Source organism: Spinacia oleracea, chromosome 5 (genome assembly GCF_020520425.1).
Source record: "Spinacia oleracea cultivar Varoflay chromosome 5, BTI_SOV_V1, whole genome shotgun sequence".
NCBI lineage: Eukaryota > Viridiplantae > Streptophyta > Magnoliopsida > Caryophyllales > Amaranthaceae > Spinacia > Spinacia oleracea.
The window spans coordinates 10,460,199-10,604,377 of record NC_079491.1 but is presented as its reverse complement, the minus strand read 5'-3'; the positions used below and the strand labels follow the sequence as shown (position 1 = coordinate 10,604,377).

At 36.0% G+C, this 144,179-nt stretch overlaps 13 protein-coding genes, 1 long non-coding RNA gene and 1 other non-coding gene across 15 annotated transcripts; 8 read left to right on the top strand and 7 right to left on the bottom strand.

Annotated features, from left to right (window-relative positions):
* Nucleotides 1-1,822: 1,822 nt before the first annotated feature.
* LOC110798680 (mini zinc finger protein 1-like) lies at nt 1,823-2,893 on the bottom strand. The gene is made up of 2 exons (XM_022003868.2): nt 2,554-2,893; nt 1,823-2,323 (listed from the first exon to the last, which is right to left on the bottom strand). Exon 2 carries the CDS (start codon nt 2,297-2,299, stop codon nt 2,030-2,032), a length of 270 nt encoding a protein of 89 aa, XP_021859560.1. The 5' UTR covers nt 2,300-2,323; nt 2,554-2,893; the 3' UTR covers nt 1,823-2,029.
* A 10,985-nt stretch (nt 2,894-13,878) lies between these two features.
* On the top strand, nt 13,879-18,630 carry LOC130461122 (uncharacterized). The gene is made up of 5 exons (XM_056829073.1): nt 13,879-15,539; nt 15,636-15,889; nt 16,136-16,219; nt 16,297-16,971; nt 17,071-18,630. The coding sequence occupies exons 1-5, from the start codon at nt 14,465-14,467 to the stop codon at nt 17,869-17,871; spliced, it is 2,889 nt and encodes a 962-aa protein (XP_056685051.1). The 5' UTR covers nt 13,879-14,464; the 3' UTR covers nt 17,872-18,630.
* Nucleotides 18,631-35,484: 16,854 nt separating this feature from the next.
* Nucleotides 35,485-37,735, bottom strand: LOC110799380 (myb-related protein 306). The gene is made up of 3 exons (XM_022004637.2): nt 37,358-37,735; nt 36,747-36,876; nt 35,485-36,525 (listed from the first exon to the last, which is right to left on the bottom strand). Exons 1-3 carry the CDS (start codon nt 37,488-37,490, stop codon nt 35,769-35,771), a joined length of 1,020 nt encoding a protein of 339 aa, XP_021860329.2. The 5' UTR covers nt 37,491-37,735; the 3' UTR covers nt 35,485-35,768.
* Nucleotides 37,736-69,207: 31,472 nt separating this feature from the next.
* LOC130461954 (uncharacterized) lies at nt 69,208-72,166 on the top strand. The gene is made up of 4 exons (XR_008922019.1): nt 69,208-69,798; nt 69,891-70,128; nt 70,788-70,852; nt 71,872-72,166. It is a non-coding gene; the product is annotated as an uncharacterized lncRNA (long non-coding RNA).
* A 12,533-nt stretch (nt 72,167-84,699) lies between these two features.
* On the bottom strand, nt 84,700-88,746 carry LOC110799373 (uncharacterized). The gene is made up of 4 exons (XM_022004627.2): nt 88,290-88,746; nt 87,792-88,107; nt 85,631-85,790; nt 84,700-85,370 (listed from the first exon to the last, which is right to left on the bottom strand). Exons 1-4 carry the CDS (start codon nt 88,479-88,481, stop codon nt 84,917-84,919), a joined length of 1,122 nt encoding a protein of 373 aa, XP_021860319.1. The 5' UTR covers nt 88,482-88,746; the 3' UTR covers nt 84,700-84,916.
* Nucleotides 88,747-89,259: 513 nt separating this feature from the next.
* On the bottom strand, nt 89,260-90,446 carry LOC110798950 (xyloglucan-specific galacturonosyltransferase 1-like). The gene is made up of 2 exons (XM_022004150.2): nt 90,407-90,446; nt 89,260-89,618 (listed from the first exon to the last, which is right to left on the bottom strand). Exons 1-2 carry the CDS (start codon nt 90,444-90,446, stop codon nt 89,260-89,262), a joined length of 399 nt encoding a protein of 132 aa, XP_021859842.2.
* A 13,470-nt stretch (nt 90,447-103,916) lies between these two features.
* LOC110799364 (60S ribosomal protein L34) lies at nt 103,917-107,743 on the top strand. Its single transcript, XM_022004618.2, has 4 exons — nt 103,917-104,104; nt 104,277-104,356; nt 107,249-107,358; nt 107,477-107,743. Exons 1-4 carry the CDS (start codon nt 104,026-104,028, stop codon nt 107,565-107,567), a joined length of 360 nt encoding a protein of 119 aa, XP_021860310.1. The 5' UTR covers nt 103,917-104,025; the 3' UTR covers nt 107,568-107,743.
* Nucleotides 107,744-108,283: 540 nt separating this feature from the next.
* LOC110799355 (glutathione S-transferase U9) lies at nt 108,284-109,580 on the top strand. The gene is made up of 2 exons (XM_022004611.2): nt 108,284-108,700; nt 108,989-109,580. The coding sequence occupies exons 1-2, from the start codon at nt 108,383-108,385 to the stop codon at nt 109,364-109,366; spliced, it is 696 nt and encodes a 231-aa protein (XP_021860303.1). The 5' UTR covers nt 108,284-108,382; the 3' UTR covers nt 109,367-109,580.
* A 1,702-nt stretch (nt 109,581-111,282) lies between these two features.
* LOC110798671 (glutathione S-transferase U9-like) lies at nt 111,283-112,451 on the top strand. The gene is made up of 2 exons (XM_022003862.2): nt 111,283-111,654; nt 111,915-112,451. Exons 1-2 carry the CDS (start codon nt 111,337-111,339, stop codon nt 112,287-112,289), a joined length of 693 nt encoding a protein of 230 aa, XP_021859554.2. The 5' UTR covers nt 111,283-111,336; the 3' UTR covers nt 112,290-112,451.
* A 2,782-nt stretch (nt 112,452-115,233) lies between these two features.
* Nucleotides 115,234-118,119, top strand: LOC110799340 (glutathione S-transferase U9). The gene is made up of 2 exons (XM_022004596.2): nt 115,234-115,659; nt 117,607-118,119. Exons 1-2 carry the CDS (start codon nt 115,249-115,251, stop codon nt 117,973-117,975), a joined length of 780 nt encoding a protein of 259 aa, XP_021860288.2. The 5' UTR covers nt 115,234-115,248; the 3' UTR covers nt 117,976-118,119.
* Nucleotides 118,120-118,152: 33 nt separating this feature from the next.
* LOC110799348 (glutathione S-transferase U10-like) lies at nt 118,153-120,882 on the bottom strand. The gene is given in 3 exon segments (XM_022004603.2): nt 118,153-118,449; nt 118,452-118,760; nt 120,452-120,882. Coding segments are annotated over 3 exon segments (708 nt in total). The 5' UTR covers nt 120,779-120,882; the 3' UTR covers nt 118,153-118,377.
* Nucleotides 120,305-120,376, top strand: TRNAE-UUC (transfer RNA glutamic acid (anticodon UUC)). Its single transcript has one exon. It is a non-coding gene; the product is annotated as a tRNA-Glu (tRNA).
* A 552-nt stretch (nt 120,883-121,434) lies between the features above and the next one.
* Nucleotides 121,435-123,046, top strand: LOC130461312 (uncharacterized). The gene is made up of 2 exons (XM_056829358.1): nt 121,435-121,994; nt 122,218-123,046. Exon 2 carries the CDS (start codon nt 122,219-122,221, stop codon nt 123,044-123,046), a length of 828 nt encoding a protein of 275 aa, XP_056685336.1. The 5' UTR covers nt 121,435-121,994; nt 122,218.
* A 2,303-nt stretch (nt 123,047-125,349) lies between these two features.
* Nucleotides 125,350-126,486, bottom strand: LOC110799330 (glutathione S-transferase U10). Its single transcript, XM_022004585.2, has 2 exons — nt 126,030-126,486; nt 125,350-125,857 (listed from the first exon to the last, which is right to left on the bottom strand). Exons 1-2 carry the CDS (start codon nt 126,345-126,347, stop codon nt 125,483-125,485), a joined length of 693 nt encoding a protein of 230 aa, XP_021860277.1. The 5' UTR covers nt 126,348-126,486; the 3' UTR covers nt 125,350-125,482.
* A 163-nt stretch (nt 126,487-126,649) lies between these two features.
* Nucleotides 126,650-134,071, bottom strand: LOC110799325 (pentatricopeptide repeat-containing protein At1g74600, chloroplastic). Its single transcript, XM_022004574.2, has 4 exons — nt 131,234-134,071; nt 130,094-130,373; nt 129,923-130,009; nt 126,650-126,933 (listed from the first exon to the last, which is right to left on the bottom strand). The coding sequence occupies exon 1, from the start codon at nt 133,965-133,967 to the stop codon at nt 131,277-131,279; it is 2,691 nt and encodes an 896-aa protein (XP_021860266.1). The 5' UTR covers nt 133,968-134,071; the 3' UTR covers nt 126,650-126,933; nt 129,923-130,009; nt 130,094-130,373; nt 131,234-131,276.
* Nucleotides 134,072-144,179: the final 10,108 nt, after the last annotated feature.

The window sequence follows — 144,179 nt, the reverse complement described above, 5'->3', positions numbered from 1 at the left end:
ATCACATCTACATCTACTATTACAGTACAGGAATCCCTTTTGTTTCATCTATTAATCATATCAATAAACATTGGCCTAGCTTATATAACGAAACAGACAATGACATTACCCATGATCCATGTTAACCCAAATACAACGTACTCGTTTTAATATCAACTAGTTTTTGAGCTCGGGACGATGTCCCAGTCTTAAAAGATAGTTTCGTACACATACTTTTATCAACTTTTGTAGCATCTCCTATGATTTGCCAAATGAGATACGCATTGTTCGCTTCTTGATAGACCAAGTTTATAATGGTGCGTACTTGGCATCCAATTCTAAAGTGATATGTAGGAAAAAGATTACATAACTTGCGCAAAACCCGGGAAACCTTTCAAGCATCTAATTGACAATCCCCCTTTTCTATCTAGTTAATTGAATCGGGCGAAAACGATACTTATCATCTAACAGTTTGTCACGTAACCCACCTTTTATCCAGCTAGTAAATCAATAAATACAGTTTGACAGTTAAATAAGTGTCATGCGGTAGATTTGAGTTTCTTAAGGAGCATGATGCTCGATTATCCATAAGGTAAGTTACTCGATCTCTAGCACGTGGTAAATAAATTTCCATGACCTATTGCGAATCTCATGCTCTTTGTCTACACAACTAGACCAAATTGAACAATTCTTAATTGATTCATGAAATATTACAATATTATGATCATCTGTAGTATTCTGAACTCAACTTAAACAGATGTAACCGATCGAAATTCGAGCAGTTAGAAAGATACCTTATGGTTGAGATTCTAAATTAGTGGAAATGTTAGTTGTTGATAAACTATTGGTTTATTATTGTTCAACTTTTTGTACTATATAATATAGTATATATGCTGGCAAATGGATCTTATGATATGGTATTTTATGAAAGAATTCACCTAAGCTAGCATCTATCATATGGATTTGACTATAGTTTGTCTTGATATCAACATTTTCCACCTTGAAGAGTGTTCATTTGACTATCTCTCATGTCTCTTCCAAGAAGCATCTTCTTGGTAAACATAGTCCTATTAGGAGGATTTTCACCGTATAACTGAGTATATTTTTTGCTATTTATGCCTAAGTACTCGATCACAAGGTATAAGGACCGGACATGATCTGAGAAAAGAAACAATATTGGTTATACCATGTTCATAAAGATACAACTGGTTGTGCATAGAAAATTGTTAGGTCTTGTGCAGCAAAATTGAAGAAACATAGAGATTCCAACAAACTAATCCAAAAATCCTTACCCAACAAATTAATTTCTTCTCCCCACCCTCGCCCCCACAATTTAAACAACAATTAACGTCTTATTCTTGCATGAAACTTAAGTATAGATTAAGCCACTTCCCCATAACAATATTCGATCCCACAACATACAAATTGAATTTAAGATCGGTGTACTACCAACTGAGCCAACCACAACTTTCGAACAAAATTAATTTCAATAATGTATAGGAGACTTTTAGGACTTTGTTTACTTAATCAATAAATTTTTAAACAATATGAAGTACAAACTTGATCTTAATGCATTAGTTGCGTATCCATTCTTGCTTTTTTTATGCCAATGTTGGTGATCTCATATCACCATTGTGTATCATCTTATATTCTTATTGCAACCATTTCATTTAGATTGCACCACGAAATAATAGACATCATCTACCATAATTGAAAATTGTACACACATATTATAAGCAAATGATGTACAAGTTTAGAGTTCATACACTCTAATTGGTCACATAAAAAAAAATCTTGTTTTTCAATCAAATTGCAAATATTAGAGTTTGATCCCAAACCCATCTAATGAAACTAGTACTTGTATATAAAATTCAAAGTAGTATTTCAAATAAAAATCTTGTTTTTTCAATCTTTAATCATGCACAAATCTCAAAGAGGAAGAGAATCAAACAACTTCCTCTAATGGGTTTTTCTTTTTTGTTTCCTATGAATTTATACACCTCATTTCCAACTAATTAATAGTGTTTTATAATCAATGATTAAGATTCAATTAAGTAGGTGAAGAACTCTCACACACAACCTCAGCATCCACCTCTTTCCTATGGAAATTTCTGTGGCATCCACAAGCTGCGCATATAAGCGCGTTGCTTGTTCCTTCTGCGCCACTCGCCATGAACTCCCTGCACCCATCCACCGCGTAACCTCCTATACTCGCCGCGTGATTCTTTTGGCACTCTCCATATCGAATTGTTGATGAATTATTGTAATGATTTCTTCGCGATCCTTCATCTCTTCTTACCACCACTTGCCTCTTCTTCATTCTTAAAACAATGTTCTTCTAGGACTAGAAGTATGCACAAAATGAAGCATCAAACTTCAAGAAGAAAAAAGAAAAGAAAAAAGGGAAGTACTATACTTGGAAAATTGCTACAAAACCCTAACCCTAGATTGTATATTTATAGCAAAGATTCAAGAGCTAGAATTGAAAAAATGTCAGCTTTTTTTTCAATGCATAAAATCATAAGAAGCTTAAATAGTTTACTTTTTTTTTAAAAAAAAATTTAAAAGTAGTACCTTTAGGACAAAATCCTGTGTATGTATGTCTTGCTTAGATCTCCTGAGGGTGTGGATGTCGTTCGTAGCAAGTGTGGTACGATTCACGGCATGATGATGATTATGATTATGATGATATGATGTTAGAATTAGTGTAGGAAGAAATAGTGATGAAGAAGGACATATGTAATATGTTGTGGACTTGTGGGGGCTTAAAAGAAATGGTTAGAAGGAAGCTACAATATCTTCACGAGGGAGGAGGACCATATACATATATTTTCTTAATAATAAATAAAAACCCTAGATAAGAGGAAATCATGATTTCAACTGCCCTACAATGGGGACATAAAAGGAAAAGGTAAGAATGATCTTTAAAATTGTGGCCATGTGGGTAAGGGTAACCCTATAATCAAAGGGTATGTTATGCCTTTACATTATGGGTATTCTAAAACTTCTTTTTTTGGTTGATTGGGTTAGATGGCCTGTAAAGTTGGGCTATTGGTTAAATAAATTTAAGTGGGCCCAAGTTGGTATGAAAAAGAGAAGTCAAGATGGGCTGTGTCAACAACCCATTGTCTATATTTTTATAAGATAGTTACATATTTCTTTCGTTTTTTTAATGGTTACATTTTGATTTTTACAATATCCACGTACTTAATTTGAATTATCTAACATTTACTATGTATGATCTATGTTAAGAAAAAACACAGTTATGTGAAATTTTTTATATTCGTATTGTGTATACTTTTTATTTTGCTAAATTCAATTATATAATTTTTGCACACTGATAATTAAAGATATTAATGAATAAGAGCGTGCAATGAGAAAGAACTAGAGAAAATAATTAGGCACAATGTTGACTATATATAATTAGTAATGGTTGAATCCGCCAACATTTCCACCTCATTGTGTACAATCAGTCAATCACACAAAGTTGTGACAAAATTGTTGTCGAATTTGTTAACTTGTATTGAATTATAGCCCCACATATGGCTTTACTTGTGCAACCACTCTTCAAGAATGAGTAAGGTTCAAACTTCCAATTATTTTCCATCCCAATTTAGGTTTCATTTTGAGGCCACTATTAATGACTCTCCTTCCATCTACTGAGGAAGTACGGACGCTCCCGGGTGTTTATATTTATTATCGACTAACTAATTAAACTCCCGTGTTTGGTTGTCATATTTGTACTACTCGTTATACATGCATTTTATTTTACATGTCTCACTTAACTAAAATTATGAGAAACTGTCATATTAATTAAAATGAAAAGGAGACAATATTTATTCTAGGTTTTAAATCACCATGTAATAAATTTATATTATTCATGCATGGTTGACTTTAAGATTAATTAGTTGGTACCAAATATTCATCATGTTGTTTAGCTTTAATGATTTTCAAGGCCATTAAAGGGAACCTTAATATCTCAAAGTTGATCATTACAAGAAGTTAAATCTAAATTTGTTTTTACATCATCAAAGCAAATATCTCAGCGATAATGACACGATTAAACTACTTTGTTGAATTGAGTTTAAAACATCAAAGATCTAGGAAAGAAGCCATGTGTACTATTTTTTGTGATTAGGAAATGTGTGTAATTTTATAAATGAATTGTACAATTTGATTTCTAAAATATACCTTGCTCGTATGTCATGACGACGTGTCACGTGTGTTGTCCCTTTTTATTTCTCTTTATTTTTGAAAAATCATTGTATATTTTCCTCTTTAACTTTTATTTTCCTCCCCTCTCTCATAATTTATTATTTTCTGTCTTTCAAAAAACTACTATGTATTTTTGTTAGTTTCATATCCATATTTCAGCTGATTTATCTTTATCGAACTCCAAATTTTATTATCTTCCTCCTTGCTTAAAAAGTTTCTGATTTATTTTAATTATTACTATTATTACTATTATTATTGTTATTATTATTACTACCTCCGTCCCGGAATACTCGACCCGGTTTGACCGGCACAGAGTTTAAGGGACTTGAATTGACTTATTTAATTTAATAGGTAGTGGTTGATAGTGGGGTATTATTTTAATGTAGTTAGTGGGAGGTGGGTTAAGAGGTGGGGTTGGGGGAGAGTAGGGGTTGAATTTTTTATTATTTTTTGTATGGAGTAGGGGGTAGGTGGGTTAGTAGGGGTGGAGTGAGAAATAATATAATATTGTTAGAATATTTCCATTTTTAGAAACAGGTCAAGTATTAAGGGACGGCCCGATAAGGTAAATAGGTCATGTATTCCGGGACGGAGGGAGTATTATTATAAATCAAATGCTAACAAAGTCAAATATTTTACAAATAATTAGTGGGAAGCCGAGATACAATCTGGGCCCCCACTCCTCAGCAAAACCTATCATGGTGAAAATATTTTCTTTATTATTATTACTATTATTTCCTCTCGCTTTTATTACATAGATAACATAATCAATTTTCAAATTAAGAGAAAATTCGTGTATCACGTATTGTAAAAAAATACTCCGTAGTTTTTATAAAGTATTCCGTATAAATTTAAGTATAAAAAAGTGGGAAATTATGGAAGAGGGATAATGTCACTATTAATTCCCGAGAAAGGGAAAGTTAGTGTTAGAAAGCCAATGGTTTTGCCATTTCATGGGGCAAACATGCTACTTATTGTAGAACGACACGTAAGGATTAAATGGAGATAGGTTGGCCTATATTAGTCAATATCATACTAAAACTATTTATGATTACTTTTGTGCATGTCTACTACTACAAGTGCTTTTCCCTTTCAATTCTTGTAAAAGTTCTCATTTAAAGCAATTTGTAGATGTAGCATATGTTTTAAGTGTGAAAAATTGTAACAAATTAAACTCGTTTAAGGGCCTAGAGCATTATTAATATAGAACTTTGTTTGTACGTTAGATTAAAAAGTGTGAAAAATTACAAACTGAAGACATTGTGAGGTGGGTTTTGGTCGGGTTTGGGTTATATTTCTTGTAAAGATGTGACGTATATGAGCGAAGAAAATGCTCAATAAAGCAGGGTAATTGATAAAGTGATAAGCATAGTCCACCCTCTTCCAACAGCAAAATAATGCCAACTACTATTTATCAGCGGCCTGGTTGTGATCAACATAAAAGAGCATCCATAACGATAAGCTATGGTACTAATATAAGGTATTGTAGTTTGCCAGTTTGGCTTGTCTGCATCAAATTTGTTACTTTGTACTAAACTTTTCATTAATAAATTGGTTTGCTTATTTGAGAAGGAAAAAAATATCATGGTTGAGTTTGGAACAAATGAACCAATAATATGAATACAAATATTGGAGCTTTTAAAATTGACAAGCCACCAATCATGATTAGCCGCCACCAAATGCTGTGGGCCGACAATTTTCTCCTTTCAAAATTATCCTTTTCTTCTCCCGGCCCATTGCCAATTTTTAGTGGAAGTACCAACTTTTTTAGTGAAAAAAAAGAGTGGATGTGGAATTTTTACTCATAATAAATTAATAAAAGCTTACAATTCTTTATTATAAAATGGATTATTTTGTTCATCTTTAAAGATTGTTTGTTGATTTCCAATTCGATGGAATTAGTTGAAAAGGGAATGGAGTTTACACTTTGCACTATAATGGTGACGAATCAAGAAACGACGGAATACAGTAACCAATGTTATTTTTCTTATCATTTGGAGTACTTTTTACTCGTATTAATGAGTTTATTGTGAGAAATAGTCATATAAAAAATGATGGCTAAAAAATTACTCATTTTTTAAGACCCTTTTTTATTTGCGAGAAGGTATCACTCACCAAATTCCAGATATTAACTTGAATTCTAGACGATGAACCACCGTGTGACGATCACGTGACACAACTATTAAGATATCCAGATCCATTTCATATTTTCTGAAATTTAACAAATAAAGTTTTTTTAATCCTTTTCCCCTCCCTTAATTTAATGTATGTAAATCAGTAAATATAACTTCTATTGCATGTTCATGCAACACAAAACGGTGTGCATTTGAAGAAGTAGTAATAACATATTCCATCAATTTAATTGAATTGCATGTCAAAGTATGAGAAGATGATCGACAAGAATAAGATAAGTAAGTATTGGAAGATACCAACTTGGTGCTTCTCAACAACCGCACCTTAGCTCGTGACGTTTTTAATTATATTGTAATCTTCTTTTTAATCAATTAAATTATAAAATTATTATAATATTCACAAATCACAACCACGCACTTTCACTTATTAATTATACTAGATTTTAGCCCGTGCGATGCACGGATTCTATTAAATTGTTATGTTTAAATAAAAATCATATTCTATTAAATTGTTATGTTTAAATAAAAATCCTATGTATATACCACTTTTATATATTAGATTAGGTTAGTTTTTTATTTTGCATTGAATTTCATTTTAGATTTTTTTTTATTATGAAAGTGTTTGTTTTTGGAAAAAATTGTATATGCGTAATATTAATAGATAATTAATAAAAAATATCTACGTGAGATTTAATCATTTCTTTACGTGGCACTCGACTTTTTTAATTCAAAATTAATTTTGAAATCTTATTTTTCATTGGCCGAAACCATTAGATTTTTCTATGAGACACTCTAATATTGGATTAATGTTTGATTTTAAATTGAATTTTATTTATTTTATTTTAGATTATTGTTTCATTTTGGATGAATTTTATTTTAGATTTATTTTTTAATTATTAGATTGTTTGATTTTAGACGGAGTTGTATATATTAGTAATTATTTAATTAAAATATCTACGTGGCACCTAATTAATTATCTACGTGGAAATCGATTATTTTTTTTAATTATTAGAGTGTTTGATTTTCGATGGAGTTGTATATATTAATAATTAATTAATTAAAATATCTACGTGGACACCTAATTAATTATCTACGTGGCACTTGATTTTTTTAATTCAAAAAGAAATTAGAAATCTTAATTTTGATTGGCCGAAACCATTAGTAATCCTAGATGGCGCTCTAATCTTTCAGCAAATATGCCTCCTTTATATATGTATATTAGATTTGAATGGTTGATTTGTTTCTTAATCCTAGGTTATCACTAATTAGTTACGAGGTCAACTTTCTTGAAACCATAATTATTTACCTCGTTATGGTTGGTTTTACTATATCACCTATTTTATTGTACGATATAGTCCGTACAAGAAAATGATTTAAAAATGTTTCTTAATACTCCCTCCGTTTTAAAATAGGCACAACACTTGAAATGCGTGGAGTTTAAAGAAATTATTTGTTAGAAAGTAAAATATACATATTACCTTGAAACACAAAGAAAGGAGTACATTAAAAAATAATTATTTAACTTGTTTTATTGCGTAAACCATTGGTTGGGCCTATTTAGATAATTTTACAGCCCATGGGCTTTTAGTGGATAACAATCTGTAGTTGATATTGAAAGATTGGGCCAAACATCATATACGTGTATGTATTACGATCTTCGGTCTCCACCAGATTTACGTGTGTATCCTGCGTTAGTTATATGAGCATACAATTTAAATGCATGCGACAATGGCATGTAATATGATCATGGTATATTGTCAAAAAAAAAGTACAATTTAAAAGAGTGTATAAAAAAGTATCGACGTGCTAGATATTTTAGGTGGACATCATATTTCTTAAGATTTTACTTATACATATACACGTGGTAATCCTAATAGAGATTATGTATGAGGTATAACTTATTTAATTGACAAAACCATGGATTGGGCCTATATGGATAACTCTCCGGCCCATGCTCTTTTACTGAGTAACTATTATTGCAGTTTGATATTGAAAGATGGAAAGTTCTATATTAGGCCTATATAGATAACTCTTCAGCCCATGGGCTGTTGATGGATAAACTAAATGGATGATTCATTGTACCGAAGGCCCATACTTTATGAGAAACATGATGGTAATTTTTTGTGTTTTAAGAATGGTGGGCTATGGCTAAATTTATGGTAAAAGAATTAGGAAAATTTTTCATTTAGCAATTGTTGAAGCGCACTCTTTTCAAATAACACATGTCAGTGTCCACATATATAAAAGATGAGAGATAATCAATAAATAAGGTTAAAGGATACTCTTTCAGCCTTATGGTTTTAAGGTAAAACATTATGGAATTTGTAAATTACACTTTCTCTCTTGATAACAGGTGCTACTTCGAGTAAATTCTTTCTACTCTTGATCCTGTCATAAAGTATAATAAATATCCGTATATTTTGATCAACAAATGAATAAAAATAAACAAAAGCCCTACATTAATTTTGACTTTCATGCAATGCATTTGGTACAAACTTCTCCATCTCAACTTGCATGGGTTGAGTAAATGTTAATCTAATATTTCTATTTAAGGTGGACCCTTTTTTTAAGAAAAATATAACAATGCCAATTTAAACCTTGTATAGCTCAATAAGGCAACACACTATAGTGAATAAATGATCTTGATCATAAACCAATCAAAACCAAGCTTCTAATATATACAATTATAATTCATGAATATCAATAATTTGTAATAAGTTTGAATGGTATAATTGGCAAAATCATAAAAATGATTTTGAGAAACATGAAATGATTTTAACATCATTGGGATTTTAATATCACATGAAAGATGATATATTAGGTAGGATACACCAAATTCATGTCCGAAGTGCACATGATTATGTCTTGATAGGTTAAGAATTAAATGAGTATACAAAAAAGTCACATTTTTTTATGGACATGGGTCTTATTCTCTTTCTCTTATTTTAAAAGTAGAATCATTTAAAATCACCATTTGTCGCCATAAATTTTCTACAGAATTGGCTGCCAAATTTTATTTCCCGTTTCTGCTTCCATATTTTTCAGGGCCTAGAAAAGAATATGGTCTAAATTCTTTGTCCTGGATAAAGCCCATTTCATACACATGCACTTAAATGATATGGGGCAATTTGCAACAATATTCCGATAAAACTATCACCCTATACTAGAACGGAACCAAAGCATGCATGACTATCACCGGCGAGGGCCACGAGGCGGTGACGTAGATTAAAAATGGTCGCCAAGAATGGCCTTATCGGTACAAAAATGAGGTTTTAAGTGACCCGTTGTGGAAAATAGTACTAGTCCATATTAGGGGCGGACCTATGTAGGCCCGGAGGGGTCTAAAGAGACCCCCATTATTTTTGAAAAAAAAAATGTAAAATTGATTTTTGGGTAATTAATTGCACTTGAAATAGTTAACTTATGTCTAATTAAGTTACATTAATAAGAATGAGATATACTTGTAGCATAATGGTTGCATTACATAGGTTAATTGGGTTTGAATCCTCCTAAGAGGATATTAAATACTTCCTCCGTTTCAAAAAAGTTGCAACACTTTCACTTTTGCCACTATTCATTTACTAATTTTGACCATAAATTTTTACTAATTTATTAAAAGCAAATGTTATAAGTAAAATATTGGTGGATTGATTTCATTGTTTATTTTCATCATATTAAATTTTAAGATTAAAAAAAAAAGTATGATTAGAGATATTTAAGGTCAAAGTTGTGTTTAGGCAAACGTGCTAATTAAAGTATTGCAATTTTATTGACACGGAGGAAGTATATTTTTTCCCTTCATTTTGTCTTTTAATTGTCTTTGTTTTTTTTCCTTTTTCTGGAAGAATTTTACTTGTCTTTATTGATCATCTAATTTTTTTTTTCCCCTTTTTCCTTTTCCCTTTGCAAGTCGTTTTCCTTTCATCGCTTTTTTTTTCTTTCTATAATGGTTCATGATTTTGCTTTTACAAAAAAAAAAAAGTAATGTTATTTTTTCTTCAAAAGGATTTTGTAATTTTCATTAAGATATACTTCTAGTAATGTATTTTTATACTCCACTTTTATAAACTTAGTTGCATGTTTCTTAGACTTACAGGTTTAATTACTTCCTTCGTGCGTATATAATAGCATAATGCCCCATAAGCGTTAAGAATGATGTTCCTTTTTTATTAGTGTCTTTGTGTGTTGTTTGTTCATGTGACAATTATTGTAATAAAGTAATCTCCTTCAAAGATGAAAAACTCGTTTTTACCATTTTAAATTGAAATCGCGCCAAATTATTATTGCAATTTGGACTAGGTGTTGAGTTTTATTGTTATGAAAACCCCATATTTTATTATGTTGTTTTTAATATTTCGACTTCTTACCTCTCAATTTTAACCCCTTAAAAGGAGCAAATATGAGAAATTAAAAAGAAAATCATAAATTTCTTTTGAAACCCCATTTATAAATTCCTGGATCCGCCCCTAGTCCATATGTATGGTGGAGATATTTGTTTATAAGGTGCATTGAACCGGTTATGTCCTCTAACTTTCTGCAACACCCCCAACACGGAGATATGTTATTCTAAACTAGAGTTATCTGTTTGGGTCTTTTTTCTCATTTGTCTATAGAGTACTATAAAACTTCTATATGTCCAAACGTTGTCGTGTTCTATAATATATTTTATCTCAAAATCAATAAAACTTTACTCTCATTTGCTCGTGGATGTAACTAACACTTTGTTATTGAACCACGTAAAATCTTTATGTTATTTATTATTTTTCTGGCTTCCATTATATCAATTTATGATTTTGTTTGAACTTATTGTATCCTTGAGGCCGATAGGATATGTAAGATGTATGCCGGTAGGTCATACTTTGTAGTGGATGTATCCTTCAGAGTTAAGATGGGTGAAAGGGATCCTAGAGTCTAACCAATGACTGATATCATGGACTTAATCAAAGTAAACTGTAAATGGCTGGATCTCTAATTAAGCATATAGCCGCCTACGAGAAAAAGACAGTAGATACAGTTAGGTTGACTTACATATATCATATTATGGGTTTTGACTTTAGAGATCGAATTGAAGGAATTAAAGTCCATTTTCTAGACTGGCAATATATTGACTATAGAGAAAAACCGCAGTTGTTACTCCACCATTTAATTTTGGTTGCAGTAAATATAAGAAAATCATATCGATCGCGGTTGCAGATCGAATGAATGTATTGTCTTTCAACCGATCGAGGGATCATATGAAGGTGCCACTTTCAAACCATGTCAATTGGCAAATTATGCATTCAACGCGCATTTTCCAAGACAATGCCATACTTTTACTGCTATATATTCTGCACTCTGCATGTTATGCTGCTTGACATTTTTGCTATGCTTAGAAGATTATCAAGGTGTTGAATCATAACTCCCACACGGTTTTACAATAATAAATACTCCGAGTTCAATCCAATATCGCTTTGTTAGTCTCTAAAAATAAGTTGGCTTGGCCGAAACCATATCGTTGAGAAAACTAACCCACATGTGAGTTGGAGTTGGGAGATGGGACTAGTTGTTACATATGTAATAAATGGAGGGAGATTGACTAACCTATAAGATTGGTGGACTGCTACTCTACCTATCACCATTAGTTTTAGGATGGACACCTCGTCAGGCTGATATGTGGTCAATAGTCAATATATCTTCTCTTATACGGGCTTTTGTATGGCCCGGTGAGTTTATCACAATACAAGTAACATTTTGTTCTCTTATGCAGAAAAATAATATCATTAATAATCAGCCATACGACATTCAGTGATAAAATTAGAATTTTAAACCACAGATTTAGATAAAAGACTAATTTTACTAATAGATTATGATAATCTATTATCTATTATTTACAATCAAAACAATTACTATTCGGCCTCCTCAAACACAGCTGTCAGCTGGTACTCCACCGCTTCTAGCTTACAAGCGCAATGATTTTTGATGTCTTCGCATCTTTTCAATATCCAAGTAAGATCGTTCGCAACTTGTGCACAAATTGTCTGTTCGATAAATGAAAACCTAAACCAAAAGAATTCAGATCACTTTCCTAATTATTAAAACTCTAAAAATAAAATTCTCATCCTCCTAAATGAGAATCAAGAACTTAAATGAGAATCAAGAAAAAAATGACACAAATGAGACATAAATTGGGGATATAGGATTCGGACTTATAAACTCAATATTTTCGAGGCGAACAAGTCAAACACATACAAATGGTGATGACCAATATATTGATACCAAATGTGATATGGCGTCCCACAAAGGCATCACATTATCTTTATAGAGGCCATAACTATCAAGAACAACTGGCCCCTTCATTGCCCAATAAAATAGATATTCGCAATTAATATTTGAAAGAGATCATAAACTTAGCTTCATGCTACTTTAATTTCTCGATATTTTATACTTCCATTGCATCTTCATGATCAAGCCAATGACATGAAAATTGAGAAGTTGACTTTCATGTTCATATGGTTGACTAGGTCAACTATATTACTTATATACTCAAATTACTTCGTACGTACTATTTGAGAAGAGACCAAAACAAAGGTACAAATTATGTTTAAAGATTGCACATATTACATATATAATATTAAAACAACAAAGTTGTACATTCATTTTAAATGATATCAACATTATGAATTCTTTCACATTTTATCCCTACTATCTTCATGACACTAAATGTACTTGTTAGTTTGTTAGATACTACGTATGAATAGACCGACTCTAATATCATGTTAAATTTAGAAATTTTGAATTAATGGTGCGCTCTGATTTGCACTTGTTTTTCTGAACTTAACTGGATTTGTTATAACTTATTTTTTCTGAACTAAAATAAGCTGTATTTGTTTAACCCCTATTTTTCCTAAATTTATCTGAATTTTTTTTCCATAAAATAAGTAGAAATGTGATGAATAAAACAGAACACAAGTCTGGACAATGCCTGGTGGAAGATAAGTGTTTTGTCTACATACAATTATGCACACACAAATAAGGTGATCGAATTGAAGGCCATAATATATATTATTTAAGTGGGATCGATGTTTTCACCCTTGCTATTTTATAGATGTACGATTTCATTGTTTTGGTATATATGTATAAATAGAGTCTTTCTGTTTTGTTGAATTGTTGATCAAATTGTTCAATTCCTAGAGTTGGATAGAGGAGGGGCATCCATGGGGAATATATAGATTACTTGTTCTTGCATGAGTATCTAAGGTGATTAATTACTTCTAAATATTTGGGTTACCTAGTGTTCCGGTGTTGTAAAGATGGAAACAATGGGCTTCGAATGAAGGCCCTTTTGTATGTGTTGAAGATCTTGCTTGTTTGAATGAGTGGAGTCCGAATTCACCTGCACAATAGCAAAGTTACTAGCCTCGGGGGTGTTTCCGAGGAAAGCCCCTCCGATGCCTAAGTAAGAATGATGCTCGGATTCTAGAGAGAAGTTCTCTAGAAGAGTAGTCTTAAGGCGGTAAATTCGACGTACCTTGAGGTGTGAGCCTTGGCGGCCTATTTATAGTGTTTGCATAATAAATGCCCATAGGTCATTTATTGCTATTGGGCCTTGGGCCTTGATGGATGGCTGACTAGCCATTGGTGGGTTTGATGCTGTTTGTTTAGAGCCATTGGGCTTTGGACTTAGTGGCCCAATTGAGAATCAATTGGGAGCCCAAACAACATGCCCCCCAGACCCGGTCCATTTAGAATTAAATGGGTGGGTTTCCAGCTGTCAGAAGTCCGAAAGTTCCCTCTCTTTTTCTGAAAAGGGATGATTTGCATTGATGACAAGTGTTGGGAGTTGTATTGTGCCGTGGAGATCGTGGGTTGAGGAAGTTGATGCGCCCCTTTTCTTTTCTATAAATACGGGGTGCATTGCTCTTTTCGAACTTTTTACTCCTTCTTTCAAACCCTTTCTCTCTCTAAATTCCGGCGATCGCAGTGCAATTTGTTTCTTCAGATCTACGAAATTCGGCCAACTTTGGACTTCGGGAACTTGTGTTGTTCGTTTTATCGGCGAATTCCGCTTCGGAAGAAGGTAATTTGTTTCTGAATTCTCCTTTTTTCTTCGTTTTTCCTTCTACCCCTCAATCTCAACCCTAGACCGAGAATTTGCGGCCATGGCAAAGAATAGGGGCAAGAGCAAGTTCGTCGTTGGCTCCTCTAGTGAGAGGGAGAACGTGCCTTCGGGAAGGTTACCGAAAACTTCGAGGGGTCGGCCTTCGGAGAGGCCAGTGGAGAGGCGTTCGACTGGTTGGGATGCTTCGAAAGATGATGTTGTTGGCGGGTCTAGCGTGTCTGAACGCGCAACTTCTGGTAAAAAGGCTGGCTCTTCGGGTGTGCGCCGCTCCTACCCTGAGTTTCCAGTTCATTGGACTGAAGCTGATCCGCAGGGTAAGTATGCCCCGATTCTGCATGAGACCACTAAGATCGATGGTCCCTTGGAAAAATCGGTCAGTGGTGACTGGTTGGTGGAGGCGAAGCTGGGGCATTACCATCGGAGGGCCGAAGAGTTATACGGAATCCAGCACGCCTTGGGGTACTGGTGCGAGCTTCCCGACCAGGAGCGTCCTCGGGTGACTCATCCGCCGAGGGGGTTCATCTCTGTGTATACTCATCATTTGGAGAACGGCCTCCGCTTTCCTTTGGATCCCTTCATATCCGAGCTCCTGGTGTCTTATAACATCAGTTTGGCCCAGCTTACCCCCAAATCTATGAGGCACATCATCGGATTTAGATGGGTGTGCGATTTTATTAACTTTCCATGCTCTGTTGCCGTGTTTCGGGATCTGCACGATCTGTCTTTCAACCACGCTTCCAAGGGGGATGGGTATGGTTGGTGGACCATTATCAACAAAAGATCCCGAAGAAAGGGGGAGCCGAACTATATTACGGCCTACCCTTACCTCAGCTCTGATCATAACTGGAAGACGGAGTGGTTGTTCGTTCGTGTGCCGACAGATCCGAAGCATCCACATTTTTACCGCCCTCCGAAGTGGTTTGTGACTCCTGATCCTGATATGCGAAGCGTGGCTGCTCCGGATCGGAACCATCACCACTACGTGGATCTCCTCCAGTGGTTTTTGGCTCGGGAGGACAACTACAAATTGCCGTCCAACTGGCTCCCGAACCTCAACTATATCTTGCGGGAGGACATTCTTGCTGTTGCCGGTCTCAGCAGGATTTTTGACAGGGGTAGGTGTCTTTCGGCTGGGACCGTGCTTTAGTAAGTTTGTCCTCCTCCTTTTTGGTCTCGTTTTACTGATTTCGTTTTGTGCTTTGTTTCTGCAGAGTACGGCTTCAGCTGCGTTGATCCTGTGGTCTTGGGTATTTCTTTGGATCTGAAGACCATTCACGACTCGGCCCCTGATTATAAGTTCGGGAAGGAGAATCCTCGTAATCCTCGTTTGAAGGATTACGTGCTGTCTCCGTCGGGTGTCGCTCGGATATCTGAAGTTCGAGCTGATCCGTGGGATTCTGCCTCTTCTCCCGAAGCTGTTCCAGTGAAAGTCGTACTCCCTGATTTGAGGACAACCTCGGATCCGGTGAGTGTTTCTAGTCTCAATATCTTTTGTTTGTCTTTCTTTTTGGTTGGCCGTCGGCTAACGTCTTGGTCCTGGACCATCTTTTTAGGGTCCTGGGACTGACGCTGTGCCGCGTGCCGTTCCTTCGGTTTCATCTCCGGCTCGGATAGATATCTCTTTATCTAGGAACCGGGTACTTCGCGATTTTTCTTTATTCCTTCCTTTGTCTTGTTTTACCTTTATTGACCCTTGGTTTCTTCTGTTTAGGATCAGCGCAAAAGGAAGAGCAGCACTCTTTTGAGGCCTTCTGCGCATCCGAAGAAGGCGAAAGCTGATCAGTCTTCGGAGAAGGTATTTGTTCTGACTTAGAGCTTTTGTGGTCTGTTCTCTCTTTTTCTGAAACTGACCTTTGAGCGTTTGCCCTGTAGGAAGTGGTTTCGGAAGTCATGCCTCCTCCCAAAAACCTCCTTCATTTCATGCCCTTGCCCGGGCAGAAGTTGAAGAGTGTGGTGGTTGTGGAACCGCCTCCCGTGGACCAACCGCTGGCTGAGGAAGATACCATCCCTTCTCCGCTGAAGCCGTCTGCTGCTTTAGGGATCGAGATCCAGGATATAACCAAGGTGATGGAGGCAATTGAAGCCGACCTTGTTCCTGGCTCGGATGTCCCTATTGTGGCCGAGCAGAAGGAAGAAGCTGCTGACGTTTCTCTCGAAAGGGAGAAAAGTCCGGATAAGGAGATGGTGGATCTCACCGAAGCTCACGTAGAGGTTCCCGAAGCTGAGAAGGAGGAACCCGAGCAGGGTCTGACGAGGAAGAGGCGTCATTCGACCTTGGGCTCCACTTCGACCTCGGCCCTGGATAGACTGATCCACGCTGACCCTTGCTCGGATGTTCCGCTGAAACGGATCCCCGAAGAGGTAAGGGAAGCGATGGCTCGCTATGCCAGAGCTCCGGTTTTGGGGGAGAACCCCATGGCTCACGTGGGATCTTTGGTGGGTCCCGAAGCTGCACGGGAGAATCTTCTTCGGGCCAACCCGCAGTGGAGGGTTCCTGGAGCTGAGGAGAGGAACCCAGCTATGATGGCCCAATATTATCTGAATGAGGTAAGTGTTGGAAATTTTGTTTTGAGTTCCGTTTTTTTTTTTTTTTTGTTTGTTGTTTTCTTCTTTCCTCATCTTTTCTCGTCCTTTCTTCTTTCCCAGGCTGTTTTCTGGTCCTCGTTCGCTTCCGAGTGTAGCTCGGTTGAGGAAAGGCAGCTGAGGAGGTATCAGGAGGCTTATGCTCGTGATATCCCTGTCTTGGACCAGAAGGCTGGGCAGCTCATGGCCGAGATGGTGGACCTCAAGCAACTGTACCTTCAGTACAGTCGTGAGGCTAGGGAAGCGGCGGAACAGATCGGGGCCGAAGTTGGGAAGCTCACTTTCCAAGTTGAAGAGGATGCTGAAAAGATAGCTTCCTTCGACAGGGAGAGGAGAGAAATGGCTGCCAAGTTTGCGAGCGAGCTTGAAGAAAAAGACAGTCTTCTCAAGGAGATGACGTCTAAATTTGAGGCGGCCATTAAGCAGAGTCAGGAAGCGGAGGCGAGGCTTCAGCAGTTTATCAAGCACCGGGAGATTGTTCAGAATCAAGCTGACAAGGTGCCCGTTCTCCAGCTGAAGATCCGAGAGAAAGATGCTGCCATTCGGAAGTTGGAGCAAGAGAGAGTTGACCTCTACACTGCTGATCAGTGTAGAGAGCAATACTGGAATGGCATCCTGGGTGCTCGGCGGATGTTCGCGAAGCATATGCCTCATTTCCCTTGGAATGAGAAGGTTCCGCTCTGGATGAGGGCCCAGGATCACTTGGTGGAGTGCCAGGCCGATCGAGACGAAGCTGAAGCTGAACGCCAAGCTGCTCTTGCAGAGGCTCGGGCCCAGAAGGCGGCTTCCGAAGGTGATACTACTGCTGGGGGTTCTTCGAAGGATGCTCCTCTGGGGGATGCTCCTGAGACTCCCAAGAGCTAGGGATTCGGGCAGTCGTCTTCTTCAGAGTCGGTCGGTTCCAGTTGAGGACTTCCGAACATGTGCTTGCCTTTCCCCCCTTTTGCCTCGGCGCTGCGTTGTACTTATTTCTTTTTTGTTTTCTTTAGTACTTCGGTAGGCCGGTATTGTCTGTTGATGGCTGCCGATTTTAACTTGTTTCATTTTGTTTTCAATTTTTGAGGTTTTTCGATGTATTTGTACTTCCCCCAAATATTGAATAAAAAATGAATGTTTGTTACTTGGCTGCTTCTTTTCAACTTGTTCTTTCGCAATTTTTAGGTCTTTAAATCCGTAGATTTCTCGAGCTCCTCTTTCTGTAGACTTGCTAAAAAACCTTTTGACCTTGCGAGCTCTTTAGATCCGTAGATCTGTTAAGAGACTTTTTAACTTTTGCGAGTTCTTCAAATCCGTAGATCTGCTAAGAGACTCTTTAGTTTTGCGAGTTCTTCAAATCCGCAGATCTGCTAAGAGACTCTTTAGTTTTGCGAGTTCTTCAAATCCGTAGATCTGCTAAGAGACTCTTTAGTTTTGCGAGTTCTTCAAATCCGTAGATCTGCTAAGAGACTCTTTAGTTTCCAGACTCTTCAAATCCGTCGATCTGCTCAGAGGTTTGGATTGTTCTTCCGATCTCTTGTGGTTCGGAAACCTGGGCAAGAGATCGCTAGTCTGCCTCTTTAGTTATGCCTTCGGCGATCCGTGGATCTGAGCCGGAGTTTTATAACTTGATTCGAGCGACTGTTTGTTGCGAACAAATTCGAGCGACCGTTCGCTTTCTTGACCATCACCACGTTGGCCAGCCACTTCGGATACATGCATGGTTCGATGAATCCGGCCTCTTGCAACTTTTTAACCTCCTCGGCGATGGCTTTGTTTTTCTCCGAGGAGTAATTTCTCTTTTTTTGCTTGATTGGCCGAGCTTCAGCGTTGACATCCAGCTTGTGACAAATCAGCTTCGGATTTATCCCTGGCATATCTGCTGCTGACCATGCAAAGATGTCTTTATGATCCCTGAGTAATCGGATCAGATCGATTCGGAGCCCCGAGCTTAGGCCCTTGCCTATTCGGACGCTCCTGTCTGAATCATCTTCGAGGAAGATATCCTCCATTTCTTGATCTGGTTCGGGGGATAGGGTTTCGGGGCGAGCATCAACTTCCGCGGGAGACAAGCTGCTCGTGCTTGCTCTTCTCCTTTTTGCCTCGCTTTCCTCTCCCGTAGCTCCTTTTTCCTCCTCGGGGCCGTCCCCTAGTTTGGGCTTTCGGACAGCAGTGTGGCAGGTTCTTCTCGCCACTTCTTGATCACCTCTGATTCGTTCGGCGAATCCTGCATCCGAGACGTATATCATCAGCTGGTGGTATGTGGAGGGGACTGCTTGCATCTTGTGAATCATGGTTCTCCCCATGATTACGTTGTATACGGAGTCGCAGTCCATCACCAAGAATTCGTCCCGAAGGGTTTTTGCTGCCTGGCCTTCGCCCACTGTGACTGGCAGGGTGATCTTTCCTCGAGGGATAGCTGCGGATCCGTTGAATCCGATCAGAGGATAACTGACTTTCGTCAGTGCTTCCTCTGGTTCTTCGAGGATCAGCTGCTCGAAGCAGTTTCTGAAGATGATGTTGACGGCACTTCCTCCGTCGACTAACACTCGATGTACGTTGTGGTTGTTGAGGTCCATGGAAATGACCAGAGGATCGTCATGTTTGTACTGGACTCCGAAGCAATCATCAGCAGTGAAGGTCATGTTCGGGGGGTGTGGTTGGTTGTCTCCAACCGCGCTGAAGTTGACCCGATGGGAGAGGGCTCTTAGGTGTTTTTTGCTGGCCTGGCCAGACTTTTGTCCCCCGAACACCACTAGGATGTCATTTTTCTTGTGCCCTGTTGCTTCGTAGACCCTTTTCTGGGGTTGCTCGTGTTGTTTGCCGCTTGCGGCCTTTTCTTTTTCCTCCCTTCGGTCTAACAAGTACTGTTTCAGGTAGCCTCGGCGAACGAGGTCCTCAATGTTGTCTTTCAGCGAGTTGCACTCTTCGGTATGGTGACCGAAGTCATCATGGAACTCGCACCACTTGTTCTTGTTTCTCCGAGCTGGGTTGGACTTGAGCTTCCCCGGTAGTTTCCACTTTTCATCATTTCTGTTGAGGCTAAATATCTCTTTTCGGGGCAGAGCTAGTGGAGTGTAGTTGGTGTATTTGGGTTGAAGTTCACCCCTTCTCCCGTCTTTCTTCGGGCTCATCTCTCTAGCTCCCACTTTCTCTTTCCCTTTCCTTGAGCCGCCCTCGGGCCTGCTCTGGTTATTCTTTGTGTCCCTCGGATCTGACGATCCCTTCAATTTTGCAGCGGCCTTGTTGAACTCTTCGGTTCTGATGAACGCATCGGCCATTTGGAGCACGTCAGCTATTTTGGAGGGGTTCTTCATTGAGAGTTCGTCACGGAACTTCCCTTCCTGGAGCGCGTGCTTCAAGGCGAAGATGGCCACGTCTGGCTGCAAGTTTGGTATGTTTGTTGATTCTTTCATGAATCTGGCCATGAATTCTCTCAGACTTTCGTCTCTTTCTTGTTGGATTGAGGTCAGTTCTGCTGTGGTTCGCTCGGGGCGATTGTTGCTCACGAACTGTGTGCAGAATCTCTTTTTCAGCTTTTTCCAGCTCTTGATCGATCCCTTCGGCAGCGATCTAAACCACTCTCCCGCCACTCCGGTTAGCGTGGTTGGGAAGTATTTACACCAACATGCTTCGGAGTAGGGACTCAAGAACATTTGCTGTTCGTATGAGATCACATGATCCCTCGGATCTGTGATTCCGCTGTAGGTTAGGTGCGCTGGCAGTCTTACTTTCGGTATTTCTTCCATGATCAGCTCGTCCGAGAAAGGGGATGACGTAGGAGTCATGATTCTTTTCCCGAGTCTAGCCCTGATGCCTTCGTTTGCCGAGGTTCTGTGATTAGAACGCTCGGGCGTACGATGGGGGCTAGGGGTTCGATCATGCCTCCTGTCTCTTCTTCTTTCTCGGCTACTGACCTCGGGTCGTTCGCCAGACCTGCTCGACTCACCTACCCCGAGTCTCGTATGGATCGAAGGTCTTAACCTTGAGTGGACCGAGGGTCTCAACCTGCTGAGCACCGAGCTTCGGATCCGAGTGTTACGAGTAGTTGATTCGCTTTGGAGAGCTGTTGGAGTAGGCGATGGTCTCGCAAACCAATCTGGTTGCTGTTGTGCCCTTTTTTGGGTGTCCCACGTGCTTTCCATCCACCTCGACGTCAAGTGTGTACCTGTCAAGGGAAGGAGTTCTTGTTCGGGTCTGGACACTTCCACACTGGGTGGCTCGTTCAGCCTTCGCCTGGTCCTCCTCTCTTCTCTGCGGTCATTTGCCAGCCCTTGCTGCTTCTCATTGAAGAGGAAGTTTTGCATGATGGTCATGGCCGCAGTGAGCTCTTCCCTAGTTGGAATCGGAGGTCCTGCATTTGTGGCGGTCGTAGCTCTGCTTGGCTGTGACCTCGCCATCGATTGAGGGTGCCCCTCTTGGTCAGATTCTGAATCTGACCGCACCATCATATCGTCGTCATTGTTGTTAACAACATCGTTCACCATTTTCGCGGAAAGAGGTGATTGATGTCTTTCAAAGGCTTTGAAGTGTTCGTCCCCACAGACGGCGCCAAATTGTTCCGGTGTTGTAAAGATGGAAACAATGGGCTTCGAATGAAGGCCCTTTTGTATGTGTTGAAGATCTTGCTTGTTTGAATGAGTGGAGTCCGAATTCACCTGCACAATAGCAAAGTTACTAGCCTCGGGGGTGTTTCCGAGGAAAGCCCCTCCGATGCCTAAGTAAGAATGATGCTCGGATTCTAGAGAGAAGTTCTCTAGAAGAGTAGTCTTAAGGCGGTAAATTCGACGTACCTTGAGGTGTGAGCCTTGGCGGCCTATTTATAGTGTTTGCATAATAAATGCCCATAGGTCATTTATTGCTATTGGGCCTTGGGCCTTGATGGATGGCTGACTAGCCATTGGTGGGTTTGATGCTGTTTGTTTAGAGCCATTGGGCTTTGGACTTAGTGGCCCAATTGAGAATCAATTGGGAGCCCAAACACCTAGATTAATAGACTTCCACGGCATTTGGTCCATATCGGGAGGTAGGTCAAGAAAGGTCACCCTAGGTGAAGTGTTTGTCCACTCTCGTGAAGTTAAATCTCGAAGGTCGATCACCACTATGAGCTGGGACTGTTCGCGGTTTCAACACTATATGTATCACTAGTTAGCACCGGTGTAATGCAAGATTTCTAACAATTTTTTTGAACAATTAGTTTATTCAAATGACGCATTAATATGGGTGGCAATTTGTACTTTTAATTTTGATTTTAAGTATCAACGACTAAAAAAGGAGTTGAATTTAGATGCAATAAATAAAAAGGGGTCATTTCGCAATTTACTCCATGTTGAATATTTAAAAGTCATCATTGTTTCCAAGAATAATAAAGTGGTTACTCAATGTATAATATAAAAAACTAAATCGAAAAAAAAAATATGTGAAATTTTGGAGGGGGGAAATATTGTGCTTTAGTATAATAGGAGTACTAGTTAGCACCAGTGCAATGCACAATTTTATTAAAAAAAATGAACAATTACTTTATTTATGTTACATTAATATGAGTGGCACTGGGTAAGTTAAAAGTGGATATTAGTTAATAATTTTGAGTTTAATACAAACAATAAAAAAAATTGTATTTGGATGCAATAAATAAGAGGGAGTCATTTCATATAATTTACTCTATATTAAATCATTATCTATACTAATATATTAAAAGGCGTTGTGAAAAACGTCTATGTGTCACGTAATACTCTCCCCCCATTATGCCACATCATACACTTGTCAAGTGTTATGTCTCATGTCATGACATGGACAACCAAAAATTAACACAATGAGGTTCGAACACCAGACCTCAAGTGTGGATGATAGCTCTCCTTACCATCTTAACCAACTACCAATTGTGGTTTATATCTTTACATTAATTTATAAATAAATGTTAAATGAAGTCTTAAACAACTAATTTTTTACGTGACTTTTTAATTTCTATGGACTATTTTAGAAAAATGATAATAATTAAAGCGTTATGACAACCATGAAGAAAACATATTATGTCATAAGTCTCATAAGCATCAACTATAGGAGTGCCCTGTATAGCTGCATATATATCTAAAAATTGGTGTTAAGTAATTTGACGCACTTAGTTCCACGAGAAAAAAAAAGTATAAAAATTATATGATAATCTAATTGAAAAATTACTTAATTGGCATGATAAATGACATAGTGTGTCTGTGTAGTTGACGAAATTAATACATGTTTTTCACTCAGCGCAATACAAGTACTTTGGTCAAATATTGAGTTCAAGAAAAATCTAAAATTTTAACTACTCAATGTAGCAACCGGGGCATCGCCCGGGCCACACACTAGTTGTTTCCCAAAAATATAAATGAGTGGTTGTACTTACACTAGTAGAAAAACATTCATTTGAGGCGTCACTTTTATATTCATTTGCGGTGTTTTTTGCGTAGCAGCAAATAGAGTGGCAGCAAATGAATAGTATTGATTTGCGGCGTTAAAAAACGCCTCAAATGAATTATTCATTTGCGGCGTATATGTAGAATAATGCCTCAAATTAATAGTATTGTTAGGCGTCGTTTTCTACCTAAACGCCTCAAACATTGTAAAATTGCGGGAGTTTAACGCCGCGAATAATGTGTAAATTTTATTTATAAATAATTTTTTTTCTATATTCAACGAGCCCAAAGATGTAGAACCTGTACTCACACCACATTTATACAAAAAGTATCATCAACCACCAATAACTTCCAAGAAACTTTGATTTTTACATAAAACACCACCATCATATGTTTACAAAAATAAACCACCTAAATAGTTTCAAGTTGATCATAACTATTTCTTTTACACTTCGTACGTTACAAATTTGCACCAAAAATATAATAAGGCAATTATATATGATTTCAATAGCGGGAAAACATCCACAAAAAGAGATCGATGAAGTGTTATTATTTACACACAATGTTCGGTGAAGTATGATGCCCATTTGTCTCGTATTTCATCAATTTGCTCATCTGTGAAAGCATCTCCACTTATTGACGTGCAAACCTAACAAAATAATATATATATCATAAAATAAGTTATCTTTGGTTAGATGATCTAAAAACAGCTAGGAAAACAGAAAATACTAGGTGTTGGTTGTTTTCGTTCCCAGCTCTCCACTAATGAAGCTAAATATGTATTCTAAACCCTTTACATGTTCAATATACTTGGTATTAGGTTTCTAAGACTCATTCTCATCTACTTTGGTCAAGTTATCCACATTTAAGGCTAGTTTGTTTGTTATATGACATATTTTGACTATAATGGTTATTTTCGCTCCCAACTATCAAGTAATGGAGCTAAATAGGTATCCTAAACAATTTAAATGTTTAATATACTTAGTATTATGATGATAAGACTCATTCTCATCTACTTTGGTCAACTTATGCACATTTAAAGCTCGTTTAGTCGCTATATGTTATATTTTGACTTAAATGGTCGTTTTCGCTTCCAACTCTTAACTAATGAAACTAAATAGGTATTCTAAACCCTTTAAATGTTTAATATACTTAGTAGTAGGTTACTAAGAGTCATTCTCATCTACTTTGGTCAACTTATGCACATTTAAGGCTTTTTTTTTTATCGTTATAGGTCATATTTTGACTGTTATAGTCGTTTTCGCTCCCAACTCAAACCCGTGAACTTAAATTGGTATCCTAAACAATTTAAATGTTTAATATACTTAGTATTATGATGATAAGACTCATTCTCATCTATTTTTGTCAAGTTATGCACATTTAAGGCTCGTTTGATCGTTATAGGACATATTTTGACTATAATGGTTATTTTCGCTCCCAACTCTCAACTAATGAAGCTAAATAGGTATTCTAAACCCTTTAAATGTTTAATATACTTAGTATTAGGTTACTAAGACTCATTCTCATCTACTTTGGTCAACTTATGCACATTTAAGGCTTTTTTTATCGTTATAGGTCATATTAAACTCTAACCCGTGAACTTAAATTGGAATTATAAACTATTTAAATGTTTAATATACTTACTATTAGGTTTCTAAGACTCATTCTCATCTGTTTTTGTCAAGTTATGCACATTTAAGGCTCGTTTGATCATTATAGGATATATTTTGACTATAATGGTTATTTCGCTCCCAACTCTCAACTAATGAAACTAAATAGTATTCTAAACCCTTTAAATATTTAATATACTTAGTATTAGGTTACTAATACTCATTCTCATCTACTTTGGTCAACTTATGCACATTTAAGGCTTTTTTTTTATCGTTATAGGTCATATTTTGACTGTTATAGTCGTTTTCGCTCCAAACTCTAACCCGTGAACTTAAATTGGTATTATAAATCATTTACATGTTTAATATACTTACTATTAGGTTGCTAAGACTCATTATCATCTATTTTTGTCAAGTTATGCACATTTAAGGCTCGTTTGATCGTTATAGGATATATTTTGACTCTAATGGTTATTTTCGCTCCCAAATCTCAACTAATGAAGCTAAATAGGTATTCTAAATCCTTTACATGTTTAATATAATTAGTATTAGGTTTCTAAGAGTCATTCTCATATTTTTGGTCAAGTTATGCACATTTAAGGTTCGTTTGTTCGTTATATGACATATTTTGACTATAATGGTTGTTTTCGCTCCCAACTCTCAACTATATCTTGTATGCTCTATCTTGTATGGTCTTTAAATGAACATTGCAACCAAACCAAAACAGAACCAGAAGCAAAGTAACCAAAACAAAACAGAACTGAAGCAAACATAACAAGACATAACCAAATTAAATTCCAAAAATAAATTAAACAAATAACAAGGATAACACCGTTACCTTCTCTAAATCTAAAACATCACTACAGCCGGAGACTAAATTAAACATTGTTATGCGCTGGAAACATAGAAGCATTGCACAGAGAAGCAACAAATACAGTTGATGTTTCAATCAGTCTTGAAAAAGGTGAAAACACGATATAAAAACATTGTTATGCGCTGAATGTTAAAGGTGAAAACACGATATAAAAACATTGTTATGCGCTGAATGTTAACCAGAAAGACACATTTAAACCAATAATACACCACATTTAATTTTTCCATGAAAAAACGACTAGGTTGGATCTTATGTCTCTAAATGTAGCAAAATACATGATAAGATCAAATATTGATTGTTGATATGTATGCCAAATTGTCCAACACCCAAATGAAGCAGAGAAGATAAACTCTCTTTCCAAATCATAGCCTGAACATTCAAAGAATTACACAACAACGAATCCAGCATCTCAATGGGAAAAAAAAAAAAAACTTCTTTACACAACTTCACAAGTAGGAAACCAGATGATTGAAAAAAGAAATATATTTTTCTTGGAAAAAGATCTTTGTGAAGAGGTTCACTGGCTCAAGTTCTCTAGACTGCACCCTAGAAATAATACTTATTACAGGTAACAATAATCATATCTTAGGATATCAAAAGCCTCCGATCAAGGTTCAAAGTTCAAATATCAACTTTACATCTTTACGTTGAACTACAAAAATAAGATGCAGTAAAATTTGCGTTCCAGAACTATGGATAACTAACAGCTTTAGAAATAGAATACAAAAAAATCCAAAAGAAATATTGAACCAGGAAGAAACAGAAAGCACAAATGTCAGGAGCAAACAACAATCTATGCACAAACCTCCCATGTCGTTGCCATTTGCGTTACCCTAAATGGTTCGAGGCTGACCTTGTGTGTTTCCCTAAATCTTTCAGTTTAAATAGTGTAAGATTTTAGTAAAGCTAGAATATTTTAACTATTCAGATTAAGTTTCCTTTCTTAGTTCTAAACCTACAGAAGAATTTATGTTATCTAGAGTACAATGGATAAACTGTTATCAGATTAAGACTTAAGAATGAAGGTGGTATCAGATATGGCATGTTTACATCTATTGATAGTCAAGTCATGGATAAAATGTTTTCCCACTATTAAATGACATAGTTTTCTGGAATTAAATCAAAACTACCAACCTGAAACTCTCTCATTTGAAATGGTTTGCTTAGCACGGTATAAAATTTAGTTGTGTATAAAGCAAAAGATACTGTAAAGGGCATTTGGTAATGTCATGAATATTCTCATTTTACTGCTGAGATTTGTTATTTTTGGTCTCACTCACTTTATTTCCACTGATTGACTGATTGTGTACCTAGCGCGCTTCTATCATACCTACAGCTGGTCATCATTATCACATAAACTGCGAGAAACATGCAAAAGAAAGTGTTTTATTCCTCTTGCCATCATTCAATAATTTTAGCAGCAAGTAGTTCAGACAAAAGAGAAAAAAAACTTCCAAAAGTTAATATTGTTTCACTCATATATTCAATTTACAATTAAAAAAGGTCTTTAAATATGCAAACATTACTAGGCTCAGACTTGATATTCACAACAACCTAGAAATTGACTCAATTTTGACTTTTGTTTTACAATCTTCAATACATAAGGCTAATAAGAAAATGGCTTTGTTTGATTTTATAAATCATGCTTGCATTTCAGCTGTGCTTGCACTCTCTTCAAGTGGCTTTGTTTGCATTTCATAAAGTGATCTTACCTCTGACGTTACTGTCAAATCTGGATGCTGCGAAATTTTCATTGTCCTATTACACTAACTGCTAAAATACAGTGGACAGAGTGATGAACTAGCCACTTTGTGATCAGATATATTTTTTAGGAAAGATGAAGAAGCTGTCCAATTCAGAAGCCATGGAGTTCAATACATGTGCAATACTTCAAAGTTCCAGTATTGGCCACGAGACATTTACAGCAAGAATCAAAGCCCTACATTGTGAACCACTCTAGGCAACTGCAATATGTGGCATGCCCAGGAGAAGAGCCAAACAGGGAAGGGAAGGGTTTATCATCATTCACAAACAAATAAAAAGCTTCAATTTTATCCATCTTTTCCAATTCTATGGAAATTGGACAGACAGATATGATGTCCCACAAGATTCAAGGCTGGAAGATGTCAATTTCCCAAATCCTGACGGAAAATCAGTCAAACCGCTCCCAAAATAAATACCAAGTGCCTGAGGTTGGCAAATTTAGCAAAATTTCTTGGAAACTCTTTAAGTTGACTACAACACATAATGTTCAATGTTTGCAAGTTGTCTAATTTTGTTATGGCGCCAGGAAGACAGTCAATAGCTAGTATTTCTAAGATTAAGGTATCATAGATGTATCAACTTCCCTATAGAATTTGGGATCCACAAAGTACAATGCCACAAAATTCACAAGGGGAAAAAACGAATTTCACAAAAGCAATTACGAAATTAGATGAATTTTAAAGACAAATACTTCTATAATTACCACAATTTCGTCCAAATGCCAAAAGAACAATGAAAATTACACAAACCCTAGAATTTAAAACACATAATTACAAAGAAAAATAGTCCAATAATTCAGAAATAATTCATGTAAATCGAAAGATGAGAGAGATAATGTAATTGAATAGAAAAAAACGGCAAGAAGGAGACAAGACTCAAGGAGTAGGAGCGACACTTACCTGGACTGGAGAAATTGAAACAATGGTGGAAGTCACCCGATAACTTGAACCAACCTCGTGAATCGATGATTTTAGATCGTTGCTCTGATGTTCATATAATTTCAGTAGATAATAGACGAGTCTCAAGAGTTTTGTGATTCGCGGTCGAGATGAGTCGATCTGTAGCCTTTAGTGAGACGACAACGATGGAGATTAGTCCCGAATCCTATTAAAGAGGAGATACTCGGTGGTGAAATAATAATGAAAGAAGAAGGGAGAAGGGAGAAGGATACAGACACTCAAAAGAAAGGTAAGATCGAAGAAGACAACTGAAGGATTGGAAAGGATAGGCAAGAGTTTTACCTTATTAGTTTGGCAGCGTAAATATCATTAAACGCCGCTAATTAATAATTTGCATGGATTAGAGGGTTATAACGCCGCCAATTAATGATTTATTGATTAATTGGAGGCGTTCTCAAATAAACGGCGCTAGGGAGTAGCAGCAAATCAATATTTTTCTACTAGTGTTAGTTTCTAAAAGAGCATTACATTAAAAGATACTTCCTCCATTTTTTTAATAATTGCACCGTTTTCCTTTTTCGGAAGTTGCATATTAATTGCACCATTTCCTTTTTTGGTAAGTTTATCCACATAAAATGACATTTCTATCCTTATCATCATTTGTTAAATCACATTTGTACTTAGATCACATGGGTATATTTGTCATTTATCACCTTTTAACCCCCATTCTTAAATCTTGTGCCCAACCCAAATGGTGCAATAATAAAAAAATGGAGGAAGTATAAAAAAACAAGTAAGGTTTTGGAGGGAAATAAAAACTGTATTTTAGTATAATATATAAATATATAGATATATAGATATAGATTAGAGCAGATAATGTTTAATTGGTAGAAATTGTTAAACACGGATATGTATTGCTTCCGTCATCAAGAGAGAAAGTCCACTTCACAAGTCCAATGAGGTTTTACCTTAAAACCATATGACAATAAGGGATTTAGCTCCTTCACATTCGAGGTCCCTTTTTCTCAATATGGGACATGCGATGTTTTATACTAACTCCGTTTCATAATGTTCTTTACACTTTTCGTTTTAGTCTGATTCGTTTCACAAGTTCTTTACACTTTGATTTATTCTATTTTTGGACATGAAAATTTACTATTTTACCCTTCTTATCCCACAATATTTACAATTTTCCCCCCATTTTCTCTTACACCCACCTACCTTTTTACATACCTCTCTTGCTTTATCCATATATATTTTATTATATTAAACCAACTTTTCTATTTTCTTAATATTTGTACAAATATTAACCGTAAAGATATTTATGAAACGGAGGTAATATATGCATGGGTCAGAGTGTCTTTGTTAGAAATGAGTTAAAGCATACCTTATGCGTGCCACATAGAACTCTAAATATGCCATAGAACATGCCACATCATCTTCTTAACAATGAATATATATGCCACATATAACATACATCAAAAATTTATCGCAATAAGATTCAAACATGGAACTTATCACACGAAAAGTTGACATCTTAACATCCAACCATTAGATTTTTTTTTATTACACATAAACACATATAACTTGGAACATCCAAGCGTATAATATACATAATTTTGTACATAATGCACACCACATGTATGATGTTCAAAATAGTAACCCTGAACATCGTCTGAGCCGGGGGCGGAGCCAAGGAGGGGTTGGGGGTGGGCCATGGGCCCATGGCCCCCCTATGGCTATAAATAATTACTAAATGTTGCAATTTTAAACACAAACAACAAGTAGCTAGCTGAGATGGTAAATGTAACTCATAGTAACCCTGTTATTGTTTTTTGTTTTTACTTTCATATTCTTCTTTCATTTTTTTGGTTGTTAATTTTTTTTTCCTAAAAAAAATTATTCCAATTCTTTGCGTTGACAACTTGATTTTTATGGCCAACAATAACAAATTATTTAAAAGGTCAAAAAATGTTGGTTTTTTATTTGTTGAAAAAAGATTAAAGAGTATATTTTGAGCACACTACATATCATAGTTTATTTGGCCCCCCAATTAAAAACAGTGCGTCTCCTGTGAGACCAGTCACACCATCAACTTGATGGTGTGACGAGCGCGAAACCAATAGCGTACCTCCCCTAAAACTATAAAAAAAAAAGTAACAGATCTAAACTATAGAAGTAACATACCTAAACTAAAAAAGTACCTCCTCTAAATTTTTTTTTTAAAAAAAAGTAACATGTCTAAACTATAGAAGTAACATACCTAAACTAAAAATGTACTTCCCATAAAATTATTCCGTATAAAAAAAAAGTAACATGTCTAAACTATAGAAGTAACATACCTAAACTAAAAAAGTACCTCATCTAAAATTAAAAAAAAAAAAAGTAATATGTCTAAACTATAGAAGTAACATACCTAAACTAAAAAAAATACCTCCTCTAAAATTATTTTAAAAAAAAAGTAACATGTCTAAACTATAGAATTAACATACCTAAACTAAAAAAGTACCTCATCTAAAATTATATAAAAAAAGTAACATGTCTAAACTATAGAAGTAACATACCTAAACCAAAAAAATTACCTCCTCTAAAATTATTAAAAAAAAAAGTAACATACCTAAACTATAGAAGTAACATACCTAAACTAAGAAGGCATCTCCCTTAAAACTACTCCGTATAAAAAACGTAACATGTACTACCTCCGTTCCTAAATGATCTTTACAATTACTATTTGCACGGTAATTAAGGAATTTTGGTGAACATGTGATGGTGGGTAACAAATGGAAAATGAGTGACTATAAATTGTCCAACAATGTGAGTGGGTGGAAACTAATATTAAAGTATTGTGAGTGGGTAAGTTATGGTGGGCCAAATAAGAGTAAAAATGGAATAAAGTAGGAGTGTAAAGAACTTTCAGGAACGGACTAAAACGGAAAGCGTAAAGAACTTTTAGGAACGGAGGTAGTATAAACTATAGAAGTAACATACCTAAACTAAAAAAAGTATTTCCTCTAAAATTATATAAAAAGAAGTAACATGTCTAAACTATATATAGAAGTAACATACCTAAACTAAGAAGGTATCTCCCCTAAAATTACTCCGTATAAAAAAAGTAATATGTATAAACTATAGAAGTAACATACTTAAACTAAAAAACGTACCTCCTCTAAAATTATAAAAAAAAAGTAACATGTCTAAACTATAGAAGTAACATACCTAAATTCGCAAGTGTGAACTGGTCTCACCATTAGTTGATGGTGAAGACAGTCTCATATAAGAATTTGGGAATTAAAAATTTCTGGCTCCGCTACTGATCTGAGCCAAACAAGAATTTACTAGAACTCTAGAGGATCCAAAACCGCCAAACACGTACTACTCCAATTGGTTTTAAAAAAAAAGTTCACACACAGCCGTAAGCGAACACGTAATGTGAATAGACCTGGTTATTGGACAGGGTAGTCCAATGGATATAGGGTTAGGGTCAAGTTAATAGGGCTTTTATTGGGCAGGGCTCTTATTGGACAGGGCCTTTATTGGACAGGGTCATTATAGGGTCAAACTTATACTACAATTATTTTGAAAATTAAAATAGTAATGATACAAAAAATTACGTGTATAGCTTCGTATTTACTTGTACTTGCACATGGCTCTTTTGTTTTTCATTTTTCATTCCTTGTTTATTGACCCGCCCACTAATGACCCGCTATTGACCCACGACCCGCTTTTGACCCGCCCATTATCGACCCGCTAAAAATGACCCTTTCAATACCCGACCCTCTTTTGACCCGCACCGACCCTGACCCACCCCGCCCGATTACCAGGTCTAAATGTGAATAAGGATCGACGAAGGGAGTATGGAAGCTAGTGAAGTGTCTTCCAAATTAAATGAAATAGATTAAGGCCAGTACTTAAATAATTTTGATGAATTCAGTAGTCTGCAAATTGGGCATATGGATCATCTGATTGTGATATGATCTGTAAAATTAATATTAGCAGAAAAATAATAAAAGTCAAAACTGAGGAATCTCGTTTGTCACAATATACTCCCTCAACAATCAAGGCCAAAGTTCCAAGAAATCAATGTTTGAATGCTTGATTGATTCCAGATAAAAAGGCCTTGTCAGTGGTGAACTGTGATGCCTCGTGTTATTCATTCCCGCCCTCTACCAATCCATCTTAATTACGGTGTACTTCCTTCGTCCCGGAATACTCGACCCGGTTTGACCGGCACAGAGTTTAAGGGACTTGAATTGACTTATTTAATTTAATAGGTAGTAGTTGATAGTGGGGTATTATTTTAATATAGTTAGTGGGAGGTGGGTTAAGAGGTGGGGTTGGGGGAGAGTAGGGGTTGAATTTTTAATTATTTTTTGTATGGAGTAGGGGTAGGTGGGTTAATAGGGGTAGAGTGAGAAATAATATAAAATTGTTAGAATATTTCTATTTTTAGAAACAGGTCAAGTATTAAGGGACGGCCCGATAAGAAAAACAGGTCAAGTATTCCGGGACGGAGGGAGTACTACTCACATCAACCTATCCAACTAAATACGGAGTAGTTCAAATTACCTACCACTTTTTTTTTTTACTATTTGCCGAGTATTTAAAACTGCTGGTATAAACGTGGGTTCTTGTAACATTATTTCCTTACAAATAACACAAATTCTTATTTACAAGGAGTGTACAATAAATATTGTCCCGAAATAAAAGTTAATTCTAAATGCTTAAAAGTTAAGCTTATATATGTAAAAGTTATCTATTTTTTAGTGATAATTTTTTTTAATTTTAGTAAAACTTATTTATTCAAAATCACTAATAATGTATAAAATTATTCATTTAACGCTTTAAAATGTTTATCTATCAACTTTTTTTACTAATATAAAAGTTAATCAAAACTAGGTTAAAGTTACAAATAAATTGGTAAAAGTTATCTTGGTGTACGATAAATTTATTGTACACATTGTGCGCGCAAGACCTTTTGTACAAATAAATTTGGGAAAAATTTATCAATCTTAATATACCTTTACTATTGTCTAAACACAGTAACACATAGAGCTGGCAATGGGTTGGGTTGGGTCGAAATCAGGTCGACCCATTTATAAACGGGTTGAGATTTTCCCAACCCAACCCGACCTGTTTAATTAAACGGGTTGAGATTTTCAACCCAACCCAACCCAACTATAAACGGGTTGACCTGAAGTTGACCCGTTTAATTTTTTTTTCCCACTTTAAATTGTAAATTGATTTGACTATAGAATTGCGAGGTGATTTTGTTATGGCATATCTCATTGCAAAAAGTAATTTTTCAATATGTATTTGACATGAATCAAAACGTCAAATAATTATTCAATGTTGAAGGGAAAATGAGAAATAAAATCTTTCAAATCACATTATACATATATATATTACATACTTGCTTGCACTTAAACGGGTTAGACGGGTTGTTTTCGGGTTGAAAATTTCAACCTGACCCAACCCATTTAATTAAACGGGTTGGGTTGGGTTGACCCATTTAATTAAACGGGTTGAAAATCTTGACCCAACCCTTTATTATTGGGTTGGGTTCGGGTTGGGTTGGGTTGGTGGGTTGGGTCAATTTTTGCCAGCTCTAGTAACACATACACACTTTAATGTTATATACCCCGTATCTAATTTTAGAATACAACATAAAATCACACAAGATTTCATTGTGTGATTGTTATTGATTGTCATTACTGAGGAAGTCCAAATACATGTCTGGCATGTATTTGCAAAAACATGCCAACCCCAAATAAAAAAGGTAAATGTAAATCACTACAAAAAATTGTACTATTAACGACGGGAAATTCCGTCGCGAAAGGCCAATAATCGTTAATTAACGACGGGATTTCCTGTCGCGAACCCGTCATAAAAGGGGGCCGTCGTTAATAGAAATCCCGTCGCAAAACCGTCGTAAACCCGTCGTAAAAGACATTTGCGACGGTTATTCCCGTCATTGTTGGTTGTTAGCCCCGTCGCAAAAGGCTTTTGCGACGGGATTTTTGACCCGTCGTAATTAGGTTGTCGTTAAAGATACAAATTCTTGTAGTGAATGTAAATGTTAAATATTTTTGGGGGGAAATGTATAACGGAATTGTAAATTTGTAAAACGGGGTGGTGATTTGGCATTGCTGAGTTGGTATTGGTATTACAAAAATGGTACTAAACTTTTTTTAAATGAAATTCATTTTCCTTAAATGGTACTCGTTTTGTACTAAATTTTATAAAGTGGTATTAATATCACAAAAATGGTGCTAAATATTTTAAAATGGTATTCATATTACAAAATTGATACTCAATTTTTCTATATGGGATCCAAGTTGACAAACGGGGTTGACTATTCAACAATTTCAAAATGGCTCGGAAATTACAAACAAGCCCATGGCATGTACTTCATAATACATGTCTGGCTGCGATTTTGACGCCCTCGTCATTACTCCGTAGTGAAATTAAAACCTTTTACTCCGTATTTTTTTTGAAAGGAAATGAAAAACTAGTACTCTGTAGACCGTAGTATTAAATCCATAATATTATCCGCCGATATAAATGCAAGTAATTGTAGTTAAGTTTTTTACAAAGTAAAACTAATACTCCCAACTTAGATGTCAATGGGGTGAAATATTAAAATGTCATTTATTAATATACGGAGTACTCAAATTATGATATCGATTATAATACGGAGTATCTATCAAAGGACATGGTACAATTCCAACGCAAGTAATGTTTCCTTACATTTTACCATTTCCTAATTTGTTGCTTGATTTGAGGCAGAATTAAGCAATCTCTAATTATTAAATTAAATATTCGCATTTAAGTAAAACAAGAGGGAACAAATTCTTACAAGATCAAACTTAAATCGTTAAATAACCCTAAATTTAAAACAAAGGAAACAATTTATCTATGCATATCATAAAAAATATGGAAAATGCTTAACACAATTAAGTTAATTAATTAGTAAAATAGCATTGGATCTTTTTATTTCTATCCAATATAAAAACCACATAATTAAGCATGATTTATATATGTATACATTTGGATGATGATCATGATTAACACTAGTCACAAACTACTAATAATTAATAATCTCCGTAATTACTAATTTACACTTTTGATGTCTCTTGCATCACCAGTAAGTGACTTTCAATCTCCTCTTAATTAAAACACTAATTAAGAAAAGAGAAGAAAAAAAACAAAAAAAAACTCAATGATAGTTTTAATTTATTTGTATCTTCTAGAAAAGATCAGCAGTCGCAGCATCTAAGGACAAGTCCATCAAGTTTACATGATCATGACTAATAACACCTTCCTCAAACAACCATTTCTCTAGTAGAGAGAGTGGCACTTGCTCCTCAGCCGCAGCCGCAGCCGCAGCCGCAGCCGCAAACATTGGCTTGCTCTCGTCTTGGAACACCTCCATCGACGGAGACACCCTCGAGTGGTTGTCGGTTGTGGTGGTGGTAGACGAGTTTGAGTTTGAGTTTGAGTTTGAGTTAAAGCTTAAGAGTGACTTAAACTCCTCATTGTCATTACAAGTGGTTTGAGTAGTAGACTCTTGAGGTGACTTTGGGGTTAGGGCACCCGACACGGGTTTTCGGGTCGTCCAATTCTCGAGTAACCTAGCGATGTTTTCGGTGTTTGAGGCGTAGGTAGACTGTTGCTGTTGGGTTATCAGGCTTAGGGTCGGGCTCGAGTTTGGGCTTGGATGGGGGAAAAGTTCGGGTTTGTCAATAGATAGGGCTTCACAAAGGGCTTGTTTGGCCATGTGAATATCAGTTTGGAGTCTCCTTTCCCACTGCCCTTTGTTAGAGTTGTTGTAGGAAGAAGAGGTGGAAGATGTTGAGTTTGAGGATAACCCTTCTTGTGAGGATGTGTTTTGACCATCTTGCCCTTCTTCTAACTTCTTTAGCTTCTTCTTCAGATGGGTATTCCAGTAATTCTTTATATCATTGTCTGTCCTCTGTGGGAGGTAGGCTGCTATGGCTGCCCATCTGTTATCAAAACAATTAATTTAATTAAAAATATTATTACTACATGCAAAAATTAAATTGAATTTTGTTTTTTTGTGTAACAGATTCCATAACTTGGACAAAATGTGTAATAAATTGTTTCCTAGTATCGGGAATTTGTACACAAAACAGAAATACAATTATATATAATTTCTAGATATTTTTATTAATTATTAATTAATTTACTAATTAATGAAAATTACCTATTTCCCAAAAGAGCTTGAAGATGGATAATAGTCTTTTCTTCTTGTTGAGTGAAATTGCCTCTTTTAATACCAGGGCGAAGATAATTAGTCCATCTTAGCCTGCAACTCTTACTGCATCTACGCAATCCTGAAAAAACAAAGTCGATACAAATCAAACAACCGTCTCACACAAGAATTATTATTTAGGACTAATTAACCCTAGTAATAGTTTTAATGAAAAAAGTGAAAAAAGTTGGCAGGAATAGCAGGGTGTGTATTAAATACACAATTTAATGATCAAACCAACCCAAAAGAAAATCAACCGAAACCACACAACATGAATTTATTAAAAAAATACAGTATGTTTTAAAAGGTAGAAAAAATAAATGAGTTCTTAGATTATTATTGTAATACTTTTTTTTTTTTTTTTTGAGGAAAGATTATTAATTTGATATTTGAGCTAGGTTTAAAAGAATAAGAAAAATAACCAAAACCACACAACATGAATCTAGTATAAAAAACAATATAAAGAAAATAAGTGAATATTATTAGATTATTATGATATATTTAAGCTAGGGTTAAAGGAATTTAAGAATGAAAATAAATTTAAAAAAAGGAATGAAAAATACCAGTATTAGTAGGAACAGCCCTCCAATTACCAGGACCATGTTCTTGAATATAAGAGACTAAAATGATATCTTCTTCAGGTGTCCATGGGCCTTTCTTCACACCAATTTTATCACAACAAGGAGGTCTCCCCATTTAATTAATTAGTCTTTCGATCTTAAAACCGCGACTAATTCTTGTGTGAGACGGTTGTATATATGTTAGTCGATTGATCTCTATCAAATACTTGTAGCTAGCTAGGTTTCTTCTTAAGAGTTTGATAAGCTAGTAGTAGGAGAGAGAAAGTGATGAGAAGTTTTTGAGATTTAGGGAATGAATGAAGGAAGAAGGAGAGAGGGTTAAAGACAAGGGTCCAAGATGAGTAGGGATACTACCCTTAGTGTGTCTCTATATATATACATATATAAGTTTATATTATTACTATTACTAATAATAATAAAGGATAATAAAAATGGATATAAAAAGAAGAGTGTTAAGTAAATACGCTGACCAAGAGAGAGAGAAAGAGGAGAGAGAAAGAGGGGATCGAAGAGTCAAAAGGAGACAGCAAGAGCATTAACTCCTTTGGTTTGCCAAAGTCAGCTTTGCTTTGAGCCTCACCGAACCGCGTGGCATTCAATTCTTTGTTTTTACTTTATTTAATCTTTATTTAATATAAATAAATCTCCTTAATTAAGGGATATTATTATTAAATTAAACAAGGGTAGTAGTGACTTAGTGAGTGAGGTAAGCTAAGCTAGTGAGTAGTGAGTGTGTTTAGTTAGTAAAAACCCTAGCTTTGTTATTTGTTAATTGAGTGTAAAAGACTAAAGAGTCCTACTACGGAGTATATGTCTGTCTATTAATTTAGGTTGACCTTTTCAGACTTCCCACTTTTTCACTTTTCCAATAAATTCAACCACAGAAATACTGCTTTATTTCTTGCTTAATTTAGGTCAGAAAATTGTGTATCACCACCTTAATGTGGTACCTAATTAATCTCATGCTAGGTACGGAGGAGTAGTCATTCTTGTACAAGACGGTCGTAGGATAATCTACTGCTGTATTTTTAGTATTAGAGTTACTCCCTCCGTCCCGGAATACTTGACCTGTTTTCCTTATCGGGCCGTCCCTTAATACTTGACCTGTTTCTAAAAATGAAAAAAATAAAACAATATTATATTATTTCTCACTCCACCCCTATTAACCCACATACCCCCTACTCCATGCAAAAAATAATTAAAAATTCAACCCCTACTCTCCCCCAACCCCACCTCTTAACCCACCTTCCACTAACTACATTAAAATAATACCCCATTATCAACTCCTACCTATTAAATTAAATAAGTCAATTCAAGTCCCTTAAACTTTGTGCCGGTCAAACCGGGTCGAGTATTCCGGGACGGAGGGAGTATGACTTATGAGTGAGAATATATAAATTTTGTGAGGTAAGAGGGGTATGATGGTACATTTATATGTCAAAAAATAATATAAAGTACAATGTAAAAAAATGATGAAACGGACTAAAACGAAAAGTGTAAATATTATTTTAAACCGAAGGTAGTACTCTGTACATTGTTGTGTAAACGACCCAATTTGTGCCTCAAAAAAGCTCTAGCCTGATAATTTTTACACAATCACTACAAAATTATGCAGTATTAGAGACGGACTTAGAGACATATACTATAAGCATCTCAAACATACTAAAATTTTGTCTCAAATTGGTAAAGGTTGGATTTGCGAAAATTTTGAGACGTCTTCTCTAGAGACACCCCATTTCGGTCGCAAAGCTGTCTCTAATCATCGTTTTGAGACAGTTTTGGACTACTTAGAGTCGAAAGTCCTAGTCTTTATAAAATGATTATTTTGTAGTTAATGAGTTAGACCTAATTGAAGAACTTGAATCATCAATTGTACGTTTTATAAGAATAGGGCTTTTTCATTATGACTTGCAATGTAAATGCCTAAATGGTGATTGTTATTTCCTCTGTATTTATTTAAGGGATACACTTGCCTTTTTCGGCCGTATTTATTTAAGAGATACACTTGTCATTTTTAGTAACTTATCAACTCTACCATCTAATTAAATAATACATTTAATGTACCACATGACACACCATTCTATTAAACAAATAATTTCATAAACTCACCCCACCTCCCACCCGAGGAAGTTTTAATCTATATTGGGTATACCATTGAAATGGTATACTAATATTCTGCATTTTTATTTATTACCAAACCACATAGTTTGGTATAAAAAAAGTAGTTGTATTTTCTCATGTAATACCAAACAACATAGTTTGGTAACATGGTTACATTTTTATTTGGTTCAGTTCCAAACATAGTTTGGTACTCACAAGTCAAAGATAAATGTTACTCCGTATTTATCGTGGGCCAGACTTAATTTATTACATGAACTTACCATTTAGCCCTTAATATATCAAATGAAGTTACTATTTTACCCTTAGTATACCATTTTAATGGTATACCTAGTACAGATTCAGAAAATCTCCCTCCCACCCCCAAAATGACATGGTCCCCACTTGTTATTTATTAAAATATCTACTCAATCCTACTTGCTTTATTATTTTATTTCATTCAATTATTTTTCTTAATACCCATATCCGACCAAGTGTATCTCTTAAATAAATACAGAGGAAATACTTAACAAGGTGACAAATTTCATCTCTTCGTACGCAATCCGTTATAGTGACTGAACTATGCAGTAATAAAAGTCTCATACTAAAAGGATGGACAAAAAAACAGAATACAGTACTCCCTCTATTAGGGGTTATTTTTCATAATTTCCGATAATTTAGATTCCAAACTTGAAGCTTACGTACGTACTTATTTAAAACATTTGTGATAGGAATTTCTTAGAAGTTTCCTTCATAACTCTGCCTAGAAAGACTATACATATTGGTTCTCTTACTCTCTATATGGAGTACTCTTTATTCTTGCATTGCCCTATGTACATACACCCAATCTTATCTTGGATTAATTAGATAAAGTATACTTGTGTACATGTCTTATTTCACTATTCACATTCAATTGCTTTTTTTTTTTTGAGGGGGATTCAATTACTTTATTAACCTTTCTAGAATTGTACTATAACACAAACTTTGTGCGATGGAATGGGTTTTATTCAAATCAAGAGAATCATTTCTCAACGCTGGCCCAAAATCACCGATAACTAATTTTGTTAATTATGGTTTATTTAGCTATTGAACAACTATATATATATTTCAACTATATATTAAGTTTTGCACCTATAATATGAGCACTTTCAATGAAATTTAAAATTAAAATCTTAATTATATTTTACGATTCAATTCTATGAGTCATTTCCTATGCAAAGTAGAATCCCGATTTTGACAACCTTGTTTCCAGCTTTAGTTTTATAAATTTGAAAATAATGTGATCTGTAGGAAGAATCGTGAACTTAAAGTTAGTCATATTCATAATGATCATGTAGATTTTTATAAACTGACAATATAATAATGACAAATACTTTATTTTCTTTTGCCCTCTAAATAGTTACTCCGTAAAATGGATTAATTTTTTTTGAAACTTTGTTATACTTTCTCTAACCTCTACGACTTAGGTGTAAGAGTTTGTATTTGCGTCTTCGTTTGAAACAAGTGTGAGTATGTTGTCCAATGTCAATCACTTTCATCGCTTCCTAACTCAAGTGGCTACTCCTATTAATTAATTACTATATGTCCATATGCGGGCTTAATTGTTTTCACATTTTTCTACCATTCTTAACAAGTGGAATCATATTCGATCTACTCTTCAACTTCACTTTTTTCACAATTTCTTAAGATAGTGTCGATCATATGGTTTAAGATGAAACCTTTTCGTATTATGAAGTGGACTCTATCTCTTCCCGGTGGCTGTGGCCCGGGCCCATATTATACATTTTGTGACCTTATTAAGGCCAAGATCATTTATTGATGGCCACCTATCTCTTTAGCATCCTCACTACGATGTTCGGGGTTTAATTTGGGTGATTTCTTCAATCTGTTTTCACTCAAAGGGGGTGTATCCGTGTATGGAGTATAGACCCACCACTACAAGAATTTGTATCTTTAACGACAACCTAATTACGACGGGTCAAAAATTCCGTCGCAAAAGCCTTTTGCGACGTGGCTAACAACCAAACAATGACGGGAATAACCGTCGCAAATGTCTTTAACGACGGGTTTACGATGGATTTACGACGGGATTTCTATGAACGACGGCCCCCTTTTATGATGGGTTCGCGATAGGAAATCCCGTCGTTAATCAACGATTATTGGCCTTTCGCGACGGGATGTCCCGTCGTTAATAGTACAATTTCTTGTAGTGCACATTAATTAAGGTCATAATCAACAATCTTGTTGATTTTTCACCCTTTGTTGTTTAAGTACCATGTTTGCACCAAAAAAAACCGATAGAGAATATGTTGTGATTTATTACGATATCAATGTGGGACATTTCCCCCTTTCACTTTTCAACTCTTTTCTTTTGCATTTCCAACAAGAATTTCCAACAGAATATTCACTTCGTATATTCTACAAAAATATATTTTGCGTAATTCTCCCAGGTGGTACAACGTAATTGTATGCGAACTCTGCTTTACATTAGTTTGAGATAGAAATTTTAACTACATACGTAGTACTACGTATTAGTTTTTCACTACATTGGTAAATTGTAATTAGTCAAGCTAAACCATAGTGAGAACATTGTATATTGCCAAAGGCATATTCATTGATATTTCTTGTTATCATTTTAAGACAATGACAAGAGTGATAAGATTAGTCTAAGGGTTGATAAAAAATAAGGATTTTTCTTGGGATTTTTATTTTGGGTCCTTAGTAAGTTGTCTTTGATAATGAAATGTCTACTTTAGTTAACAATCAGTATTATTACTTTAGATGACATTACTTTCATTCTAGGTTTTGTGAATCAACGAGATAATGTAATGGACCAGTTCGCAAGTTGAAATCTTTATTTGATATTGACGATATTAAAACCAGGATTTTCCAACTTGCATATACATAGTACGTCGTATGAATATTATACATAATCGTAACAGATTTGCGCTAGTACGATATACAGTAGGCTAAGGAAAATTAATCTATTAATAAAGAGTTATACGACATCTGAATAGATCTTGCACTATATAACGTCTCCCGTATATAACGCTGGAACATGCAGCTAAGAAGGGTCTAACGATTTGTTGTAGCCGAGAGATTGATTTCCACTTGATTCATCTGAATGTACTCGAAAAATTGATATCTGTTGCGATCCCGCATAAAACTTTACTAATGGACCGATTCTACATAAATCCGGCCACTACGAGTGAATGACAAACCAAGCAAACTAAAACTAACTCCATCATAGGGAGACTAACGAACAAGGACGAACTCCGCCCATCTGGTAAATATTTATTGAGTTTAAGAGACAATAAATGAATTCATTGAAGACAAAGGGTCGAAAATAGTCTAATTTCCGAAGAAATTAAACTATTTTCGGCCTACAACGGCCATGAAAATAAACCCTAGGAAAGGGGAGAGGGAGAGAAAGCGGCGAGAGAGTTATTTAGGCTACTGGCTTCACAGTTTCCCCTTCTATTTGTAATTTAAAAAGCCCTCGTAACTTCTTTTTTTTGATAAATAAGTACGGAGTAATTCTATTAATACCAAAAAAGAAAAAGAAAAAAGGAAAATCAAAGAGGGGTCCTCTCCATGAAGAAGAGAAAAAAAAATACAGCTATATATTACGTTACAAGTTTACAAAACTAAGAAAATAAAACATCCACAAGGACAAAAGCCAACGCAAGTCAACTTGTGTAAACACAACATACAATACTCATCCTCTCTGGCTCTCTCACTCTCTACACCTCCTCCCTTGCCGTCCAAGCCCCTTGATCAGCTTCTTTCAGTATATGTATATAGTACTTACACATAGACCTGGTAATCGGGCGGAGCGGGTCAGGGTCGGTGCGGGTCAAAAGAGGGTCGGGTATTGAAAGGGTCATTTTTAGCGGGTCGATAATGGGCGGGTCAAAAGCGGGTCGTGGGTCAATAGCGGGTCATTAGTGGGCGGGTCAATAAACGAGGAATGAAAAATGAAAAACAAAAGAGCCATGTGCAAGTACAAGTAAATACGAAGCTATACACGTAATTTTTTGTATCATTACTATTTTAATTTTCAAAATAATTGTAGTATAAGTTTGACCCTATAATGACTCTGTCCAATAAAGGCCCTGTCCAATAAGAGCCCTGCCCAATAAAAGCCCTATTAACTTGACCCTAACCCTATATCCATTGGACTACCCTGTCCAATAACCAGGTCTACTTACACACTCATGAAGATTGAAGGGTTGTCACTCCTACAAAGAGTGCAGGGTAGTCTCCGGTTAATTGGTGGTCGGTCCTGTGTTAAATGCAGATATTGGACCTCTATAAACTTTTACAGGCAATTATTTAATGTAAAATACATAACTTTTATATTGATTTTTTTTTAATACAAAATATAGTGTCAAATTAATAATATATTTACGTTTTACGAGGGTTATATTGAGAAAAGAATGAAAATGTTTGACAAAAGAGTGATTTTTTAGTAAGGAAAACTAGAATAAAGTGAAAAGCAAAAGGGAGAAGGTTGTTGAGGCTCAAGCTCAAGTCCCAAATGTCTTGCTTTTGCCTCCCTACCAACTGGGACAAATTTCTTTTGTTGTTTAATAAAAAAGCTGAAAATATATAACTTTGAAATCTGTTGGGGTTTAACGAGCAATTTTGGGTCCTAAAATTTTGTGGCGCTGTGATGTAGCTCCAATTGGACCGCCCCATAACTAGGCCTGAGAGAGTGAGTTTGGTTATTGCACAGGACAACATACTAGGCATATGTTTGTTATCAAGTTAAAAACGTGTGTTTTATTATTAGACATGACTCATATTAGACAATAAGTTCTTTAAGAGGTAGGTTCAATATTGGGTCGAACTTATAGTCCAATAACTTATATAGAGAGAGTTACAAGAGTAATGATGTACTACATATGTAGTAGATGAGATTCAGTTATCTGATATCACACCTTAAGATTTTAGGATGATGATAAAGGTCGAAAGTTGCGATAAATTTTAGTTGTCGCAATCTTACGTGTCGGATTTTAAATGGTACATATGGGCGCCACGTAGACTATGAGTTATCAATTTTGTTTCACTGTCAATGCTATATTTTTCCTCTTAAAGTATGTAAATAAGATAATAATTACAAAGAAGGAAATAAATATTTATTATATTTATAATAAATATGTACTCCATACTTCCTTTAATCTTGTAAATTAAAATTAAAAAATAAAATTATAATCTAATAATACATTTTTGTGTAATTAAAAAAATATATCTAATTTAATTTTAAAAAAACACTAATTTATAATCTAATAATATATATAAATAAAAACTCATAATTATACATTAATTTACAATATTATTTTTAATTTTAATTGTTAGGTTAGTTTTAGATTCTTTTTCCTTTGAGAGTTACTACAAGAATTTGTATATTTAATGACAATCTAATAACGACGGTTCAAAAATCCCGTCGCAAAAGCCTTTTGTGACGGGGATAACTACCAAACAAAGACGGAAACAACCGTCGTAAATGTCTTTTATGACGGGTTAACGAAGGATTAATGATGGGATTTTCCATTAATGTCGGCCCTTTAATTTTATGACAAGTTCGCGACAGGAAATCCCGTCTTTAATCAACGATTATTGGCCTTTAGTCGTTAATAGTACAATTTCTTGTAGTGAGTGTCCTTCATCAATAATTAGTAAGATATGACCCATAAAACTTCATGCGTGAGAGTTCCACATTGATAAAAGATGAGAGGGTTAATCACTTAATAAAGCTAATAGGCTACTCCCCTTATTGGCATATGGTTTTAAGGTGGAACCTCGTTACGTTTGGACTTGTTAAATAGACTCTCTCTCTTGATGACGGGTGCGACGCAAGCTTGTATTTAACAATAATACATGCATCGAAAGAGTGTAAAACCAATATCCTTTGTCTTTATCTTTTATTTTCTAATTTCTATGTATAAATTATGTAAATATATTTATATTTTAATTTTCTATATAAATAATGTGAAAGTATCTTTTTCTATTTTCCTATACAAATTATAAATATTTTTCTAAAATGAAAATTAAAGTACGTTACTTAATTTGTAAATTAGGATATTAAAAAGTTTCTCTATTTTCGTAACATATAAATTAAATATGTTATATAAGTTAAATATTTTAGTTTCCAATTTAAAATATGACACGTAAGGATGTCATAATTGCAACACGGCTTAAAGGTCGCAAGTTGTAAGTTTCCAACCTTTATCACTTTCAAAGATTTTAATCGTCTAAACCAATTGACATTCACTTCGTAAAAAAAATTATGCATGTTTAATCTCAAGTTAATTGCAAAATTAACATACATTTTGGCTCAAAAGCTTGAGACATAATTAAGTTAATTTTCACATACATCATACCTCATATATCACCTATTGCTGCCATTACATAGATTATACGCATTTACTTTGAAATTGTACGCATTCTATAAAGATCATATAGTATTGTTTTGTAGCACATATTTTAGTGGCGGGTTCTAAGGAGACTAAAAACAGAAGTCGCGGCTATTTTAAGACCATAGTATTTCACAAGGGCTTTAGGACTACATATTAGACACCTAAAGTGTTTTTGTGTTTGATTCTTATGTCATATTCATGTGATCATGTGATCATTACTTGTGAATTTCATGCCTTACCCTAACTCATTCTTACTTTTATTCCATGGCTGATAACATCATTTCAAACTTTATTTTTTAAAACATTTAACCTTTTTTTTTTAGTTTCATATTCATAAATATTACGATGTATAATTAATACGTAGTATGTAGTACTACGTAGTTACTACTAAGTAGTTGGAACTTGGAAGAAACGAAAGGGTACGAGATCGAATCTCCCCACCCTCGATAATACTCTTTAGCTGGTTGAATTAAACCCCTGGACCTTAATTAGTTTGAGGCCAATTCATTAAGCCATTTTCCAAGTGGATCTTAATAATGTGCCACTTAATTAATTGATCTAACTATTTGGGAACTATTTACTGCTATATGAATCTTTAAATAACTTATTTATCTTTGTGCACCGGAATCAAACTTATTATCAAATTATATATGGTCTCTGCAGATTAACTGAAGTAAGTTGTTTTTCCTTCTAAAGATGGCAAAATAGGTGGTTAAAAATTGTTAAATATGGTAATGCATGGGCCGCATCCATCAGGAGGAAAGAGAGTCCAGTCAATTTACAAAATCAAAGTTATTTTCCATCTTTGAAGCATATGGCAATAAGGGGACCGAGCCCTCTAAGTAGAGTGTTGTGTTCAAGATTTTTGAATAACAACCTTAAACGAAAAGTAAAATGTAAATGGAGGGGTAGGAAATATGGAGTATGATCGATCTTGTCATTATCACGTCTACTTGGTTGAACTCGTCAAGATAGGAACATAGTACGTACGCCGTACCTGTGTACATGAAGTATGAATTGCCAAAATTGTACTTGGAAATTGGAAGCAGCCCTCAGAATCGCACGAAAATACAAATGAAAACGCCTTGCTAAACCAAAATAGCTGATCGATACACTAAGTGACAAGAGTTAAGAAGTACGGATGAGTAGAACATTTCTGAACACTGCATTAGATCATAGTGGAATATTATGGGACTGGCTGGCTCTTGCTGAGTTGCTGCACTCTTTTTAGGGAAAACTTAACTTTTTAGGGGCAAAATGAAAAGAAATCCAAAAAAATAAAATTATACTAAATGGACATAAGGCAAGTAGATTTCCCTCGGAAAAATAGGCAAGTAGATTTTATGAGTCACTCATAAGTTCATGACCTTGAACTAGATATTGACGAGCTTTATACTTTGTACTCCCTCTATCTCTAAATATTGTCCAGAAGACAAATACACTCTGATTATGGTGCAGTTGGAAATTGGAGTTATGGAATGGGCTTCCGTAACCGACGAGTCTCATTAATTGGGAACCCGTGTAATGAACCTGAACCAGCAGGACAACGGTAGCACACTGTTATATGTGTCTCGAATCTTCCTTGAAGGATTTTAGGGTGTTATAATGGAAGGTCTGATTTCAAATGGACATATCTCATGATCTACTCATTAGATGGAAAGTTGGAGGTGAAAGCTTGACTCAATAGGTTTCCAACGTTTGGTCATAAGCTCATTTTGGATGAGAAATGAGAGAGTTATGACTATTTTACGAGAAGTTGTCATAAACCAGGGGAAGTTCAGCCGAACCTGCTGGTGGTTCGGCCGAACCTTCTGGAAGTTCGGCCGAACTCTTAGATGGTTCGACCGAACCTGAAGAGAGTCGGGAACTTTGACATTTTGGAGGCTCGCCCGAACTTTGGGTAGGTTCGGCCGAACTCTTAGATGGTTGTACCGAACTTGAAGAGAGTCGGGAACTTTGAGATTTTGGAGGTTCGCCCGAACTTTGGGTATGTTTGGCCGAACCCTTTAAAGGTTCGACCGAACCCTGCGGGTGAAATATTTTCTTCTCTGCAAGGTTCAATATAATCGACGTGGCATTTTCTTGTCCCTTAGATTGGTATGATGTCTAACACTAAAAATACCAAATGTAAGGAGAATTTCAGAATTAAGAGAGAGAAACACAAGTGAGGTTGAAACCCTAGATCTAAGAATATATAGAATTCTCCCTTCTTCACCTTTGAGAATTCCTCTTTGCAATACTTTCTCCATTGAAGAGTAATACAAACAACTATACAAGCTCCAAACCCTCCCCCATGGTGGATGTAGCTCATTGAAGAGTGAACCACTTTAAATCTTTGTGTGTGTTTTAATTTATTCATTTATTTCTTCTCATTATTCCAACATTAAACTTGTCATAAAATCAACTTTCAAACCCAAATGGGTCCTTCACTCATAATGTTATAACGGATGCAAAGAAAGAATAAAGAACGTAGAGAATTTAACGTGGTTCATTAACAATGTGTTAGCTACGTCCACAGGCAGAGGGGAAGAAAGTTTTATTGATCTTGAGGAGTATAGATTACATAATACAACTAGGTTATGACCTAGAGAGTTTATATAGTACTCTCTAGATAGATGCGGAAAAGCCCAGAAAATATACCCAAAACAGATAACACTAGTCTAGAATAATAGATACCGTAAAGTTCGGGGGCTTTGCCCCCGAACCCCTAAACCAGGGGCGTCGTTGCCCGTGCTGGAGGATTGCAGTAAGGGGCTTGACCGATTCAAGACATTATCTAACACATAACTCACACCCTTAAGGATGGGGGGGTCGTTTTTTCGCATATCTGATATGTGTGGAAACACACATATCAACTAAAAGACAAATAGCTAAAAGACAAAAAAGGAAGTACCATTCATGTAAAAAAAGTATCATTCTGTAAAAAAAAGAACCATTTGTATTTAGAAAAGTACCATTTAATTTTTTTTGTCCTTTTTCCTATTTTGTCTTTTGTTCTGATATGTATTTGTTCATACATATCTGATATGTATTTGTCTTTCCTCTGAGGATGGCCCCTTCTAGTCCGAACAACTAGAGGATGTAGTTTAAAAATACCCATATTTAAACAAGTGAATAGTTTTTTTCCGACCAATGTGGAAAAAAGTGATTCCGCCAAATAGTAGTACGCTAAAACCTAAGATTTTTTTTTTCCCACTTTTGCAATGTTTCCAAACATGGCAATGCCATATAATACATACTTCGTATATAAACTAATCACACTATCAATTGATAGATTATACCTAATGATATTCTTTTATCGCAATATAATAGCGTATTCTTTTACACATACACTTGTGTAGTTTGGGTGCACAGCGGCACAGTACTTTGTGCACTATTTAATTCGCGCCCTAATTAATCAACCCCTTATAAAGATACCCTAATTAATGTAAATTGCTACGCTACAAGTGAATATATATTATTGACGCCACTTATCTTGTGTGTTTGTGTTGTATGCTACGTAGTCACCCTTTTGAAGTGGTATTACGCCACAATACATTCTTGTATATATCATCTCCACGATTTATTTTGTCAGGGTCACAGTTGTTCTCATTTAAAAGAAAATTCAATCGGGTCACCAACTCGATCCTTTGGATATAATTTGCCAATAATACTTACTGACAACCAAGTTATTGTTCACTTTGACAAGTCTAGCTTGTTGTAATAATGTAAATTTTTTGTATATGTACAATGGATTATACATTTATACTTCATTCATGCATGGTAATTTGTAATCGTACAACCGATCGTGTCCGACCATGTGCTCATAATCTCACATAGTGTGTATGTACCTTGTGAACGAGAAAGGCATAACCTGTGCCCAGTGTGGCGTATCCAGGATTTTTATAGTGTTGTGTCACCATCGTACATATATACATATTAAAAAAAACATAAGTAAAGACGTTCGTCCCAAAGTATATATTCATATTAAATCAAATACCTTTAAAATTATTACAATTATTCTCTAGCTATGGGTTTCATGTGAAGGGTGAAAAGAATAACTGAATTTAAGAGACAGGGTGTTCAAATAAACAGTTTCTTTTTTTAATTGATTTTTAAAGCTATGGGTGGTCTGGTATTCAATTCAAAACTTTAAGGGACCAATTATTTCAAAGAACTGCTCTTTTAACATTAAAGAATTTTGTAATTATACCTAGTCGATCTGTTACGCGCGGAGTTGAGTTTTGTATTATTACCTAAGTGAGATCGGGTCTAGGTTATAACAGGTCTTTTACCTCCAGGCTATATTTTTCTTTTTTTTCAAAATTCCGGTGTGACACACTAGGACACTTAGTAGTTCCGCCACTGGTCGTGTAACCGGTTACACAGTGAAAATTCTCAAAATAATTCATCATTATCAAATTATTCAAAATTATGAATGCCAAACATTTTATGATAAATATAGTGTGAATAAATTCATATACTTATTGGGTGGGCAATGAAATGGACATGCCTATATACATAAAAAGTAGACTTAATTTTATTTTAATTAATTTTACATGTTCTCTTGTCAATCTTAGAGCAAGAGAGTCTATAAAATCCCCTCCACGTTCACACAATAAATTAAATAAGACGGCACAGGAAACATTAAAGGGTGTTTTTGGCTGTATGTTTTACTCATCTTATTATACTTCAATATTTCAATGATTCAAAAAAGATAACATAAAGAAAAAACGATAGAGTTTGATTGGTTTGATCAATCAAATTCTATGTATTTATGGTTTTTTCTCTTAGGTGTCCATCAATGATTTGTTTGTATTCGAGTAGCCAACATCTTCCTCAGTCACACTACGTACATTCTTATTCACATAATTACTTACTTGAATTCTCATGCATCAATCTTTTGACAAATTTCTTATTGTGGTCCATCTTTGTTTATGACATGGAAATCGGATATAACGAACTTTATAATGCAAACGTACAAACGGGTAATTCTTGTGTGAGCCGAGTGTATACAAAAATGGAAACTAATATGAATTGTATCCAACACCTGATTCAAATCATGTACATCTAAAACAATGTCCTTAATTTCTCGCTCTCCTCCTAACCAATTAAGGAAATTATAAAAAGTAATAATCGTCATGTGAGTATTATACTTATCCCACATTGATGAATTAGAGAAAGATGACTAACATGTACTACCTCCGTTTCGAAATGATGTTTACATTTTTCATTTTAGTTTGTTTCATAATGTTTTTTATATTGTATTTTATTCTATTTTTAGACATGAAACTTTGTTATCTTAACCCTCTTACCCCATAATATTTATCACTTTTCACTCATTTTTTCTTACTTTTTTCTTTTTTTTTTACATCCATCTACCACATGAATGATCTTACTCCTGTTAGAATGGTTAGGAGTTTATAAATCCTATAAGTCTTACTACACTTACTTTATCCACATTTTATCATTCACCCACACTTTTACACACTCTCCCGTTTTTTTCTTAATACTTTTGCTAACAGTAAGGGTAAAGACCGAACACTATGAAATTGAGGACGTAGTAAGATTTGTGGGCCGGGATACTCTACCAATCACCAATTGGTTTTAGGATGGAACTATGTCATGTTTATGAAGGAAATAATGCCCTTGGTCCAAGTATGCATTCTATGTTAAGTCTAATAAATGCGGTTCAGTATTAATTAACAAGTTAATAATTCAGTGAGATCAAGTGAGCTGAATGCCTAGCTAGAGGCCGCTTCAGTTCAAGTGGAATTAATGATATTAATCCACAGCTTACTCTTGACTGAACCCGTAGGGTCACACAAATAGTACGTAAACGGATCAAGTATTTAATGGCATTAAATACTCCATCTATGAATATTCGGAACCGACGGATCTTGGTTTCAGTGGGAGCTGAGATCGTCACAGGCAAGAAATGAATACTCCGGAAACGATGATATTGCCGGAAACGGAAATATGGATCGTATCGGAAATATGAATATTATCCAAGTCGTAGATGTTGCCGGAAACGGAAACATGGTACGTATCGGAAAATATTGTTGGAAATGGAAATATTACCAGAATCGGAAATATTGCCGGAAACGGAAATATTGTCAGAATCGGAAATATTACCGGAATCGGAAAATAATTCCGGAAACGGAAATATTAAATATTTGTTCGAAACGGAAATTGATTCCGGAATCGGAAATATTGAATATTGTTCGTATCGGAAATAGATTCCGGAAATGGAATTTTAATCGGAAGCGTATCGTACGAATTAGCATCGGACGAGGCCTGCCGGACGAAGGCCCAGCACGAAGCCAGGCCATCGCCCAGCAAGCACGCACGCCACAGCCCAGCGCGCACAAGGCCACGCATGCGTGGGCCGCGCTGCGTGGGCTGCTGCTCGCATGCGTGGGCAGCCCTTGTGGCTGCCGTGTGTGTGTGAGTTTGAGCTCATGCGAGATTCCTGAATCTGCAAGAGTCAGTGTATGATTAAATGTCTATTCCTATTGGATAAATTGATTAAGTAGAATTCATGTAGAATTCTAATTCCAATTAATTCGCATCCTACTAGGATTACGATTCCTTTTCCATAACTCTATAAATAAAGGCCTAGGGGTCATAATTTATATACAAGTTTCAAAGTATTCAAAAGTGAGTTTTTTGAGAGAAAATTCAAACACCCATCTTGCCCCAAAAGTGCCGAATTTTCTGAGTACCTTAAGGGCGATTCTAGTTGGTCAATCTTAAGGCGGATCCGGACGTGCTGTGGACTTTCTACGGAGGGACGACACTTGGAGTCCTAAAAGACTTGTTCTTGTTCGGTTCGGGCGCAGCTAGGGAAGGCACGCAACAAAGAGTATGCATCTAAACTATGCTAAATGATTATGTGTAAATAATATGTTTCCTGGGTTAATGGTTGTTTCCGCATGATCTATGTAATGTCATATGTATCATAACCTAACAGTGGTATCACGAGCCCCTTATTATTTTCATAATCTAAATTGCATGAACATGGTTAAATATTACAAATTTGCAAGAATTAAAAGGGGTGATTAATTTTCGTAATTGTTAATTAGTTGCAAATTGCGTTTATTTAATTATACGTACGCAGTTTTTCGGCAGTTTCTTCATTACTCATCCGAATTGAGTGATTTTTGTGTCAATTCCGCATGTAAAAGGCATTCTAAAATTTTGACAAAAGTAGTATTTTTCTGCCGAACCCAGAATTCTCAAATTCGAAGCCTAACTATGACTTTTCGAAGGTTTTAGTTTTTCGAATGCAAAATTTCGTAAATTTAAGATGTTAAATTAAATATTTGCGATTCCTGTTGATAAATCTTGAATTTTTGATTGACCTACTGCATATGTTTAACAAGTTTGAATGCCTAGTCTTGTTAATTATGCAATCTAATTTGTAATTATGATTAATTTGTTGAAAATTAGAATAATTTAGAATTAATTTGATTTTCATAATTAATTGTAATTTAATTAGAAACCTATGATTAAAAACCACCATAAAAATTGTAAATTTATGATAAATTTTAAATTTTTATGACCTAGACTTGAATCCATAACAATCGGAAATCAATTGGATAATAAATTTTCGATTTTTTCGCCCTAAAATTATGAAATTAATAATATTTATTAATTTGTCATTAATTTTAAATATAAATTTTAAATTTTTATGCGATCCGTTCAAATAACTTGCACGCACGAAGCAATGGACGCTTCGTGTTACCCTTAAGGGGTGTTGTATAATGCGGGCATGCGACGACGAGCAAGGGAGCTCGTCGCCCGTGCGGCACGAATGCAATGAGCAAGGCCGTAGTGCACGAGCACAAGGCAGCAGCCCTGCCTTGTGTCGTGTGCCACGAGCAATGAACGTATGGGCATGGGCGAGGGGCGAGCCAAGGCAGTCGCGTGTGGGCAGCAAGCGAGCTGCGCCACAGCGCGCGCTGCCTCGCACAACAGCGCGCAGCCTCGTGCGCAGCGAGCGCAAGCTCGCGTGCCACGAGCGCTGCGCCCAGCATCACTCGCGCGCACCAGCGAGCGATCTCGCGCGCCAGCGCGCGATCTCGCGCGCCAGCGAGCGATGCAGCGCCCCAGCGAGCGATGGCTCGCGCGCACCAGCGAGCGATCTCGCGCGCCAGCGCGCGATCTCGCGCGCCAGCGAGCGATGCAGCGCCCCAGCGAGCGATGGCTCGCGCGCACCAGCGAGCGATCTCGCGCACCAGCGAGCGCGGTAACGCGCGCGCGCTGCGAGCGATAGCTCGCGTGCGGTGGGCGCTGTGCGGAGGCTTGCGTATGGGACAGCAGCAGCTATGCAACGAGCGCATGGGCTGCGCGCACATGGCCAGCAATGGCTGTGTGCGTACAGCCCATGGGCGTGCAACGCGTAGGGTGTTTGCGTTACGATTAGATCGTTTTGAATGTTTAATTTGAAAATTTCAGTTCACGTAATTTTTAATTGATTTTAAAATTAATAATTTGAATTAATTTCTTGGATTTTAATTTTGAATATTATAATTATAATAAATGGCATTTATTCTAATTATTTTACTAAAATTAAAATCATAAATTAATTTAAATGTGACTGAAATTAAAATTAAATTTTTGGATTCAATTATAAATTTATATGAGCTTTAAATTTTAATTAAATTTGTATGTTTCCGGTTAGACTAGAAATACAATTTTATGTTTAAAATTAGTAAAGCATATGAATTTATTGGTTTGAGTGGGAGTGCTTTTAGTCATAAACTCTTGATTAGGTCTACAAATCCTTAAGGTTAAAACAACTCGATTAGAATTAATAAGGACTGAATAATTGGTAGATTATTGGTGCCCTTGATTAATTGCTGCAAATGTTTACGTGATGCATAATGTGTTTAAGTAACCAGCTATGTGGGCCATTCATGATAATGAATGGGTGAATGGTATATATTGTATATGTACTGTTTTGCAGGTTATGAAGTGACTAGTATGGCCCAAATAAGATAGAAAATATGGTCTGCGTACCATTAATTTGAATGTAATTGGTCTAAAGTACCAAAGTTGTTTTTCAATTCAAATATGGTCTGCGTACCATCAAATAGTTGTAATTAGTTATAACTTATCCTATTTGAAGAAAATGGTGCCTCCCACGGAGATTTTCAAGACGGACTTTGAAGTCAAAGCTTCAAGATGAAGTCGGGCCATACTAGATCACAAATATCTTTTGCATGTTTTAAGTTATTTATTGCTTTAAATATGTCTTAAAATGCATGAGATCAAAAGCTTGATTATGTTGCATGATTAAGGATTTTAGTTCACTTAAAATCTAACCAACATAGTAAGAGCCTTAAGTTCCAAACTTAAAAATTGAGTTAAAAGGTGCCATGCCAAAATATACACTTGCTTGGATATCCTTTACATCAATCTAGTAATAGTTTTCGCTCAGCGAGGTGTTACTTATTGGTCCTAAAGGGGCAAGGTACACAAATAATTGTGAGTACATGTTAGTTTTGGTGAAACTCAACGATATAAGTAAGGAGTCCTTTTATGTCGTGGCAAATTCGATAGGTTTACCTAATAAGTTCTTAGACGTACCTATCAACCAAGAATAGTTTCTAGACTATTAGCAAAAGGCTTTTGCTTACCTAAGATGTTCTAGGATTAAGTCGACAAACTGTGCTTAGTTCTTCAATGATTTTAGGATCTTGGAATCATTTTATTCACACCTGCCGGAACACATAACTTGAATAAAATGCTTAATAAACATTGAATTATGCATGAATGCTAGAATTTAAGTTTATTAAGAGAAACTGTGAATGGTTATTTATTTGTTTATTCTTTTCAATTGTAGTTTTTAATATGGCAAACAACAATTCATTCAACATTCGATCAATTCTCGAAAAGGAGAAGTTGAACGGGAAAAACTTCCTTGACTGGCAAAGGAACTTGCAAATAGTTCTTATGCAGGAAGAAAAGGAGTATGTCCTAGATGAGGCGATGCCCGAAGCTCCAGGCGACGGGATCACTCAGGCAGCCCTCAATCGTTGGATTGATGCCAACAAGGATGTGAAATGTCTAATGCTCGCCACCATGAGTGCGGATCTGCAGAAAACGTTCATCAACTCAGATGCTTTCACAATCATCAGTGAGTTGAAGAACATGTTCCAAGATCTGGCTCGAGTCGAAAGATTCGAGACTCATAGGCAAATTCTTGAGACCAAGCTCAAGAAAGGCGAGCCCGTAAGTCCACATGTTCTCAAAATGATTGGACTCATTGAGAATATGAGTCGGCTGGATCAGCAATTTTCTCAGGAAATGGCTATAGACACCATCCTCCATTCTCTTCATAGCGGGTATGATCAGTTCAAACTGAACTACAGTATGAATAGTCTGGACAAAACGCTCACTGAGCTTCACGGTATGCTGAAGACCGCTGAAAAGACGCTCAAAAGTGATAAGCAGGATGTGCTTATGGTGCGTGGGGGCAAGTTCAAGAAATCTGGAAAGAAGAGGAATGCTAAGAAAGGTGGCAACAAAGCCAGCCCAACTAAGCAAACTGGCGCCAAATCTGCAAAGAGGAAGGTCAGTCAACCCACTTCTGAATCCGAATGCTTCTACTGCAAGAAGAAGGGGCATTGGAAGAGAGATTGCTTGAAGCTAAAGGAAGATCAGAAGAACGGAACAGTCGTTCCATCTTCAGGTATTTTCGTTATAGACTGTATACTTGCTAATTCAACTTCTTGGGTATTAGATACAGGTTGTGGCTCACACTTATGTTCCAATCCACAGGGACTAAGAAGAAGTAGAAAGTTAAGCAAGGGTGAAGTCGACCTACGAGTGGGAAATGGAGCACGGATTGCTGCATTAGCTGTAGGAACTTACTATTTGTCGTTGCCCTCCGGGCTAGTTTTGGAACTGGAAGAATGTTTCCATGTTCCAAGTCTTACTAAAAACATCATTTCAGTTTCTTGCTTAGATGCTAAGGGATTTTCCTTTATAATAAAAGACAATAGTTGTTCGTTTTATTTTAAAGAGATGTTTTATGGATCTGCTAGATTAGTCAATGGACTTTATTTATTAGATCACGACAAACAAGTATATAACATAAATACCAAAAAGGCCAAAAAGGATGATTCAGATCTCACCTATCTGTGGCATTGTCGATTAGGCCATATAAACTTGAAACGCTTAGAAAAACTTCAAAGGGAAGGAATTCTAGAACCATTTGACTTAGAGGATTATGGTAAATGCGAATCATGTTTACTTGGCAAAATGACAAAGCAACCTTTCTCTAAAGTTGGAGAAAGAGCAAATGAACTATTGGGCTTAATCCATACAGATGTATGTGGACCAATGAGTACAAATGCTAGAGGTGGTTTCAGCTACTTTATCACTTTCACTGATGACTTCAGTAGGTATGGTTATGTCTACCTAATGAAGCATAAGTCTGAATCCTTTGACAAATTCAAGGAATTTCAGAGTGAAGTAGAGAATCAATTAGGCAAGAAGATTAAGGCACTGCGGTCTGATAGAGGCGGTGAATATCTGAGCTATGAATTTGATGACCATCTGAAAGAATGTGGAATTCTATCAGAATTGACTCCTCCTGGAACACCACAATGGAACGGTGTGTCAGAACGGAGGAACAGAACCTTGCTAGACATGGTCAGGTCAATGATGGGTCAGGCCGAACTTCCATTAGAATTTTGGGGACATGCACTAAATACAGCTACACTCACTATAAACAGAGCTCCGTCTAAAGCTGTCAAAAAGACTCCATACGAATTATGGTTTGGAAAGCCTCCAAAGGTGTCTTTTCTTAAGATTTGGGGATGTGAAGTATACGTCAAACGATTAATTTCAGACAAACTTCATCCAAAATCTGACAAATGTATCCTTGTGGGCTATCCAAAGGAAACAAAGGGGTATTACTTCTACAATACATCTGAGAACAAAGTGTTTGTTGCTCGAGATGGTGTCTTTTTGGAGAAAGATCACATTTCCAAAATGACAAGTGGGAGAAAAGTAGACCTCGAAGAAATTCGAGTCGAACAACAAACTCTAGAGAATGCTCAAGATGACATTCAGGATGAAACTCAGAGATCTTTAGAAGAATCTGGTGAGAATCATGGTCAATCTAGAAATGTTACCCCGCGTAGATCGCAAAGATATAGATCTCAACCGGAAAGGTACTTAGGTATTTTGACGAACGAGAGCTATGACGTTCTATTACTTGAAAGTGATGAACCTGCGACTTACAAGCAAGCTATGACGAGCCCTAGCTCCAAGCAATGGCAAGAAGCCATGCAATCTGAATTAGACTCCATGTCTGAAAACCAAGTATGGGATTTGGTCGATTTGCCAGATGGCTACCAAGCCATTGGAAGCAAATGGGTTTTCAAACTGAAAAAGGACAAGGATGGGAAACTTGAAGTTTTCAAAGCTAGATTGGTTGCAAAAGGTTACAGGCAAGTCCACGGTGTGGATTACGATGAAACCTTTTCACCAGTTGCAATGCTAAAGTCTATTCGAATAATGTTAGCAATCGCTGCATATTACGATTACGAAATATGGCAGATGGATGTCAAAACTGCTTTCTTAAACGGCGTTTTAACAGAAACTGTGTTTATGACACAGCCTGAAGGTTTTGAGGATCCAAAGAATGCTAAAAAGGTATGCAAGCTAAAGAAGTCAATCTACGGATTGAAGCAGGCATCCAGGAGCTGGAATATACGTTTTGATGAAGCAGTCAGTGACTTTGGTTTCATCAAGAACGCGGACGAATCTTGTGTATACAAGAAGGTCAGTGGGAGCAAAATTGCTTTCCTAGTATTATATGTCGACGACATATTGCTTATCGGAAATGACATTCCTATGTTGAACTCTGTCAAGATTTGGCTTGGGAAATGTTTTTCGATGAAGGATCTAGGAGAAGCACAGTACATATTGGGCATCAAGATTTACAGAGATAGATCTAAAAGGATGATTGGACTTAGTCAAAGCACTTATATCAATAAGGTGCTTGATAGGTTCAAGATGGCGGACTCCAAGCGAGGCTACCTACCCATGTCTCATGGAATGACTCTAAGCAAGACTCAGTGCCCAAAAACACTTGATGAGCGTAGACGAATGAATGGGATTCCATATGCATCATTGATTGGTTCAATAATGTATGCTATGATATGTACACGCCCGGATGTTGCGTACGCACTCAGTGCTACGAGCAGATACCAGTCAGACCCAGGAGAGGCACATTGGACTGCTGCCAAGAACATTCTGAAGTACCTGAAAAGGCACAAAGATGACTTCCTGGTCTATGGTGGAGATGATGAATTAATTGTTAAAGGCTATACGGACGCAAGTTTCCAAACCGACAAAGATGATTTCAGATCACAGTCTGGGTTTGTCTTCTGCCTCAACGGAGGAGCAGTAAGCTGGAAAAGTGCTAAGCAAAGCACCATTGCGGATTCTACAACTGAAGCGGAGTACATTGCTGCACATGAAGCAGCAAAGGAAGCTATATGGCTAAGGAAGTTCATAGGAGAACTTGGTGTAGTCCCCTCCATTAAAGGACCAATAGCCCTGTATTGTGATAATAACGGAGCTATTGCACAGGCAAAAGAGCCTAGACACCACCAGAGAGTCAAGCATGTACTTCGTAGATTTCACCTTCTACGAGAGTTCGTTGAAAGAAAAGAAGTCGAGATAAGCAAAATTGGAACTGATGACAACATATCAGATCCATTAACTAAACCTCTGCCGCAAGCGAAGCACAACTCGCACACTGCAGCTATGGGAATCAAGCATATTGGAGAATGGCTTTGATATCTCTGTTTAATGTTTTAAAGTTTTAGAGTTTAAATCTTTGTAAAACATTATTGGTTAATCATTCACAATAAATGAAAGAAATTCATTTTTCCATTTAATTTGTGGTTTATTAAATGATGAGTCCCTTCAACTTGACGATATATTCAAGATAGACTGTCAGGACCAGTCCTGTGACTAAGAAATGTCTATCAAGTGAACTTGAATGTCAAAGGTTGAAAATGGTCCCTAATCGGAGTTGTAATCCCCCGTAAATTTATAAATTTTATTAATATATTTTAACGTATATTATTTATATTTAAATAGAATTTATGAACTTTAGTAATAAATATATAATTAACGTATATTTATTTATTACATTTTAATATTTTCAACGATTTACGAAATCGAAAATGATTTTAGAATTTTAAGTTAAAACGAATTTGAATTATGAAATTCCGTTCGATTGAAATTAGGAAACAATCCTAAGCAGTGTTGAATTCAAATTCTAAAACTAAATACTAATCCTAGCCCAATTAGATTCCTAGCCCATAAAATATCTAAGCCCCAACTAACCCCAAAAGTTTACTCACTATTGTTTTCTCTCTCCTCTCAAACCCTCATGAAGTCTCACGTATTGCTCTCTCCTTTCACGTGAAACTCTCAAAGCACACAAACTCACAAACCCTCTCATCCCTCTCCAGCCACCGCACCAGCCGCCGCACCAGCTGCCGCGCCACCGTCGCCCTTCGACGTCCGGTACTCTCCTCCTCCCTCTTCTCGTTAGTTTTCCTTTTGTTCTTCTTGTTTTTCGCTCCTCCTCACCACGTTTTGCTTGGTCGTCGGTCCAGCACCACCACCCGCAGCACCGCTTGCACCGCCGCTGCGGCCCTGCCCAGTCGATCTCCCTCCTTCCTCCTTCCTTGGCTCGCACGAGATTGCAGCCACCTTCAACGTTCCTGCTTCTTGCTTGCTCAATCACCCGCGACCACCAACACTAATCGCGCCGCCCAGTCGCGTCGCCGCCCAGCCTGCGCCACCGCTGTCGTGCCCCTGCTCGCCGGCAGTCTCTCTCCTCCTCTCCTTTTGGTTATTTCTTAAACCCTAAGTTATTTAAATATTTTGATTTAAGTTTATTGATTTTAATTTAAGTTTCTTGAATTAAATTATTAATCTTTATAGTTAAATTACAATTTTCAGATTTGATATTGATATTGTAAATTAATTAATTTCAGTTTTGGTTGATTAATATGTAAGTTAGGGTTTTAAATTAGTTTAGTGATTTAATTCGTGTTTATTGAATATAAATTACAAGTTATTATGATTAAAGTATATTTTCAGATTTCATATTATGTTTAAGTAACAAATTTAATTTCCAGATTTATTAATTTGGTTAAATAAGTATTTTAAACTATTAAAGCATGAATTTTTAAGGTTTTATTATGTTTAAAATCATAATAGAATGATTATACCTATTAAAGTTATTATTTTTTTTATGATCTTAAGGATGTTGAATATATTTTGAGCAAGTTTTGAATTATTTAATATTGCTGGAAAATTAGAAAGGAACGTTTGTTGGAGTTTATGATAATTAGGGATCGTTAGGGAATTAATCACTATTCTAGGAAGTTAATTAATTAAGTTTCGATATTGGGGAATGTTCTAAATATGTTTAGGATACATTTAGAATGCTTTATTATGGTTACCAATGATTAGAAATTGATTGGTATTACTTATTGGTTGTTTTAGGCGGAGAATTCTCTCTAGGCGACTTTTGAAAGTGTTAAGGTGGCCTATCAGTTTGTTTACACAAGGTACGTACATACCTGTGTGCCTGGAATGTGTGCTAATTGTTGAAACCATGTTGAATCTTGTTGTTGAACTTGGTTATGTTAATATTATTGTGGAACTTGGTGATGTTGATATTATGGACGAACTGGGTTATATTGAATGTGCATGTTTAATACTGTTGGACAAACTTATTGAACTTATTTTGCACTATAAGAACTGTGACATGTTAGTATGGATGTTTGATACAAACATGTTGGTTGGGAACACTAGATTATTCTATATGATTGGGTTGGATCAATTGGTTGTTGTTCCCTCTCTATCTTTTCACTACTTTATAAGGGCGGAGGACCTTGTTTAGTAGGTTGAAACTTTATGCCCATATACAGGGTTGCTCATGGTTAAAGGAAAGGTTGGGTTAAGTTGGAATGAGTCTTGATTGATGCTTTTATGATCACTTACTTAATTCCAAGATAAAAACAGTTGTGAACAAATGTGAATTGTCTGGCTTATGTAATGGTCGAGTCATAACGGAATCCCAATTTGTAAATCATGTAAAGTGAAACTGAATAGCAATAGCTTTAGACTGTGCACGTCTGAAGTGACGGACAAACAGGAGTTGGGGTTCATGGTGGTAGCCCATGGCCTTTTCTGGGACCGGATTGATCACTGTGTCCTATTTTTATTTAAACGTTCCTCGATATCGCAGGTCACTGAGGTCACGGAGTCGCGCCCGTACCTCGTCTTCCTTAGTGAAGACTTCTGGATGGTCAACTCGGTCCATTGTCTATTTCAACTAAAATAATGTTATGGTTATTAAGCCTAGCTTAGTCTAGTCAAGTATAATCGTCAATTTATTATGTTTTGTCTGTCCTTACTTATACTTAGTAGTATCATGTTAGGGTTGTTGGTTTGATAGTATCATGCTAGGATTGTTGTTGTTTTAGTATGTAGTACTCAGCTTTGCTGATTACGTGCTTTGTTTGTGTGTGTTGATCATGGCTATGCCTTATTGATCCTGTGATGACCCATCTTTGGTGAGCAGTCTCTAAGGATCAATAAGCGTTGCCCATCTACAGGTTTGAAGATGATGCATCATTGGGATCGGGATTAGAGAGCTTGTAGTTCTATTTGTTTAGTTAAGTGATTCAATTTGTTAACTTGGATTTGAAACTTGTCGTACTATTCGTATTTCCTTATTTTCGTTTATTGGTTTTTGGGATTAAACCTGTAATCAATTACTTATAAACCTCAAATTAGTTTTATGTTTTCCGCTGCAAAATTCTGAATAAGCCGTTACGTTTTCACACGGGCGATAATGCCTTGATAATTCTCTATATTTTATATTAAAAGGTTATTTTAGAAAAGAGAGAATTGTCGGGGTGTTACAAAGTGGTATTTTTGAGCTAAAGGTTTCACTGACATTTCGTGTCTACCTTTTATATCTTAGGCGCCTAACCAACTAATTAGTTATGTAAAAGTAATTTCACATTAGTGAATAAATTTAAAGTTATTAGCTAGAAATGTTTGAATTTATTTTAATATTGACTCTTGAATCGTGCTTTGAAATACGTTTCTATGCGAATAAATGTATTTCGATTCTTTTGAAATTTAAATTAATATTTCAAAAAAAAAAAAAAAAAAAAAAAAAAAAAAAAAAAAAAAAAAAAAAAAAAAAATTTTACTGCTGCTGCTGCTACAGTACCGTGAAAAAAAAAAAAAAAAAAAAAAAAAAAAAAAAAAAAAAAAAAATTAATTATTTATCGTTTAATAATTATTCTTTAATCAATCTAATTCGTATAAATCATTCTTGTTTATCCTTTTATGCTTCAATGTTTCATATACTATGATTATTTTGAGAGTTGGGTAGTATAGGAAAGGGCATATAGAATAGAAGCATTGTGCATGCATTATGTCAACATGATTGTAATTTCTCTACCTGCTAACTGTTGTGTCTTTCCTATGCATTGCGATTGATATATATTCTTACTTATTGTGTATTGTGGGATCATACGGTAAGTGAGAGTACTAATTACTAACATAGAAACTATGTTTAATTGTTATAGATCACTAATCATGTCTGGCATACAAGGAAATAGAATAGGGAGCAACTCTAACCCTATTATTCTAAGCGATGATGAAAATGAAATGGATTACGAGTCTGACATTAACAGTTACACCAGCCGTGAACTTGTTCTGCGTCGAGTTTTAAGAGCAGGAGAACCTGATAGTGATGATGAAGCCCTTCGTGAATTTGATCGTGCTAGAGGGCAAACTAGGGTCGATATTTATCAAGCTGTTTTGAGACCTGAAAGCGATTCGGAGCCTGAGTTTGAGCATGAATTCGGGTTTGAGTTCGAACAAGAATTTGAGTTTGAGTTCGAACATGAATTAGAGGTTGAACCTGAGTTTGAGTTTGAGCCCGAACATGAACCTGAACCTGAGCCTGAGCCAGAGGAAGCTAATCATCAATTTCAAGGTCTACGAAGATCCTCTAGGCCAAGAAAAGAAGCTTATTATTTTGATATGGATGACGATGATGAACTTAAATATGAGCTATTCACCCTAGAAGGTTATAGCGAGTCAAAGGACAAGTCTGATGATGTTTCCCTTTAGCTTTGCTTACATATTTAGTTGTGTGTGAGAAAAATGTTGGTCAATCCGCCCAACCATAGTTTATGTTTATATCGTAGAACCTTTTTACTTTATTTTGAGAACAGGTGTGTGTTAATATTTAGGATTGTTATTGACATTCTTCTGAGGAATAAAAGCTAGATGATTGACTATCTAAAAGATCAGAGTTTTACGGGCACGCAAGGGGAATGTTTTCTTTTTTTATTCTAACTTATTATTCGTGATGATTGAAGTCATTCCTTGTCTCTCAGTTGAATGTTTTGCATGATTGTTCATTTCGTGTGCATTTTGAATGTTAATGTGATATTGCATTGCTAGAGGATAATGTAAGTAAAGTTTTGAACCTGAATTAGAGCATATAAATTTCAGGTCGCGCTCTAGGATGGCCAATAATAGTGACCTAGCTGCTGCTATTCGCCTCTTGGCGGAAAAACTAACCCAGGAAAGAACTGAGCGTCCCGATTCTGCAGGGGACATGTTTGAAAGGCTTGCGAAAGTTAAGCCACCATACTTTAAGGGGCAGGCAGACCCCACCTTCCTTGAAAACTGGATCAGGGAATTTGAGAAACTATTTGGGGCGGTAAACTGTCCTGAGCATATGAAAGTAGGCCAAGCTGTCCTCTACCTGAAAGATGAGGCCGACCTTTGGTGGAGGGAAAATGGGACTAGACTAAGCGCTGCTGAGGGATTCAATTGGGATTCTTTTATTGTTGCTTTGAGGGGAAAGTTTTATCCTCCTTTTATGAGGAAGCAGAAAGCCCAGGAATTTATCAACCTTAGGATGGGGAATATGACCATTGCTGAATACTACAGTAAGTTTATAGCCTTGTCGAGGTTTGCACCTGAGGTGGTAGCTACCGAGGAACTAAAAGCTCAGAGGTTTGAGCAAGGGTTAACCGATGAGATCCAACTGGGATTAGGCGGGGAAACCTTTACGTCCTTAGACATTGTTTATGGGAGAGCTGCTCATATCTATGGCCTTCAGACCAGGAGAGACAAAAAGAATATTGTTGTTGGGGATAAAAGGAAAGAGTTTAATGCTGGGGGAAGTCAGGGGAACTTCAAAAGGAATAGAAATGGGAATGGTAATGGTAATGGTAATGGTAATGGTAAATTCCAGGGAAGAAACAACCAGGGGAATAACTATAACAACAGAAACCAAACTGACAGAGTGTACCACTGCAAGAGGTGCAACAACAACCACCCTGGGAAGGATTGTAAGGGGGAATTGGTAATTTGCAACTATTGTCATAAGAAGGGACATAGGGAGTTTGAGTGCTTCACAAAGCAGAAGAGAGAGCAGAATGGTAGTGGGAGTAGTAACCAAGGGAAACCAGGTTTTGACCATTCGGGAAACCAAAGTTCGAAGCATGCTGGGGCACCAAACAACCAGGGAAACCAAAACAAACCTGCCAATGGAAACAACAATAACATCAAGGCTCCCGGAAAGCTGTTCGTAATGAGTAGAAATGAAGCTGAACGTTCTGCAGACGTAGTTTCGGGTACTTTCTCTATCAACTCCTTACCTGTTAAAACATTGTTTGATTCAGGGGCAACATATTCTTTTATTTCGACCTCTATTGTTAAAAATTTGAAGTTAGTAGATTTTGAGGCAATTGATTTACCTGTTAGTATGCCTAATGGTGCAACAATAAGGTGTACGAAATTATTTAAGAACTTGCCTTTGAAGATAAAAGATTGCACTTTTCCATCTAATTTGATAGAATTTAGTTTGGGGGACCTAGATGTGATTCTGGGGATGGATTGGCTAAGCTTATACAAGGCCAGGATAGATTGCGAGATTCAGAAAGTAAGCCTAAAGAACCCTACTGGGAAATCAATATCATATAGACGTTTTGGGAAGTCTGGGAACTTTGGGGTGATCTCCGCATTACAAGTGAGGAAACTGGTAAATAAAGGGTGTGAACTATTTTTCTGTAGCGTCCAAGATGTAAGTAAGAAAGTCGGGGTAAAGATAGAGGATGTCCCAATCGTAAGAGAATTTGTAGATGTATTTCCGGATGAGATTCCGGGTATGCCACCGGCTAGAACCCTTGAATTTACCATAGAGTTAAATCCCGGAACCGCACCTATATCCAAAGCACCTTATAGGATGGCACCCCCAGAAATGAGTGAGTTAAAGACACAATTGCAGGACTTGTTCGACAAGGGGTACATTAGGCCTAGTGCATCACCGTGGGGAGCTCCAGTATTGTTCGTCAAAAAGAAAGATGGGAGTATGCGGCTATGTATTGATTATAGGGAGTTGAACAACGTAACAATCAAAAACAAATATCCTTTGCCTAGGATAGATGACCTGTTTGACCAGTTGAGCGGGGCAAGTGTATTCTCAAAGATTGATTTGCGTTCGGGATATCACCAATTGAGGGTAGCTGAAAAAGACATTCCTAAGACTGCATTTAGGACTCGTTATAGTCATTACGAGTTTACAGTAATGCCTTTTGGGTTAACCAATGCACCCGCCATCTTTATGGATCTGATGAATAGGATTTTCCATGAGTTCCTAGATAAGTTTGTGGTGGTATTCATTGATGATATTCTGATCTATTCGAGGAGTGAAAAGGAACACGATGATCATTTGAGGGTTATCTTGGAGACGCTTAGGAAGAACCAGTTGTATGCAAAGTTCTCTAAGTGTGAATTCCGCCTGGAAAAGGTAGCATTTTTGGGACATTATGTGTCAAAGGAAGGAGTCTCTGTGGATCCTGCCAAGATTCAAGCTGTGAGTGAGTGGCCTACTCCGAAGAATGTGTCTGATATTCGGAGTTTCTTAGGTCTAGCTGGGTATTATAGGAGATTTGTGAGAGATTTCTCAAAGATAGCAAGACCCATGACCAACTTGATGAAGAAAGAATCAAAATTTGAGTGGAGCGAAAAATGTGAGGAAGCCTTCCAAATTCTCAAAGAGCGTTTAACCTCAGCACCTGTTTTAACCTTGCCTGATGGGAATGAAGGGTTTGAGGTATATAGTGATGCGTCGAAGAATGGGTTGGGGTGTGTATTACAGCAAAATGGGAAGGTGATTGCGTATGCGTCGCGTCAATTAAAACCATATGAGGCTAATTACCCTACCCACGATCTAGAGCTAGCTGCGATTGTTTTCGCTTTGAAAATTTGGAGACATTACCTCTATGGGGCAACATGTAAGATCTTCACAGACCACAAAAGCCTAAAATACATTTTCACCCAGAAAGATCTGAACATGAGACAAAGAAGATGGTTAGAGTTGATCAAGGACTACGATTTGAACATCCAGTACCATGAGGGGAAAGCAAACGTAGTCGCCGATGCATTGAGTAGAAAATCTAGCCATAGTATGAATGTCTTGGTAGTGCCTGAAGAGTTGTGTCGAGACATGCAGAGACTTAGCCTGGAAATAGTAAACCCTGGGGAAACCAAAGCAAAACTGAGCGCATTATCATTGGGGTTGCCTATATTCGAGGAGATTAGAGAAAGTCAAGCTGGGGATGAGTGCCTAGAGAGAATCAAAGAAAAGATGGGTCAAGGGAAAGAAGTGGATTTCAAGATTCATGAAGATGGTAGTTTGAGGTTCAAAGGGAGATGGTGCGTACCACAAAAGTGTGAAGAACTCAAGAGACGTCTTATGGACGAGGGGCATAATACTCCATATTCTGTGCACCCTGGGGGTGACAAGTTGTACAAAGACCTGAAGCAAATCTATTGGTGGCCTAATATGAAACGGGAAGTTGCCGAGTTTGTGTCTAGATGCCTAACCTGTCAGAAAGTCAAAATAGACCACAAAAGACCCATGGGGAAAGTTCAACCTTTAGAAGTGCCTGGATGGAAGTGGGATTCCATTTCGATGGATTTTGTTACTGCCTTGCCTAGATCAAAGAACGGAAATGATACCATTTGGGTGATTGTGGATCGTCTAACAAAATCAGCCGTGTTTATTCCGATTAAAGAGACTTGGAAAAAGAAACAGCTTGCAAGGACATACATTAAGCATGTAGTGAGGTTGCATGGGGTCCCAACCGATATTATCTCAGACCGTGATTCAAGATTCCTCTCGAAATTTTGGCAAAAGGTCCAGTTGAACCTTGGGACAACTTTGAAAATGAGCACTGCTTTCCACCCTGCAACCGATGGTCAGACTGAGAGAACTAACCAGACTATGGAAGATATGTTGAGGGCTTGTGCGATTGACTTTAAGGGTAGTTGGGAAGACCATCTAGACTTGATCGAATTTTCATACAACAATAGCTACCATGCAAGCATTAAGATGGCACCTTTTGAGGCACTATATGGGAGAAAGTGTAGAAGTCCCACCTGCTGGAATGATTTCAGTGAGAATATAGTCTTGGGAACGGAATTCATTGAGGAGACTGTCAGGAATGTAAAAATGATTCAGGCTAGAATTCAAGCTGCCCAGGATAGGCAAAAGAGTTATGCGGATTTGAAAAGAAGAGATGACGAATTTGCAGTAGGTGATAAAGTGTTCTTGAAAGTATCACCAACCAAGGGTGTGATGAGATTTGGGAAAAAGGGCAAGCTAAGTGCCAAGTATGTAGGCCCATATGAGATTCTGCAACGAATAGGGAAAGTAGCATACAAGTTAGCCTTGCCAATGGAGTTCGAAAAGATGCACGACGTATTTCACATTTCCCAACTAAAGCGCTATATCCCTGATGAGCGTCATATCTTAGAGCCTGAGAGAATTCAGATTGATAGTAGCCTCACATACGAAGAAAAGCCTGTGAAAATCCTTGACAGAAAAGTGCGTAGTACACGCAATAAGGACGTCAGCATAGTGAAAGTGCTTTGGTCGAACCACGAGTATGAAGAGGCAACGTGGGAAGCCGAAGCTGAAATGAAGATCAAGTATCCAGAGTTATTTTCTAAGGTGAGTTACGAGGGCGTAACTCGTTTTCTTTAAGGGGGGTAGAATGCGATAGAAATTCGCACTTTTTACCTATTTTTATGATATTTTATGCATTTCATGCTTATTTTAGCAACCTTTACATGTTGATGCAAGTAAATAGATTCTCCACATAAGAAAATTGTGTTCTTGGGTATTGCAAGTAACTCTTAGCCGGCAAAAGAGTGCACATAGGTGGCACAAGTACTCCTCTAGTAAGAATAAGTTAAAAACTTTTGGGGAAAATGTGGGAAATTTCGTGTCAAGTTTCGGGACGAAACTTCTTTTAAGAGGGGTAGATTGTAATCCCCCGTAAATTTATAAATTTTATTAATATATTTTAACGTATATTATTTATATTTAAATAGAATTTATGAACTTTAGTAATAAATATATAATTAACGTATATTTATTTATTACATTTTAATATTTTCAACGATTTACGAAATCGAAAATGATTTTAGAATTTTAAGTTAAAACGAATTTGAATTATGAAATTCCGTTCGATTGAAATTAGGAAACAATCCTAAGCAGTGTTGAATTCAAATTCTAAAACTAAATACTAATCCTAGCCCAATTAGATTCCTAGCCCATAAAATATCTAAGCCCCAACTAACCCCAAAAGTTTACTCACTATTGTTTTCTCTCTCCTCTCAAACCCTCATGAAGTCTCACGTATTGCTCTCTCCTTTCACGTGAAACTCTCAAAGCACACAAACTCACAAACCCTCTCATCCCTCTCCAGCCACCGCACCAGCCGCCGCACCAGCTGCCGCGCCACCGTCGCCCTTCGACGTCCGGTACTCTCCTCCTCCCTCTTCTCGTTAGTTTTCCTTTTGTTCTTCTTGTTTTTCGCTCCTCCTCACCACGTTTTGCTTGGTCGTCGGTCCAGCACCACCACCCGCAGCACCGCTTGCACCGCCGCTGCGGCCCTGCCCAGTCGATCTCCCTCCTTCCTCCTTCCTTGGCTCGCACGAGATTGCAGCCACCTTCAACGTTCCTGCTTCTTGCTTGCTCAATCACCCGCGACCACCAACACTAATCGCGCCGCCCAGTCGCGTCGCCGCCCAGCCTGCGCCACCGCTGTCGTGCCCCTGCTCGCCGGCAGTCTCTCTCCTCCTCTCCTTTTGGTTATTTCTTAAACCCTAAGTTATTTAAATATTTTGATTTAAGTTTATTGATTTTAATTTAAGTTTCTTGAATTAAATTATTAATCTTTATAGTTAAATTACAATTTTCAGATTTGATATTGATATTGTAAATTAATTAATTTCAGTTTTGGTTGATTAATATGTAAGTTAGGGTTTTAAATTAGTTTAGTGATTTAATTCGTGTTTATTGAATATAAATTACAAGTTATTATGATTAAAGTATATTTTCAGATTTCATATTATGTTTAAGTAACAAATTTAATTTCCAGATTTATTAATTTGGTTAAATAAGTATTTTAAACTATTAAAGCATGAATTTTTAAGGTTTTATTATGTTTAAAATCATAATAGAATGATTATACCTATTAAAGTTATTATTTTTTTATGATCTTAAGGATGTTGAATATATTTTGAGCAAGTTTTGAATTATTTAATATTGCTGGAAAATTAGAAAGGAACGTTTGTTGGAGTTTATGATAATTAGGGATCGTTAGGGAATTAATCACTATTCTAGGAAGTTAATTAATTAAGTTTCGATATTGGGGAATGTTCTAAATATGTTTAGGATACATTTAGAATGCTTTATTATGGTTACCAATGATTAGAAATTGATTGGTATTACTTATTGGTTGTTTTAGGCGGAGAATTCTCTCTAGGCGACTTTTGAAAGTGTTAAGGTGGCCTATCAGTTTGTTTACACAAGGTACGTACATACCTGTGTGCCTGGAATGTGTGCTAATTGTTGAAACCATGTTGAATCTTGTTGTTGAACTTGGTTATGTTAATATTATTGTGGAACTTGGTGATGTTGATATTATGGACGAACTGGGTTATATTGAATGTGCATGTTTAATACTGTTGGACAAACTTATTGAACTTATTTTGCACTATAAGAACTGTGACATGTTAGTATGGATGTTTGATACAAACATGTTGGTTGGGAACACTAGATTATTCTATATGATTGGGTTGGATCAATTGGTTGTTGTTCCCTCTCTATCTTTTCACTACTTTATAAGGGCGGAGGACCTTGTTTAGTAGGTTGAAACTTTATGCCCATATACAGGGTTGCTCATGGTTAAAGGAAAGGTTGGGTTAAGTTGGAATGAGTCTTGATTGATGCTTTTATGATCACTTACTTAATTCCAAGATAAAAACAGTTGTGAACAAATGTGAATTGTCTGGCTTATGTAATGGTCGAGTCATAACGGAATCCCAATTTGTAAATCATGTAAAGTGAAACTGAATAGCAATAGCTTTAGACTGTGCACGTCTGAAGTGACGGACAAACAGGAGTTGGGGTTCATGGTGGTAGCCCATGGCCTTTTCTGGGACCGGATTGATCACCGTGTCCTATTTTTATTTAAACGTTCCTCGATATCGCAGGTCACTGAGGTCACGGAGTCGCGCCCGTACCTCGTCTTCCTTAGTGAAGACTTCTGGATGGTCAACTCGGTCCATTGTCTATTTCAACTAAAATAATGTTATGGTTATTAAGCCTAGCTTAGTCTAGTCAAGTATAATCGTCAATTTATTATGTTTTGTCTGTCCTTACTTATACTTAGTAGTATCATGTTAGGGTTGTTGGTTTGATAGTATCATGCTAGGATTGTTGTTGTTTTAGTATGTAGTACTCAGCTTTGCTGATTACGTGCTTTGTTTGTGTGTGTTGATCATGGCTATGCCTTATTGATCCTGTGATGACCCATCTTTGGTGAGCAGTCTCTAAGGATCAATAAGCGTTGCCCATCTACAGGTTTGAAGATGATGCATCATTGGGATCGGGATTAGAGAGCTTGTAGTTCTATTTGTTTAGTTAAGTGATTCAATTTGTTAACTTGGATTTGAAACTTGTCGTACTATTCGTATTTCCTTATTTTCGTTTATTGGTTTTTGGGATTAAACCTGTAATCAATTACTTATAAACCTCAAATTAGTTTTATGTTTTCCGCTGCAAAATTCTGAATAAGCCGTTACGTTTTCACACGGGCGATAATGCCTTGATAATTCTCTATATTTTATATTAAAAGGTTATTTTAGAAAAGAGAGAATTGTCGGGGTGTTACAGGAGTTTTCTATAAAATTGGACGCATAGAAAACGTTAGACGATTAGAATGCAAGATGACTAGTAGTTCTGTTTCTTGAACTATGTGGACATGGCAATGTCATAATCATTTGCATAGATACTTACTTTGGGAAGACTAGTATCGGACAAGACCTATGAAACTTTACTGTAAGAGATGAAAATCTGTCATAAGTAAATTTCATTAAATTATTAGACACTAAATCCTCAATACATGAGTGATTTGAGATTACTTGTTTGAGAACTGGTTGCTTTGACGTTGACCAACCGTCGCACCGTAAAAGGAGGCTATAAAGGCAACGCTCAGGTAATCACCTATCAAACGAAGTCTAATCTCAAGATCGCAAGATTGGGATTGTCCTCCCATAAATCGGGATGAGATGCTTAAAAGTTGTACAAGGCCACTCGGAGAGCTAGAAACTGTGAAATGCATGGCCGTGCTCGGATGAATCATAGGCTATGATTATCTGTTTATTTGATCAGTTGAACTCTGAAACCGAGGAACACCTCTGGACATAATAAGGATGACAACTCTTACCTTATGTTCAAGAGCAAGCATCGAGCGACAAAGGAATTAGGAAATGCACACTTGTCCCTAAGGACAAGTGGGAGACTGAAGGAAATAATGCCCTTGGTCCAAGTATGCATTCTATGTTAAGTCTAATAAATGCGGTTCAGTATTAATTAACAAGTTAATAATTCAGTGAGATCAAGTGAGCTGAATGCCTAGCTAGAGGCCGCTTCAGTTCAAGTGGAATTAATGATATTAATCCACAGCTTACTCTTGACTGAACCCGTAGGGTCACACAAATAGTACGTAAACGGATCAAGTATTTAATGGCATTAAATACTCCATCTATGAATATTCGGAACCGACGGATCTTGGTTTCAGTGGGAGCTGAGATCGTCACAGGCAAGAAATGAATACTCCGGAAACGATGATATTGCCGGAAACGGAAATATGGATCGTATCGGAAATATGAATATTATCCAAGTCGTAGATGTTGCCGGAAACGGAAACATGGTACGTATCGGAAAATATTGTTGGAAATGGAAATATTACCAGAATCGGAAATATTGCCGGAAACGGAAATATTGTCAGAATCGGAAATATTACCGGAATCGGAAAATAATTCCGGAAACGGAAATATTAAATATTTGTTCGAAACGGAAATTGATTCCGGAATCGGAAATATTGAATATTGTTCGTATCGGAAATAGATTCCGGAAATGGAATTTTAATCGGAAGCGTATCGTACGAATTAGCATCGGACGAGGCCTGCCGGACGAAGGCCCAGCACGAAGCCAGGCCATCGCCCAGCAAGCACGCACGCCACAGCCCAGCGCGCACAAGGCCACGCATGCGTGGGCCGCGCTGCGTGGGCTGCTGCTCGCATGCGTGGGCAGCCCTTGTGGCTGCCGTGTGTGTGTGAGTTTGAGCTCATGCGAGATTCCTGAATCTGCAAGAGTCAGTGTATGATTAAATGTCTATTCCTATTGGATAAATTGATTAAGTAGAATTCATGTAGAATTCTAATTCCAATTAATTCGCATCCTACTAGGATTACGATTCCTTTTCCATAACTCTATAAATAAAGGCCTAGGGGTCATAATTTATATACAAGTTTCAAAGTATTCAAAAGTGAGTTTTTTGAGAGAAAATTCAAACACCCATCTTGCCCCAAAAGTGCCGAATTTTCTGAGTACCTTAAGGGCGATTCTAGTTGGTCAATCTTAAGGCGGATCCGGACGTGCTGTGGACTTTCTACGGAGGGACGACACTTGGAGTCCTAAAAGACTTGTTCTTGTTCGGTTCGGGCGCAGCTAGGGAAGGCACGCAACAAAGAGTATGCATCTAAACTATGCTAAATGATTATGTGTAAATAATATGTTTCCTGGGTTAATGGTTGTTTCCGCATGATCTATGTAATGTCATATGTATCATAACCTAACAGTTTATGTTGTCAATTTCTTCTGTTGTATGGGTTTTTGTGCTAGCCTATTGAGTTTATATGAAAAAAGAGATTAAGGCCCTATTATGTTTTTTAGAGCCACAAAGGGTAAGGCAACAAATGAAGTAGAATGGATTCAATCCCAAATCTTGGATATCACCCCTCAAGCTAGACTTTACCGACTAGGCTATTACTGAGCCTTATTACGTACACGGTACACCTCATTTCCACTCATATGTAGTTCAAATAATTGAAAATTAATCATTCGAGTAGAGCATAACCTTAACAGTTAAGATCGTGTATTTCTTTTTTTGGTGTTACCAAACGGTTCACCCTTAGGGCTAATCCGGATTCAGGGCAAGTTTTGGGTGGATAGGTTGCAGTCCCCTCGCAATTGTTGTTGCGGATGATCAAACACGGGTCCTCCCTACCAAGTTAAGCCTCAATCACTACTAAACCAACAGACAAGATAAGATTGTAGTTAATCATATTTTTACACTATATTATAGTAAAATATTATATTAGACTAATTAAGTAAAGGAATGTTCTAGTATATCAAGCTATATAAATTATACATTATAGACCATAGCTCATTGATTCCAGCATTAAGTGGTATTGATTAATGATTTATTATGAAAGATTTAAAGGGACATAAGTTTGATATATATATCCACGTATATAAGTTAAGCTATTCTAAAATGATCTCAATCATATTATGAATAAATATAATAGTTGTGGTCATCATATTGTCTTTGTCATTACTTATTACTTAATAATAATAATAATAATAATAATAATAATAATAATAATGGTCCGCATAATATTTATAACTAGTGTTTCCCCATTAGTTATCTTACCAAAGCAATTGACTTAAACATCTCAACAATTATTACAAGCCTATCAAAACTTTCTCGTCAATTTATTGTTTTAACAAGTTTTTTTTTATGTTCATATTTGTTGTACGTGACCTAAAGTACGAATATCGCAATAGAAGCATGAACATCATATACGAGTAATTTGTTTTCTCTTGTGTCGGCATAAAACTTTTTTGCTTTATTTCAAAATGCCTAAATTCGATTATTTAAAGACTTAATTTATAAACTTAAAAATCTGATGGGGTCGTTTCTACTATGTCGCAACCGGAGCCTGGTTAAATTTCTTGATTTTTGTTTATTATATTATAAAAAATGGTACCATTAACGACGGGAAATCCCGTTACTAAGACTAATAATCGATAATTAATGACGGGATTTCCTGTCGAGAACCCGTCATAAAAAGGGGTTGTCGTTAATGGAAAATCCCGTCGTTAACCCGTTATAAAGACATTTGCGACGTTTATTCCCGTCTGTATTTGGTTGCTAGCCCCGTCACAAAAGACTTTTGCGACGGTATTTTTGACCCGTCGTAATTAGGTTGTCGTTAAACATACAAATTCTTGCAGCGTTAGTTTTTGTTTATTAGTGCATTTTCCTTTTTCGGTTTATACTTATCCTATGTTAAAAAAACGACTAATGTTTTTGGACGTGTTAGGAAGAGTATTGCTTACAGATCATTGTATAATGTAGTGTATGTTATACACAAGACTTTTAGACAACATGTTAGAAATAAATATACGGGATGAAAAATTAGGGCCGTGATTATCACTGTACTTAAAGTAATATTAGCTCTCACAATTTCTTGCTATGGGTTACCTGCTAAGATACTTCCAAGATTTTTCTAAATAGGGATTAATTGTAGTAAAGTAATAATCTCCATATCCATATGAACGTAAAAGTAGTTTTTGAGATAGAGAGGAAGAGAAGAAGATAAAGAATAATGAGAACAGTTAGAAATATAAATAGCCAGAGAAACTGACTTGAAACAACGTAACTGTTCAAAATAAAAGATAAGATTAAGAGGAAGTTAATTAACCTCTACTTACGTGATTAACCAAAAAACGTAATTAAATATTAATTAATACTCTTAATTAAATCTCACGCTCGTGCTAATCTTGATTAATGAGAAACTGTTAGGAATATAAATAGCCAGAGAAACTGACTTGAAACAACGTAACTGTTCAAAATAAAAAATGAGATTACGAAGTTAATTAACCTTTACTTACGTGATTAACCAAAAAACATAATTAAATATTCACTAATACTCTTAATTAAAGCACTCCCAAACCCAAAGCACCCACAAGCCCAACCAGTAGGTCCACTTCAATTCAAATATAAAATGTGGGTCTACTAATTTAAACAACTCCTTCGATCTTCATTCTATCAATGTGGGATAATTCCGAAGTCCAAACAACAAAAACTCACCACATAAGAGACTACTCTAACCCAACATGCAACCGTGAGTCTGCTTTTAAAGATACTCGTAGTTTTTAAGCAATGTAAAATGGTTTTTCGTTAATTAAGGTTATTTAAAAAAAATTGGGGAACATAATTCAATCACAAAAATATTTGATTGGCTAAGAGGACGCAAGACAACTAAGTTTAGGCCCAAATGGTCCCATTTATTTACCACCAAGAAACATCCACGTTTGTATGCAACAGAAATAATATAAACGGAGTAGTACTAGAATTTAAATGAATAAATGCCTCTCTTTTTGGAATTTAAAAATGCATTGATAATTGTATTACCTACAACTTATTTCTTTTGTATAATACTCAAACTTAAACTTGGAATGTTGATTGTCGGTGTTATAAACTATACTTTGAATTATGAAAATAAAAATACAAAAACTAGATTAGGATGAGTTAATTTTTGTCCTTAGTATAATATTAGCCCCCATTATATTGTTGATGGGATTCAAAGTTAATCTACCTCCACGATTTCCTAATCATATGAACATAATATAGCAAGATCGTCCATTCTCATGAACCAGTTTTTGGAAGAAAACTGACTTTTGTGAGAAATATGAAAAACGTAATTAGCATTAAAATAATTAATTAATTAATAACCGAAATATTAATTAACGTTAAGTCTTGATTAACAATATATAGACATATTACCAACTCAATACTAGCACACCAAGTCCAATACTCCACTTGGCCCATTAACTCAAGCCATCATATATATATATTCAATATATGAAGCACATGGGTATATTTAAAGATATGAAAAACATCATATTTCTTCCATGTGGGGGAATCTTTCACACTAACAAAGTGAAGACTACTGTCTAACAGTCGGCATTATGATTACGATTACCTACAACTTCAAGTATCATAAACAATGCCTATATATACGGAATCAAAAAATTACAAAAGAACGTAAATAAAAAAAAAAACACAGAGATTTAAATTGTTTCACTAACAATGTGTTAGTTATGTCCACGGACGGAATAGAATGATGTTTTATTAATCTTGAGGAATACATGTTACAGAATACAACATAATACACAGGTTGTGCGTTTCAGTAAGAGGTTTGAGTGATTCATGACATATTCTAATAAATCTATGCCCAAAATTTAAAATCCTGAATCCGCGATTGAACTCAACGTCGTTTATAAGGGTTTGGTTACAGCCCAAAACACTAGGTTTTGCATATCAAGCAAGAAGAAAAATAAGCACTTACAAGAGCCATAAAAACATGGAATCATCGAAGAATAAGTTGGTAGGGAACATAATTACCTTGTGATTTAGGGGTCTCAAAATCAAGTTTATCATTTGCATTATACTCGAGAGTTGCTCATGCGCTGTTTAACTTAAATTGGTTGACTACTTTGAAGACTTTGTTTGACAACACTAGTTCAAATTGAGTTGAAACTGATAAGATAGCTGATACTGATAAAGTAGTACCTGAAACTGATGCGGTGCTGAAATTGATAAGGTAGTTGTTTGTATTATGTGTTTGGTAGAACTAGTTTTTTAAGTACCTGGAATTCTTAATAGTCTACATACTTTAACGTCTATATTATTTTCTTTGTAAGAGAAACTACAAATAAAATAAATATACGTATTTTGATTTTTGAAATATTAGTAACATAGTGTTATATGAAATTATAATGTCACTAACACGAATATCTACATCCTCCGTTTCTTAGTAGATGCATTTTACATTATTACTCCATAATACGGAGTAGCAATTAACTGATTTTCTTCAGATGTCACTCTATCACGGATCAACATACCCTATAATCCTATCTCCTATCCTTGAAGAATTTAAGTCACTGGGATGCTAATCACAATATATAATTATTAACCATCATTAGAATTTGTATATACTCTGGAAAATGGAAATAGCTTTAATCAACCCATTTCTCTGGGAAAGGAAAAAAAAACTAATTACATAAAATTCTGTAAAAACCTCATCCTACATTAAATAGCATTGCATTGTGGCATTGTGGCATTATTCCTCTGGTAAATAAAACTATTGCACCCCCTGAAACACAACTTTAAATCATAGCGCGCTCTTCATTCTCTTAATTTACAAGTGTGTTTTTTTCACATTATATACTCCAACCCTCAATATAAACAATAATCAAATTCAAGGAAAACTAATAAAAAAACAAAACAAAAAAAATAGAAGGAAGAGAAATATACCAATACGTTTGATATGTTGACAGGAGAGAACTTTTTTCCCACCCACAGAGAGATATGGCGTTGTATTATGATATTTCCAATTATTTAGGATTTTAGACTATTATCATGTTTTTATAAAAGAAAAAAAAAAAAGAGGGAATTTCAGCAGCTGAAACTCAAACGTTAGTTGAGATAACGTTTCAAAATCAGTCAATTTATCCATCTTATATTTTATTTCAGCTCCATACCAAACACTCCTAATCATTTAAGGTGACTTATACTATTAGCAACTAATTATTTAAGGTGATTGAAAGTGCTTGTCAAACAGACCCGAAATCGATTATTTCAGTAGGGTACGTCCTCTTATCTACGAAAAGAAATCGAGGACTTCTAATTGGGCTTTTGTAAGTATGAATATGAGCCTAGACCTAGCCCAACCCAAAAAAAATTACCGGTACGAAATGGAGCATGGCATTTGAGTTTAGGGTTGGGCCTAGTTGGGTTGGGGCCCACGGGGTTAAGGAAATTACTAGGGATGTCAATGAGCCGATACACTATCGAACAGCTCGTGAACAAGCTCGATCAAAGCTCGGTCAAAGCTCGTTCATTAGTAAATAAACGAGCTTGAACAAAAAATTTAAGCTCGTTTAATAAATGATACTTTCTCGAACAACCTACTGTTCGGCTTGTTTAGACTCGCGAACAACTCGCTCATGTTCGTTTATAAGCTTATTTAAAAGCTCGTTTATATTAAATTTCTAAAAAAATGTTTCTATTGTAAATATAATAAAGTATTAACAAATAATATATTATGATATTTTTCATATAACTATGCTAAAATTAAGGGTAAGAAATTGACCAAATTCTAGTATACTACCAAAACTACCAAAACCGTATATGTTTACTATTCTTAGGCCCTGTTCTTTTTGCTTAATTTCAGTTTCGGGACTTATTTTGCAGTTCAGTTTAGTTCAGTTCAATTCAGGAGCATTCAGTTCAGTTCAGTTCAGTTCAGGAGCATTAAGTTCAGTTCAGTCCAGTTCAGTTCAGTTCAGTTCAGGAGCATTAAGTTCAGTTCAGTTTAATTCAGTTTTATTCAATTCAAATTAACTTAATAATAATAATAATAATAATAATAATAATATTATTATTATTATTATTATCATTAATATTACTTATATTATTTATATATTGTATTACTTATTATTTATATTTATATTTATATTATTATATTATTATATTACTTATTATTTATATTCATATTCATATTATTATATTACTTATTATTATTATTATTTATAACTAATTATTTATTAATAATTAATATAATTTATTATTATTTTTATTAATTAGTTACGGATTATTAGTTATTAATTATTTAGTTATTAGTTAACATTTATTATTATTATTTATTATTTATTACTTATTATTTTATTAATTATTATTTATTATTTATTTATTTGTTATTTATTATTTATTATTTATTATTTATTATTTATTATTTATTATTTATTATTTATTATTTATTATTATTATTTATTATTTATTATTTATTATTTATTATTATTATTTATTATTTATTATTTATTATTTATTATTTATTATTTATTATTTATTATTTATTATTTATTATTTATTATTTATTATTTATTATTTATTATTTATTATTTATTATTTATTATTATTATTATTTATTATTTATTATTTATTATTTATTATTTATTATTTATTATTTATTATTTATTATTTATTATTTATTATTTATTATTTATTATTTATTATTTATTATTTATTATTTATTATTTATTATTTATTATTTATTATTTATTATTATTATTTATTATTTATTATTTATTATTTATTATTTATTATTTATTATTTATTATTTATTATTTATTATTTATTATTTATTATTTATTATTATTATTTATTATTTATTATTTATTATTATTATTTATTATTTATTATTATTATTATTATTATTATTATTATTTATTATTTATTATTTATTATTTATTATTTATTATTTATATTTATTATTTATGATTTATTATTTATTATTTATTATTTATTATTTATTATTTATTATTTATTATTTATTATTTATTATTTATTATTTATTATTTATTATTTATTATTTATTATTTATTATTTATTATTTATTATTTATTATTTATTATTTATTTCGGTAATATATTCTGTTAAGTTCAGTTCAGTTCAGTTCAGTTCAGTTCAGTTCAGCTCTAAAGAACAGGGCCTTATTTCTTCAATCAAGGATATATTAATATTTTTAAAGCTCAAAACCCTTAAGTTTATGTTTTTATGTTTTATAGTTTTTTAAAATAATATTTATCTTATTAATATGATCGTTTAAATTCGATCTTGTTTGTTTATTAAGAGTCGTTTGTTAAAAGTTAGTTTATTAAGGCTCGTCTGCTAATAGCTCGGCTCGACTCGAGCTTGAACTTAAACAAGCTACTCGTGAGCTAAACTCGAACAACGAAAAACTTAAATGAGCCAAGCTTGAGCAGAAAAAATGAAAGCTCGGTTAAGCTCGACTCGAGCTCGAACTCGCAAAATTTTTATCAAGTCTACCTCGAACAGCCAAATACTCGGCTCAGCTCAGCTCAGCTCGGCGCGTTGACATCCTAAATTACTGATGCATTTTGTTTGTATTAGGCAGTGAGGAACTGAGGATTCATATGTTAGTGTAAAGACTAAAGACAGTACACATGTCAACAATTGAGGTGCACTGATTTAAAGGGCAGTGAGAGGAAGCAAAAAATCTAGAAGATCACATGTGGGCCACGTGATAGCAAACCTGTGCCATTGTGTGGGTGCCAAACGTCCAAACATACTCGACAGCGTTGACTCTTGGAAGTACGTATTGCCCAAAAGTATACTCGTACACAACTACACATATACGTACGTGGCGGTATGTTGTGCGTATATGGTTTTATATTCTTTATTTGTGGTTTAAATTAAGTCAATTTTATATACTCCTATGTTTAGATCAATCTATTTAGAGATCGGCTGGAAATTGGCGGTAACCATCAAATCAATCTAATGCATATAATTGGAGAAGGGGGAAAAATATGCTAAGATGTACTACGTATACTTTTATTGTGATTTTGTTAAAATGTATTCGATTTGAAATTTTGATCATAAATAACAACTTGTAATTAAGCTTAGTGTTCAACTTGGATAAGTGATACACTTTTACATTCATGATACCTCAGTTCAAAAGGAAATAAGAAAATTGTGTTAAGTACAAGCGTGAGTATTGTGTATCTTATGTAAAAAGATGAAGTAAAAAGCTTCCGAATATAATCTAAGCGAGCATCTCTTTCTACTATCAATTGGTTTAATGATGAAATCTTATTTTTGGCTTTATTTGTGGGCTTCTAACCTTGTCTCTCCCGTGTCTGTTCTAACGAGTTAACTTATTAATTTTTAGACACTTTTATCAATCGATCAAGCTCGTAATTTCTTAGAGATGTAAGATACCATAATCGTATCAACATCAGTAAACGATTTATAATTTTCGTATCAATTCATTTGGAGTGCTTGTTGTAAGGGTTTTACCTTAAATTCAACTTGTCACTTGAATTTTACGATTCAACATGAAGGTGCATAGTTATTATCATCAAGCATTATAAAGATAAAAGAGTAGGTACATTCAAGGTGAAGGTGCATAGTTATCATCATCAAGCATTATAAAGATAAAAGAGTAGGTACATAAATTGTTAGAATGCTCTCCATTTCTTTTCATCGATTTTTGTCTCAAGATTTGCCACCTCGGCTAGTAATAAAAAGAATTCTCAAAAACTTTTCTATTTTTTCCCGCCATTCATTTACAACCATTGATTTAGGAGATGAAAATGATCCTCTCATGTATTGAATAGGTGTATGCAAAATCTCATAGTTGTGACGCACTGACGCATATATTAAAGGACAACCATAAGAGATCGACAATAGTATAAACATCTTCGAGGATCTTTATTTAGACATCCTTTCAATTGAGATTTTAAAACTATTAATGTTTTTGCACACTCATAGTGCATCATGCATTTATGTTAAAGCTCTTATAGTCTAATACTTGTGACACCTTAGACTCTTAGAGTAATTACTATTGGTCGATCATTTTCGCAATTAATATTTAAGTGTTAGTTTTTCTTGAGTTTAATAGTACGGGAAATAAAGAAGAAAATATTGCAGACAAATGTGTAAATGGTTTAAGATACCATCAACTTCAAGAAAGGAGGTGCATTAGTTATAATTTCTGTTCATTTATCTACTTAATTGAACGGAGATGCATTTTAATTAATTAGATTTGACATGAAATTAAAATTTCATTTATGAACAAAATTAAGAATTGAAAGGAAAACTTGCCTAAAACACCCTTAAGTGGGGTTACTGCTTCTTTTACAAACACTCCCCACAATAATTAATTGATACTTCCTCCGTCTTTTAATACTCGCAACGTTTGTTAGTTGCACACATGCCAATGCACAACTTTGATCATTTACATCTTAAATTCTCTTTATGCAAAAATTATAAAAAGTTGATATTTTGAAATCCAGAAAATGAAATAGATACTCTTTTTTTAGTGTAATCCAGGAAATGAAATAGTAAATAGGGTTGCTTTTATTAGAAATGTTTTTAGTTATGTTTATTTTATAGAGTAACTGGATTAAGTCCCGTACATGTACGGATATCCAAAGATTATTATTCGACCATTTTTAATATAAAATATTTAACTGAAATATTTATCTTTAAAGTTATTGCATAGTTAATAAATCATGAACATATTCATTTAATAATCTAATATACAATTTCCTCCCTACTACGTATTCTGTTTAAAATTTATTTTGAAACTATCCTAATACGTATTATATATTTTGTATGTTTAATATGATAAATTTACTTAAATATTCGATAGGCTTAATGTGTTAATTTTACCTATTTTGAATAAATATATTTTTTATTATTGATATGATTAATTTGACTAAAATATTACCAAAATCTTCTAATAATGACATATACTATAATCCTATTTTTTTTTTCTAATAATAACTTGTGACCTGTCGTGTAAACTATACTACCTCCGTTTCAAAAAAATCTTTACAGTTACTATTTGCACGAACTCCAATGCAATATTTAACTACTAATATACTCCCTCCGTCTCTTTTTGTTTTTTACGTATTCTATTTCGGGTGTCTCATTTTGTTTTTTACATTTCTTTTTATATTATCACATAATACATTAATATTTTATCAGAATTTGTGCCCAAATATTATTTTAACCAATTAAATCCATTGGACATTAAATATTTCTCATTTTCCCAATGTCAGATTTTTGATAAAAGTGAAAACATTATAAATAAACGTAATTTTTATTGCTTAAATAAAAAAAAAGTAGAGTAATCTCAATGCACATTAAATGATCGTAAAATCGCGTGAATAACATCAAACGTAAAGAACAAAAAGATTGTTTAGTTAGCCTTTGTCAAAAAAAAAAAAAAAGAACAAAAAGAGACGGAGGGAGTACCAAATTTCGTATGTGAAAAAATTATAAAATTTTGATATTCTGAAAATACATATCGAGACCAATCTAACAAGATCTTACATGTAATGTTTTGATGTATATAATAGTGAGAATTTACGGTCAAAGTTTTTATACTTTTGACACATTTTCCAAAGCGTAAAGAACTTTCAGAAACGGAGGTAGTACAAGCAACTCATCAAATTCTGTCACTTAGCTGCTAATCATCACTAGTAAGTACGGAGTAGTAAGCCAAGGAGCTGCTCTCTGCGTCTCTTTCTACTCCTTTCGTGTACTTTCCTGTTCCTCTCCCCTTAAGTAATTTTAGAAAACAACAGCAACTGCTTAACCGGAGCAATCCTCTCGCTTTCCATTTCCTCCTTCACCGCGTAGCTGAAGCTCGAGATGGAGATACACCACCTTATTGATGAACCGACTTAAACGAATTCAAAATATGCCACGATTATTCCAGACGAAGAATTATTACACAAACAAACTTTCCTGCATAACAAATTTCCACTTCTGAACAGATTTTTTGTATACTCTTTACATTGTTTTTTCTATAAGAATACATACTCTTAAATTGTTATACACTTATACATGAAACAATGACATAATATTTAGGGTAGGAAAAACCCGAAAGGGATGAAAAGGTAACAAAGACCTCTTCTAAACCCTGCTTAAATCTCTAGCAAGAATCTCTGAATTTCCTCAGCAACAGCCTTGGGGTACTCTTCTTGAGGCAAAAGAGCGCCCGGTACTTCAACAAACTTGGACACCCCTTTAGCACCTCGAAGAGCTTCCATCTCAGCCTTTGACCTTTTTGGAGCACCGGAAGCTGAAACTACTAGAACAGGAATGTTTCCCTCCATTGATGCAAATATATCAAGAAACTCCTCTCGAGATTTGACAGGATCTAAGAGACCTGTCAAGAAAGCAGCAGGTACATATCGAGCTCCTTCCTTCTTTGTCAATGCATATCTGCTCTGCACAATTTCTGGGGTAACATTTGCAGGATCTGCATAAACATGCGACTTGTACTGGGATTGAATCGCATTTTCGTTGCTGACAAGAACATTGTACATCATCCAACCCAAAGCTGGGGCCCTCAAAGTTCCCCGTAGAAGCCCATACCTTGCAAAGTTCAAAAACAAATATCACACCTAAATATATTAGCAAGTTCAGACTGGAAGAGAGAAAAGATGGTAAAATGCATGAAAGACCAAGAGGGAGTTTCATGTCACACTAAACAATACTATTAAAAAAATACCAAGTATACGTCAACTGCATATAAGAGTACTTAGTATGATATTAAACGTCTGTGTCGATGCCCATTTGACAACACTTTGAACTCTGTAAAATTCCTCGGAGAGAATTAATCAATATTTTATTACCTGGACTCCATGTTGGAATCACGTCCGAAGACTATTGGAAGAGGACCAGCCCAGGTTGGAGCTACAGCTATGATGGCTGCTGGTTTCATTAAACCCTTCTTAGCTGCTAGGACTGCCATAGTGGCAGCATGTCCACCACCAACAACCACCAAATCGTTGCCTGTCTTTGTACCAGAGAAGTATAAGCAAGATAAGTTGTCATGTAAGAGCTTCAAAGCATAAACACCAGAAGTTCAGAGATAAGCTTTGAGTACAAGACATCAGCAGCAACCATTTCAAGAAAAATGCAGGGGAAATCCATAAAGACAAGAATTTCACATGAAACCAACTAATTACACGTCAGAGACTATAAGCACTAGCAGCTTATACGAAACAAGATAAATGGGATGCTGAGTTGACAACAAATAAAAATCAAAATGAAGCCCCGAAATTACAGGTTAGACCACAGTAGGCCGCCACACTAACTCAAGCCCATGTAGCATGAGGATTAACAAGGCCAACAGAATAGAGGATAACAGATTAACGGGAATAACGGGAAGAACCCATTCATAAACAGGAAGGACAAAGGACAATTTTCATAAGTTCATAACCAACATGTCCTTGAATATAATATTCAAATTTATGCCTCAGTAACGGTGCTCTCTTAATATAAAAGTTCTGTCATAATTATGGTAAGAAGACGGGTCTAAAAGTTTGCACGACGTTTAATTTGTTGCTACCTTGTGGTTTGTATGGCTTCTCAGGGATTGTGTTCAAAGGAACGCAAACCCAGGAGTATGACAGAGAGTGTAAAGTAGGCGGCAAAGAGTAGCTTTTCAGTGACATAGCTAGGTAAATATTATTTCCCCCACCCTGAGACTCCATGTGATCAACAAAACTACAGTTATCCTCAAAGCCTAAGGGAAGTGCAACAATTTCAAATGGTGTGATTCGATTAATGGCAGCGCAAGATAAAGAATAATGCTTGCGAGCCAAGAATGTTTGCTTCCATGGCACAGGCGCACAGCAAGGTTAAGGGTGTGGTTATCTTTTGGGGTTTACTGTTCACTCAAATCTCAAGAAACCTTGACCAAGCGAAACATGCTTCGGTGCTTCCTCTCGAAGGCAACCAACAAACTATTAGTTTAACACGGCATACTGTAGACTCTTTAGTTTAATTTCATGGATCGGGGACTCCTTCCCATAAGAGAAGGTGATGTTGCTAATGCAAAGAGAAGGTGATGTTGCTACTGCAATTACATGGTCACCATGGAGGTAAGGACACGGAAAAAACAGGAAGGTGTAGAGGGGGAGGGGGAAGCTAGCAGTTGAAATGGAGGAGTTAGGGTGGTAAAAGAAGAGAGGGACAGAGGTAAAGGGTATGGCCGTATGGGTATGGGTCAAATGACTTCATTCTCTTATTGCAGATACTAATCATCTTACAACCTGAAAAAGGAATAAAGTAGGATTTCATATTTGAACCAACATCACATTGAAACCCCCTTTGTAATTCCTTTGCCCTAAGTTGCCTAAATTCATGTCCCTTTCTCTGTGTAAGCCAAACAACCGCTGAGTATGTTACAACTATGAAACAGGAATATTTCAATCGTTAGCATAAAGTACTCCTGAAGCCAGAAAACTAATAATTTGCTCAATTTCAATCATGTTACTATTAACAGCAGACAAAATTCAGGAAGTAACTGCTGAAATAAAAAGGCATCATCATCCTGAAGTCAAGGCATAAAACAGTAACAAAATAAACTTCAGCAAAACTGAATGATTATAAAAATCATCAGTTTTCACCCACCTAAGTACTTGCGTTTCTAAACACTCCGAAAAGGGGAAGAGTGGAAGACACTCAGATACTTCAAATTAGGCTACAAGCACACTATTTTCTAAGAGGTAGCTAGTACAGCCCAATGATCTGGAAATCTTAAGCATCTAATTCCATCAACCAGCCTTTAGCTCAATGCATATAACATAACAAATAAGTATTGAGTATTCAGTTATTCACACACACAAAACAAAATTATGCAGGAAATCTCATCACACTTGCAAAGAACCACACACATATTCTTTTTTGACCAGGAGTAAATGAAATCATACACATCATTAGTTCAACATCGATCAATATCTACAAGACTGCAATCATCACAGCAAAAATATAGCCAATTGAGCACACCTGATCTACACACAGGACTCCCAGGAGAATTAATCAGGTCTGATAGGAACTTCTCCATGACATCTGCAGTATAATCCAACTTGGGCCGGTCTGAGTTGCCTAGACCAGGCCAATCAACAAGTGTAGCCCTCAAATTTTCACTACCATCCTGTTGCAAAATTTCCGAAACCACCAAATTCCATTCTTCCATTGTGCTAACATCAGAAATTGTGGGTATCATTAGCATATTTTTACTAGGCTCAGAACCCTCTTTTTCATGTTCCTCATAATAAATTTTGATTGATTTGTCACTGAACTTCCATTGCCAATAATCATTCTGAAAATTAATACAGCATAAAACTAATGAGAAAACCCTAGAATATACACAAAGATAAAAAAAAAAAAAATTGACAGAACTAATGATTAAAATGAGCATGACAGAAATATTCCCAAACAAATTTAGCATAATTTTACAAAGAATAATGAAAAAACAAACAAATTCCCAAAAAAAAGAATCACCTTTTTTAGAGTGGAGAGTTTATCAGCAACAGGGACATTGGAAGAACCAATCGAGGCTGAAGCATTGACTCTGAGCTGCTTAAATTTTATGGATTTTGTGGATAGAGTGGGTTGAGGCGATTCGAGTGAAAGTAGTTGAAATTGAGTTGGGAATTTTACAGGGGATAATCGAATTGTTGCTATAAATGCCATAACTGAATGATTTTCTGAGTAAAATGAAAAGAAATGTGGGTTAGGGTTTACGATTTAGTTGAAAGATATGCAAACGAAAGAAGCTTCAGTTTTCAGTTGACCATAGAAAAGAATGGAGTTTTCTTCTCGTGGATGGTTCTGAGTTCTGACCGTTCTCTTTGCCTTCAATTTTTCGCACCCACAATTTCTTTTGAAAAGAATTATATTTCGGGTAATCGGTGTGTCAAAATTTCAATTGCAAATTTTGTATGGCTTGATTCTATTCGATTTATGAAAAGTTAGATTCTATTGGATATTATTGCAAATTAAGGCCTTATTTGGTTAGAAACCGTTTGTTGTTAGATGTTAGTTGGTTTGACTAACGGTTAGCTGTTAACTTTTTGTATTAATTAGTTTGACTAGGTGGTTGAATTAGTTGTTTGTGTAAAATTGTTTGATGAATTAGTTGTTAGCTATATAATATGTGAAATGACCATTAAAAAGACTTTGTTGTTGGATATTTTGTTACGCTATGCGTGCGGGAAATATATAAAATTAAAAATTGAGTTAGTGCAACTAACCATAATAAATACTATGCAAGAAAAATTGTTCAAAAAGTTCAGAAACTCTTGACATCTCAAAAACTGAAGCAACAGAGAATGTCATGCTTTGCAAATTGTGTTATTGTAGATACTGTATGGCTTTCTATTAACAACAATTTCTCTATGCAAAAGGGGAAAAACATAATAATTTCTAGCTTAATTTCTAAAAAGAAGAAAAACAATCCTTTAATTCCCATTCATGGAAATCTGCTAATCAACCTTTCAAGCATATTATTCACAGCTAGAGTGAATGCATCTTCAAATTTCTCCAACTTGGCGTTAGCAATTGCATAAACCAACATAGGCATCAACTCATCAATAACATACTTCCTCATTTCTTGCCTTTCTTTTCGAGGGATCTTCATAAGCCTCTCTATCACATTCACCCCTGACAGCTTGACCTCGTCTTGGTCTATAAACACGGAATACTTCATGTAATCCTCAGGGAAATGACATGGATATTGGTAATGTGCCGTGAATGGATCAAACACAACAGAGATGCAGCCAACAATAAGAGAATAAACATGGACTTTCTCGTTGGACTTTCCCCTGGAGGCTGAAGGCAAAACTCTAATGCCATGAAAAGTTTATCAACAGATGTTGATTCAACACATGATTCTCCTGTAGAGTTTAAGAAGTTGCAGACTTTATTAGGAGCAGAAGTGCATTGCTCAATGAGAATCGATCTTATGTTCTCCCAGCACTTGTGTGGGGTCCCAGCAAAGCTGATGAAGTACTTCCGATTCATCTTCCTTATGTTAGACTGCCATGCTTGGTCTCCTCATCTGAGATGGGATGGAAGTAGGTCGGGTATGGGAGTCCTACCTCGTTAATTGACCATGGTTGCCGTTCAATTACAAGCTTCATCGGGTTCTGAAGTTGCTCAAGCTCCAATAAGGGGCTCCCCCAAGAGATATTATCATCAAGTTAGCAAGTATTTCCACAAATGGATAATTACCAAAAACAATCACATACCATCCTGGGTAAGCAAAGGATAATCAGAAGCACTCAAAAAGTGATTATATTTTCGATCAATAACTTGAAATTTCCTCAGCTGAACTAATTAAATTCAAATTCCAATTAAAAGAAAACATCATGAAGAAAACAGTAAAAGATAAGGGGACTTACATGGGGATTAATGGTTGCTCAAACACTGATAGTGGTGTCTCCGGACTCCGGCTAAACAATCTAGTGAGAACATAACTTATTTTTTTCTAATACGGTAGAGATTTATTCAGAAAATGACAACGAGGAAAGCAAGAGTAGAGCATGCCTGAAATTTCAAGTTATTGATCGAAATAGACAATGGGGAAAGCAAGAGTAGCCGGCAACCGGCGTACATACCTGAAAACCCAAAATCATTTAGGTTCAATTCCCAAACCATTTAAGTTTAATAAATTAAATAGAGATTGAATTTCCCTCTTGATAATTAATTTCAATCCAAAATCAATTTATTCGGTCAATTAAAACCTAAAATAGAACGTTAGAACCAAATTAACAAAAGAAGATGAGGAAGAAGGAAAAATAGAGAAGATGATCGAGAACGAAACGAATAAAAAAAACATCAACTACAAAGCAATTAGAATACCAGAGTAAATTACAAATGGAAGCTCTCTTCTTCCCTCCCTACCCTTTGTATCTATATTCAACAGATATCCAATCATAGTGTAATTCATGAGCCATCCATTTAATTGAAGCTATATATAGTTATAGAAAATAGTATTCAATGACCCAGGAAAAATTACAAAGCAACAACAGTTAAGCATTAGCTAGAGTCTACACTAAGGTGATAGGAGGTGGAACAGTTCTGAAGGAAATGATGCCCTTGGTCCAAGTATGCATTCTATGTTAAGTCTAATAAATGCGGTTCAGTATTAATTAACAAGTTAATAATTCAGTGAGATCAAGTGAGCTGAATGCCTAGCTAGAGGCCGCTTCAGTTCAAGTGGAATTAATGATATTAATCCACAGCTTACTCTTGACTGAACCCGTAGGGTCACACAAATAGTACGTAAACGGATCAAGTATTTAAAGGCATTAAATACTCTATCTATGATATTCGGAATCGACGGATCTTGGTTTCAGTGGGAGCTGAGATCGTCACAGGCAAGAAATGAATACTCCGGAAACGATGATATTACCGGAAACGGAAATATGGATCGTATCGGAAATATAAATATCCAAGTCGTAGATGTTGCCGGAAACGGAAACATGGTACGTATCGGAAAATATTATCGGAAATGGAAATATTACCAGAATCGGAAATATTGCCGGAAACGGAAATATTGTCAGAATCGGAAATATTACCGGAATCAGAAAATAATTCCGGAAACGGAAATATTAAATATTTGTTCGAAACGGAAATTAATTCCGGAATCGGAAATGTTAAATATTGTTCGTATCGGAAATGAATTCCGGAATCGGAAATTTAATCGGAAGCGTATCGTACGAATAAGCATCGGACGAGGCCTGCCGGACGAGGGCCCAGCACGAAGCCAGGCCATCGCCCAGCAAGCCAAGCGCGCCACACAAACAGCCACGCCAGGCCCAGCAGGCCGTGGCAGCGCGCACAGCGCGCGCAGCGCGCGCGGATGCTTGCGTGGGCTTGTGGCTCGCGCAGGCCTCGCTGCGTGGGCTGCTGCTCGCACGCACGCATGGGCGGCCCATCGAGGCTGCCGTGTGTGTGTGCGTAAGTGTTTGTGTTCGTGCACGTTTCCTAAAACGTGCAGAGTTCGGTTAATGATTAAATTCCTAATTCTATTTGATAAATTAATTAAATTAGAGTTCTTGTAGGATTCTAGGTTTAATTAATTTGTATCTGAATAGGATTCCAATTCCCTTTCCATAACCCTATAAATATGTGGCCTGGGTTCACAATTTATAATGAGTTTCAAAGTATTCAAAGTGAGTTTTTGAGAGAAAAATTCAGCCACACATCTTGCTCAAAAGTGCCGAAAATTCTAGTACCTTAAGGGCGATTCTAGTTGGTCAATCTTAAGGCGGATCCGGACGTGCTGTAGACTATCTACGGAGGGACGACACTTGGAGTCCTAAAGACTTGTTCTTGTTCGGTTCGGGCGCAGCTAGGGAGGGCACGCAACAAAGAGTATGCATCTAAATTATGCTATATGATTATGTGTAAATAATATGTATTCCTGGGTTAATGGTTGTTTCCGCATGATTTATGTAATATCATATGTATCATAACCTAACAGTGGTATCACGAGCCCCTTATTATTTTCATAATCTAGATTGCTAAACATGGTTAAATATTACAAATTTGCAAGAATTAAAAGGGGTGATTAATTTTCGTAATTGTTAATTAATTGCAAATTGCGTTTATTTAATTATACGTACGCAGTTTTTCGGCAGTTTCTTCGTTACTCATCCAAATCGAGTGATTTTTGTGTCAATTCCGCATGTAAAAGGCATTCTAAAATTTTGACAAAAATAATTATTTTTCTGCCGAACCCATAATTCTCAAATTCGAAGCCTAACTATGACTTTTCGAAGGTTTTAGTTTTTCGAATGCAAAATTTCGTAAATTTAAGATGTTAAATTAAATATTTGCGATTCTTGTTGATAAATCTTGAATTTTTGATTGACCTACTGCATATGTTTAACAAGTTTGAATGCCTAGTCTTGTTAATTATGCAATCTAATTTGTAATTATGATTAATTTGTTGAAAATTAGAATAATTTAGAATTAATTTGATTTTCATAATTAATTGTAATTTAATTAGAAACCTATGATTAAAAACCACCATAAAAATTGTAAATTTATGATAAATTTTAAATTTTTTATGACCTAGACTTGAATCCATAACAATCGGAAATCAATTGGATAATAAATTTTCGATTTTTTCGCCCTAAAATTATGAAATTAATAATATTTATTAATTTGTCATTAATTTTATAAATTTTAAATTTTTTATGCGATTCGTTCATATAACTTGCACGCACAAAGCAATGGACGCTTCGTGTTACCCTTAAGGGGTGTTGTATAATGCGGGCATGCGACGACGAGCAAGGGAGCTCGTCGCCCGTGCGGCACGAATGCAATGAGCAAGGGCGTAGTGCACGAGCACAAGGCAGCAGCCCTGCCTTGTGTCGTGGGCCACGAGCAATGGATGAATGGGCATGGGCGAAGGGCGAGCCAAGGCAGTCGCGTGTGGGCAGCAAGCGAGCTGCGCCACAACGCGCACTGCCTCGCGCATGAGCGCGCAGCCTCGCGCGCAGCGAGCGCAAGCTCGCGTGCCACGAGCGCTGCGCCCAACGTTGCTCGCGTGCAGCAGCGAGCAATGGCTCGCGCGCACAGCGAGCGGTGGAACGCGCGCAGCGAGCGCTGGCGAACGCGCGCAGCGAGCGCTGGCGAGCGCGCACAGCGAGCGATGGCTCGCGTGCGTCGAGCGCTGGCGCGCGCGCAGCGAGCACCACAGCGTGCGATGGCTTGCGATGGAGATGCAGCAGCTATGCAACGAGCGCATGGGCTGCGCGCACATGGCCAGCGATGGCTGTGTGCGTGCGGCCCATGGGCGTGCAATGCGTAGGGTGTTTGCGTTACGATTAGATCGTTTTGAATGTTTAATTTGAAAATTTCAGTTCACGTAATTTTAATTAATTTTAAAATTAATAATTTAAATTATTTTCTTGGATTTTAATTTTGAATATTGTAATTATAATAAATGTTATTTATTCTAATTATTTTACTAAAATTAAAATCATGAATTAATTTAAATAACGACTGATATTAAATTAATTTTTTTTTTTTGGATTCAATTATAAATTTATATGAGCTTTAAATTTTAATTAAATTTGTATGTTTCCGGTTAGACTAGAAATACATTTTTATGTTTAAAATTAGTAAAGCATATGAATTTATTGGTTTAAGTGGGAGCGTATTTTAGTCATAAACTCTTGATTAGGTCTACAAATCCTTAAGGTTAAAACAACTTGATTAGAATTAATAAGGACTGAATAATTGGTAGATTATTGGTGCCCTTGATTAATTACTGCAAATATTTACGTGATGCATAATGTGTTTTACTAACCAGCTATGTGGGCCATTCATGATAATGAATGGGTGAATGGTATATATTGTATATGTACTGTTTTGCAGGTTATGAAGTGACTAGTATGGCCCAAATAGGATAGAAAATATGGTCTGCGTACCATTAATTTGAATGTAATTGGTCTAAAGTACCAAAGTTATTTTTCAATTCAAATATGGTCTGCGAACCATCAAATAGTTGTAATTAGTTATAGCTTATCCTATTTGAAGAAAATGGTGCCTCCCACGGAGATTTTCAAGACGGACTTTGAAGTTAAAGCTTCAAGATGAAGTCGGGCCATACTAGATCACAAATATCTTATGCATGTTTTAAGTTATTTATTGCTTTTAAATATGTCTTAAAATGCATGAGATCAAAAGCTTGATTATGTTGCATGATTAAGGATTTTAGTTCACTTAAAATCTAACCAACATAGTAAGAGCCTTAAGTTCCAAACTTAAAAATTGAGTTAAAAGGTGTCATGCCAAAATATACACTTGCTTGGATATCCTTTATATCAATCTAGTAATAGTTTTCGCTCAGCGAGGTGTTACTTATTGGTCCTAAAGGGGCAAGGTACACAAATAATTGTGAGTACATGTTAGTTTTGGTGAAACTCAACGATATAAGTAAGGAGTCCTTTTATGTCGTGGCAAATTCGATAGGTTTACCTAATGAGTTCTTAGACGTACCTATCAACCAAGAATAGTTTCTAGACTATTAGCAAAAGGCTTTTTGCTTACCTAAGATGTTCTAGGATTAAGTCGACAAACTGTGCTTAGTTCTTCAATGATTTTAGGATCTTGGAATCATTTTATTCACACCTGCCGGAACACATAACTTGAATAAAATGCTTAATAAACATTGAATTATGCATGTATGCTAGAATTTAAGTTTATTAAGAGAAACTGTGAATGGTTATTTATTTGTTTATTCTTTTCAATTGTAGTTTTAATATGGCAAACAACAATCAAAACATCATCATGGGTTCTGAGCTTATGGTCAAGCTGAACCTGACAAATTTTCTTGAATGGGAAGCTAAGCTAGTTGAAATAGTCAAACTCAATGGACTTGAGTATGTACTGTCACATCCCATGCCAAGCTACTATGCCAGAGACATGACCCCTGAGAGATTTTACGCCTGGGATGCGGATCTCAAAAAGGTTATGAGTCTCATGCTGAACAATATCCCTGATGATTGGGCTAAAAGGTTTGTAGCCTATGAACCTTTTACGCTCATCAAGAATCTGAGGGATATCTGTCGTGGAAGTACGGAGGACAGGGACCTGAATGTCCATGAGTTGATTGAATCAATGTCTGGTCTAAAGGTTAGTTCTCCCAACAGGTGTTATAGGATGGAGGTCCAAGAAACACATGTTCAGCTCCTTCGCACTAAACAGAGGGTAGGCGTCCCACTGAGGTTCCATGTGGATCTTATGTGTTCATATTTTGATCGCCTAAGTCTACTAGGAACACCAATAAGCGAAAGGATGGCAGTCTCTGTCTTGCTCAATTCACTACACAGTGGGTTTGGTCGCTTCAAGCAACTATACCTAAGTGAACCAAGAGAAGAAACAGTTGCAGAATTTATTCACCTTGTCAGAAAGGCTGAAATAGTACTGGACTGTGAAGCCAAAGATTTACTCAAGGCTAGAAAGAGACCATTCAAGAAAGGTGGAAAGTCCAAGGGCAATGCTAAATCAAAGCAGGACAAGTCCACATCAAGCTGTCTTTATTGTGATGGAATAGGCCATTACAAAAGAGAATGTCCAAAGCTAAAAGATGATCAGAAGAACGGAACAGTCGTTCCATCTTCAGGTATTTTCGTTATAGACTGTATACTTGCTAATTCAACTTCTTGGGTATTAGATACAGGTTGTGGCTCACACTTATGTTCCAATCCACAGGGACTAAGAAGAAGTATAAAGTTAAGCAAGGGTGAAGTCGACCTACGAGTGGGAAATGGAGCACGGATTGCTGCATTAGCTGTAGGAACTTACTATTTGTCGTTGCCCTCCGGGCTAGTTTTGGAACTGGAAGAATGTTTCCATGTTCCAAGTCTCACTAAAAACATCATTTCAGTTTCTTGCTTAGATGCTAAGGGATTTTCCTTTTTAATAAAAGACAATAGTTGTTCGTTTTATTTTAAAGAGATGTTTTATGGATCTGCTAGATTAGTCAATGGACTTTATTTATTAGATCACGACAAACAAGTATATAACATAAATACCAAAAAGGCCAAAAAGAATGATTCAGATCTCACCTATCTGTGGCATTGTCGATTAGGCCATATAAACTTGAAACGCTTAGAAAGACTTCAAAAGGAAGGAATTCTAGAACCATTTGACTTAGAGGATTATGGTAAATGCGAATCATGTTTACTTGGCAAAATGACAAAGCAACCTTTCTCTAAAGTTGGAGAAAGAGCAAATGAACTATTGGGTTTAATCCATACAGATGTATGTGGACCAATGAGTACAAATGCTAGAGGTGGTTTCAGCTACTTTATCACTTTCACTGATGACTTCAGTAGGTATGGTTATGTCTACCTAATGAAGCATAAGTCTGAATCCTTTGACAAATTCAAGGAATTTCAGAGTGAAGTAGAGAATCAATTAGGCAAGAAGATTAAGGCACTGCGGTCTGATAGAGGCGGTGAATATCTAAGCTATGAATTTGATGACCATCTGAAAGAATGTGGAATTCTATCAGAGTTGACACCTCCTGGAACACCACAATGGAACGGTGTGTCGGAACGGAGGAACAGAACCTTGCTAGACATGGTCAGGTCAATGATGGGTCAGGCCGAACTTCCATTAGAATTTTGGGGACATGCACTAAATACAGCTGCACTCACTATAAATAGAGCTCCGTCTAAAGCTGTCGAAAAGACTCCATACGAATTATGGTTTGGAAAGCCTCCAAATGTGTCTTTTCTTAAGATTTGGGGATGTGAAGTATACGTCAAACGATTAATTTCAGACAAACTTCATCCAAAATCTGACAAATGTATCCTTGTGGGCTATCCAAAGGAAACAAAGGGGTATTACTTCTACAATACATCTGAGAACAAGGTGTTTGTTGCTCGAGATGGTGTCTTTTTGGAGAAGGATCACATTTCCAAAATGACAAGTGGGAGAAAAGTAGACCTCGAAGAAATTCGAATCGAACAACAAACTCTAGAGAATGCTCAAGATGACATTCAGGATGAAACTCAGAGATCTTTAGAAGAATCTGGTGAGAATCATGGTCAATCTAGAAATGTTACCCCGCGTAGATCGCAAAGATATAGATCTCAACCGGAAAGGTACTTAGGTATTTTGACGAACGAGAGCTATGACGTTCTATTACTTGAAAGTGATGAACCTGCGACTTACAAACAAGCTATGACGAGCCCTAGCTCCAAGCAATGGCAAGAAGCCATGCAATCTGAATTGGACTCCATGTCTGAAAACCAAGTATGGGATTTGGTCGATTTGCCAGATGGCTACCAAGCCATTGGAAGCAAATGGGTTTTCAAACTGAAAAAGGACAAGGATGGGAAACTTGAAGTTTTCAAAGCTAGATTGGTTGCAAAAGGTTACAGGCAAGTCCACGGTGTGGATTACGATGAAACCTTTTCACCAGTTGCAATGCTAAAGTCTATTCGGATAATGTTAGCAATCGCTGCATATTACGATTACGAAATATGGCAGATGGATGTCAAAACTGCTTTCTTAAACGGCATTTTAACAGAAACTGTGTTTATGACACAGCCTGAAGGTTTTGAGGATCCAAAGAATGCTAAAAAGGTATGCAGGCTAAAGAAGTCAATCTACGGATTGAAGCAGGCATCCAGGAGCTGGAATATACGTTTTGATGAAGCAGTCAGTGACTTTGGTTTCATCAAGAACGCAGACGAATCTTGTGTATACAAGAAGGTCAGTGGGAGCAAAATTGCTTTCCTAGTATTATATGTCGACGACATATTACTTATCGGAAATGACATTCCTATGTTGAACTCTGTCAAGATTTGGCTTGGGAAATGTTTTTCGATGAAGGATCTAGGAGAAGCACAGTACATATTGGGCATCAAGATTTACAGAGATAGATCTAAAAGGATGATTGGACTTAGTCAAAGCACTTATATCAATAAGGTGCTTGATAGGTTCAAGATGGCGGACTCCAAGCGAGGCTACCTACCCATGTCTCATGGAATAACTCTAAGCAAGACTCAGTGCCCAAAAACACTTGATGAGCGTAGACGAATGAATGGGATTCCATATGCATCATTAATTGGTTCAATAATGTATGCTATGATATGTACACGCCCGGATGTTGCGTACGCACTCAGTGCTACGAGCAGATACCAGTCAGACCCAGGAGAGGCGCATTGGACTGCTGCCAAGAATATTCTGAAGTACCTGAAAAGGCACAAAGATGACTTCCTGGTCTATGGTGGAGATGATGAATTAATTGTTAAAGGCTATACGGACGCAAGTTTCCAAACCGACAAAGATGATTTCAGATCACAGTCTGGGTTTGTCTTCTGCCTCAACGGAGGAGCAGTAAGCTGGAAAAGTGCTAAGCAAAGCACCATTGCGGATTCTACAACTGAAGCGGAGTACATTGCTGCACATGAAGCAGCAAAGGAAGCTATATGGCTAAGGAAGTTCATAGGTGAACTTGGTGTAGTCCCCTCCATTAAAGGACCAATAGCCCTGTATTGTGACAATAACGGAGCTATTGCACAGGCAAAAGAGCCTAGACACCACCAGAGAGTCAAGCATGTACTTCGTAGATTTCACCTTCTACGAGAGTTCGTTGAAAGAAAAGAAGTCGAGATAAGCAAAATTGGAACTGATGACAACATATCAGATCCATTAACTAAACCTCTGCCGCAGGCGAAGCACAACTCGCACACTGCAGCTATGGGAATCAAGCATATTGGAGAATGGCTTTGATGTCTCTGTTTAATGTTTTAAAGTTTTAGAGTTTAAATCTTTGTAAAACATTATTGGTTAATCATTCACAATAAATGAAAAGAATTCATTTTTCCATTTAATTTGTGGTTTATTAAATGATGAGTCCCTTCAATTTGACGATATATTCAAGATAGACTGTCAGGACCAGTCCTGTGACTAAGAAATGTCTATCAAGTGAACTTGAATGTCAAAGGTTGAAAATGGTCCCTAGTCGGAGTTTTCTATAAAATTGGACGCATAGAAAACGTTAGACGATTAGAATGCAAGATGACTAGTAGTTCTGTTTCTTGAACTATGTGGACATGGCAATGTTATAATCATTTGCATAGATACTTACTTTGGGAAGACTAGTATCGGACAAGACCTATGAAACTTTACTGTAAGAGATGAAAATCTGTCATAAGTAAATTTCATTAAATTATTAGACACTAAATCCTCAATACATGAGTGATTTGAGATTACTTGTTTGAGAACTGGTTGCTTTGACGTTGACCAACCGTCGCACCGTAAAAGGAGGCTATAAAGGCAACGCTCAGGTAATCACCTATCAAACGAAGTCTAATCTCAAGATCGCAAGATTGGGATTGTCCTCCCATAAATCGGGATGAGATGCTTAAAAGTTGTACAAGGCCACTCGGAGAGCTAGAAACTGTGAAATGCATGGCCGTGCTCGGATGAATCATAGGCTATGATTATCTGTTTATTTGATCAGTTGAACTCTGAAACCGAGGAACACCTCTGGACATAATAAGGATGACAACTCTTACCTTATGTTCAAGAGCAAGCATCGAGCGACAAAGGAATTAGGAAATGCACACTTGTCCCTAAGGACAAGTGGGAGACTGAAGGAAATGATGCCCTTGGTCCAAGTATGCATTCTATGTTAAGTCTAATAAATGCGGTTCAGTATTAATTAACAAGTTAATAATTCAGTGAGATCAAGTGAGCTGAATGCCTAGCTAGAGGCCGCTTCAGTTCAAGTGGAATTAATGATATTAATCCACAGCTTACTCTTGACTGAACCCGTAGGGTCACACAAATAGTACGTAAACGGATCAAGTATTTAATGGCATTAAATACTCTATCTATGATATTCGGAATCGACGGATCTTGGTTTCAGTGGGAGCTGAGATCGTCACAGGCAAGAAATGAATACTCCGGAAACGATGATATTACCGGAAACGGAAATATGGATCGTATCGGAAATATAAATATTATCCAAGTCGTAGATGTTGCCGGAAACGGAAACATGGTACGTATCGGAAAATATTATCGGAAATGGAAATATTACCAGAATCGGAAATATTGCCGGAAACGGAAATATTGTCAGAATCGGAAATATTACCGGAATCAGAAAATAATTCCGGAAACGGAAATATTAAATATTTGTTCGAAACGGAAATTAATTCCGGAATCGGAAATGTTAAATATTGTTCGTATCGGAAATGAATTCCGGAATCGGAAATTTAATCGGAAGCGTATCGTACGAATAAGCATCGGACGAGGCCTGCCGGACGAGGGCCCAGCACGAAGCCAGGCCATCGCCCAACAAGCCAAGCGCGCCACACAAACAGCCACGCCAGGCCCAGCGCAAGGCCAGGCCCAGCAGGCCGTGGCAGCGCGCACAGCGCGCGCGGATGCTTGCGTGGGCTTGTGGCTCGCGCAGGCCTCGCTGCGTGGGCTGCTGCTCGCACGCACGCATGGGCGGCCCATCGAGGCTGCCGTGTGTGTGTGCGTAAGTGTTGGTGTTCGTGCACGTTTCCTAAAACGTGCAGAGTTCGGTTAATGATTAAATTCCTAATTCTATTTGATAAATTAATTAAATTAGAGTTCTTGTAGGATTCTAGGTTTAATTAATTTGTATCTGAATAGGATTCCAATTCCCTTTCCATAACCCTATAAATATGTGGCCTGGGTTCACAATTTATAATGAGTTTCAAAGTATTCAAAGTGAGTTTTTGAGAGAAAAATTCAGCCACACATCTTGCTCAAAAGTGCCGAAAATTCTAGTACCTTAAGGGCGATTCTAGTTGGTCAATCTTAAGGCGGATCCGGACGTGCTGTGGACTATCTACGGAGGGACGACACTTGGAGTCCTAAAGACTTGTTCTTGTTCGGTTCGGGCGCAGCTAGGGAGGGCACGCAACAAAGAGTATGCATCTAAATTATGCTATATGATTATGTGTAAATAATATGTATTCCTGGGTTAATGGTTGTTTCCGCATGATTTATGTAATATCATATGTATCATAACCTAACAAGTTCTCTTTAAAAAACTATCTCGAATACTAATGGAAAACAACAGCATTGAGAATAATCAAAATACACGAACAGTAAAAACACAACCATCAAAAATTACAACCTATTCAATCAAGTTTTTCCTTAATCAGTAGGATTCAATTATTCAATCATTTCCGACTTTTAGTTTTTATAAAACTAAAAATTGATTTTAGTTTTGATTTTTTATTTTTTAAAATACGTTAGTAAAAACAATAAAATTACTTATGAGAAATGGAAAACAATAATCCACATGTCTGCTTAATAACCCGAGAAAAGATAATCCGATTTTCCATTTAATAAATCATCAGCTTGCCTCTAAAAATATAATACAGTGAACTAAAAATTAAAACCAAAAAAGTAATTCATATAACTAAAAATAAAAATTAAAAAGGTTGATATTTGATGATTACTTATATGATATGAATATATTTCTACCAGTCTACCACTCCTCATCGAAAATGCAATTACCCATAAATTTTAAAACCAAATAAATGTGCTGAAACATAACCTTTGAATCACCTCGATCTGCGAAATTTAAGAAGGGGGCAGCCAAAAAACAGCTGAAATAAACACCGAAATTCCCAACAAATGTGCTAACAGACGCATGAGATTAAAAAGCCTACAAACTGAACTACACTCTCATCTTTATGCAGTCGACCCAGAAATTCCTTCACCATTTGCAGCAGTTGAGCAAAGAGAAAATTCATCATATTAAAAAGGATAATACAAAATTAAAGTAGAATTTCTCATGAAAAAACACCAAAACAAACCCAACAATAATAGATAACGAGGTAATAATAGCGTTAAAAGTGCCCAACAGTCTTTAAGTCCCACCTCCCAAGCACATAACAACATAACCCGAGGAGCACAATAAAAATAGTAAGACAGACCAAGTCGTAATGCAAGAAATGCAAAACCATTTTCTTTTGCAATTGGAGCACCTAATAACTCTTCCATTGTCACCCCTATGACACTGATGACACACGCTCGAATCGCTCTTAACCCTCTGGCAATGGTGAAAAAATATGAATAGTCAGAAAACCGTACAACGATTAAATAGAAAAATAGGAAACTGAATTGAAACCTGGTCACTCTTATTACTTTATCAATCTTTGGTGTATTCTCCTCACCCGCAAACCTTGTCCGTACCACTTCCCAGTAGCGGATCCAGAATTTTGAGATAGTGGGGTCACTATTTAAAAATTGATGAAACTTTCACTAAAATTATTTATTTTTTTTAAAAAAATTGAAATTTTAACTATAAAATAAAAATAAAAAATTCAAGTGGGGTCAAGGACCCCACTGAGGGCACCGTGGCTCCGCCACTGCCACTTCCGAAACCCAGTTGAAAAAAAGGATAAAAACCATGGCAATGCAAGACTCCCGGTCCACCATTACTAGTTTCATCGCATTCACAACAATCTAGCCCGTGCTATCCCTTATAGGACGGCAAACGAGTCGAGCCGATCCGCGCTTTACCTTGTTCGAACAAAGCTTGATAAGGATTTTCACAGTTCGAGCTTGTCTCGAGCTTAAACAAGCTTTGCAATTTGTTGTTCGAGCTTTGTTCGCTAAGCATTAGGACGTATCAAGCTCAACTTGTCCTCGCTCGTTAGCTCGAGCTTGAACCCGAGTTCGAGTTCGAGCTAAACGAGCTTTATTCGAGTTTAATAAACGACTTTTAAAAATCGTCAAATTGATTTAAATCATATAATCAAGGAGAAACTTCACAAAATATATGTATGACTGGAATATTCTATGTGTTATTATACTACATGATATATTCGCTACCGTTTTATACCTTTCTTATCAGGTCATATTTTTTAAAAACTTATATTTTGTTCCGTTAAATTATAGGAGCTTGATCGAGTTATAAACCGGATTATAAACGAGTTTAAAAACGAGTAATTAATGAGCTATAAACGAGTACTCGTGAACATTAACAAGCTGAACGTGATGTTGTTTGAACTTGACTCGTTTACTTATCGAGCCTAGAGTTTTTGTTCAAACTTATTCATTAATTAATAAACAATCTTTGTTAGGACTTGTTCGCGAGTTGTTAGCAAACGTATCGGTTCATTTGCGGCCCTAATCCCTTATAACCACCCAACCCAGCAACCCTGCGTAGATCTCATCAAGAACATGAATACATGATTATGCCGTATTAAGTTGAAGTGCGGGAGTTGAAAAAAATGGAACATGTGAGTATGTGACTATGTTTCTGTGATACAACCATACTTGTTCCGGATTGTGCCGAGTGACCCAGTCGCAATTGGGCCTAACCATTTTGGCCCACCAGCCGCAAGGGCCAATGTGGTCCATGTGGGACCGCAAATGGCAATGACAAGACGATCTATTATCATGTTCGGTTTAAATTTTATTTCGGGTCGGATTAATTTTGCCATCTGCGTAAAACGTGACTTCAAAAGGAACAAAAAAAAAAGTAAATAAAAAGAAGGGAAACGTGGCAACATCTCAACCGTCAAAAAGGGGCTCGTGGTATAAACCATTAGATCTAGGGTTACTCAAAAACAGGGAAGGGTTTTAATTTGATAGCCTCCGCAAAGCATCAAAACCTCTGCTGTCGCCCCATCTCCAGAGTAAGAGAGAGAAAGGAGACTGAGACGACGAAGAGCGGTAAGAGGAAGAGAGAGAAAATTACTCAAAAATGGTGATGCGTCTCACTTACCGTACACGGCATAGCTATGCCACCAAATCCAACCAACACCGCATCGTCAAAACCCCTGGTATTCCCTCAATTTACCCCATTTCTCGCATTTCTTTGTTAATTATTGGGGTGTTACCATAATGTTCTTGTGATTTTTTGGTTTCTCATTTGGATTTTTTGTTTATTATTATTGGGTATTTGGTTATAATGGTAGGATTGTAAATTGATAATGTTGATGGTGATTATTTAAGGTGGAAAGTTGGTTTACCAGACTACAAAGAAGAGAGCCAGTGGTCCTAAGTGCCCTGTCACTGGAAAGAGAATCCAAGGGGTATGCTGATTTATCTCTTTCTTTGTGTTTTTTGAATCTTCGCAATGTCGATTGTTAATTTTTATTTTACGTTCTGAATTTGTTTGGAATTAATTTAATTGTTGCGTGGATATTGTAATACGAACTAGTAGTGTGATCGACTAATTGCAGACGGAGGGATTGAGTTGTATGTTTCTGTTGATGTTTGTGAAATGTAGTATTGTAATACGTTTGCCTATTGAATTGTGTATTATGTTAATTAACGTATTGATTAGATGAACATTAAGCAATTGGTGATCGTAAATGAATGGAAGGCGCCATTTTTGAGGTGTATGTTTGTGTTAATCTGTGTGGAATGTGGTATTGCGGTATTTGAAGGGATATGCTTAGCGTGTTAGTTTTAATCGTTTAAATGGTTGAATTGTGTATTATGTTGAGCAAAACATTGATTAGGTGATTATTCTGCAATTGGTGATTGAAAATGAATGGAAGGCTCCATTTTTGTTATAAAAATGTTCATACTAGTCTTGTAGATGGTATTTGTTGATGGTTGTTGATTTTTGAAATTTTGTTGAAATGGTGTCGGATATTTTGTTTCACAATTTTATACTCCTCCTGCAATAGCCGCGATAGAATAAGTCATATCATAGTTTTAGTTCTAAGTTAACAATTACTCCCTAATCCCTATTAGGAGTTCCTGAGGAGTTTGGTGAAGTTGTGAAGGGTTTGTACAGTGAAAGTAGCTGTCCTCAAAAGTAAGGTGAATTTTGGAAGGTAAAGTTGCTAAAGCTTACGGAGTTGTAGTATTACATCGGGTTGTGCTGTTTCCTTGAATGATCCTAAATCAAAGGCAGCCTCATCATTTAGGGAGTAGTACTAGAGGAAATGTGTCTCAGCTGCAGAGTTACTATGAGCTGTTGATTTACCCATCATCTTAGCAGCATATTTTTGGTAAATGTGTAGAACTGTGTAGTATGGATGGATGGTGAAGTTGTTGCACTGGTTTAATTGCCATGTGGTGCAGATACAGTTAAAGTTTGATACTGTAACATGTTTGAGTTATGGGTTAGTTAGAAGCAAGCTGTGGCACTTTCAATCTTGTTATGTTTCTTAGTATGAGCTAATCTCTGGTGATTCTTTTGGGGATTGAGGTTAGCCCAGCCATGATTGTCAAATCTTGTTACTTTTCTTATTATGAGCCCATCTCCAGTGATTCTTTTGGGTATATTGAGGTATTGAGGTTAGCCCAGCCATGATTATCCTTTTGGGAGTTTTTTGTTTCTATCTCTGAGGATCTTCTACATAATTTTCTATTTCTAGTGTTATTTTAGGCTAGGTTGTGACAGCAAACTTGATATTGTTTGCGACTCTGGTCGTCGATGTGTAGTTGGGTATGAAATTTAGTTATTGGCTTTGGAGTATGGATGGGGTAGTTGTTGCAACGGTTTAACTGCTGTGTGGTGCAGATACAGTTCGATACAGCAACAGGTTTGAGTTTATGGGTTTGTTAGAACGTAGAACCAAGATGTGGCACTCTCAATCTTGTTACTTGCCTTATTATTAGCTTATTTCTGGTGATTCTTTTGGGGGGTAAGGTATTGAGGTTAGCCCACCCTTGATTGTCAACCATGTTTTTCTTTTGGAAAATATGTTTTTTGTTTTCATCTCTGAGGATCTTCTGCATTTATTTCTGTGTTATGTTAGGCTAGGTTGTGTCAGAGCGAACTTGATATGGTTTGTGACTCTGGCCGTTAGGGTGTGTAGTTAGGTATGAAATGTATGTAATTATTGGCTTTCCATTTCTCTCCATTTACAAGTAGTAATTGGTTTCTTATATTTCCATTACAATTTGGTACTCCCTCTACCGCTAGGTCACAATATAGTTTTAGTTCGTAAGTTAATAATTACTCCTTAGTCGTATATCTCTAGTAGTTCCTAAGAAGTTGGTAAGGTGAAGTTGTGAAAGTTTTGTATAGTGAAGGAAGCTGGCCTATTCATAACGGGACCACAAAATTAAGGTGAATTTAGTAAGGTGAAGTTGTGAAAGGTTATAGAGTTGTAGTATTACATTGATAACTTGAATGACCCTAAATCAAAGGCGGTCTTATCATTTAGGGATTGAGGTAGTACTAGAAGAAATGTGTGTCTTGATCAGTCACCAACTTACTGTCAGCTGTTGATTTTATTTACGATATCTCTTAGCAACATGCTTTTGGTTAATCTGTAGACCTTTAGAGTATGAATGGTGTAGATGTTGGTCTGGTTTAATTGCCATGCAGACACAGTTTGATAATGTAATCGCTTTGAATTTATGGGTTTGTAAGGTTCAAGATGTGGCACCCTTTAACTTTGTTGCTTTTCTAATTTTGAGTTAATTTGTGGTGCTTTTTTTTGAGGATTGAGTTATTGAGTTGGAACCATTCATGATTGCTCCATGTTTTCTATTTGGGAATTAGTGATTCTATTTCCATCTCTGAGGATCTTTCACATAAAGTTCTACTTCTAGTGTTATTTTAGTCTCGGTTGTGTCAGAATGAACTTGACATGGTTTATTCTGGTCACTAAGACAGTAGGATGTGTAATTAGGTATGAAATCTAGTCATTGGCTTTCCGTTTCTCTCCATTACAAGTAGTAATTTCCTTATTTCAGTCAAGTTTTAAAGATATAAGGTTCCCGACAAAGTTGCCTATCATTGCATCTTCTGCAAGGAATATATATTTGATTAGTAGTTCTGTATCTTATATTCAACAGCTGGTTTATGTTTATCTTTTATGTCTGGTATTTAATTAGACATTTGTTGTGTTTTATTTGTATGATCGATTTCATCTGTTTTGGCACTTGGTGCAAGTCCTTATTTGTTGAGGGATTGTATGTGCAATTTTTTTATTGGTTTCCTTGCGACTTTTTTGCAGATTCCTCATCTGAGGCCTACTGAGTACAAGAGAAGCAGATTGCCCAGGAACAGGCGCACCGTCAACCGCCCATATGGAGGTGTTCTATCTGGCAGTGCTGTCCGTGAAAGGTTTGTTGTTAACTTTCATGAAAACATTGATATGCAATCTTTCTTTAGTTGGTGCTTCACATGCCCACATACTTCCAATTCTGATGCGATTTCCTTGTGTTTCTCTTTATCCAATCAGAATCATCCGAGCTTTCTTGATTGAAGAGCAGAAGATCGTGAAAAAGGTTTTGAAGATTCAGAAAACTAAAGAAAAGGCAAACAAGAGCTAGAATGGCAGTGACATCTTGTTTTATTTTTTGTCCTAGTTTCTGCAGAAGAAATTTTGTTTTTAAGAGCAGATGATGATGACTTAGGAAGAACCCTGTTTACGGTCCGTACTTGTGCCTATTACTACTGTGAGGTTATTGTTTTGCATTTTGAATGAGCATTTTTGTCTTCATGTTCATGTCTGGTTTTCTAAGTAGATCATATTAATGGATTAAATCATATACTCCTAATTGGCATCATTTTGTTTTGGCTTGCAACATGTTCCATAATTTTGCTAATCTCTAAGTGTGTTCAATAATGTGTTCGGTTACAATTATGGATTCGAAGATTAGGCTTTTTAGGTTGAGCTGTGTTTGTGGTATGACTATTTTATATGCCTTCATCTGGGTTTTGCATCTTTGAAAGATAGATCTGAAAAGGACTCAAATAAAATTGATCAAACCAGAACCATTACCAGAACCAGAACATAACCCCAAATATAAAACATGATGTCCCAAAATCAAATGGACCAGACAATAACCAGATTAGAGTATGCCATGTAGCCGTTTATTATTTCACCCATGTGCGTGTACCTTGTTCACGCAACGGAGATCTATCAAATTTGAACACGTCAATGGCGGATTTGAATATGATAAATATATCGATAGGGATGAAAGACGTAATCAATGAGCTCATATATCCTTAATCACAATATGATAAATATATCGATTGTTACACTACATGGAAAGTGGGGTAGTCCTCTATATCACATACATTGGAGAAACAGACAGAAATAAGGGTTAGATTGTTTTTTCGGAAAGGGTTCACAAAAGTCCAAATGGAGGGAGAGAAATCAGTGAAGTTACATGGAATGTGGGCAAGTCCTTATGTGTTGAGTGTGATACTTGCCCTTAAAATTAAGGGCATAGAGTTTGAGTATATTGAGGAAAATCTGTTCAACAAAAGTGAGTTGCTCCTGAAATATAACCCTGTGCACAAGAAAGTCCCTATTCTTGTACACAACGGGCTACCTATTTCGGAGTCAACGATCATCCTCGAATATATTGATGAGACTTGGACTGACCCTCCGCATCTCTTGCCCAAGGACCCCTACCTTAGGGCCAAACACCAGTTTTGGGCCGCGTATTTACAGCAAGTAAGCTTCTCTCTCCCTGTACTTTCACGCTATTGCCAAGTTAGACTTTGTTCTTTTCATCTTATTCTTATTGCTTATTAGATCAAACCAGATTAGAAAAAACAAAACTCATTAACAAAAAACATTCAGACCATATAAGACCGGACTAGACTAGAAACTAGAAAAATCAAACCGAGTCAGGTGAAAAAAACAAGACCTCAATTGATGGTCAAAACCCATAGGATCATGTAATCTTTAAATATGAGGAAGTTACACAAAGTGACAACTAAATATGATCAATGTGGGCAGGTATCGGAGATGTTGGGGAAAACACTGACAGAAGGCGAAGCAACAGACGAGTTTCTTAACGAGTACACGAAGAAGATGGATGTTGCTGAAGAATTCATCAAGGCTGATATGTTCCCTAATGAAAACTATCCATCTTTCCAGGATGCGAAACCCGGATACTTGGATATAATGCTGTATTCCTTCTTCTTTGGAGCCTCTGAAATCGTGGAAGAGTTCTTTGGGTTTAAGCTTTTAACTGCAGAAAAGTACCCGTTTTTGGCGTCTTGGACCAAGGCACTGAGTCAAATCCCAGAAGTTAAAGACGTGATTCCCCCGAAGGCTAAGCTCCTTGAGCTTTTTCATGTTATGCGGCAAAGGCACCTTCAAGCAAAGTCGTAACTAATCGTTATCAGTTTTCGATTTTTCTAAATGGATCATAAAATAGAGACGACTGTTTTTATTTATGTTGAAGAATTAAGTACTACATCATTAGCTGAATTCAGTAGTAGTAGAGTACGTTATTGCGAGGCTGATATGATCTTGATTTGTTTGGCTTCAAAAACTTATGATAGTACTACGTACTGCCTCCGTTTCAAAAAGATCTTTACAGTTACTATTTGCACGAACTCCAATGCAATATTTAACTACTAATATATCCAATTTCGTATGTGAAAAAATTATAAAATTTGATATTCTGAAAATACATCCCGAGACCAATCTAGCAAGATCTTTCATGTAACGTTTCGATGTATATAATCGTGAGAATTTACGGTCAAAGTTTTTATAATTTAGGCACATTTTTCAATGTGTAAAGAATTTTCTGAAACGGAGGTAGTATAATGGACTTTTAATCTATTAAAAAACTTATGCACTTTGTTATTATCAAAGTATCAATGTTGGTGAACCTTCACTTGGTCTCAAAAATCTTTCATAATTGTTTTTTTCTTCCCCATAATGGTGAGTCCTTGTTTTAGAAACTCTTTTTGAAACTTAAATATTCAAGGGTGATACTCTTAAAAGGAATGTTGATAACTCGTCTAATGAGACCCCTTCTTTATAAACACCTTTTCTCCTTTTAATTCCTTACTTAAGCCCTCATTAGAGATGATCTCAGCTTCTAAAAGCTTGTCTTTAAAAAACTACACATAGCATGATAGGCTGACAACAAACGTTTCATACACAAAGATGATGTAATCAATGAGCTCATGTATGCTCAATGTGGTTGAAATTCCAGAGAAAAGCTACATGTACACCTAGTGTACAAAGTGTACAAGATTCTCTTGTACACCACCATTAATTGGTTGACATATCATTAAATCCACTAAAAAATGAGAATGAAAGACAATAAATATACAATTTCAACCAATAGAAAAGCACGGTGTACAAGATGCCTTGTACACTAGGTGTACATGTAGTAGGATCCAAATTTCAGAGGAATAACCTGTGGAGGGCGAAAGGTGGGTTAGGACACATGTCCATGATGTTATATTAGTCCTGTCAAATGGGTCGGTCGGGTCGGATTGTAAAAAATTATTTCCGGGTTCGGTTTAGATCGGGTCGGTCACTTTCGGGTTCGGGTTTACAAATGCTTGTTCAAGACCCAGAACTTTCAGTTTCGGGTCGACCCAACGGGTTGAGAGATTTTAAAACGCGCATTATATTTTCATTAATTTAGGTGATAAATATATAAAATATGGGCACAAATTAACAAATTTTGCTACACAAGTTTATATTTAGTCAAATTCAAACATAAAATGAGGTATAATTCAAATTAAAATCATATTCCACACAATAATAGTAAAAACAACGTGTTTATTATGCTTAAATTTTCTCATAATCTCATTTATTATTATAAATACAATGATTTTCAATCAGTCGGATTCAAAACGGGTTTGTTCGAGTTTTGACCCATTACTTTTCGGATTGCTCGGGTTCGGATAAAATCGGATTACGGGTCACAAAATCTTGTTCAGGACCCAATATTTTCGGATCGATTTTTGACAGGAGTATGTTATATGGTTGCACAATAAGAATTGTGTACATGTGCGGTTATGCCCATTGCGAAAATGTAGATTAAGCATATATGTCTATGACGTTATTTGATTGTACAGTGAAAATCGTATGCATGTGCCCATAATCTAATTGCGAATAGCTAAGGAGAAGTATTTAGTTGTTTAATGACAATTCAAACTTTAGCCCCACTTATAAATAATTTAAGCGAGAGTTCTGATTGGCTTGTTGTTGGACAAATTAAAGTTCAAACACTATGACTATTCAAAATTTCAATCCAATAGTTTTTATTTTTCCTTTTTGTACTTTTAACTACAAAAAGAAGGGTAAGGGCGTAACTAAGGCACACAAAAATCAAAATGGGAGAAGAGAGCTCAGTAAAGTTACATGGAACGTGGGTAAGTCCTTATGTGTTAAGAGCCAAACTTGCCCTCAAAATTAAGGGCATAGAGTTTGAGTTTATTGAGGAAGATCTAGCTAACAAAAGTGAGCTTCTCTTGCAAAATAACCCAGTGCAGAAAAAAGTCCCTGTTCTTGTGCATAATGGGCTACCTATCGTGGAATCAACGATCATCCTCGAATATATCGATGAGACTTGGACTCAACCCCCGCATCTCTTGCCTAAGGATCCTTACCTAAGGGCCAAACACCGCTTTTGGGTCGCCTACTTAAATCAGGTAAGCACCTCTCTTTCGGATCTTGTGTATATTCGCACTGTCAGACATAGTCACATATATTATTGTACTCCCTCTGTATTTTTTAAATCTTTATTGAACTACTTCACTTGCATCATTATTATATCAAATTTATTGATGTTTCCTTAATAATTGTGCCGATCAACACGTAATTCCTTAAAAAAAATAGGAAGGGAGTATGAAAAACGTGTCAGCTTTTATGAGAAACTGACAAGTGGACAAACTGGGTGTGGTACTGGCAGGTATCAGAATTATTGGGTAAAATAGTTGAAGAAGAATTACAAGGAAAAGCAACAGAGAAGACGATGAACGAGTTGTGGAAGAAGCTGGACGTGGCTGAAGAATTAATGAAAGCTGAGATGTTCCCAAATGGCTGTCCATGTTTCCAGGATGTGAAACCCGGATATTTAGATATAGTGCTGTATTCCTTCCTTGGAACCATTGATGTCGTGGAAGAGTTCTTTGGCTATAAGTCCTTCAATACAGAAAGGTACCCGCTACTAGTGTCTTGGACTAAGGCACTCAGTCAAGTTCCTGATGTTAAAGACGCGGCCCCACCAAAGCCTAAGCTCCTTGAGCTCCTCCATGGTATGCGGCACAAGGGTACCCGCTACTAGCGTCTCGGACCAACCCTTACATGATCAATATGTTATCACTTTTCCTGATGCCAAAGACTTTTAAATTAAGTACAGTACATATATGGTTTGTAGAATAAATTAACTACTATAGTAGTACTGTAACAAATCGTTTAGTATCTCAATCAATCATATATTTCCTCAGTTTTTTTTTTACTTGCAACATTTGATATTTCGCGCTTGTCAATGCAAATATTTAGTCATTAATATCTCTAATGACTAAATATTTGACACGAGTATCCGACTCCGAGTAATATAGACTACACAAGTGTAGCGTTGCTTGAAATTAAAGCCATGTCCTTTCATACTTTATTTCAATATATCCATTGAACAGTTCAGTTAAGTTCAGTTCAACCAAACAAAACTTGGAAGAAGTACATGATCTTGACAACTAATTACTCTTCCGTCCCAAATTACTCGTTACACTTACCATTGCACAAAATTTTATGTGATAAGTGGTTGTTTGGTTATTGATGAATCGTATTTATATAGGATATTCTAGGCTCATTTAGGTTGCATTTCTAGTTATTTGTCTCATTTCAGTTGCATTTAAAGTCATAATTGCATAAGTTGTCGTTATTGTACTCTATTACGCTCCGTTGTGTTTCCTTTGATATTTCAGGTGATTTTACAATTATTTGGGTGCAATCGGAGTGTTTGGAGGTGAATCGAATGATCACCGGATGGTTTGAGTTGGAGACAAAGCGTTTGATCGGAGAACTAAGCTTTCCGGGAACGATTATGTCAATCTGGACAATTAGCTCGATGTATCTCTTGTGCATGAGGTCGCTGCATCCCTCGTTGGCCCGCCACATCCCTCGTTGTGTTTCATCGTGCATTGCTATACGCCTCACTAGGGCAGCGAGGGATGGCTCGCTAGCTCCCTCGCTGCTTTGCACTGTTGCTAGCTCCATTGCCTCATCATTGCTTGTTGCGCACACACAGGGCAGCGAAGGATGGTGCGTGAGATCCCTCGCTGCTTTCGCTCCTTGCTTTGCCTTGCTATACGCTTCACCAGGCTAGCGAGGGATGATGCGTGAGATCCCTCGCTGCCTCGTTGCTTCATTGCTTCGCCTTGCTGCACTTCACTAGGCCAGCGAGGGATGGCTCGCTAGCTCCCTCGCTGCCTCACCCTTGCTATAGCTTCGTGCATTGTTATACTTCATTGGACCAACGAGGGATGGTGTGCGAGATCCCTCGCTGCCCATGCCTCGCCAATTCTTGTGCCGTGAGCGTAGCCTAGGCGGTTCGGCCGTGCTCGGCTATCGTTGCTACGTCCTCGCTCCATTGACCAATCATTAACGAATTTTATTTTTATTTTCTTAATTATTTATTTATTTTATTTTAGAAAATAGGGGGCATATAAATACTCAAGAGAATTAATTTATTTCTCTCATGTTATTATTTCCTTAGAATTCTTTTGAACGCTTAGTTTTATTTTCCTCTCTTCATATTATTGAGCCCTAGTACATTCCATTCGATTGATCAATATAGAGGTATTTTCATAATTCTTCTTGCTTTGAATTATTGTTTCTTATTATGGTTCATTATGAATTTCATTGTTATTTCATATTTTATGTTTGTTAATTTAGTCATGAGCGAGTAGTTTTATTCTAGGGCTAAGTAAGGGAAGCCATGTTTATACCATGATTATTATGCATTTAAGTTTGTAAGTTTATAGATTATTGCTTGAGTAATTCCAATTGATTTGTTTTAATTGTTGATTCATGTTATTGGACATTTTCAGGGATTGAATATCTAGCTAATAGGAATTAGAATCGAAAGATCGTATTTTTAGAGGCTTAGTGCAATTGGCAATTCTGATTATGTTAGCGATCGTACTTCATATGTTGAATTGAAAGTGTTAAGACCCGACCGTAGGATTATCATGTACTTTAATTACTCGGCTTAGTTTATTCATTTCCGAATTGATTTGTGTTCTTGGATTGGTATAAGCATGGTGAACCGAACAGACGCCCTAGACCTTTATTTCATTGATAAATACAACGTTTATATTATTGCTTTAGTTTCGTTAGTTTATAAATCAAATTCAACTTTCGTTTATTGAAATAGTTCGTATAATTGGGCAAAAACTAATAGAACTTGTCTCCATGTGGGATCGACCCGTATTTGCTAAGTATCTGCTAACAACAGACGTCGTGCACTTGCGGTATCACTTTTTAATTCATCAGTTATCAAGTGTTATTTTTAATAAATGAAAATGATAAAGATGGCAACATGTGAAGCCGTGTCACAATGATGACATGAAATGCTGATGTGTCATGATTTAAATTGGAAACTAAAATATTTAACTTATATAACATTTTATATATGTTTTAAAAAAAGTAGGAAAATCTTAATATTCTAATTAGTTTTCTTCTTTATATCGACTACCTTATTTTCATATTGTTGATAATCTTGATATTAAAAATATTTTGATGACCAATAGATTATGTGGCGCCTATATGTACTAATTAAACTCCGATGTGTAAGATTGCGGCAATTAAATGTTGTCACAACTTGCGACCTTTTTCATCATCCTTTATTAAAAATGTAGATGTGATAGGAGTTAGTGGATTATTTTTTAATTGAATGAGAGAGGGTGTGGAAAAAAAATGATAATGTAATAATTATGGGATTATTCCTAATTTAAAAGTATAACAACTAATCTGAACAGAAGAAAAAAAAAAAGTGTAATAAGTAATCTGAGACGTAGAGACTAGAGAGTAGTCGATTCCATGACCGTTCAAACTTTAACCCCACCTGCCCCGGCAATTCGGCAAGTCATTTGATAAGTGGTGTGTCCTGATTGGACTATATTCGTAGGACAAAGTTGACCAAAGTGACGAAGCTTTACTTAATAATCTGAATTGATAACCAATCAGTGTTTTTTCTTTGTAATTTTTTTAATTTTTTTGTAAAACAAAATTGTCTTTTAGAAATGTCAAGGCCGGATAAAGGGATCACATCCACTAAAAACAGAGACATAAATTGGGGAGAAAAAAAGAGCAAACCACACCAAAAAAATTCCATTATGGGAGAAGAGAGCTCAGTAAAGCTACATGGAATGTGGGCAAGTCCATTTGTTTTGAGAGCTAAAATTGCCCTTAAAATAAAAGGGATAGAGTTTGAGTATATTGAGGAAGATCTAGCCAACAAAAGTGAGTTGCTCTTGCAATATAACCCTGTGCACAAGAAAGTCCCTGTTCTTGTGCACAATGGTCTACCTATTTCCGAGTCGTTGATCATCCTCGAATATATTGATGAGACTTGGACTCAACCCCCACATCTCCTGCCTAATGATCCTTACCTAAAGGCCAAACACCGCTTCTGGGCTGCGTATTTACAACAGGTAAGCTCCTCGCTCCATGATCCTCTGTTACTTTATTTTATGGTAACTCCTTTTAGGAAAGTTTATAATGAGATTGTTGGAAATAATGCATTGTAACCATGAAAAATAATAATAGAATAATAGGGAAGAAACACAATACTTAATAATTGATCTCAAAAGCTGTGATGGGTTTTACGCCTGCCCTAGAAGCGTATTTCGCCACCACCGGTATAAGGTTCTCAGTGACGATTGCTCCCCAAGGGTAACACAGCTACCTTCCAACTCTGTACCCCGATTGGAAGACTGGAATTACTTCAAGAACTGCTCAGATCTCTATGGGACAATAATAATCGAGATAATATTTTTTAGGGTTTTTTGTTTCTCTATATCTCTAGGTAGTTTTATTGGAATAAATAAAAGAGTATTTATAAGGAATCTGGTATAAACCGTAACTCCTAAACGATACTCCAAAAACCAATACCCACGACAACAATGAAACGGGCCCACAAGCATTATCATATTTAAATGGGTCCGTATTGCATTATAATTACCAACAGAGATAATAATAGAATCTTTATCATTAGGCCTGGTTATTGGGTGTTCAGGGCGTCAATACCTTATAAACTAACAGCGCGTCTCCCGTGAGACCAGTCACACCATCAACTTGATGGTGTGACGAGCATGAAACCAATAGCGTACCTCCCCTAAAACTATATATAAAAAAGTAACAGATCTAAACTATAGAATACCTAAACTTAAAAAGTACCTCCTCTAAAATTATATATAAAAAAAGTAACATGTCTAAACTATAGAAGTAACATACCTAAACTAAAAATGTACCTCCCCTAAAACTATTCCGTATAAAAAAAGTAACATGTCTAAACTATAGAAGTAACATACCTAAACTAAAAAAGTACTTCATCTAAAATTATAAAAAAAAGTAACATGTCTAAATTATAGAAGTAATACATAAACTAAAAAGGTACCTCCCCTAAAACTAATCCGTATAAAAAAAGTAACATGTCTAAACTATAGAAGTAACATACCTAAACTAAAAGGTACATGCCCTAAAACTACTCCGTATAAAAAAAAAGTAACATGTCTAAACTATAGAAGTAACATACCTAAACTAAAAAAAATACCTCCTCTAAAATTATTAAAAAAAAAAAAGTAACATGTCTAAACTATAGAAGTAACATACCTAAATTCGCAATTAGTGTGAACTGGTCTCACTATCAGTTGATGGTGAGGACAGTCTCATATAAGAATTTGGGATAAACTAATACCCTGTAAAGCTGCCCATTAAGAAGGTAAAGAATCAAGAACCTTTTAAATTGGTATGACTCTGCTATCCATTGAATTATCCTGTCCAATAATCTGACCTATTTATCATATAACTTGAGAACCCTGTTTTTTAATACTAACAAACCGAATTTTTTGTCCATCAGTCTCAAGGTACAAACGCATATTCGAAGAAGTAACTTTTGTTGTTCTATTCACAAGAACCTTAACAATAACAAGGACATGTATCAAGCTTTATATACTTTCGTTGACATGAAATAATAATCACATATGTAGTATTATTGTTCGGAAAAAATGGTCACCTTTTTCTAAAATTGTTATAGTTTGCCTTAAATTTATTAGGGAATATGATAAAATTTACACTTGTACACATAATTCGTTTGTGAAACCGTGTCCATATGCTTAATCACGACCCCAGAGATTGACACGAAATGACAACTTATTGATTCCCAATAGAGGGAGTATACCTTTTTTTGTGTCACTATTTGTTGCCCCCATACCTTATTTATTAACTTTATCCACTTTACTAATCCACAATTCCACATACACATTTTACACCCCAAAGTTAATAAAGTGAAGTTAACTTTATAGGTCAATCTTTTAGAGACGAGAGGGAGTAACAGAAAAGTCAATAGTTAACCCGGGCTGTGTGGTATGTATTGGCAGATAGCGGAGAGCTTGAGTAAGTCACTATTTACAGAAGGTGAAGCAATAGAGGAAAAGATAAACGAGTACTTGAAAAAGATGGATGTGGCGGAAGAATTAATGAAGGCTGAGAATGATGATAGTCCATCTTTCCAGGATTTGAAACCGGGATACTTGGATATAGTGTTGTATTCCCTCTTAGGAACCTATGATATTGTGGAAGAGGTATTTGGCTTTAAGACTTTCACTGCAGAAAGGTACCCATTCTTGGCGTCTTGGATCAACGCATTGAGTCAAGTTCCTGAAATTAAAGACTCGGCACCACCAAAGCTTAAGCTCATTGAACATCTTCGTGTTATACGACAAATATATTCAACATCAAAGGCATAAATATATGATCATTATCAGTTCCTGTTTTATTTACAATTTTCATTTCTACTGGATCGAGTTGCAGAATAAATTGTGTGCCCTTAGTATTACTACTGTAATAAATCGTTAAGTATTTGAATCAATCATATGTAGTATATACTACTACTCCCTCCGTTTCTTTTTGTTGGTAACGTTTTGATGTATATAATTGTGAGAATTTACGGTAAATGATTTCATACTTTGAACACACATCTCAAAGCGTAAGGAACTTTCAGGAACGGATGTAGTATATTACAATTAGTTGCATTCAAAAAATGCAAATTACTTGATAAATAGATTCTTATTACACCAATATTGACCATGGACTCGAACATTTTCAGCACACAAAGATGATAAAATCAAAGAAATGACACCTTAAAACCACTAAATGAACCTCATTTGATCATGTGGAGTTGTGGACCATTTTTTAAGAGCGGCCACAAGTGTGTCATGGGATAGGGTGGGATGCTCTCTTTGATCACGGGCAGGTTCGTCAGAGCAGCTACCCATGAATACAACAAAGGGTGCTTTTCAGGGTCTAATATCTTCTTCCCTAGCACTTCTTCTTGAGCTTTGTGAGAAGCAAAAATCGTCACCAAATTGATGTCAAGAATGCCTAAACTTTCGTTCGTGACGGAATTCACATCTATTGGTATGAATTCGGTCATTTCATGCTCCATCATGGTTAGTTTGTCGTGCAGTTCTTGAAGGGCTTGATCTTGTGCTTCTCCACTGCAGAAGAAGACCTTTTTCGCGCTTTCAGGCAGCTGTTGATATCAAATTGTTGAACATAAGTTTTTTGCGTACTAGATTAGATCCCGTGCACGCATGGATTTTTATATTTTTTTTCATAAAATATTTAACTGATTATCTCCCAAACTACTGCATAGTGATATATTTTCCATTATAGAATAATTATTATTACGTCGTATCTATTATTGCCATAATTTATAAACTAAAATTTATTTCCATACATAAATAAGGAGTAGGAATTGAAAAGGTAGAGAATAAAAATAAAATAAAACAGATACACTTTTTTGGGAAAGTGATTTTTAACGGGAAAAAATCGCACCAGGAATTGACACGTGTCATTCCTGGTGTCTCCTTTAGTATATAGTAATAGATAGATATTTCTACATGGCCATCTAATAGCTACTCCCTCCCTCTCTTTTTGTTTTTTACGTTTGGTATTTTACACGCGTTTTAACGATTAATTAATGTGCATTGAGATTCTTCTAAGGTTTTATGAAAACGAGGAAAATTACTTTTATTTATAATGTTTTCACTCTTATCAAAATTCTTATATTGGGAAAATGAGAAAAATTTAATGTCATAATGGAAAAGTGTGAGACATTAAATGACCCAATGGATTTAATTGGTTAAAATAATAATTGTACACAAATTTTAATAGAATATTAAATCATTTATATATAATATAAAAGGAAATGTAAAGAACATTTTGAAATACCCAAAATGAAAACGTAAAGAACAAAAAGAGACGGAGGGAGTAGGTGGTTTAGGCATACATAAAATCTCTTGTTCCCCTAGAGGTCTTAAAATTAGAGGGTGAAAATGGATCGTGTATTTTGGGTCTAATCGAATATGTTCTTAGGCAAGACAAAATGGGTGTAGGCGAGATTTGACCACAGTCCATAGATCTTGGGCACCATCGCTCAAGACTTTATCGACTAGGGTAGTTAAATTTATCTTCATTAAATATCGAGTTAGGTGGGATTTGAGTCGTGCCAACCCACCATTTCTTAAATAGACTTGGTCCACGCTAAATTTATTGTGGACCTTGCCTTAAAAAAAGGTCAATAATTTATTTCTAATTTATTTTGGCATGTTATTTAGGATTATTATGAAAAAATATCGAATTGGTGTCGTTGGTACATGTTGTGTTTGAATAATGTGATTTTAAGCCACAATTCACTTTTAAAAACACATGGTTACTATGATTCAAAAAATGGTTATATGTCTAAGAATTTTGGTGTTTAATTTATTATATTCACTATATTAACAATAAAGGTCTCTATGTGTGTAAAAGGTACTAGAAAAAATTATTAATTTTGGGTCCACACTAATATTATCGTGGACCAATTTCACACAAGAATAATCCGTGACAACCTCATGGGATTATGGTGAATATCGGATTGGACCGGACCAAATCATAGGGTTTTACACTTTTACAAGCGTAACTGAAAACCGTTTCAATATTTTTGGAGGTTAAGTTACAGCAAGGCTTACTAGAAATTCAATGAAGTCAGCCTTATGTAAACTACTAATTTTGTTTTAATTAGTTTTCCAGTAATCCGATGTCGTCCAGCGGTTAGGATATCTGGCTTTCACCCAGGGGACCCGGGTTCGATTCCCGGCATCGGAACTTTTTTTATTTTTACAACTAAATGTAACAAAATCAAATTAATTAGACTACTTGTATGATGCCTGCTATACATACCTGGTGTGTGAGAAAACTAGCCCAAAATCGAACCCTAGCTCGCTCGTATGGATCGTCAGGCAGAAGCCTCGGCGTGTAAGTTGGCCAGGCCTCGTCGATATATTCAAGTATGACCAAAGACTCAGCAAGAGGCTTGCCATTGTGTACCAAAACTGGCACCTTTTTGTGAACCGGGTTGTACTCAACCAAGGCTTGGCTCTTGTTTATAAGATCTTCCTCAATATACTCATAAGGTATACCCTTGATTTTGAGGGCATACTCTACCCTCTTTGAATATATACTTGCCCACATTCCATGCAACCTCACATTATTGTCCTTACTTTCCATTTTCTCTCTTTCTCAAAAAATCTGGTGGAAATTTGTGTGATTTATAGTAGAGGGTCAATTAGTTAATTAATTAAGGAGAATTATATACAATTATAAAGTTTTTTTTTTTTTTTTTTTAAAGGTGTGACTTAGTCACAAATATAATGCACTTACAAAGGGAGAGGGCGCATTCAAACATGAAACCTATTATACACATGTTTATAGTCAGTGACGAACCGTTTTTATTGCTGGGACTGGGGTGGGTCTGGCCCCCATACAATAACTTATATAGTTTCTAAAATTTGAGTATAATTGTATATATTCGCCCATCTACACTTATAGATGGGTATCAGATTTTCTTGATATTTCAGCAAAAAAAAAAGGGTATAATCTATTACTATATACTAAAAGAGACACCAGGAATGACACGTGTAATTTCCTGGTGCGATTTTTTCCGGCCAAATTTTTATTTTTATTTTTTTACTTTAAAATAAATAAATTATTTTAGGAAACTAAGATAAAAATATATTTTAATTACCATAGATGTGTACTGCATAATATATTATTGGAGGAAAGCTAAATCAATATTATTTTTTCCTTTATGATATAATTTTATTTATGTGTTATTATAACTTTTTAATCTGATAAGAAATATAAAAAATATTGATAAATGAACTTCTAATGTTAGTCTACTATTAATAATATAATACATGGTAACTGGTAACTAATAATGTTAATTAAAATAACGGATTTTTCACCAAATGCCCCTGAGGTTTACTTTAATGCACCAAATACCCCTAAACTTTCCAAAATGCACCAAACACCCCTGACGTATGCAATAATATCATTAAATGCCCTTTTGTCTGACGGACGTTAACCCTCCGTTACCATGTTTTTACCTTGTTGCCCTTACTTGTCCTTTCTGGCGCCATATCAAAAAAGAAAAAAAAAAAAAAAACAAATTCAAAACCTAACTTCCCAACTTCTTCCTCGACATTTCTCTCTGTTCTCTTACACCATTAGAGAGCACTTGAGTACCAAACCAAAGAGAGAGAAAGATCGAAATTTGCTGGGATTTGTGTAAAACAACTCGCAATAGTTAGTCGAAGTAAATCCCCACGAAAAGATCGACAATTTGGTCCAAAAATCTGCAGTTTTCGCGAGTCCTACAAAAGTGGGTGCAAGGAGAGCAAAGGACTGGAATTTGTGGCTTCAACTTCATCAAAATTGTGTCAAGGTTAGTTCACTCAATTCGTTTCTTGTTCTTGGTGCTATTTTTTGCGAATTTTGCTTTGATTAGGGTTAGGGTTTTGCTAAAATCGTGATTTTTCCATGAGATGGGTTAACTTGAATTTTGGGGTGTTAATGGTAAAACATAGTGTCTGGTTGTGCTTTGTTGTTTTGCCTAATGATTTAGTTCATTAATTTGAATTTTTGTGTTGTGTTTATTGTTTGTATAGGATGGTCGCAATTTGGTTGTTATGTCATTATAATGATCGGAATTTTGATGTGAGGGTACAAGATACTGATGAAACGAACTACATGGATTTGGTTGATGACTTGTTTGATGATTCTATTAAGCAAGATGTTCTGATTCCCGATTTATTTAGATTGTTTTATGTTAATCCTAGTACGAATAAAAGAGTAGAATTGTTGAATGATGCTGGTTTGATGGGCATGTGGGGTTTATTTAAGCCCACAGATACTGTGGAAATATGGATAGAGAAGGCAAATGAGAAGGAAACTTCAATCCAATTTAGGACTGCAGTTAAGAAAAGGAAGGATAGGAAGGAAAGGAAGGCTGCAGAACTTAGAAGGAAAGCTGAGGAGTTTGAGAGGGAGAGGGAAGAGGAAAGGAGAAGGTTAGAAAGGGAGGCTGAGATTCAAAGGGATTTGGAGGAGCAATTGGCAAACACAGTGGCAGTTGAGGTGCCTGTGTATGATGTTGAGGATTTAAGCGTAGAGTACGTACGTGTTTACAGCTCACAACATGCTGACTGCTTTTCCCCGGGAGGTTCCCAACCACCAAATACACAAAAAGAGCCTTCACCACCACCAAGAGAGCCCTCACCACCACCAAATAATCCATCACCACCACCAAGAAGTCCCTCACCACCACCAAATAATCCATCACCACCAAGAACCTGTAAAGGAGGTTCCACTGCAAAACAGAGGAAAGAATCTGCTGCAGCTGCTGCTGGTTCTGCTGGTGCATCAACATCTGGTGCTAGGAAGAGGAAGGCTCCAACATCTAATGCATCGAGCAGCAAGAAGTCCAAAGCTGCATAACTAGAAGTAAGCTTAGGATTCAGTTTAGTATTTCTGTTTTAAAGCTTAGGTTTATTTTGAAAAACAACTTAGGTTGTGGCACATTTTGGCATTTTTTTGTAAAGCTACCCACAACTTGATGTTCGGTTTATTTTGGAAACAAACTATTTCAGTTACGAGTTCAAAGACTTGCATATTATTGATAAATGAAATTCATGTGCTCGTGCCATTACAACCATCATTGTTTGTCTTGATTACTTCTTTACTACAAACATTAGACACAAAAACATTACAATTCCTATTTTAATTGCTGCAGCTTGGAATTTTTTGAGCTCTTTTACTCTTTTCTTCAGTTTCTTCAGTTCGTCACTTATATTGTCGTTGTCTTCCGATGTTCCCTCATACTCTATATTGCTCTGTTGCTGTTGGTGTTGTTGATTTTGGTGTAGAACACTTCCTTTGCACCACATAAAATGGTTACAAGGATCACACTTGTAATATAGCCTCTGTGGATTTTTGGATGTCTCGGAGCTTTTTATTGCACATTTTTTGGAACAAATAGGACAACATTTGTTTGGAACAAGTATGTATGAAAACAGATTGGATGATGATGTATTGGAACAAGAACTCATGCTGTGTTGTTGTTCTTGCTGCTCTGTTGTTGCTGCTTCTGTTGTTGATGCTTCTGTTGTTGCTGCTTCTGTTGTTTGTTATTGTTGTTGTTGTTGTGTTGTGTTGTTCTTGCTGCTGGTGTTGTCTATTCTTGTTGTTGCTGTGTTGTTCTTGCTGCTGGTGTTGTGCTGTGTTGAAGTCCTTGCTGCTGCTGCTATTGGTGTTTGTTCTTGTTGCTCTGCTGTCTTGTTATTCTTGTTGTTGCTGCTGCTGCTGTTGTTGTTTGTTCTTGCTGTTGCTGCTGCTGGTGTTGCAGGGTTCTGCTTGTTGTTGGTGCTCCTGTTGCAGTGTTCTGGTTGTGCAGGTGGGGGTTTGGGGTGGACTGTTTGTGCAGTTGGGGGGGATTGGGGTTTAGGGCAGTGTGGTGTTGTTGTTGGGTATGGTATATATAAGGGAAATTAGTGTATGGGTGACTGCAACGGCTATATTATTCAAATTCAACGGCTAGTTTTTGGAAAAAAAATTACCAAACCTCAGGGGTATTTGGTGCTTTTTACCAAACCTCAGGGGTATTCGGTGCATTATGTTTTAACGAACTAACTGCCTAACGGGGGGTTAACGTCCGTCAGACAAAAGGGCATTTAATGATATTATTGCATACGTCAGGGGTGTTTGGTGCATTTTGGAAAGTTTAGGGGTATTTGGTGCATTAAAGTAAACCTCAGGGGCATTTGGTTTATTTAAAATAATACATGGTAAGTATACTAACATATAAGTTTATTTATCAAGATTTTACTCAATTCAAAATATGTTGTATTTGACTAACTCGGTTATACTCAGGTCTTTTTGAAAATTAGTCTTGAGTCATTCGGATTTGGTTAACGTTGTTAGATCGTTCTACATACAAGTAAACGACTGTAATTTTTAACTTTGTATAGTAATATGCAAATTTAGTTCATTTGAATATATTTTTTTACACAACTTTGAATTTGACTTTTTTCATATATCCTTTTTACTTTCATGTTTTCCTAATATCACAAGTCCTTTAGTTACTATTAAAATAATATTATTATTTTAGTAGTAGCCGTGGGTTGCACAAGCCCTAAACTAATTGTATATATTCTATACTATGTTGCTTAAATTTTTATTGCCCTCCGCATAAAATGCTCAAAATCTGCCGCTCAGTATTACTATTAACTACTCAACTAAGACCTTATTGGTTGATATAATCTGAAGAATTTGATGATAGGGAGTATAAAAGTATATGCCTCATCAAATACGTAATTCCCATTGACTTTATTTATTTATATCAAAACGTACTAGATTGACCTTGTTAATTTAAGCAACAATGAGCAGAAGATTCAGTATATCCTTTGATGAACCAATGAAACCGAGTCACTATGAATCTATCATGCAAATTTCATGATAAACAACATCAAATAATAGTCTCCCTTGATCCCATCATTCTGCGACTCCGGCCGCCTGTCCTTTAGGTATCTGTTGAAGCATGAAGAATATCCCTTTTTAGAACCCTCAATCCCTCGTTTTATTATATTAAGAACACGTAACATTTCTCATCATGCACATCTGACCGTTGTGTTGAGAAATGAGAGCTAAACATACCAACATTCAGCTGTTTTACACATAGAAAAAATCCGATCTTCAAAACAGTAAAAAAAACAGTCCCACATTCACACAAGTTTTACAAGTAATAAAGAAGAAAACACTCCGTTTCGTTTCTGAGTCTGAATGAGCCATTCAGCCACAAGGGTATTACAAATTACAATCAAAGATGCAAACCAAAGAGCGCTTATACTACGTACTTGTAGTCAATCATATGACAAGTTACGCTTTAGGTGGGAGGTACTTCTGTCGAAGAAACTGAAAAAATCCCATCATCTTAGCCTTAGGTGGTGTCACTTCTTGGACTTCAGGAACTTGGTTCAATGCCTCAATCCATGACACTAACAACGGGTACCTCTCCGGTTTAATAAACTTCACCCCGAAGAATTCTCCAGCTGCTTCTTGGGTTCCAAATAACGAATAGAACACTATATCCAAGTACCCTGGCTTCACATCTTCCAAGAATGATGGAACCCCATTTGGGAATATCTCTTTCATCCCTTCTTCAGCCACATCTAGTTTCTCTAGCAGCTCTCTTATCGTGTTTTGTTGTGCTTCGCCTTCTGTCACTAGCGCTTTCCTCATCAAGTCGAATACCTGATCATATATACCAACTTTTTCTTAGCTTTGGAGCACAGTGAACCCGTCGAATTGGACAAGTAATAACTTATAATGAATCTTTATAGTATAGGTATAACCTTAAATTTCAATCGTTATAATAAGGTTTTAACAAAAAAAAAGATGAAACACAAAAACAACGGGTCCTTACCGGCTGGAAAAAGGCAACCCAAAACCGGAGTTTGGACCTTTCGTAGGGATCCTTAGGAAGGAGATGCGGGGGATCAGTCCAAGTCTCGTCAATATATTCAAGGATGACTAATGACTCCGCAATTGGAAGTCCATTGTGCACAAGAACAGGGACTTTCTTGTGCACAGGATTATATTGTAGAAGTAACTCACTTTTGTTGGTTAGATCTTCTTCTATGTACTCAAACTCTATGCCCTTAATTTTAAGGGCAAGGTTCGCCCTCAAAGCAAAAGGGCTTGCCCACATTCCATGTAACTTCACTGAGCTCTTTTCTGCCATGGCTTTCTCTGTCACCTTTGTTCGACCTTTGAGACCTCTTTCTATGAGTAAAACATCTAGTAATGACTACATCTTTATATAATGCTCAGGCTTGGATTTAGCCTTCATTTGACAAGACTCAAACATTTTTTAAGGAAAAGTTCTCCAATAGCACGCTTGCTTAGCTTACTTTATTATTTCAACAGAGTTGACAATCTCTGACTCGAGCATGATATTGATACCTAACTAATTAAATACTAACCTCTACATTGAAACGTATCTAATAAAACCCCACATGATTGTTTATTTTAAAGAATAAAACACAAAAGATAGTCGAAGTAAAGTATGTTAGACACGAAATACTGAAGTTGACACTTTCCTTTTTATTTCAAATAACCCGAAGTTGACCTGATTTAATCAATTTGCATAATGTAGTTTATGATATGTTATAATAAGAACTTCGAGTAGAAATCAACCTGAAAGTGACCTTAGAGTAATCCGTTGAAATGAATTGTATGTCCTTCCGGGGAAGTAGTAGTACGGCTGTTTCGATATACGAAACAACTCTTTCATCTGGAGTCAAATTTTCCTCAACAGAAACAGAAAGCTAAAACAAAATTAAAAGCTGATAAGTTCAAACTTGTGACGTTGGATATCCTGTATAGATCAGGATATCCAATATTTTTCTAAGGAAATAACAGATTTGTTAATAATTTTAAGTTGTTTTCTTGAAGATTTGCTTGCTGGATTTTAGTGAGATACATTGCTGGTCGTTGATATCCTTAGATCTCATGAAATTATTATATTTATATTATATTATCATCAATTTTCAACCAAATTAGTGATAATGTGAGGTCATTGATTACATGTTGTTCTCAATTAGTGGCTTCCTTACCAGATTACTAACTATGGAGTAATGTGGTCTAAAAGCTATGAAGTCATTCCCTCTACTTTAATCATATAAATAAGGTTTTAAAAGATCACAAGTCTCTCTGCCTTCCGCAACAATTACAATAAAAGAAGAAAAAGAGGTCCGATCTTTTTTTATTTTTAACGAAGGGCTGGTTCATTAGTTATCGTCTTTTGTTTTCAAGTTTCTGTGTTTTACACTTTTAAGAGTAGAAAACTACAAAAATAAAATTTTGGAAATCACTAAGAGGTACTGTTTTTGTTGTCAATTGTCAAAACTAAGATGATTATAGGTATGACTAATTTTAATTTCATGAATCAACCTAATTCGTATGTTTTTTAAGAAACCGGATTATAGAAGGGTAGCTTAATCGGTTAATCCTGTGTTACTTTTCTGTATTCAACACAATGATCAAACGAGCAATAATTTTCTCAGTTTTGTCGTATTGACGGCTAATATTTAAACCACCAGATATGTTCATATGTTTTCATACTTAAATCTTTTATATTGATAGTTTGGTTTGGTGTCTTTTCTTAAATTGTTTATCTTCCATGCATGTTCCTCTGACGAATATGAGCTGTGTTGATATAGCCAAATAGGCCATTCATTGTTTTTTTTCGCTAACCCTCGTTCAAGTAAGAAATAATCCAGCTCATGAGGTGACTGTTGGCCTGTCTGTTTGGCTTTACGGAAAAAGGTTTTTCTGCATGTGGGTGTTTGGTTATGAAAGGTTTGGAGGAAAAAAAAACTTTTTGAGGTGAATTAGAAGTTTAACCATTTCAAAAAGCTAATGAGAGTCAGACAGTGTTTATTTAAGAGAGGTTTGGAATAGAATTTTGGGATGAAAAAGCTAATTTTGAAAAAGCTCAATATAGGAGTTGGTGTAAAATGACACTTTTGTCCTAATGAAGTCTAAAATTACAACCTTTAACAACCTACATCATTTTATGTCAATGTCCTTAATGGTCATTTTACTCATTAAACAACTAACAACTAACAACTAACAACTAATTTACCAAAGACTTTACACAAGCAGCTATTTCAACCAAGTCAAAACAGCTAATACAAACAACTAGTCAAACCAACTAATCGCTAAACACCACCATAGTATCTGTCCGTGTATGTTTTCAAATCATAAGGCGTCTTATTTTTCTTTTATAAGTGTACAGAGGGCCGTAAAGGACAGATGATGTTGACAACATAAAGGCCTATATGTAACGCACACTATAAGAATATAGATCTAGAGCCGTCTCAAAAAATTTGGAGGCCTGGGCTAAATATAAAAAGATGATTTAGATTTTAAATTATGTGGTGTAACACTCAGTGTCCCCAGTCTTTCCTTATAAATGTGCATCAGGCATGACAAACACAAAGTTAGGGCCGATAGTATGTATAGTATAAGTGAATAACAAAAAAGCTTAAGAACCTAAAGAAGGAGCTGAAAGGAAGGACTTTGGGTGTTCAAGCAGCTGACATCAAAACTTAACAGGAACTTCTAAGTGCCCAAGAGACAGCTTCAGATTCATCCAAGGGATGTTAGGGTTATAAATTAAATATAAAAGAGAGAGCCTGGTTTGGCCTTTACTGTGGCTAGCAAATTTATATTGAATCCCTGAACAAAAGGCTAAGATGGACTGGCTCCTAGATGGGGTTGGGAATACTAGGCTGTTTCATGAGTGCTTAAAAATGAAAATTACCAGAGGAAAATGAATTAGAAATGTTGTATGATCAAATAGATGTGAAAAAAGACTGTGAATCTATGATATTGTGGAGTTGGAAGAATCTGTGTAAGGTAAAGCAGGGTTTGTTTCAGAAAATGCAATGCCGTTTTTGGAATAGTTCTCAGAAATACAGCATTGAAAATACTCATACAAAGTTGAGTAGTACAGAGAGGATAGTCCCATGGTCCAACAGTGTATAGGATAGAGCTGCTACACCAAAACAAGCTTTATCCTATGTCTAGCCATGCTTGTAAAACTACAAGCAACAGTAAGGTTACACATATATGGTATTAGTGATATCAGATAGACAGATTTCTGGGGATATACTCTTTGACACACAGCAGCATATTTTCAGCACCACATCATGTAGTAGCAAATGAATGGAAGAGATAATGCTGTCGTTGGGTCTAGAAAAGAGATGCAGTTAAATTTCCACATAGGGTTTAAAGAACCAAGGAAAAACTCAGAGTTCTAGGTGCAGCGCTGGATGCCACAGTACACAACATTTGGAAGTCCAGGGAATGAGCTAACTCGGAGTATTCTGTTTATAGTTTGGATAAAATTGTCGAAGATTGCAAATTTTTACAAAGAATAGATTTGTACTGACCATAGGTGGTAAAGTGAGTCAGGTAGACAGAATATGGATGGAGAATTTGGAATTTCTGAGTGACTTTTGAGTGAATGGTTGTATGATGGCCAGCTTTTAGCCAGTAGTTAGTTTGTTCCCATGGTTTAGTTTGAGAGGTCCTTCCTAGACGACTTTCCCTTTTAAACAAAATAGGAATATGGGTTGTAAATTGATTTTAGGTGATTGCAGCACACCCTTTACTTTTACAAAAATAAATAAACAAATTGGCTGGAGTTGTGTAGTTCATACACAAGTACATGACTTTTGGAAAGTTGCAGCATATAGAGATACATCTATGAGATTTTTCTGCACATATACCAAAAACAATAAGACTTACCACAGTTTACGAGACTTGGCATCAACGAATGTACCATCTTTAATTGGATGACCCTTCTTTAAGATCTCTGCGAGGGTAGGATCAGCTCTGCAGGATTCAGGAAACCACATATAAGCCTTATTTCCAAAAAAACGGAAGAGGAATCACCAAAATGAAGTAGTAAAATCTTACCGTATTCTCTGACAGGTATCTCATAGAAACGGAATCATATCCTGACAGTAAGCAACCCGCACTTCAGACCATTTAATTTTGCATCTGAGCAATCTCTTCGATTTCTCCTTGAATTTTGGGGACTTCCTCTTTTACTTTAGCCGAAGTACGAGAACTGGGGTATACTACTTGTTCCTTACACTTGTCATCTTTCACAAGTGAAGTCACCTCTCACGTATTTTGCCATTCCAATTTGACTTTATTAGCTTAAGAAGTATCCCAATTCCCCAAACAGTTTTTCCTACAAATCAAAGACACAAATTAATGCAACCGTAGCTGATAAATGCCCCCAAAATACCCGTGACACGCACACAAAACATCTTAAACCATTAAGTACTAATCAAAAATCAAAGCAAAGAAGGATTTGACTCTAATGCGGTCCCATAGTATACAAAAGAAGGGAGCCAAGGACATGTATATCCTTAGCGTCGAACTGTAACAGGTAGGGTATCAATCAGAAAGATTTCACTTCGGCTGGCAGTAAATAATGAATGGAATCTCTATATACATCATTCTTCATAGCAATTATGTTCCAGAACCTTGAATATACTGTTACTGAGATATCCTCAAGAGAACAGATATTCATAGGACACAAACATCTTGCGTTTGAACACAAACATCTTGCATTTGAACAAAATGATACCAGAATATAGAAGCAGGCTAGGCAGCCACAGGAGCTATGTAAACTATCAGGTTGGTAAATGTTTCAGTAAGTCAGACTGCCCTATGTAAATGCCATTATTCAAAGTTTGGGCCATACCACAACAGTACAACACTACAGCAACGTATACCTTTTAAAACAAAACAAAAAAAACACTTTTTTTCTTGGTTCCTCTTTCTGCATCATTTCTTCAAGGCGTCATTCAAGTAAATTAATTTGAAAAGGTGACAAATTGACAATATTTTTTTTTCAGATAGAAAAACTGACTAATAGGTTTCAATGGGATTGTATTAAACAATACGGAATACTTTGTATAATACAGATGTCTAAAACTCTAAAATCATATTTCACTTTGATTTGGAACTATACCAAAAATTTAGCATTGAATGTGGTAATGCAGAGTTGCAGACAGGAAAAAGAAAGCAAGAAAAAAGGGTCACCTGCTAGGTTCAAGTCCAGCATTACAGACACTAGAACAGTGAATCACACGAGGCTCCACCCAGGTTCCTTGCTTAACCTAGTTCTCTTCATTTGATCTCTAATATCTTCCACTTCATCCCACTGTCCAATATCAGCACACATGTTTGATAATGATATATAAGCCCCAGAATCAGATGGTTCCAAATCAATAACCTTTTTGGCTGCTAGCCTTCCAATTTCAACATCACCATGTAGTTTGCTGGCAGCCAACAATGTTTCCCAAATCAAGGCATCCGGCTTTATAGGCATATTGTAGATAAAACATCTTGCTTCTTCCAGTCTTCCAGAGCGCCCAAGAATATCAACTATGCATGCATAATGACGAAGGTTTGGTTCAATCCCATAGTCTTTGGACATGGAGTTCAGATAAGAATATCCTTCTTCCACCAAACCAGCATGAGCACAAGCAGATAAAACACCAGTGAATGACACAGCATCAGGTTCCAAGCCTTCACTTATCATAGCTTCGTAAAGTTTTAAGGCCTCTGCACCTTTTCCATGTTGCGCATAGCTCACTATCATAGTTGTCCAGCTAATCAAGTCAGGTTTTATTATCTGATCGAAAGCTTTACGACAATCATCAACAATTCCACATTTTGAGTACATTGTAATTAGTGAACTACCAATAGAAACATCAGACTCCAAACCTACTTTTAAGATGAGAGAATGCAATTGAATCCCAATGTAAGTCATTTTCAGAAGAGCATCAGACCCAAGAATAGATGAAACTGTGAAGGAGTCAACTCGGAGATTAGCCACCCGCATCCCATGGAGAACAGACAACGCTTCTTGAATGTCTCCGGTTTGGGCATACCCTGAAACTAATGCAGAGCAAACAACTTGATCTTTTTTAGGAATCATGTCAAACACTCTCCTCGCTAACTCTAGACTGCCACATTTTGAATACATATTTACAAGTGCCCCTCCAATCAAGCTCTCTTTGCAAAGTCCCGCACGGAAAACATAGCCATGTACTTCCTTGCCAATAAGAGAAATAACAGGGGAGGAGCAAGCTACCAGAACTCCCAAGAGAGTCACTTGATCTGGTCTGTTCTCTGCAAACAGCATCTCTCTGAACAACTGGATGGCTTGATGAGCATATCCATGTTCAGCAAAACCAGAAATCATTGAAGCCCATGAAACAATGTCTCGGTCAGGAAGCTGTAGGAAAACTTCATAAGATTCTAGCAAACGACCACATTTTGAGTACATGGTAAAGAGTGAGCTACCTACACAAAGATCAAAGACCAAACCGGTTTTAAGTGTGTAGGAATGTATCTGCCTCCCTGTGTATAGACAGTCTATGATGCTCAAAATACTACTAATTGAGAAGTTGTCTGGTTTAGAACCAATCAGCAACATTTTGCAAAACAAGTTCATGGCCTTCTCCATTTTCTTATTTTGAGCAAAAGAAGATATCATGACATTCCATACACCTTTATCTTCATAGTCATCCTGCTCTAGATACAGCAATTCAGATAGATTTATTTCTCCAGCTTTGGAGTATGTACTAATCATGGAAGCGACCACCGCTGAATCCGCAGTCAAACCAGATTTAATAATCCATGAGTGCATTTGCATAGCTACATCAACCATGTGTGGCTTGGCACATGCACTGAGTATGCTAGTGACAGTATATTTGTTCACTTCAACCCCAACTTTTCTCATTTCCATAAATAACCTAATAGCAGAAAGAACATCACCTTTTTTAACATAACCAGAAATCATAGCAGTCCACGATACTACATTTTGAACCGGCATTCTGAAGAAGTTCTTTGCAGCCTCATCCACAAGTCCACATTTGGAATATAAATCACTAATACCAGTACCTACAAATACATCTTGCCCTGCACCATGTTTAATCACCAATCCATGAACCTTCTTTCCCATATCATCGTTCTCTAGTGCAATGCAAGCACCTAAAGCACCAGAAAATGTAATACTATTAGGAATTACAGCACACTGTCGCATTCGATGAAAGAGCTCTATAGCCATTACATGAACCCCATTTTTCGCGGCCCCATTTATCATGCTATTCCAGCAAACCACATTCTCTTCATAAGGCCAATCATTAAACAACCGAAAGGCATCTTCAATACGTCTATTCTTCGAAAAGAGATCAATCAAACCAGAACGAACATACCCATTTGAAAAGAACCCATCTTTCAGAGTCAATGAATAAACCATTGTACCATACAACAAAGACCCTAAACCACTACAAGCAGATATAACACTCCCATAAGCATACTGATTGCTCCCATAACCCATTGACCTCATGCGGCAGAAGTACCTCCAAGCATCATCATACAAAAAATTATTATTAAACCCTGAAATCATAACATTCCAAGAAACAAAATTTGGGCTAGGCATTTCATCAAACAGTTGGACTGCATTATCAACAGCAGAAAGTTTCAAGTACAAATTCAGCAAAGAGTTTGAAATAAAGAAATCAGCGTCAAATATGGCAGATTTTATCAAATGGGTATGTAAAATTCTTGCGTCCCATATTGTATTTACCTTTGATTTGTTCCATGAAGCAAAAATCTGATATATGTCGATATTATTTCTGGGAAAAACGTCAAAAGTTGCAGAGAAATTTGATGGGTTTTCAAAGGTAGCAACAGAGGAAATAAACTTTCCACATAAAAATCGTCTTTTGGGTTTCTTCGATATTTGGTGAAGGAGGGAATTCATGGTGTTGCAAGTTTGCAACCTGCATACTGATTTCTGTATAGACTTGAGCTCTGTTTTCTTCGTCTCGTTTAGTGTGATTTGCTCTGATTCGGTTTGGTTTGGTTTGGTTTGGTGAGCCTTTCCGAGTCAATCTCATTGATGGCATTTTTGTAAATAATTAATGATTTTATTACGAAAATGCCATTAAATGTGGGTTAAAGTACAGTGAGTCAGTGACATATCATCAAATGTGGACCACATGTACGGTCATTTGTATTTTCATAACACATCAACAATTATATACTCCCTCCGTCCCAAAATTATCTTCCTGCTTTCCTAAACGAGCGTCCCAAAATTATCTTCGTGTTTCTAATTTTGGCTACTAAGGTCCCCACTTTCTCATGTACTATATTAATTAAAATTGAATTGAAAACCCCACCCATGTACTATATTCCACTTTTCCCATGTACTATATTCTCTTTCACATGTACTTTATTCCACTTTTCCATACAACTCAATCATCATTTGTACTTTATTCCACTTTTTCATGTACTATATTCCAATTTTCTTAAAATCCGTGTTTTTGGTCAAACATGAAGATAATTATGGGACGGAGGGAGTAATATACAGTCAACAACTCACAATATACAATAAGTTTCTACTAATAAACAATCTACAACTATAAATATACAGTCAATCACTTACCAATAAACAATATTGCATTTTAGTAATCATCAGCAATCATAAAATATATAGTCAACGACAAGTGGTATACAATCAACACTGAGTAATATGCAATCAATAACTGCAACTATACAGTCAATACCTACAAATATACAGTCAACGCTTACTTTATACCACCTACAGTTTTCGGGCAAAATATTTACGAAAATGTCATTTGATTGGAAATTTTTTCCAATCATTGAGATTAACTCGGAATTTATCTGGTTTGATTTGGTCGGATTCTTTCTAGTATGATCTAGTCTGATATTTGAACTTTTTTGTTTAATAATAATTATTATAATTTAAAATAGTTATTATTATTATTATTATTATAATAATTATTTTTGTTATTATTATTATTATTATTATTATTATTATTATTATTATTATTGTTACTGTTGTTAATATTATAATTATAAATTATAATTATAATTATTATTGTTGTTGGATAGAGAGGCTTTGAGTACGCTTTCACCTATCAAGTCTCTCCCTATTAGTCATTCTAACAATGCTAAGAGTAGTGCATTTATCTTTCACATATTGTATTTTTGTATTTCGAAGAGGTGAGAGCACAACTTGTTTTTAGACTCTCATCCAACTTTATGTAAAATATTTTTATAATAATAATAATAATTATTATTATTATTTTATTATTATTAAAAAGTCAAGGCCTGAATGTTGTTGGTTTGGTCTGAATGTTGTTGGTCTGTCTTGAATGTTGTTGGTTTGGTCTGATCTGATTTAATAAGATCTGATCTAATAATTAACAATGACAAGGTGAAGAGAACAGGGCCTTGGAGGGGAAAAAGCTACATGTATAATAGATGTACAAGATTCTCTTGTACACCACCATTAATTTGTTCAACGCATCATCAAACCCACTAAAAATAAGAATGAAATTCAATAAATATACCATTTCAACCAATAGAAAAGCATGGTGTACAAGATGTCTTGTACACTTGTGTACATGTAGTAGGATCCCCTTGGAGGAGTGTAGAAATGTCAAGTGTTTTGTTATCAAAATGGACACGAGTCATACCATAAATTACATCTATCTATATTATTAAAGTGGAGTGGTTTTAAATGTAAGAGCTCCAAAGCCCCAATCATCACCTCTCGTTCACCAATTATTTAAGAAAATTTAGTCAAATTTAAGGAAATAATTTTCACTCTACAATTAAGAGGTTGACTATTTAAGTAAATATTGATCAATAAAAAAATTAGAAAGGAAACTACATTAACAAAAACATAATGATTTACTCTACAATTAAGAGGTTGACTATTTTAGAGCAAAAAAAGAAAAAGAAAAAGTGGAGTGGTTTTAAAGGTAAGAGCTCCAAAGTCCCAATCATCAACTCTCAATCACCAATTATTTAAGAAAATTTAGTCAAATTTAAGAAAATAATTTTCACTCTACAATTAAGAGGTTGACTATTTAAGTCAATATTGATCAATAAAAAAATTAGAAAGGAAACTACATTAACAAAAACATAATGATTTACTATTTTCAAACTATTATTCATAACTGCTAAAATACATTCGGAAAAAAAATTTAAATATAGAAAACGAAAATCAAAATTTATTCTATTATACAATTAACTTATTGTGTTGTGCTTTTATTTTACCTCAAGTCTTATATGTGACCGCATATTTATAAATAAGTCTATCGCGTTGGTTAACAAAATCTAAAAGTAACACTAGCATAGAAAATAAAATAATATCAGTCTATACAAGAAAACTCTAACATGAAACTGCAATAAAACAAGAAAAATAACAACGAATACAATGTATAAATAACATTAGTCTATACCAGGAACCTCTAAAACATGAATTGAACAACCTGCAATAAACAAGAAAAGTAAAAGCGAATACAATGTATAAGTAACATCGTCATAGAAAGTCAAGTAACACCAGTCTATACAAGGAACATCTAACATGAAATTCAAAAACTGCAGTAAAACAAGAAAAGTAACAGCGAATAAAACATATAAGTAACAATAGTCAATAAACTTTTTCATAGTAGCTACGCGCGAGGGAGTTACGCGCGCGCGTCACACCATTAAATTGATGGTGTGATTGGTCATACAGGAGACTCACTTGTTGTTTTCACAACAGACAAATGATTAAACCATAAAATTTATAACTCATACATAGTATTAAGAAGACTAGAATAAAAATAAAATCCATCCACCCTCCCCTTATCCACCCACAAAAAAAGTAATTACATAACAATATTACAACCTTAACAATTAATATCAATCAAATAATAAAATAAAAACACTTCGTCGATCTTTAATTTATGTCATTTGAAATATATTATTATGGTATACTTCAATTCATTCGTTTCTTTTTAATTGCAACACTTCCCTAAAAAAAGAAACATCACAATACTTGCAACACACGGTAAATGAAAAACTATTTTGTAGGCAATGCTATTTATACCCTCACTTTATTTCTCTTTATTAACTAACCTCCCAGCCACCAAATAAAATATTGAAACTTTCAATTTATACCCTTACAATAAAGAAGTTTGATTCCTTTTTCTTAAAGTGTGTGTAAAAATGTATGTTGCAATTATCAAGAAACGAAAGAATTGCTACATGTGAAAATCTTAAAAGGTAGGTAATATAATTTTATTTTTACTGCTTGATAAATATCAATCATAACACATGGACATCTTAACATAATAAGGTAGTTAATTTTATATGTTAATTTTTGAGGTATTAAATATTACATTAGTTCATCATTTTTAAATTAAGTTATTAAATTACATAATTAAAAATTAAAAAGAGACACCATAAATGGAATACGTAAAAAATAAGAAGGATCGAGGGATAACATTAAAAGATAGCTACGAAAATTCATATTTTAAAAAATCAATACACACATAATATATGATCATGTGGTACCATAAAAATATTACTTTGGTAGAAATTAACTAATTAATACCCAAGTAATCATACAAAAAACCAATTAATGTAACATTTCGATAAGCGTATTCAAGCTAGGTAAATGGGAAGCGATAAACCAAGGAAATTATATCTTCTTCCAAGGAAATCCACATTTTTTTAAAGTTGAGTTCCTTGGAAGAAGTGAAATTCTTCATTGGATTTATCATTTCCCTAGGTAAATAGTTTAAAACAAAATTGAAACGAAATACCAAGCTAAGTCAAAATGAACATGTTGCCTTAAGTCTCAACCAACGTTTTAATTATCTAACATCATTTAAAATGTCAATTATTAGTAGCATAAACGTATATAAATTGATTTATAAATTTCATTATTATTATTATTATTATTATTATTATTATTATTATTATTATTATTATTATTATTATTGTTATGGGAAACCACCAAAACGTTACAAGCTTAACAAGCTACAAAGATCAAGTAAACTACAAGAAGTTGGTGGGAAGCCGAGATACAATCTGGGCCCCCACTCCTCTAGCTATGGCGAACCCGATCCTGCTGAAAATGTGGGCAGCTGCCCGTGCCCCTATGTCTTGAGCCCTGGAGTACGTCTGGACCCGCTTCAGCAACGAAACATCCCATTTCTCTAACTCCCCAAAAGAAGAGAAGGAAAAAGGAAAGAAACCGTAACCCAAAGCCCTACAACGCGCCGCATACTTATCCTGCTTCCGCTGCGCAGCAACCGCCACAACCCGACCCGGAACGAAGTCTGACAACCCAGATTGCGTCATAGGTGAAGACCCAGTTATTATTATTATTATTATTATTATTATTATTATTATTATTATTATTATTATTATTATTATTATTATTATTATTATTATTATTACTCTCAACTAGTATAGTATTAACTTTCTAATTTTCCAGAAATCTCGTGCAATAGCGCGAGCACGAGCATATACTAGTTTTTCACTTTATTAAGATAGAAGGCAAAAGAAAAGCGAGTGGGTTGGTAATTTTTTTTTTCCTAATTTAAATAATAAAATGTGAGAGGATACATGTGACGACCATTACTATAAATGTAAGTTGCAAACTGAAAGGGACATACCGAAAAGAAAATTGGGGCAACTCCCCTATTTTCCCGCCCAGAAATTTAGATAATATAAGTTCAGGAAAAATTACTCAAGTATAATTAATTTATAACTAAAATAAGTTCTGATAAGTTCGGTTAAGTTAAGATAAATTTTAGGAAAATAAGTAAAAATCAAATGAATAAATCTCCCCCTTAATAAATCATAGATTTACCAACATCTTTTTATGTTTCAACTAGTGTGTGGTCCGAACGGTGCCCCGGTTGTAGGGGTGAAAGTTCGGTTTACGGTTTGGATTAAGGCCCAAACCGAAACCAAACCGGATTAATTCGGTTTTCAAATTTTGAAACCAAAACCAAACCAAATAAGCTTTCAATCCAAACCAAACCAAACCGAATTTTTAATTCCCAATCCAAACCAAACCGAAATTCTTTATGGGCCTGTTTTTGGGCCGAATTATATTCGTTTTTGAGAAAATTATATTCGAGTATAAATCATCCATTAATTTGAGCAGAAATCACTAATTAATTCGAGCAAATATCACCATTTAATTCGAGCAAATTTCACCAATCAATTCAACAAATATCAACAAATTGAGTAATAAATCAATTCAACAAATACTACCGAATTTTCGAATACTAAATCCACGAAAAAAGCAAACAAATACAAAATTAAGAGTATCAGATTCGTTATTTCGTGCCTTTGAATCTTTAAGCCGGAAAAATAACCGGAGAGGGAGCCGTGATTCCGTGAAGAATAAGATGAGAAGCAAAAGCAACCAGAGAAGGAGTAGTGACGACTGACGAGGAGTCGTTGTGCCGAGAAGAGTAGTAGCTAGCAGAGAATTAGAGAGGATTAGAGACTGCTACATTCCAAGGTTGCCGTAGGAGTACCTTAATTAACATCTTAGTCTCGAAGGCCCTATTTGGTTCATTATTAGTAAAGGAAAGGAAGAGAAAAGAAAGGAAGGGAAAAGAAAGGAAAAGAAGGGAAGGGAAATAGATTTTATTTTCCTGCGTTTGGTTTAAGGGAAAGAAATGAAGGGAAGAGAAATGAAATATAACTGACAACTTTTAATTTTCTCTTTCCTTCCAAATTCCTCCAATTTTGGAAGGAAAGGAAAGTGAAAATTTTATAAAGGAGCTTTCCTTCCAATTCCCTTCATTTCCTTCCACTTCCCATATAATTATTTGTACCAAATACAAGAAACCTTATTTTACCTTTCCTTTCTTTTCTTTTCCTTCCAATTCCTCCCAACCAAATAAAGCCGAAAAGTTGTTTGATCTAGGATTAATGGATTATTTTCCAATTTGGATAACAAGAAATGATTTTTTCAATGAAAAATTGATGTTTCGACTCCCATTTTATAACATCTGAGTATCTCTCGGGTGAAGATTTGCCTTTTGTCAATGAGTTTGCTGTTTGCTCCTCTTTCTCCCTTCGGTTTTTGGTTGACTGATATCTCCTTGATACAGGGTTCCACTTTCAATGCATTCTTTTAACCATACTTGTATATTTAGAGGACTCGAGAAGACAGAGAGGATCAGAGATTCAGGGGAGAGCCAGAGGAGCCGCTCCTCAACACTGTTAGTTTTAGGGTTTTGTGAATGCACTCAATGAGGGATTGAGGGTAGGGGTGAAATGAGGTGAAATAACCGGCTAAATGCCTAAATGTCTCGCTGAGGGTTTCTCTTTTATTTGGGCTTTATTTCTTGGGCCTATTATTTGAGTATGCTAGTAGGCAGCAGGGTTAGAAAATTCTGAAGTTCGGTTTTATTTGGTTTTATTCGGTTTTAGGTTTTTCAAACCAATCCAAACCATAAAACCAATTTTTTAAAATCTCAGTCCAAACCAAACCGAATAAAAAAAAAACCGAACCGAATTTCTTATTCGGTTCGGTTCGGTTCGGTTTTCGGTTTTTTTCTACCAAACTTTCACCCCTACCCGGTTGTTACATAGAATAATTAAAGTTCGAGAATTTTTTTCAGCTCAATATTTTACCAAAATACATGTAGTCCATAAAAGTGAAAAGATCATTAAGTTCATCAACTACACCTGTACACTACGTCATTTCTCATGCCAAATAATTTTTCAATTACATCATCTTACAATTCATTTTTTTTAATGGAATTACGTGCTTTAAATTAATAAACACCAAATTAGATTATGCAGGGCATTTCAATAGTTGATGTTTATGAGATTTATGATATCATGCTTAATACATGGTTTTCCTAGTGCTTTAATGAAGGAAATAATGCCCTTGGTCCAAGTATGCATTCTATGTTAAGTCTAATAAATACGGTTCAGTATTAATTAACAAGTTAATAATTCAGTGAGATCAAGTGAGCTGAATGCCTAGCTAGAGGCCGCTTCAGTTCAAGTGGAATTAATGATATTAATCCACAGCTTACTCTTGACTGAACCCGTAGGGTCACACAAATAGTACGTAAACGGATCAAGTATTTAATGGCATTAAATACTCCATCTATGAATATTCGGAACCGACGGATCTTGGTTTCAGTGGGAGCTAAGATCGTCACAGGCAAGAAATGAATACTCCGAAAACGATGATATTGCCGGAAACGGAAATATGGATCGTATCGGAAATATGAATATTATCCAAGTCGTAGATGTTGCCGGAAACGGAAACATGGTACGTATCGGAAAATATTATTGGAAATGGAAATATTACCAGAATCGGAAATATTGCCGGAAACGGAAATATTGTCAGAATCGGAAATATTACCGGAATCGGAAAATAATTCCGGAAACGGAAATATTAAATATTTGTTCGAAACGGAAATTAATTCCGGAATCGGAAATATTAAATATTGTTCGTAATCGGAAATAGATTCCGGAAATGGAAATTTAATCGGAAGCGTATCGTACGAATTAGCATCGGACGAGGCTTGCCGGACGAAGGCCCAGCACGAAGCCGGGGCCATCGCCCAGCAAGCATGCGCGCCACAAGCCCAGCCAAGGCAGCGCCCAGGCCTACCGCAAGGCAGGCCCAGCGCGCGCCAAGGGCCACGGATGCGTGGGCCGTGCTGCGTGGGCTGCTGCTCGCACGCGCATGGGCAGCCCTTGTGGCTGCCGTGTGTGTGTGAGTTTGTGCTCATGCGTGATTCCTGAATCTGCAAGAGTCAGTGTATGATTAAATTTCTATTCCTAATTGGATAAATTAATTAAATAGAATTCATGTAGGATTCTAATTTCAATTAATTCGTATCCTACTAGGATTACGATTCCTTTTCCATAACTCTATAAATAAAGGCCTAGGGGTCATAATTTATACACAAGTTTCAAAGTATTCAAAAGTGAGTTTTTGAGAGAAAATTAAAACACATCTTGCTCATAAAGTGCCGAAATTTTCTAGTACCTTAAGGGCGATTCTAGTTGGTCAATCTTAAGGCGGATCCGGACGTGCTGTGGACTATCTACGGAGGGACGACACTTGGAGTCCTAAAGACTTGTTCTTGTTCGGTTCGGGCGCAGCTAGGGAGGGCACGCAACAAAGAGTATGCATCTAAATTATGCTATATGATTATGTGTAAATAATATGTTGTCCTGGGTTAATGGTTGTTTCCGCATGATCTATGTAATGTCATATGTATCATAACCTAACAGTGGTATCACGAGCCCCTTATTATTTTCATAATCTAAATTGCATGAACATGGTTAAATATTACAAATTTGCAAGAATTAAAAGGGGTGATTAATTTTCGTAATTGTTAATTAATTGCAAATTGCGTTTATTTAATTATACGTACGCAGTTTTTCGGCAGTTTCTTCGTTACTCATCCGAATTGAGTGATTTTTGTGTCAATTCCGCATGTAAAAGGCATTCTAAAATTTTGACAAAAACAGTATTTTTCTGCCGAACCCAGAATTCTCAAATTCGAAGCCTAACTATGACTTTTCGAAGGTTTTAGTTTTTCGAATGCAAAATTTCGTAAATTTAAGATGTTAAATTAAATATTTGCGATTCTTGTTGATAAATCTTGAATTTTTGATTGACCTACTGCATATGTTTAACAAGTTTGAATGCCTAGTCTTGTTAATTATGCAATCTAATTTGTAATTATGATTAATTTGTTGAAGATTAGAATAATTTAGAATTAATTTGATTTTCATAATTAATTGTAATTTAATTAGAAACCTATGATTAAAAACCACCATAAAAATTGTAAATTTACGATAAATTTTAAATTTTTATGACCTAGACTTGAATCCATAACAATCGGAAATCAATTGGATAATAAATTTTCGATTTTTCGCCCTAAAATTATGAAATTAATAATATTTATTAATTTGTCATTAATTTTAAATATAAATTTTAAATTTTTATGCGATTCGTTCATATAACTTGCACGCACGAAGCAATGGACGCTTCGTGTTACCCTTAAGGGGTGTTGTATAATGCGGGCATGCGACGACGAGCAAGGGAGCTCGTCGCCCGTGCGGCACGAATGCAATGAGCAAGGGCGTAGTGCACGAGCACAAGGCAGCAGCCCTGCCTTGTGTCGTGTGCCACGAGCAATGAACGAATGGGCATGGGCGAAGGGCGAGCCAAGGCAGTCGCGTGTGGGCAGCAAGCGAGCTGCGCCACAACGCGCGCTGCCTCGCACGAGTGCGCGCAGCCTCGCGCGCAGCGAGCGCAAGCTCGCGTGCCACGAGCGCTGCGCCCAGCACTACTCGCGCGCACAGCGCGCGATGTCGCTCGCCCAGCGAGCGATGTCGCGCCCCAGCGAGCGATGGCTCGCGCGCATAGCGCGCGATGTCGCCCGCCCAGCGAGCGATGTCGCGCCCCAGCGAGCGATGGCTCGCGCGCACAGCGAGCGAGCCAGCGCGCCCAGCGAGCGATCTCGCGCGCGCGCACTGCGAGCGATAGCTCGCGTGCGATGGGGCGCTGTGCGGAGGCTTGCGATAGGACAGCAGCAGCTATGCGACGAGCGCATGGGCTGCGCGCACATGGCCAGCAATGGCTGTGTGCGTACGGCCCATGGGCGTGCAACGCGTAGGGTGTTTGCGTTACGATTAGATCGTTTTGAATGTTTAATTTGAAAATTTCAGTTCACGTAATTTTAATTAATTTTAAAATTAATAATTTGAATTAATTTCTTGGATTTTAATTTTGAATATTATAATTATAATAAATGGAATTTATTCTAATTATTTTACTAAAATTAAAATCATGAATTAATTTAAATGCGACTGAAATTAAATTAAATTTTTGGATTCAATTATAAATTTATATGAGCTTTAAATTTTAATTAAATTTGTATGTTTCCGGTTAGACTAGAAATACAATTTTATGTTTAAAATTAGTAAAGCATATGAATTTATTGGTTTAAGTGGGAGCGCTTTTTAGTCATAAACTCTTGATTAGGTCTACAAATCCTTAAGGTTAAAACAACTTGATTAGAATTAATAAGGACTGAATAATTGGTAGATTATTGGTGCCCTTGATTAATTGCTGCAAATGTTTACGTGATGCATAATGTGTTTT

What these genes read in the sequence shown, in the direction of transcription:
- LOC110799380 (XM_022004637.2), bottom strand. Translation starts at nt 37,490, where the DNA reads ATGGGGAGACCTCCTTGTTGTGATAAAATTGGTGTGAAGAAAGGCCCA. An exon ending in GGCTGTTCCTACTAATACTG is followed by an intron (nt 36,877 to 37,357) that starts GTATTTTTCATT and finishes TTGTTTTTTCAG; the next exon opens with GATTGCGTAGATGCAGTAAG. An exon ending in CAAGCTCTTTTGGGAAATAG is followed by an intron (nt 36,526 to 36,746) that starts GTAATTTTCATT and finishes TTTTGATAACAG; the next exon opens with ATGGGCAGCCATAGCAGCCT.
- LOC110799340 (XM_022004596.2), top strand. Translation starts at nt 115,249, where the DNA reads ATGTCAAGGCCGGATAAAGGGATCACATCCACTAAAAACAGAGACATA. An exon ending in GGGCTGCGTATTTACAACAG is followed by an intron (nt 115,660 to 117,606) that starts GTAAGCTCCTCG and finishes ATGTATTGGCAG; the next exon opens with ATAGCGGAGAGCTTGAGTAA.
- LOC130461122 (XM_056829073.1), top strand. Translation starts at nt 14,465, where the DNA reads ATGGCAAAGAATAGGGGCAAGAGCAAGTTCGTCGTTGGCTCCTCTAGT. An exon ending in TGAGGACAACCTCGGATCCG is followed by an intron (nt 15,890 to 16,135) that starts GTGAGTGTTTCT and finishes TCTTCTGTTTAG; the next exon opens with GATCAGCGCAAAAGGAAGAG. An exon ending in CTGATCAGTCTTCGGAGAAG is followed by an intron (nt 16,220 to 16,296) that starts GTATTTGTTCTG and finishes TTTGCCCTGTAG; the next exon opens with GAAGTGGTTTCGGAAGTCAT.
- LOC110799355 (XM_022004611.2), top strand. Translation starts at nt 108,383, where the DNA reads ATGGAGGGAGAGAAATCAGTGAAGTTACATGGAATGTGGGCAAGTCCT. An exon ending in GGGCCGCGTATTTACAGCAA is followed by an intron (nt 108,701 to 108,988) that starts GTAAGCTTCTCT and finishes CAATGTGGGCAG; the next exon opens with GTATCGGAGATGTTGGGGAA.
- LOC110799325 (XM_022004574.2), bottom strand. Translation starts at nt 133,967, where the DNA reads ATGAATTCCCTCCTTCACCAAATATCGAAGAAACCCAAAAGACGATTT.
- LOC130461312 (XM_056829358.1), top strand. Translation starts at nt 122,219, where the DNA reads ATGGTCGCAATTTGGTTGTTATGTCATTATAATGATCGGAATTTTGAT.
- LOC110798950 (XM_022004150.2), bottom strand. Translation starts at nt 90,446, where the DNA reads ATGGTTTGGGAATTGAACCTAAATGATTTTGGGTTTTCAG. An exon ending in AAATGATTTTGGGTTTTCAG is followed by an intron (nt 89,619 to 90,406) that starts GTATGTACGCCG and finishes TTTTGCCTTCAG; the next exon opens with CCTCCAGGGGAAAGTCCAAC.
- LOC110799373 (XM_022004627.2), bottom strand. Translation starts at nt 88,481, where the DNA reads ATGGCATTTATAGCAACAATTCGATTATCCCCTGTAAAATTCCCAACT. An exon ending in AACTCTCCACTCTAAAAAAG is followed by an intron (nt 88,108 to 88,289) that starts GTGATTCTTTTT and finishes ATTAATTTTCAG; the next exon opens with AATGATTATTGGCAATGGAA. An exon ending in GAGTCCTGTGTGTAGATCAG is followed by an intron (nt 85,791 to 87,791) that starts GTGTGCTCAATT and finishes GTACAAAGACAG; the next exon opens with GCAACGATTTGGTGGTTGTT.
- LOC110799364 (XM_022004618.2), top strand. Translation starts at nt 104,026, where the DNA reads ATGGTGATGCGTCTCACTTACCGTACACGGCATAGCTATGCCACCAAA. An exon ending in CTGGAAAGAGAATCCAAGGG is followed by an intron (nt 104,357 to 107,248) that starts GTATGCTGATTT and finishes ACTTTTTTGCAG; the next exon opens with ATTCCTCATCTGAGGCCTAC. An exon ending in GGCAGTGCTGTCCGTGAAAG is followed by an intron (nt 107,359 to 107,476) that starts GTTTGTTGTTAA and finishes TTATCCAATCAG; the next exon opens with AATCATCCGAGCTTTCTTGA.
- LOC110799330 (XM_022004585.2), bottom strand. Translation starts at nt 126,347, where the DNA reads ATGGCAGAAAAGAGCTCAGTGAAGTTACATGGAATGTGGGCAAGCCCT. An exon ending in GGGTTGCCTTTTTCCAGCCG is followed by an intron (nt 125,858 to 126,029) that starts GTAAGGACCCGT and finishes ATATATGATCAG; the next exon opens with GTATTCGACTTGATGAGGAA.
- LOC110798671 (XM_022003862.2), top strand. Translation starts at nt 111,337, where the DNA reads ATGGGAGAAGAGAGCTCAGTAAAGTTACATGGAACGTGGGTAAGTCCT. An exon ending in GGGTCGCCTACTTAAATCAG is followed by an intron (nt 111,655 to 111,914) that starts GTAAGCACCTCT and finishes TGGTACTGGCAG; the next exon opens with GTATCAGAATTATTGGGTAA.
- LOC110798680 (XM_022003868.2), bottom strand. Translation starts at nt 2,299, where the DNA reads ATGAAGAAGAGGCAAGTGGTGGTAAGAAGAGATGAAGGATCGCGAAGA.